Here is a 125,522-nt window from a genome sequence, read left to right as displayed (position 1 = left end):
TCTGCTAACTCTTGTTCATTTATTTCCTGTTCGTGAATATGCATCACATTTGGGATTTTTTTTTTACATGACTTTGCAACCAAATTTTATGATAGTGTAATGGATCTTACTAATATATAAAGGAAAAACAATTAAAAGTAAGGCTTGAGCTTGTTTCATCTTTCATGAGTCAACTCTTCTACTATGTGATTTGCAAATGTGAAAAAGCAATTGCACCCTGGTTTAAAAAAAACTTAACTAAAATGATTACTAAGGATAGTAGATTAAACCAATAAAAATATGCATTTGAGCCAGCTGTGCTTTGGCTACTCACAAAGTTTGGCTCCTTTCATATTGAAGCTTCATTGCAGAGATACTAGAGTAATGTTATGTCCCACTGAAGTTTCTGAAGACCTCTGAAAAAAGTCATTGACTAAAAAGTCATCAGTCTAGACTGTAAAGACATTTTAATGCTTTGGGGATCCACTGTGTTAGAGGTGCAGTCTTGAAATGGAGGTTTGGGGCTTCTGGGGAAGATATTACAAACTGAAGATGGGCCTGTGAAAGAACTGATGACAGCAGTGAAGACCAAGGAACCAGTGAATAGACTGGTTCCTTGGAATTTTGTCACAAAGGGCAATTACTCACATGTGTCCTGGATGACAACTCAAGAGGAGACTGCATTGACTTTGCTTGTCCAAAGTGCAAGCTTCTGCATTTCTGAAGGGTACAAGAGGTGGCCACAACTATCATAAATAAATATGAGCCAGTTGTCAATTGTCCAAATTTTAATCATATGCCCATGGGGATGCTGCAATGGTCATAAGTATGAAAAACTCTCATAAGTCACTTTTCTCAAGTGTTGTAATTTCAAACAGTCATTAAACCATTGTAAGTCAAGGACTACCTGTATTTTAAAAATAAAGAAGTGGAGACGATTTGGGGAAATGGTGTATCTTCCCAAGAGTTGTTATTCTTCCAAAATCACTCTAAGAATGCAACCAGGATGTTTCAAGAACCTTAGAACATCCATAGTGCCTCAGGCTAAAATCAATGTTTATGACTCTATTATCAAAAACTACTGGGTAAAAATGAGATTTGAGGACTGTAACAAATTAGCAACTTCCTCATTAAGGATATTGATGCTCAAATTTGCAAAAAAGACCCACTTTAACAGGAGCGAATACTTTCTCCCAGAACTGTATACAAACATATGATGTATAAAACATTTCAAAACAAAGTAGAGAGGGTTGTATATTATATAAATGTAAACAGCACAAAATGTAATAAAAGCAGGGATCACTCTAAAATCTTTGTGGGTAACGTAATTCAGAACTGAGAGGAAGTATAACATTTGAACCCTTTTATGGACAATTCTGATCTTCAATCTTTTGCTCAAGATCTCAGTGGATTTCAATTTTAAGCCTCATCCACTCCAAATATTCTAGCATCTTTGAAAAAAGTCATTTATGTCTAATTCAACTCCATGCAATTAAAGTGGCAATATGTGTACCATTACTTAGAGAATTCTTGAATTGAGATGACAAGTGGAAGGTATAGATTTCAAATAAAGTACTTTTGCTGGAGACTTTCCAAATAGCTTTGAATATTATTATTTGAGCAGAACAAAATGGAATAACAAAGATAAGGCAATACTATTGCGAGAATTAGGGTGTTGTCCTCTACATGCAGTTTCTATAAAGATGGGTCGTGTTTCTTGGCAACTGTTACTTAGATCTGCAACATTCCCTCCCCTAATTCTAAATAATCCCCAAATTCCAGGAACAAATGAGGGGCACAGAGAATTTGTTGAAAATGAAGGGGAAGATGGGAAAGCCTTATTCTCTTATTCATAAATGAAGAAACATTAGATTCTAAGTTTTACCTTTCAGTCTGTTATTCCGTACCTTCTATTTATTCTATATGGAATTTTTCACATGAAGCTCTAGTTTATACACACACACACACACACTCTATTGAATTGTTTTGCATCACAAAGACGCTATATAAACTTTATAGTTACATTTATCTTAAAACATTTGCAAAGACTTTGTTTTTTAAAAAAGAGTCTTCCAAGACATTTTATTAAAGTTTCATGCTACACAAAACATACATGTGATAAGAAAAGAAAAAAAAGCATGCATGCTTCGTATTTGAAACAGAATCAATCCCATTTGACAAAGTAATGACAATACAAGCTTAGTCACCAAACTCACACTTTTTAAGATTTTTTTTTTAAAAGATAGGACACGTTGCTCTAGAATGTATGTGTACAGAAGGAAAACCACGGTCCTGGATACAAAGTATGAAAAGGGTTTGGAAAGACAACTAAAATCTGGTCATCTTTGTCCTTCATCATTCCTATTAATCTTGAGAGAAGTGGTGCAAGCAAATTCCATAAAGGATTATGCCTCAAACACTTCAAATATATAAGAAACATCAATTTTAAAAAAGCAAAATCACCTTTAGGGATTTCATAATAGATAGACATTGATTACCAAAAAATGCTATTTTTTAAATTAGCATTTTTTCTTCAATCGATTCCAAACACTTACTTTAAAAAATTGATTTAGGTTATCAGTAAATTAGAATTTACCAGGAACCCAATCTCAAAGCTGAAATATGAGATCCCTCTCTTCTACTACATGAGGACTATTCTTTTGCTCCATTCACTTTTAGCAGGGTAGTTGTCATGTGCTGGATATGGCTTTGTCTATGAATATGAAGTCCCTCCATTCTCACCTAACTATTTTTATGCTAGTTGCTCTTCACTTTGTCTTCATAGCAACCATCACAGAAGTAATAGAACTCCTTGTCCTTATTATTGCTGTTTATTTGGCACAAGGGATGGCCAATTCTAGAAAACACTACGAGTTGCTAGTTGAGAAATGCACTCACATGCCACTCTGATCTCTTAACTTGTACACTAGAAACTTGTATTATGGTTACGAGTAGATAGGAAGTTACTTTATATATTTTGAGGGAATCTGGTTGCATTAAATTAAAATTGCTTTGGGAAATATGTAACAAAACTAGTGGGTTATGTTGAGCTACTATGCTCTTGCCTACTTACCTCTTTACTTATTTACCCAATTACAATAGGAATAAGAGAAGAGGATAGGATTATCGTATCTGGGTTACAGAAATCTAAATGACCATTAGATGGCATCAAAGAACATCAGTTTGAAGCCATCTGATGGCCATTCAGATTTTGCAATCCAGATATGGTAACTAGTGTTAGATATGCATCAATTCACAGTTCTTCAGCAGCCGCCAACCCCCTTTCCCAATGAACAAGCTAGTGTTATTTATCTTTTATCCAAAATAACATATCCTTGTTGCATTGTGAAAATAGTTCCCTTTGGGCATGGATTTATTTATTCATTTTGATTTGAATTCAATGTCTATAAATGGTTGTTTTCTCCACGCTGACTGACTTCAAGTGGAATGTTTGATTATGATAAAAGATGTCAAGACATCTGCACAACATAAAGAATAGTGCATTCTTAAGATTCTGGTATTGTTTTAAAGGATTAAACACATAAATTGACTTTTACGACATCTGCACAAAACAATGAAAATAATCTTCAGTATGATCCAAAGGTTTCCTTTTTTTCTACTCTGGAGAATGCTCTCAAAGCAGAATGGAAAATGCCTATCATACATGTGAAGCACCAGTGACATACAGAAAACAGGATTAGTACTGGCAGACTCTGGGCTTCTTTTATACACAAAACCACATGGAGTCACACCAGAACCATTTGTGCTTTGACCATGAGATTAAGACTATGTGACAAAAATACTGCAAAAGGTTAGCTATTTGCTTCTTTTGAAATCATTATTAAATCTGGGGTATTTTTTTTAAGGTAGGCCATTAACTTCAACAGTTTGTTCAATCCTTAACAAAAGGCTTCAGTGCTTTTAAAGAAACACCTCATCATAATACTTGAAATTCCTTCACTGTACACATGCACATAAGGCAGAAGGGATGGGCTCGGCTACCAGAAAAACTGGGAACACAGTACAAATCCATTACAAAATCAAAATACTGTTAGTTTTGCATATTTGTAGTAAAGATTCTTGAGGTAATGTTGATATTTTGAAGAAGAGGGGGGAAAAAGAAACCCCAACCACATAAACTCTTGCTATTTTATTGCTGAATGTCACATTAAATGAGGTCCGACAGCAATTTCTGTTATGTCAAGCTCCACTGAAAGAGATCGTAGAGTTGCAAACTTCATTCTTTTCAATGGGACTCAGACAATCAAAGTTGATGCCAGGCCATGCCTTTTTCTGAATGCAATTACCACACACCCCCGCCCAGCATTTTTAAATACCATGGAGAAAAATACTTCCAGCATTGTCTTTTCTAATTCCTACAACACCACACGATGCTCCAAGCCAACAGAAAAGAGCCACCACAGAAACAGTAATTTCCTTTCAAAAGAAAACCAAGCCACACTAGTATCACCCCCCCAACACACATTTTTCAACTTGATAGAGATTAACAGTATTATCAGAGCTGAAGACGGTTTCTAATTTCTCTTTTCCTTGATTCCACTTCCCAAATTGAAAAATAAAAAAAACAAAAACAAAAATACCACCATAGTCACTTCTAGGATTCCTACTTTCCTGGTGAAATCATAAATAAAAACCTTACACGTTCATAATAAATAGTCATAGCTCCCCATCCCCACCCCCCACGTATCACAAGGTAAAGTGCGGCAAGAAACTCTCCAGAAGCCACGTGGCTTGGCCTCTGGTTTTCTCAGATCCGTAGCTGGTAACCAACTTCATTCAACGTAGAAAGGTCACCCCCATTTTTTTCCAAACCAGCTGGCCTAAAATCAAGAGAGAGAAATCAAAGTTAAAGCTTAGAACTAAACAACATGAAATATCAGAACAGGACCACTGCCAACAATTGCATCTGTATTAGTGATTGGCCTGTAATGCAGCCTTCGTGTTAATGTTTTCTAAGCTATATAGACTAAAACAGTGTTTTTCAAAGTTGACAACTTTAAGAAGTGTGGAATTCAATTTCCAGAATTTCCCAGCCAGAAATAGCAACTTAAAGTTGCCAAGTTTGAAAAACATTTGTCTAACCAATGTAAATCACTTTCAGGGGCATCCAGGTAGGAATGAAAAAGTCAAGATAATGGCCTCAATAAATGGCCTTTGTTTATTATGTGCCACATGCACGTAAGAATGGGTAGGAATTTGATTGGACAGTCTCACTACCATCTTGATTCCCACTGTGGATGCTCTGTTTTAAAATTGTGTGTTAAAAACTACTCTAAGAAAATTAAGAAGTTCTCTAAAATTAAGTATCAAACTAGATATCCTTACAGCCTGTGATTATCCATCATGCTTGGGATTTTTAAACACAAGATACAAGGTGAAGTTTTCCCCAAGGTGTTGTAGTTAGCCGGCAGCAGGGGCGGACAGCTGAGGAGAGCGAGGACTCAGAGGGGCCAGAACCATTAGGGAGTGGATTGCTGCCTTCACAGATTGTGGGGGCTGGCAGCAGTGAGGGGGAGGTTCCCAAGGAGTCTGTGCCAAGTGCGTGTGCGCGCAGGATTGTTCGCAGGAAAGAGCAGCTACAACAGCACGGGTGACTCGGGAGTAAGGCTGCAAGGTAATGGCCCCTCCTTCAAGAAGATAAAAGGCTGCTGTGAAGTGAACAGTCTTGGTAGGAAGCAAAGACATTTTGAAACTCAGCCTCATGGACATTACGGTTGGTATTTGAAGACTCTTGTGTTGTAAACTATTTCTTATCTGTTCGTTTTTGGCAGCCTTGCAAAACCTTGGCAAGGCTCTTTCTTGTTGGAGCTAATTAGTTGGAAGCAGCCTTTTATCTGTGAAGAAACAGGATTCATAGATGAAACATTAAAAGGTTGTGCTGCTGCCTTTGTTTTATGTTTGCTCTCTTGGAACCAGGTTAGGGGCAGAACACATGGTTGCTTATAAGCCAAGTTGCTTATTCAGTCCTTGCCAGACCAACTGTGCAGCCCAGGGGCAGGTTAAGTGAGAGCCTGTTTCATACCGTGTCACTTCAGCAGCTACTTTTACCTTGCTCAAATAAAAAATGCACAAACGACAAGTCAAAGCACCCTTGTTGGAAGTTACTTCTGCAAGCAGAGGATGTTGGAGGAATTGAATTACCCAGGAATAAAAGTTGCAACCTTCTACTTACGCTACTAAAAAAATCTTATTGCATGAAAGGAGCATATTATGTATTACAGTTGAAAAATGATAATCACCAGTTTTTCAGTGGCTTTAGGAGACCTTTTGTCTCCTAAAAAACTGTTTGAAAATTGCTAGGCGCAGAAGACTACTTAAGAAACCTTTTAGTCAATGTGCTACTAAGCGAAGCACATACATAACCAATGCTTTAAGAACATTTTTTCTTCAACATCAGCACATTAATAAAAACTAGCACCATATTTTAAGAATCATAGTAAGTTTAACTCATTTATTTAAAGAAACATGATTTGAGGATGGGGAAGCTGCAGCTCCCAATCCTTAATGAACTAAATCGCTCTACCTATTCTGAGATGAAAATCCAGGATCCTATAGATCAGCAATATGTAGAGGGCCATTGTTCTGCATCTCTACTAATAGATTATAGCAAAATACCATATTATGAAAATCACATACTCTGTAATAGTATGTGGCAAATACCTCTGAAGTCAGGGCAAAGAGGTCTACTAAGGGAACAGTTTGATAAGAGACAGCACAGCCCACACACATGGATAGTGTGCAGAGCAAAAGGCTCTGAATAGACCCTCTCTAGTTTCTTGGGAAGAAAAATGGGAAGAATTGTACTTTCAGACATGCATGATTCAGTCAACATAGCTTTACAATAAACTAAAATTAGCTCAACTGGTTGTGATTCCTACCTGGTTAACCCCAATGAGGTCAATATCAAGGAGGCCACACAGAATAATCCATGACTCTAAAAGAGATAATCAAGGAAGACTTCCTAAAGGAGATGAGAAGGGATTGTAACTGTGAACTTGCAAGATGTAGAGTAGACCCAGCCTCATGGGATAAACCAGATAGGAATCAGTACAGTACAGTGCTGTTCTCAGCTATCCCATTTTCTTTATAGTCCAACAAACTAAGGATGGTTCCTTCTGAATCACTTGTCCCATCCACTATTAATCTGTAGACTAAACTGTCTCATCTCTGATTTTTCCCTTGGCAGTGTCTCCTTGCCAAATCCCTCAAAGTCTTTTCCACAGACCATTACACACTTTAAGCTAACACCTTGTGGGCATTTAGTCCTGATAAGAGAAACTCAAATATCTTCCTGTAGCATTCGGAAAAGACTGAGCTGAAGTCTTCACTCCGGTCCGTGTTTCCAGTGGGAACATGGACCGTTCCTATTGGCTGATGCCGTTTGACAGCCGGCTATAAAAGGGAGCTGTCAAATAGCATCAGCTGTTGTCCGCCAGCTGGCTGCATTGTTAGCGCGGCAGCTGCAGCAACCCTTTATTGTTACAATAAAGTAAAAGCTGAAGTTCGCTCCATGTTCGCCTCAGGTTATTCCGCCGCTCCACAACACTGGCGTCGAGAGCAGGATACTTATAAGAGGCAACCAGGCAAAGAATCGCTGAGCGAAGTCACTACAAAAAAGAGCCAAAGTCACTACCAAGCTGTATGTCACTTTAAAAGCTTACTGTCACTATTCGCAAGCGCGAATTTCAACTTTCCTCGGAAGATCCGGCACTGCTGAGTCGAGATGACTTCGAACCCTGCATTCCCGCCTTTCAGACTGACAGCAGAAACAAGGGAATCCTACAGAAACTGATTTGACTGTTTCCTAGATGCCATAGACCTCGCTGACATTTCCGACCATAGGAAAAAGTCCTACTTTTTAAGTTTTTGCGGAGCCACAGTGTTTGACACTGCTACGGCATTATTGGCTCCACGTTCAATTAAGACTGTTCCATCAGAAGAATTGCAGGAAATTCTTTTCAACCACTATTCCCCTAAGCCATCCCGAATTGCCAGGCGTCATGCTTTTAGGAGACGGGTTCAGGCTGAGGGAGAGACTATTAGTGGGTACATGGCTGCCCTACGAACAGCTGCCTTGCATTGTGGGTTTAGAGACTATCTGGAAGACATGTTATTAGACCAACTAGTTTGTGGAGTCAGGGATTTAAGGCTACAAAGGTGTCTATTGGCTAAAGGGGATTTAACCCTTAAATTAGCAATTGAAGAGTCTCAAGCTGCTGAACTATCAGCACTTTCAGCAGCAGAAATTCAGGAAAATCCAATTAGCCAAAGCAGCTCAGCCATCCATTACGATGAAGCCTCCGCAGAAGAAGGCTATGAAGAGGCTAATGATGTAAATCGCCTCAGGCAGCAAAAAACCAGTCAAAGGGAGAACAGACCAAACCCCAATCTACCTCCACGGTCTCAGCCCATTTGTCTAAGCTATGGGGGAAACCACTTCAGGGCATCCTGCAAGTTCAGGAATGCCATTTGTCTAAAATGCCAGAGGAAGGGTCATTTAGCCAGGATCTGTCAAGCAGGAAAGACTTTTGCCCAAAAACCTCAGACAACCCAACATTTCCAAAAACAAGTTGAAGACTGTTTTACCTGCTATCAAGCGAAGCTGACTGACAAAGGCTCTAACAAAATCAGTGTTTTTGTTTCTATAGAAGGGAAACCTTGCAGGATGGAGGTTGACACAGGCTCAGCACTATCCATCATCTCATGGAGCACCTTGAAACTTCCCAAAATGGCTAAGAAGAAGCTTCACGGCTGCCAGTTAACCCTACGTGACTGCCAAGGCAGAACCATCCCAGTCATTGGAAAAGGCAAGTTTTTTTGTTCAATTTCAAAATTTTAAAGGTCACTTGCCTTTAGTGGTAGTGGATGGTGCCCTCCCTAGACAGTTGGGGTTAGACTAGTTCCCTGCCCTTGGCCTCCATATAAGTGGAATCCACTCTATTACAAATGCTGAAGTGAACACCTTGTTTAATGACTATGCTGATGTATTCAGCGAGGGGCTGGGCTGTTATTCAGGAACCCAAATATCTTTCAACTTGGACCCTCAGGCAGTACCAATCCGTTTAAAGCCACGAAAGGTACCTTTTGCAATCTGCCCCAAATTAGACATGGAGCTTGACAAATTAATTAAACAGGGTATATTAGAGCCTGTGGGCTTCGCAAAATGGGAAACTCCAATAGTGACACCCCTGAAGAAAGATGGTAGCGTAAGAATCTGCGCAGATTACAAGACGTCACTGAATAAATATTTACAAATCAGCGCTTATCCAGTCCCTGTTATCCAGCACCTACTACATTCTTTTGAGCCAGGAACCATTTTCACAAAATTAGACATGTCACAGGCCTATCAACAGTTTCCTGTTGATGACAAAGCCGCTGTGTGGCCCCAGGGATTTTCCAATCTTTAATGGAAAGACTTCTTCAAGGATTACCAGGTGTAATTCCGTATTTTGACGACATTTTAATATCTGCCCCTGACAAGTCTCAATTACTGCAAAGAGTCAGAGGAGTCCTCGATCGTTTCAGGAAGCATGGTCTTAAGCTAAAAAAAAGAGAAGTGCACTATTGCCACCCCACAGGTAGAATTGACGCCTCTGGTATTCACCCAATTGAATCCAAAGTAAGGGCTATTCACGAGGCACCCACACCAACTAACAAAACTGAGCTCCAGGCCTTTTTAGGACTTCTTAACTTTTACGCTTCAATTTTTGCCACATAAAGCTTCCGTTGCAGAGCCTCTGCACAGACTCTTGGATAAGCAATCCCCCTGGCACTGGGGACCTAAGAAAGCCCATGCTTTCCGTGCAGTCAAATCATTGCTCACATCCGATGCTGTTCTGATCCAATTTAATGACCTTTAGTTTTAGTAGTAGATGCTTCTCCTTTTGGCATAGGTGCCGTTTTAAGTCATAGACTGCCTAATGGTTCTGAGGCACCCATTGCCTTTTTCTCCAGAACTTTTTCCCCAGCTGAGCACAACTACAGCCAAATTGACAAGGAGGCTTTGGCTGCAGTTGCTTCTGTCAAAAAATTCCATGAGATTCTATATAAACACTATTTTGAGTTGGTTATGGATCACAAGCCTCTGTTAGGCCTTCTGTCAGGCGATAGACAAACTCCTCAGATTTTGTCTCCAAGGATGACCAGGTGGACTTTATTTTTGTCTGCCTATTCCTATACACTGGTTTATCTAGCTGGCAAGAGTCTCTGCCACGCTGATGCTCTTAGTCGCTGCCCCCTGCCTGTTCCTGTGGAGGACCCTGCACCAACTAATGCTGTGTTCCTGATCAACGATCTCAAACTTCCCATCACCGCCCTTGATATCGCTGCCCACTCTGCCAGGGACAAGGTAATCGCCCAAGTCCTTGACTGGGTGGGAAGGGGGTGGCCTGCAATTCCTTATGCCCCCGAATTCATGCCTTTCAAAACTCACCAGCAAGAACTGTCTTCTTTGCAAGGCTGTTTACTTTGGGGAACTAGGGTAGTTACCCCTTCCAAGTTGCAAGACTCAGTTTTAAAGGTCCTGCATGAAGGGCATCCTGGCATTGTCAGAATGAAAGCCCTAGCTCGCAGTTATGTATGGTGGCCGGGCATGGATGCTCAGATTACAAGTTGGGTGAATGCTTGTCAGCCATGCCAAGTTACCAGACCTGCTCCACCCACATCCACTCCAGGCAGGTGGGAAGATTCTGGGACCCCTTGATCCCAGGTGCATATTGATCTGGCTGGCCCCTTTCACGGGCGTACATTCCTGGTGATGGTTGATTCTTTTTCTAAATGCGTAGAGCTGACCTTGATGACCACCACAACTTCAGAAGCCATCACTAAGGCTGTATCAAGGATATTCGTTACCCATGGCCTCCCTGACACTATCGTGTCTGATAACGGCCCCCACTTTACTTCCTGTGAGTTTGAGGTCTTCCTAGCTAACCTGGGAATCAGGCACGCACTTACAGCTCCTTTTCATCCTGCCAGTAATGGCCTGGCTGAAAGAGCAATCAGATCTGCTAAGGAGGTCCTGGAAAGGCTTGGGCCCATAGATCGGCACTCTAGGCTTGCTAAGTATCTTCTAACCCAGCACACGACTCCCTGTGCCACTACTAATAGGTCCCCGGCTGAACTTCTCATGGGTAGACGTCTGAGGACTACTTCAGACAGACTCCATCCATATTATGCCCCAGTCATGCCCCTAGGATCAAATAGCCAGGCAAGGGAGTTCGCTGAAAATGACCAGGTCTATGCCCAGAATTATGTGGGACACCCTTTGTGGATGCCTGGGCAGATTGTGGTGGTAACCAGTCCTAAGTCTTACAGGGTCCAACTGCAAGACGGGTGCATCTGGCGCCGCCTTATCAATCAACTTAGAAGGCGTTGGAGTTCATCTGCAGATGGCCCACTAGACGTTCCTGCAACAGAGAAACTGCCGGCGCCCGAAGAAACTTCCCACGAATCTGACAGGACTGCAAGCCTACCTCAGCAGCCATCTGTCCCTCGCCCAGAGACGCCTGAAGCCAAGACGCCAACTTCATTGGCACCAGAAGTTGCCCAACAAGCAGAAAAGTTCCTTCCAGCAGCAGCTTCGTCAGAACCTAGAAGATCTGGCCGCCTGCGCAAGCGCCCGAGTTATCTGAAGGACTAAGCATGCTCCGTTCTGGGGGAAAGGAGTGAGGCGTTCGGAAAAGACTGAGCTGAAGTCTTCACTCTGGTCTGTGTTTCCAGCGGGAACATGGACCGTTCCTATTGGCTGATGCCGTTTGACAGCCGGCTATAAAAGGGAGCTGTCAAACAGCATCAGCTGTTGTCCGCCAGCTGGCTGCCTTGTTAGCGCGGCAGCTGCGGCAACCCTTTATTGTTACAATAAAGTAAAAGCTGAAGTTCACTCCGTGTTCGCCTCAGGTTATTCCGCCGCTCCACAACACTTCCTTTCAAATCATATGCTAAAAAATTAAAGGATTGAATCTGCAGAACCTCCCTGGATTTGGAAGAGGTTCAAGACGCCAGCCTCTAAACAGCCTTGTCAATTCCAAACAACAGGAAAGCCACAGTTAGCACTCCGAAAGAGGCTGCTTGTTCAGCTGACATCTTAGTCAAAGAGATATCCCCCCCCACCAGGCATATGTGTCATCCTAGCACCTGTGAAACAGCCCAATACATGAGGCTGAAAATATCCCCTAAAAAGGCAGGAAGGAGATTGAACAGAGATTTGTAACCTCTGATAACTATAATTATCCAGACACTAAACATGGAGAATTCCAACCAAAAGCTCCCAAGAATGTTACACTATGAATCCATGTGTAAAATAGCAACCTGCAGTTAACTGAGCAGCTGCTATGAATGCCAAATTATATTTAGAGAGGGAGCTTAGAGAAATGTTTGGCTGTTTAAGGAACAAATAAAAAGCCTTCACAGTAGCTCAGCTAAAGGAAGATGTAACTATTGTTAAATTGCACGGAGTTCTTGTGGATGTTGTCACTAACTTTTCACTGTTTTATTCCAGAGACTGGCTACTCTATTTGATTTTAGGGACAGATTTGGAATTCAGGAAATGTCTTCTGGATATTCACACAAAATGGCTGCCATACAAGGGTTTGTCTATTGACAACATGGCTGCCAATGGTGAATGATGTCCCTGCTCTGCTCTCAGTCACACTAGTTTACTCTTGTCGTTTCTTTTTTCCTGGACAGATGGGTTTATTTCCAAAGGGACCAATTCACCATTAACATTTTTTAAAGAACGTCTTGTGCTCCTCAGCATTCCTATAATGGTAGGGAATGACATTCTGCTTTTCTTTTATTTGAAAAAGGTTTTACTTTAAAAGTTTGGCAGCTGAAATATTGGCAGGCCTAAGCCCCATAAGCATGGGCACTTTACTTTTGCCCACCCCAGCTACAATTTAAGGATCTTCATGCAAACCTTCATCTATACATCTAATGATTTCTGTATAGCTATTTACTTATACTACAGTCATGATGCTTCAAGAAATATTGACAGATGCACTAACCAATCCAGCACTGCAATTTCTAGACATGTCTAGCATTTTTCATTTAGAAATAAAGTTTGGTCAATTAATTTATAATTTATTTTCCAAACTTCAGAATACTATCACTACGAAAGAACATTCAATTGATACCTGAAGACTCCTGATAGCCGAATAGGACTCAGTTTCTGCCTAAAAAGATTGAAAAAGCAAAATCTGCTAAGATATATATTTTAAAATATCGACTACATTTCAACAATTCTCTTCTTCAGTTTTGCATGTTCCATTCTAGTTACTTAGCATTACAGCACTAATGTCAACTTATTTTGGCAATTTAACTACATTTCCCATTTGCAAATATATTAAATGATAAGTATATGGCTGATCTTCATTTTCTACATTTCTATCTCTAAGGACCATTTTCATTATGTATTTGTTGATGAACCCAAAGGTGGACTTTCCCAGTCAGGGAAAAGGCCATGCCATCTGAAGATAATGGGAATTTTAGATGGAGGGTACCTGGTTGCAGGTAGCTTCCATAAATAATTTATCTTGAAATCACTGGCTCTAGACCAGTTTTTTCTCAGCATCATCAACTTGATGTCATTAACAAGATGTGGATTTCAACTCCCAAAATTCTCTAGCTAGCACAGGGAATTCTGGGAATTGAAGCTACACATCTTGCAGTTGAAGAGGCTGGAAAATGCAACTCTGACAAATCTGACCAAAATACGGAGCATGCATATCATTTCCACTGGAGCTTACTTGGCCTCTCAGATTTTTATCTACTGACTAACTGTGCATCTTATAACAAGTATGCCTAGATTTCTGTTTGTAGATTTAACTTTTTTACTGGAAGCCTCAGATCCACCAACAAGTAGTTGGCTCTTGGAAGTTGCAAGAGTATGCTCTTAAAATTAAAGAAGCATATCTCTTGAGCTCATGTGTGGTTTGTTTTCAGAACCAGAACCAAATGCACAATTCTTTCATACAAAAGCCCATCTCAGTCTTGGCCCAGCCTTTCCTAATTCTAACAGCCTGTTTTATACAGCGAGGAAACATTTGTGATCGATGTTCTAGACAGACAGCCTGTATTCTTCTGGATACTACACTACACTCCATTCATTATTCCCAACAGCCTCCAATCAGGCTGATTATTCTGTTCATTCTCCCAACTTTCTTAATATCTTCTGCTTTAAGATTCTTCAATAGGTAGCTCCATTTGATTGTCATCAGAGAATAATATATGTTTCATGTTACAAGATGGAGATCTGGCTGTTCAGGATTCCATTCCATTCCATACCTCCTCAATAGGGTTTTCTGTTTCCTCTCCAATCATTTGTCAGCATCCCATGGCCATTGATGCCCTTAGTCTTCACTTCAACTTAAACAATTCCTTTCCGCAAGGATGCTTTTCTACATAGACTAGCAAACTTTGAAATAACTCCTAGCCTGTTTACACAACCTTCTTTTAAGTACATGGAGCCATTTTACTGACTCATAGTTTCAACACTGGAAGCAGTAGGAAATTATGTCTGGGAGCCAGAAACCCCTCCTGATTTGAAGCAAACTGCCCAAACATCAGCTAGGAAATGCAAAGCTACCTCCCACCCAGTTTTCCATTCTCACAGTTGTAGATTATAGAGAGATTTGATATCCGAAGGCTTGACTTAAAATACACACCATAGTAACTTACTTAAACTGTTCCATATCAAACATCTGGAAACGATCTATTTCTATCATCTCTATGAAATACATATGAAAATAAGCATGCACACACACACACACATACATTAATTGGGAAATCTACATGTGCTAGCACAAATTCCATCATGGCAGATAAACAAAAAATAAAAGCAAGAAATAAAATTAATTACGGTAAACATGTTGTTCTCCAAGGAAGGTAGTTCCAACATTACTGATCTTGATTATTTTTTTTAAAACACAAATTTCCAAAGAACTCAAATATTTCCTAGTGTAGACACAGACTCTGAAGTCCTAGAGCATACTACCCATGTCTCATCATGTCACAGAATCACTCAGAATCGCAACACTCACGATTTGTCTCTTCGACAGGTCCGCCTCTGAGGGCTGGCTTGTCTTCGTCGAGGGGACAAGGACTTTCCTCGGGATCTCTGCTTGACTGGAGAATGGGCACTTGCAGGCTTTAAAATCTTGAGAGAGAAAAATGATTTTATATCCAGATGTATTTATTCATAATAGCTGGCTTTCACAAAGCTTTTATATTTTAATAAGTCATAAAAGGTATATAATGATTTCTCTGCTACAAATATGTAGAATTTGTGTTATGCTTTTCACTTTTTTATTACAAATAAATGGAGAACAATCTTAGACCAGGATTTCTCAACTGTAGTAGCTTTAAGACATGCGGACTCCCAGAATTCCTCGCCAGTGTGCTCGGGAATTCTGGAGATAGAAGTCACACATCTTAAAGTAGCCAAGGTTGAAAAACACTGCCTTTGATCATGTCCAATGGTTCATTCAAGCTGGCTCAGAATGTTGGATGTAAAGCTCCCCTTCAAATATTTTTTATTTCTTTATTTGTTTGCTTTTTGAAACACACTCCCACATTCTCATGCTGATGAACTTTTGAGCTCCAGATTGAAACAATTTGATGGACATAACATTTGAGGACATCAAATTGTCAATCTCTGATCCACATTGACTTGTTACAGTTCTCCAGGGCTTCTGCGCTTAGTGTTTTTCCTGTCTAGCCTGAGAGGATTGTTTTTTTCTTGAGATCTTTCATGTTCAAAGCATTGACTGAAAAGCAAATGGAAAAGGAATAGAAACCCAGTATCTGTGAGCTACCAGGAATTTATTTTTACTATCTCTTGAAAATGTTAGGAAATGATGCCAGTAATATATATTTATCCTTTGGAAACTGTTCCTAAAATAACCTCCTAGTAATCTATCATTATTGAGAAAAAAATCATCATTTTTCTCATATAATTTTTTATTCCAAATTATTACATAAGTAGTCCATGACTTATGACTACAACCAGAATCAGAACTTCTGTTGTTAAGCATGGTGGTTTTTAAGTGAGATGTGTCCAATATTATGGCTTATTTTGTCATGGTGTTATGCAAATCAGCTTCCCAGAAGACAGCTGACTGCTTGCCAGAAGACAGCTGGGAAGCTGCAAATGGCAATCACATGACCCTAGGACATTGCAATTGCCTTAAACACATGCCAGTGGCCAAGGACTCAAATTTTAATAACATACCCATGGGAATTCTGCAATGATTGTAACTGTGAGGACTTATTGCAAGTCACTTTTTAGTGCCATTGTAACTTCGGATAGTCACTAAATGAAGGATTGTAAGTGAAGAAGTACTCGTATATGGGAACTGAAGTGTAGAAATTAGCCTCTTGACTAAGAAAGTTAATCGTCAATAAATTAGAAAGACTGTTATTCAACTCTATAATCTGTATGCCACAGTGTTATTGTCCCAGAGATAAAAGCAAAAATTCTGTAAAGTTTGAAAGCCAAAAATTCAACTTTGCATTGATTCCATTAACTGATTGTCAGAAGAAAATATTTATGGGAGCCACGTGCTAAATCAATGTAGAATTACTTAGAATAATTTGTTTAGGCATTAAACAAATATTCTTGAAGAGAATAAAGACATACAGCAGATACACACCTACACATAGACCTGCCATCCCACAACCCACTGGATTTGCCTATAAAAAGGGTGAATGTACTTGCTGAGTCATTCTCAATTGCTATGGTCTGCATTCTAAGGGGTAGAAGGCAGGGCCATGGTAGGAAATTAGATTCCAAAGAGACAAAGAATGGAGACATGCAAAGTGGTGCATAAATCTCTTAAGTATAAACATGTACCTTAGAAGAAACCCCACCACTGCAAAGGGTAATATATCTAAGAAATAATATCACTGCTTTGCTGTCAAGATATAAAATATTGCGGGAAATCAACCTGCACAGAAAAATCTTCTCAATCCATAGATTTAGATACATGACTATACACAAGCATAACTAATAATGAAATCATTTTCTGAAACACCATCAATACAAAAAAGCAAAGCTTCAGAGTACTCTAAGGTTGCAGAAATCAAAAACTCAAAACAATTCAACAAGAATTGAGCAAACTCGGGGAGTGCTGCTTGCTAAATGTTGCAGGACTCACACATGCAAACTTATTTTGGAAAGCAATAGTTACAACGTCAAAATATCTGGCATCATTTCCTCCAGAAATTGGAGCTTTCAAACTGACATGGCCATGCTTGGCTTAATGCATGCAAGCTAAAGTGTTGCCCACAGATAACCCTGGTTTCAAAATCCAGCAGTGCAGCAGTTATTTATCCACTGGCTGCATCTTAGTTGTATAAATCCAGACAACTTTTAAGGGGACAGCCAACAGATTTTTTTTTAAAAGGCCTTTCCTGTACTTTTGGTCAATTGATAGTTTCAAGTGCTAAAAGGAAAAAAATTCAGGAAAGAATCAATGGAACTGGAGAAAAAAGTGTCAGGCATGGAATAACCAGAGGGTGTATTGGCAGCTGGAGGATTCCCCCCTCCCCCACATACCGGATGACAATGGTTAGGGCTGGAATTTTAGTGAAGAAAACTGCCTAAACCTCTTTGAACGTTGTGCATGAGTGCTGAATGAAACGCAGAACAGCAGAGATCTATTCCGGGCATACAATAAGATACTACCAGCTCTCGGATGGGATGGAAGTATGACAAAGTAGCCAGGTAGATCAGGCCATATTCATTGATCTTTGATGAAATCAGCCAAATGACACAGGAACTTGCCTTATCTACAACCTTCCCAAGCAATACAGTTTCCCATTTTCACCCGAGAACCATTTGTGAGAACTAAGCTTCTGCCACTTTCCAAATGTCACAGAAACAGTACATACCTTCATCCTCATGTCCCTGGCATATTTCTCCAACTCCTTCCTTATCTCTGTCCGCATCATCTTTGACATATTAAGTACCAACTGCTTCCATTCGATGGGCTGAAAACTGTGAGGTTCATGAGGGACATACAATCCAATCTTCACTTTTTTAACTGAGTGTAAATACTTTTTATAGGAGTCTTCAAATTCAAAGATGAGGTCACTCAGAGTTCGGTAGATTAAGGGCTTGTCCATCAACTCTGACCTTCGGCTCATGCCCAGTGATCCATATCGGCCATTGAAATAAATTCCAAGCACCACGTGATGAAAATTGCTCCCTGAGAAGTGGGATTTAAAGCTGATTGGGAATCGTTCGACAGAAGACTGCCCGTTGGTTAAGTATCTGGTAAGGGCCATGTCAAGGCAACAACAAAGCAAAGACTCCAAATAATAGAAAACGTTTTCCAGGTGTAACTACCTCCGATTTGATGCTCTTTTCTACTGATTCACATTGTTCCTCCATTCACCCCTCTGTTCGTTGTCCAGTCAAGATAGATAAAAGGTCTTTCTAGTGTGGCCATGTGCTTAAACCCCTTGGAAGATATATTTGGTGTGAAACAATCCAAGTCCAGTTCAAAAATAAAGAATGAATATCAGGGACTGCTGAAGACCCTGATATTTAAGATCAGCAGTGTCTGTGGACTTTGTGTGTGTCTAAATCAGTAAGAGGACTGTGATGACCCGGGGCATGGCACAAAGTCAACACAGTCAGATAATCAATAAGAGTCCTTTAATAGCTCCAACTTTGCCTCCAATGTCCAGGTTACCTTCTGGCTGGAGAAAAACTCTCCCAGGAACAGCCTTTAACTGCAGAGAATCAAGTCCAAAACATGGTCAACAAAAACTGCAACTTTAAGTCCAATCAAGCCAAACTGAAGCAATGGCAGGGCAGGAGCAAGAATTCCAGACTTGAAGGCACAGCAAAACTCACACAGTTGGGAAGACGTCAGGAACACAGATAAACAAAGTCAACACAAGATAAAGTTACATTTGCTCCCAGCAGCTGCTGCACGCAGGCAGACTGCATGTCTCTTAAACTTTTTTCCCAGGTGTGGCTAATGAAGGGAATCCAGGGCCCTTTCCTCCCCTGTAAGCCACGCAACCCACATTGCTCTCTTCTCCATTCGTCCCTGCGTGCCCTAAGATGAAGAAGGGTAGACCTGGATCTTCCTCTGAATTCCCTCTCTCTTGCTCTACATCTCTCTTGCTCTGCCCAGCCAAACTTTGCCCTTCCCCAGCCTCCTCTACAGACAATGGAGCCACACTCCCACTGGGCCCTGTCAGCTGTTCGTCTTCCTCTTCAGATTCAGACTCTGACAGGGTCATGACAATGATAGAGAGTTTTGTGATGCAAGCCTTATTCCTTTTGTTCATATGGAAATCACATCCATGTTCAAAAAGACAATTTGTATCACAATGCTCCATCTGACTCCATCATTCCTTTCCAAAGGAAAGGTGTATCCAGCCTCTGTTTAACTATTTTCCTCATCCTGTGAGGCAAACAATGGTAAAACACGAAAGCTTCATTATCATTTCATTCTCAAAGCAAGAGGATACAGCCACTGTTCTGATAGATCAGCCCCCTATTTCTGCTTTGAAGGACACTTCTGACTTAATTCTCCTAATCTCCACACTTCAGTCTCAAGATTCCCCTTCTCCTCCCAACGTAATTGGTCTTATGTAATTGAAAGATTAAGAAATCCATCTCAAAATATTTCTATCCACTCCATTTTCAAAAAAAGCCAAGCAATTTTTCTTTCTACACTCTTCATATGCCCCATCGCTGCTTAAATGGAAAAGTATCATTCGATTTTTGCATGAAGGATGAGCATGACACAATCAGGCATAAAAATGCTATTTTAAGATAAGTTGGTGAGAGGTATTTTCTTACAGCCTTCTAAGTTTCTGGCTTCTATAGCATTTGCAGTTATTTCCTTGCTCTTCCTACTTCATTCTCCTTAAAAAACTAAAATCATATCCAACAAAGACACTAACAGGGCAAGCCATTTCAACATCGACACCATTTACCATCATCATTCGTCACTTAGCCTTCCACCAGATATGAACCTGGTCAAAGCTGCTACTTTAATTGGAAGCAAATGAAAGAGTTTTCCAGGATTAAGGATATATCTAATATTTCCCAATTTCTTTCATTCAAAATTTCCAGGACATCACTATTAATTTTCTTGGGAAATTATAATAGCTCCTTGTAAGCTTACACTTACAATAGGATATACAGAACTCTAGATGTACATTGAGATATATTGCCAATGTAGAAGTTGAATTTTAAAGCTTGTATTCGTTTTTCTTTTACGCAATGGACTTCTAGATTGCTCTACCTTATGTTAGTGTCTATCAAATTCTGGGAGTATTGAACTGATCTACTTTATATTCTGCCTTCAACACAGAGGAGTTGAAATGATTCAAAGCACCAGACTTTTTGTATATCTGGAATTATTTTATCTACTGTATCATAAACAAGTTCATCAGAGAATTTTTCCTATTACCTCCTTCATTCGAACGGCAATGCCTCTGGAACAGAATACTGACTGCAGCTAGTCCACCATCTGGAATGTCTTGCCTAAGGCTTCATAAGGTGCAAAGAAAACTCACCTTGTCCAACAGGCTTTTTGGCTGTTTGATTTCAGTGCAGTAATTTAAAGCATAGTAATCTTCCAAAAGAAGGAAGAATGATCTAAAAGTTCTATTCATTTCTGAGTCAATTTTAAAATGTTGCATATTATCAATACAGATAGTCTTCGACTTACAACAGTTCATTTAGTGACAGTTCAAAATTTCAATGGCACCAAAAAAATTGACTTAGGACTGTTTTTCACTTATACCATTGCAGCATCCTTATGGTCATGTGATCAAATTCAGAACTTCTGACAAGCAAAGTCAATGGGGAAACCAGATTCACTAAACAACTGCATTACTAACTTAACAACTGCAGTAATTCACTTAAACATTATAAAATGGAGCAAATTCACTTAACAAATGTTTAACAACAGAAATTTTGGGCTCAATTGAGGTCATAAGTCAAGGACTACCTGTATAGGCAAAAATCATGTTTAAACCTTATAAAAAATCATGTTTAAACCTTCTTTATCAGGTGTCCCTTATTATTTCCAATTATATTATATGCCTCTATACAAAAGGGAGCTTTAGCAGGAGAGCCCAGGCATTGTAATGATAATAAAGAATTGCCACCATAATGCGCCTTATCCTGATTCTCTTTGCAATCTTTTATGTTTTGTAGTTGCTAACAATGTGCTAAGGCTGACACAACCATGGAAGCCTGGGAATAAACTAACGGGGCAAGGTTAACATTGGGATTGCCAGGACATTAAGGTGACAACCTAAACCACTTTTTCAAGACTCTTCATATAATCTTGTACATTTGCCATACAAAAAGCCTACAGAACCCTACATATATCAAAAATAAGTTCATCGATCTTTTTGAATCCAACACCATACAGTACAGTTGTTTTTAATACGAAGCACAAAATCGCTAACAGTAAGGATTTCAGAAATCATATTCAGACGTTGAAAAGTTTGGGGGACACAAAAAACTTTGCATGAAGACTGATTGGAACCTTCTGCAAGTCTTTGTCACAGGAGGCAGTTTATATATTTTTCCTCAGCTTGACTCATAAAGAATTTCATATGCATCTAAATAACCAAAACTTCTTGTAAGCAGTCAACAGAGGATCCTTCGGCCAAGAAACTGATCTTGTTTATGAACTGCTCACCACATAAGATAATTTCAAAAGATAAATGGAGGAAAGATGTGTTGGAAGGACTACAGATAGTTGTTGTTTCATATAAATCATAGCAGATTTAGTAGTATGTTGAGTCCACTAACCGATTCTGACAAAATTGTGAGAATGGATCTGGAGCTGAATTCAAACTGCCACAAATATCCCATATGGAAGTGACCAAATTTGGAATCATATTTGTAATAGCAGTGTGCAAAGCCTTCCCTTGTATTCTCTATTAAGGAAGACCAATTTTTTGTAGTTGTTTAAAAGCACAGTTGTGGGGCAAAAACTCCTACCCAAAATAATTTTAAGTGTTTGTTCAAGTTGACTTCTTCAGTGTTGTTCAGAATTTTTACAAATGAAAATATATATTTTTGCTATGTAATTATATTCCCCGAAGTATAGATATATCCAAGAGTACCTTTTACCCTTTCCTTTCATTGTATTTTATTTATCCAATATAAGTCCAATATTATTTGTTTGTTCAGGTATCCTGCAAGGAATCTCAAATGTCCTACAACTCATGTCTGTATTTTCTTCCCGCACTACTCCTTGACTTTAATAAAGAAGGAAACAGAAGTGGTATTCAGCTAGTTCAAACCAGTTCTGGCACACCAGTAGCGAAAATTTTCTCTGAAATTTTTTTCCCAAGAACCGGCAAATAGCACCTCTGGCTGGCTCTGCCCCTCACACCCCACCCTTTCCTGTCCTATATTCCCTTGTATTTTAGCTCAGCTGATTCGCATGGCAGAGTGGATTGCCGCGCCTCAGCTGAGCTAAAATACAGCTCACCTCACTAGCGCTAACACAGAGGGCAGTTTTTGAGTGCTGGGCTGCGTGAAGCATGCTCTCATAGAACTGATAGGAAAATCGCACCACCAGCTGGCCCCACCCTGTCCCACCCCATGCTATATATCTTGTTTTTGCCATGCAGCCGAGCTAATCTTCGTGCCTCACCCGCTCGGCTCACCAAAGGTAAGCATGCCACCCACTCACCCTTCACCTCGGCTGGGTCAGGGAATGCGCCATTCCCCAGCTCCAGCCTTGCCCCAGGCCTCTGCCTGCATGCTGCCACCCTCATGTGGCTTCAAACTATGCTCCCCCAAGCCAAAACAATTAATTTGGCTGCGGCCTGCCACACTAGGCCAAAGGGCCACGAGGGAGGGGGTGCATAAGGAGGGCCAAAGCAGTTTGAGAATGGACCAGGCAGTTCTTCTTACCTGTAAGAAGTCCCATCTGGAAAGGACTGCAGCAGAGATCTTGCAGCCGCTTCTTCCATCCCTTGCCGAGCCTTGGTCGCTTGCAGAGACACTCCATGTGCTCTCCGGGTCGGTAGTTGCTTCTCTCCACTGCTACTTTTGCTGGGACAGCGTCTTGTGCAATTTAGCAGCTGTGAGCCACCGCTTTCCTCTAAGTCCCATCTGGAAAACACTGCAGCTGAGGGAAACAGCTTTCAACATGGCTGCTGTTTCCTGTGCTGCAGCGCTTTTCGGATGGGACTTAAGAGGAAAGCAGCAGTTCACAGCTGCTAAATTGCACAAGATGCTCTCTCAGAAGTGCAGAGAGAAGCAGCCACTGCCCTGGAGAGCAGAGATGAAGGGGAGCAGGCCCCAAAAGGCTGCTCGGTTGAGCCTCACTGCGCAAAAACCATGCGCACATGCTTGCCCACACTCACATTTTTGGCGAACCAGTGGTGGAATTATTTTTAAAACCACCAATAGAAGGAAAGAATGACTCACCTAATGTTGATGTTGACACGGCAGCCAAGCAAGCGAGTAATTCTATTACTTCTATTTTAAAAGAAGGTCAAACAAAAATTAAAAACAAAAGGATACATCCCTAGGATAACTGCTTCAAGGCATTTGATTGGCAAAGACTCCCTGGTCATTTCTTTTGCTGATTCCATTAGCCTAAAAAGTGATAAATAGAAAATAAGCGAAATTTTTGGAAACAAAATATGGCTTAAACAAACAATTGTTGTGTCTGAAAAAAGTTTTTATATTCTGTAGCCTTGTTTACATATAAAAATTGAATTTTGCCCCCTCTCATTTATTTAGAAATAAAGTTCCCTTTCCTATGTTCTGCCCTTGTTCCAGGAATAGATGGTCTTGGGGCAACATTCCAGGGTCCGTTCATTGGAATGAGTAGAACAAAGGCAGCAGGGTCAATTTATCTCCTTTTACAGGAAATAAAGTAATGAAAATTTATGCAACCTTAAATCCAGAGCCTAACTCACTTAAGTTACAGTTATGAAAGCCCGGCACAAAAGGAGCCTTTCAGTGGACAAGTCTGTTCAGACCATTTCCTCTCTCCATTCTTTATTGTAACTTCCCAAACCCTAGAACATTTCCAGATGAAGCTTTCATTATGCAGTTGCCAAACTGGTTGAAGGCATGGCTGGGTACAGTGCATCATACCAGATTCCAGTTTCCTCGTGCTGAAATAGTATGGTGTTATGCAAATACACTGGCCTCTTGGCTTTTTTTCTTGATTGACAGATTTTGTGCAAATAGGAAATTTCTGCTTACAAAATATGTGTAAATAAATAAACCTCGTGACAGCAGCAGTAAAAGAAGCTGGTGCATTGGAATATGCCCATTCGTTCTGTTAACCACTCGGCTAAGAGTTTAGATCATTATCTAAATTCTGGAAATAGCCACTGCCTTCTATAGTATTTGCAACTCCCCTATTTTTTTCTTTTGGATGATTTTCTTTTTCTTTTCATTGGAAAAAAAATTAACTCTACCTGCCTAGCAACAGGAGCCTTTTGTCTGAGAATATCTTCATTCAACTGAGATCATAAAGAGGACTAAATTAGATGAGTTGCTGCAGTTTCTCAATCTTGTTGATTCCCTTCCATTAAAAACGCTTTCATTAGCAAAATCCAGAGTTCTGGGAGAGTTCCACAGTAAACTGACATTACTGTGCTTAATTACATCTCTTTAATACAAATTTGAAGTCTACTTGTTATCTACTAGCTTCCCTAGTGCTAATAATCACAGCTTATTTGCTGAAAGGGAACCACAACTGACTTTATACACTAACAGATACTAAAGATTTATTGTGTTCATCCCACCAACTCAGCTAAGTGATCACTAAAAAATAATCCAAACAGTTCCTTAAAAGAATATTTAGTACTAAGTTTGTACTTATTTACACTGATTGCCAATGCTGCTTATGAAATAACAAAAACCAAAAGAACTGAGATCCAAAATGTAAACTGAAACCTTGTAAATTGGAATAAAATGCGTTATTATAGCAGCAATGATTTGAAAGGCTTTAGGTTTTTACTCTTTTTTTAATATTGTTATAAAATTTTGAATCAGTAACATTTCAAAAAAACTGGAAAAAGCATTTTTTTTTAATTGGCATATTGGTTTTTCTAAACATTAATGGACTAGAAAGATAGCCATGATTGAGAATATCTTTGCAATTACTATTTTAAAAACTGCTACAAATACATTACTATATTTTTCTGAGAGATCTCTAGGCTCAAAATACATGATATAATTACTACATGTAGCATGTACAGACTTTAATTTTTAACCTTCCTTTAACATTGTTTTAAAATCCTTGTTTTCCTTGAAGTTTTTGATTCAAGCTGTTCGTGTACATAACTCATTGCAACTAAGGTTAAGGTTTTCTATTCCATCCTGCCCCCTCTATCTCTAATGTTATTTATGGGATGCACTTTAAATTGTAAGCTTCACCACCATTCCAATTCTCACTAAAGAAATACAACTGTAAAAATACAGACACACAGGCTGCTGTGCTAAAAATTGCTGCCCCAGTCAAATCTCCCACACACTGTATATATTATCTTTCCATATTCTGCCTGGGATCAGTAAACAAATGGTTCAAGATAAACCATGAGCTGAACCACGGCATGCAAATGATCTGAAATATGTGCAGTAAAAAAAGGTCCACTCTGTGTAAGCGTGCACGCAGAAACCTCCAAATACAATCACTTCATGTCTATAACTCCTTACAATGGATGGTTGTTTATATAGATATGTGCACATATTTGTATCAATAGTTGTGCCTCTATACAAACATCTATTAGTATCTATATTTATGTATGTATGTATACACATGCATAAACACACATACCCCCTCACAGAATTCATAGCGGGCTAGACTTAGGTCTCTTGCACCATCACAATGACTACAAACTGATGACACATTTAACCCCACCTTCCAGCTCAGCTTGCTCTTCTCTTGCAGGTTTCATGGAACATTTTCACTGCCTTCCTGAGCTGTATCAAGTGGGTATCAATTAAATCTCCGGAGAAGGAAAGGGTATTCCAAAGCTGCTACTAAGAAACTTGATTTCTAGGCCCTCTCCCTGGCAATCTCAGAGAAGGGGATATTTAACAATCCTTGTTAGGAGAAATATACCAAGTGAGTCATTCTTCCTTGAAGGAGATTGTCTTGATGATATCTAGAATTAAGCCATATATGGGTTGATAAACTAAACAGAGGACTTTAAATTGTATATGGAAACTTACCAGAAACCTACCATAAATCAATGAATAAACTAAAGTCTTGTACAAGTATATATGCTTCATTTGCTGTACCTCTGTGGTGACCTACTGGGGGCAGAGACAGGTCATCTTATCATATATTATTAAAAATATAGGGTTGCATTAAGAGGACCCTTCCATATTTGCAAACACATCTTACAGGCTGCAAGTACTGGAGCCCAGAATCCTTTGAATTATTTTCATGGGCAAGAAAGCAACATGAATTCTCTTGGGCATGTGTTAGGATACATTCAGAGTGTATGGTCACATTCAAATGTGATCTCAGCAAATTTCTATTCTTTCCTAAATACAGTAATCCGACACCACACTTGCTAAAGTTAAGCATTATTTAGTTTTACGTTTGTCATTTGTGGGATAAATGAAGGATAAATTCTTCCTGCTAAGTATTGAAAGACTAAAAAGAAACTAGCTATCTCTGTTCTTTGTCATTAGATGTTGCTGGTTCCTCCATATGAAAATTGCAAGATAACAAAGAGTTTCATTCTGTATGATTTCATTATGTGTGAAATAATTTCATTATGTGTGATTTATTTTGAAGGAAGGGAGGGCACTTTAACTACTATACAAAGTTTTTTTAATAATATCACAAAACAAGTACCACTTGAACACCATCAGTACTGAAAAAAATCACTATCAGTCAATTGCAAAAGGCAGCTTTACTTGGAACAATTTACAGTGCATCCTGCAGTGGTACATCTAACACCACCGAACAACATCGTCTGCCGATCCCAAGTCCCTGAGAAAGACAAAGTGGATAAAAATGCCAATTCCAGTCTAAACATCTGGCTGACTGTGTCTAACCATAATAGTGACTTGATAGGTAAATAAAAATGCCAAATGCAGTTTAAACAACTGGCTGACTGTGAGACAAACCTTAATAAAAAAGCTTTTTGAGCAAGTTAGATGGCTTGTGCCAGGGCCACTTTCAATGTCAATAGAAAAAGCAGCATGTAAACTTTAATATGCATCTCATCACAGATGGGTAAGCAAAGCATCCAGTAACAATGGGTACCTTTTTCTGTGAAGACAACTGTGAAGTTCTGTGCAAATGTTGGTTGTACAAATCATCTTTGTTTTTTCCCCTTTGTTTTAAGAATGAATACACACACACACACACACATACACACACACACCTACTGTGGACAAAGGTCCTAGTCCAGTGTTTCTCAAACCTGGCAACTTCAAGAGGATTTCAATTCCCAGAATTCCCCAGCCAGCCAGTCTGCTCAGTTTGAAAGACATTTTCCTAGTCCAATTTTCACAGCTGTAAGTGTGACAAAGAGTCTATTCAATATGTTGGGAAACTACCACCACAGCCAATGGGGCAAACCAACAGCAGGACTCCATATCAACTGTTTTTTTATGTTTCTAGTACAGATGCTTGTATCTGGGGTGTTAATAAACATAATTGGCTGAGTATTATAGGAATTAAAGTCTAAACATCTGAAAGGTTGAGAAAGGCTATCTAAGTTCATGACTTTTCCTCTCGACCAGAAGTAAGAAAAGGTTTTTCAGACATGCTGCAGTTCCCCCTTCGGTCCTGCCTTAGAGGCACAGGAGTATGCTCACTGTTACATCACCAGAGGATGAGAGGAAGTAACATTTTCAGAATCATTTTCCCCATTTTGGGGACTTGGAAGGTGTTTTAAGAAGTGCCAAGGTTTAAGGCCTTGATTTCATTCTTAGCCTTTTCACCTCTCCTTCCGTCACCACTCCAAATGGAAAAAGGGATCTAAAAATCAAGATCTGTGCTTTTTTGGACCACATATGGCCCCATAGTCACAGGTTAGTTACATTTATATTAGATGATAGCTCTTGTGCAGCCGAAGGAAAACCGCAGACAATACGTGCAATAAAAGGAGTATAAACTGTTGACTTTGTGGTTTGATGATAATGCATCACTGAAGACTGAGAATAGAGATAGGTTGGATGTGTAATTTAAGAGGTGATGAAATATTCAAGAAGACTCTGTGATACATGCTGTCAACAAGCATTGTGCTATTTCATCTGTTGGGGCCATTTATTGGGTTTGCAAGCCCCTGTGTAAAAATCATTCTTTCTGCACAATATTACATACCCACTTAGAGGTCTTGATTTCCTAATTTCGAAGAATTGAGTTCCCGTATGGTTATATCTGGATTTCATTTGTTAAGACAAAGTAATAGCAAAAATGAAGAAAGCAACAGTACATGTGTAAGATTCAAATAAATGACGTCATAACCTTTTCAAGAAAGAAAAAGAGAGAGGGAGGGAGGGAGGGAGGGAGGGAGAGGGGGAGGGGGAGGGAGAGAGGGAGAGAGAGAGAGAGAGAGAGAGAGAGAGAGAGAGAATGAATTTGGGACTAGGTCTTTGCTTCAGTAGTATTTGTCTTCCTCGACAAGATACATTTCAAATTTTAATTTCACCATGGTTCTTGACTTAGCCTTTTAGCCATAACCTCCTTCGTGATGGGCCTAAGAAATAATTCAGTTGGTTATAAAGTCATTCCCTTTCAAAGAATAATGTTATAAGCAAACAATTACTCCTCCTAATACTGAAAAACCTACATCTTTCAGAAGGCATTGTGAAACTACTTTAAGAATTACTCAGATTGTCTCTGTATGCTTGTTCACATATAGATCTTTTCTAAAAGTGTGTTTGGAAGTGCTATCCAAACTGCTACAATTATTGAAAATCAGGATTTGTCTCCAGTCTAAATCCAAAGTGGATATCATAAGAGAGGCTATTTAGGCCATTAAATTCAACTTTCTGTTCAGAGCAGGAATCCAAATCAAAGCATCTCAGCCAGATGGCTACCTAGCCTCCTCTTGATTATCTCCAATCAAGGAGAACATACAATCTCTCTGAGTCAATTGGATTGTGGCTTGACCTGTTTGGAAAATTTATGTAATATTCAGAATCTATCTTCCTATCACTTAAATCCACTGTTTTGTGTCCTACGCTCTGCAATGAGAACAAACAGGTTCCTTTTTCTACATAAACATACTTTCTGACATGCCTTTGCTGCCCTTTCCTGAACTTGTTCAGAATTCTCAGAATCCTACTTAAATGACAGCATTGAGAATTTGAGTAGGTATTTGAGCAGGGTTCTGATGAAAGTAAATTAGAGTAGAATAATTACATTTTGTGATTTGGAAACTAGTATTTATGCAGCCTAAAACTGCCTTTGCCCTAACCAAATCAGGTTGCTGACTTGTATTTAGTTTGTAATTAATCATTATTCTAAAACCTTTTCTGCAAGTATTATTACTATAACAGTGCAGTAAACATAATATAGGCAGTATCGTGCTGATTGTATGTCTGGCCCATCCAGTCCAGCAGCCTGTTTTCACAATGGCCAATCAATTGCCCAAAGAAATTTCAAGGCATATGACCTTCAGAGACAGAAACACTGGCATCAAGGCTAATAGCCATTAATCCCCATGGCTTTCATGAATTGGTCCAATCCCCTTTTTTAGGCCACCAACCACATATCATGCTATAAGAATGCATATCACCTATTTCTACTGCTACAAGATATTGCCCTAGATGCCACTGCATTGTTATCCCAATGACCCCCCATCAGGGTTGAAGCTAATCAGATTGGAACCAGTTCTGTTTAGACCAGATAGAGAGTGGGAGCATTCTAATCTCAAGTATGGGAAAACCATGGCCACAGTCCATTGACTGGATAGGACAGAAAAGCTTAAAATTTAAAACCTTTATTTTGTATATATAAAGGGCTTCACTTGCGTGTTCTGTAGTAGTCAGATTATCTTCATACACACAAATTCTTTCTTGTCTGCAATAAAGCAACTTATCTTGCAGTATTGAGTTCTTGGCACTGGTGCTATCTAGTTCCTGAAGGAAGGGTTGGGTTCATCAAACATAGATATTTCCTGCCTGAGGTTATACACTCTACGTACCATGATCATACAAAAAAGTCTGATAACTGTTCAATCTCCTGCATCAATTACAATCTCTTATGTGCTTTTAAAGCTACATATGGCATTCCAAAGGCCAAAGGCAATACCTCACACTTAAGTAATCTCATAAAGCTACATAAATGCTGGAAAATAGAGCAACAGCACTTTTCATTCCTTATTGTTCCTCAGGTTGGTTCTCTACTAAAGTATCCATTCCTTTCCATTTTCTTCAACAAATAAGCTTAATAGAAGCAGCTCTTTTTTAAAAAAACAACAAAAATGAAGGATACTGCAGCATCTTCATGTAATTCTGTATTGCCTGAAGCCAGTCTGGGATCGTCATGGAAGCCTTGTAATTTGGCACTGATGGCACAGAAGGCTGCATAAAATGAGACAGAGACAAGTTGGTAGACAGCCAAAACTGTTTTAGTGGAGCAGAGAAGAAGAGCTAGATCGCAATGTGAAAGAGCTGAAATGACCCCCTGCTAATGCAAATCCTGTCCCTGTATGTTATCAGGTTAAGACCCACTGAGCAAGATGGGATTTATTCCCAGGTAGGTGTGCAAATGTGCAGCCTGAGCATTCATTTGTCCGAAAGAAGACCTAACTTGCTAAGGTTTGTCTTCTATTAGTTTTGAGCCAACTTTGCCAAATTAAGGTATAATCCACAGAAGACCATTTGCTATGTCTCAACATCCTCCCTGCTCCAAACTTCGGAATATTTATACAGTTGTTCATGCAATTGGAGAAAGAAGCTCCTTCTGAGATTCGTATGTCACAATTCCGTGCTAGCAATTGACAAGTGAACAGAAACAAAGGAACATTGTCAATTAACAAGTTGTGCGCTAAGCATCTAAAGCAGAAGCAAACTGTCCGATTTCTTTGGCATTAAAATATTGGGTAAGGATGAAGAGTGAATCTTTAAAGAGCAACTTAGAAACAATTATTGTACCTGGAAACTACAATAACTAAGATTGTATATGTGCAGACTCATAATTTGAGTAATAATTTGTACACAAAGCACAATAGTTATATCTGTCTGGAGAAAGCCTATTCCTTTAAATGTGATGCTAACCTCCAAATATTTACAATGTGTTTCAGATTCTTGGATGCATTATCAATCTATGCCTTGTTATCTAATGCTGTTCTCCCACTGCACAAGGCTTTGTTCAGGAGGGCTTTCAGGAAGGCTTTCCTACTCATATTTCTCATCTTCAAACTGAGTATTTTTGGCTCAATGATGGGCTCTCTCAACATTGGTAGGTACATGGCCACCAATGATCATATTGGCTGGGGGTAATGGGAATGATACAAATATACTAGGAGATTATCAGGTTGGGAAGGCTTTATTACATTCATCCCAGCAATACAAGGAGCTTGGCTGGTTGGGCAAGAAAGGCAAATACTGTATCCAGAGTCTGGTTTATACAGATAAAAATTGCTGGTCACTTTCTTCCTTTAGTAGTCACATATAGTAGTTGCTGTAAATGACAGAAATGAACCTGTTGGCTGCAAGTCATTACCCCAGCAGCATGGTTTATAAGTAGACCAGCATTTTCCCTTAATCTTTTAATGAAAGGGTGGATAATTTCTGCCATGACTCTATGATGCCCTTCCTTTTGGGAGATCCCAACTATATCATGGGGTGGGGGAGAGGGAGTGTTTGTAGTTGTTGCCAATTAATAGCACAATAAATCACTCAGGTGCACCTTCATACATTTAAAATGAAGTATCACATAAACAGAACAAAAACAGACCATCTTCACTACCTTAGAATAAGTTACAGACTCAAGATTTACTCAGCTTTCCATCCTTCCAAGGTGGGTAAAATGAGGACCCAGATTGTTGGAGGCAATAGGCTGACTCTGTAAACCGCTTAGAGAGGGCTGGAAAGCACTATAAAGCGGTATATAAGTCTAAGTGCTCTTCCTATTGCTATTCTAGTCCTGCCTTAGCCATGAAAGACAGCTGGGTGACTCTGGGCCAGTGACTCTCTCAGCCCAACTAATCTTACAGGATTTACTCAGCCTTCCATCCTTCCGAGGTTGGTAAAATGAGGACCCAGATTGTTGGGGGCAAAGTGCTGACTCTGTAAACCGCTTAGAAAAGGCTATAAAGCCCTGTGATGCAGTATATATGGTAAGTGCTATTGTTATAAGCATTAAAGAGCTGATACTGAATTATTGATATATTGGATCTCTCCCCAGAATCCCTATTCCACCTGCTTTGAGTTTAGAATTTATTAATTATATAATGTGAACCATCCTGTCTTATTTTCTTCACTTTCAAGAGTGTCTCTGGAGCCCAATGGCTGCTGTTCTATGTTTGCCTTACATTCAATTGCTACTGTGAAACTGGCTGTGCCCATCATGACAACCATTTTATGACCAACTGTCATGCAACCATATTGTGAGGCCTTATTGTCAGATTCACTGACTCACAAAGATGGCTCTGTCTTGCTTAAGATCTCCATGTAGCAGATGTGTTGCAACTAGAAAATGAGTAGTGTTGGGCCGCAACATCATTCTGTTTCAATTCTGTATCTCTTTATCGCAGTTCTTGTGCTTGCTGCTTACAATAGGGACTTTGTTAAAGGTCATCCATAAATCAGTCCCCCATTTTCCCTTTAATTTGCTCCTATTAGTAAAGCGGAGAAAGTATGCTTCTATTGCACAGACAAATGAATTTTCAAAATGCCAAGATCCTGATTTGGCCAACAGTTAGTTTCTCCATTGGTATAATATATGCTTTCTATAACACAGCAAGATTTTCCAATTCTGGTTCCCATCGCCAGAGCAATGCTACAGGAGGAAATCCAGCAGACTGTTCCCAACAGTGCCACCCTTGCCTATAGCTGCTAAGACACAAGAGGAAGGAATGAAGAACCCCACCCAAGATTCTTCTTCAGCATTTGGGCTTACAGACAGGACAGGTGGCTGGAAGGGCTGCTGTCTCTGAAGAGTATCCGTTGCAAGTGTTTCCACCCTTTGATTGCCAGCTGTTTTATCAATCATCAGAGCTCTCCACAGGTCACATGGTACAGAATTAAGTTGGCAAATGGAAAGGAGATGACACATAAAGGCAACACCTGCTGGGATAGCTTTCACTTAAGCCCAGATTCTTATCCCTTCATAGCCAAAGAGAAAACTAGCTGCAGGAACCATGCCCCATAATACTCTAATTAGAAAATGTCACTAAGGACTATTTCTTTCAGATGACACGTACCAGAGACACACTGTATTTTGGTACGTGTTTTACCATTCAGAGCTGGGACAGCATAGTAATCAGATGTTGTAATCCTACTGTCTCTGTGTATGGTTCTCGAGCTGCACAGTGGCAGAGAAAAAGGCAATTCAGAGGGTGATTAAGATGGCCCAAAACATCATTGGCTGCTCACTCCCCTCTTTGGAAGAACGGTATAGGAATAGATGTAAGAGGAAGATATTTAATATATTGAATGACTCCTCTCATCCGGGACATCAGCTCTTTGAACTATTACCATCGAGAAGGAGATTCAGGGTATTAAGAACAAGGACGACTAGATTTAAGAACAGTTTTTATCCAAGTGCAGCTTTGAGTTTGAATGCAGGGTCATAAGATTTTGTGGAATTTAATGGCTGAGAGTAATGGGGTATTTACATTTTTAAATTGTATAGAGATTATTGTATGGTCTGTTGTGTTTAATTTTATTTTTCTTTCAATAGTGTTGTCCAGTTTTACTTGTGGAAGAGCACCTCATTTCGTTGCACCCGCTTGCGAGTGTAATGACAAATAAATTCTTATGTCTTATGTCTTATGTTGATTTGGACAGGAAACAGTAGGTTCAACCACAGCAGCATCCACAGGCTCTCACTGCTTTTGCCAGAACGATGAAAATGGTGCCATGTCAAAATCTCCACCTCTTTGGAGGTGGGTGACATCATGAGATATATAGAAGAGAAGCAGGGCTGGCACCATAACACTGCATTTGTCACTCTGCCACACTTTACTTGCCCTCACCCCCAGTCAATGGGACTCTACTTCATCCTAGAGAATCAAGAAGTAAGTTGAAAGACCTCAGTAGGTTAGGATAGATTGTCACGGAGAAACTATTTGAAAACAACTTGATGATCCACAGAAATAAACAGTCTTTCTAGAGGTGAGCAACTTGTTCCCTGCTAGATACTACTAAGCCAAATCTCCATTAATCTTGCCCACCTATCCAATGGCAAGAGATTGTTTAGCCAATTCTAAAGTGCCAAAATTGTTCATCCCTGGTCTAGACGAAGTTAATCTCCCTTGGTATAAAGCAGTGACATGCAACTAGTGTGACAGGCGAGTGAGAAAGGGGAATATGAAAACCAACTATTTGTAGGCTTCTAATTCTATCCTGCTAAATCCAACATCTTGGCAACTCTCAGCAAAGTGGTGTTTTTCCTGCCAAATTCAGCTGCTGTGCCACTTGCGATTTCTTCCCATCTTTCTTATCACAGAGCAGCAAACTTTCACAAATGTTCTTGGCGATAAGGAACTAGACAGCACATTTTTAAATGTGAGGAAAGCGAATAGCTGCTCAAAATAAGCTCTTGGTATAGAAATGCCCAGGTGACAATTAACTGTTAGCACTTTTGGTTGCAACTACAAATATTTCATCTGGGGAAAAGAATGCACAGCTGTTGAACTACATTCATATATGTCTCAAGAGTTTATGAAAGCAAGTACAGCCAAGGCTGAGAGACAATTAGCCCTCCACAAATAAAAGGATTCTGAATCTTGAATGAGTAGGGTTCAATTATTTTTCAAGCAACTTTCTAGCCTTTGAGGCTGAACAGAAAAATCTGAAACATATCAACAGCTCTCAGAATCCAGAACAATATTTTAGTAGTTACTAGACACCTTTTTATTTCTATTTAGTTCCATTTCTATAGGTAGCTCCCCACCTCCCAGCCAGGCTGAGCTCACAAGTGATAAACTCCACATATTCTCTCAATATAATTTGGCAGTAGCATTATTTCCCCCCCTCAAAAAAAATATTATGGGGTAATTTTTGACTTCACAGTCTTCTTTCCAAGTGGTATTCAATTGAAATGCCAACCAGGTATGACTATTTCTGGCTTTTTCCAAGGTTCACTGAATTTTTCAAAATTCAGTTTTCAGAATTACCAATTGCTAATAAAATTCTAAGTGTACTCCATTATTTCTTTTCTTACAAAAAGAAGCAGGGAAGATAAGTTCTTGCAATAATACCTATCCCACCCCCGTGAAAAGCAGAAGTAGTAGAAAGTAGAAATAGCCACATAAACAACTACACATAAACAAGGAAAAACCCTTCACACAACCTGATCAGACTGTTAAGTAGAAAACAAGGACTCAGGGGGAAAAGCCATAACTTACTTTTGTAAGCAAATCAGCACTCCTTATAGCTTCCACCATCTCTCTGCCCGAAGGGTGGACCTTCGCCACATGCCCCCACATTCTCTCCCAGGTCTGCCCATCAATTGGAAAACCACTTTTGTTGACAAGGAATACTGCTCCTCCATCTTTGTCCTCCTCTTCTGAGCCCCCGTTGTTGGCAGTACTGAGCGTCCGAGTGTGGGAGCTTCTGGAACGGCCCCCTTTGTCTCCCTTGGGGTGGGAATTGTGGGAAGCTTTGGAGCCAGAGCCAGTCATTGTGAGCTCTCAAGGAACCAGCAGTCCGACAGAAGACAGACCCTAGTCAGTGTCCCGTCAAGCAAGCCTGCTCCATTCTGCCCCTTGCTCCTGCCGAATGAATGAGGCTTGACATGAAATCACTTGCTAGCAGCCACCAAGCAGGTGGTGGAGGGCTTGTTCCTTATAGAAGCAGAATCTACAAAGACACAAGGAGTGCAAAACAACATGGTATCAGCAGCATCAAGCAGCCAAGCCAAACCTTCCCACCAAGGGTCACGTTCCTTCCTTAAGCATGGTTTTTACTTTTATGTTAATTAATTAATTAATTAATTTGCCAAGCATGTATGAGATAACATGTATAAGTATAAACATGATTATGAATACATGAAATGGATACGAATAAGCATCAATATTCTAAAACCACCCATCTCCCTCACAAACCTCGCCTGGGTTGCATGCTACAGGGAATCTTCTACTAACCAAAGGAGCAAAACAAAACAGGGCAAGCCCGTCTTCCCCCCACCCCCAAATTCCCAGCAAGGTTAATAGTAACCAAGCCTAGGGTGCTACCTGCTGTGTACATGCAGCTGAGGTCTTTGACCCGATTAAAGGGGTGATGTGAACACAACCACCTGGTATCCTTGTTATCAGCTGGAAATAGTAAACGACAGAAGGGCCTTTCCTCAAAAGCCCGATTTTACTCTATTCACTTGTCAAACAAAAGGACACTAGAAGAGCTCGCTCTGCTACAGCAATCCTCAGGCTGCCTCTCGGCAGGGGGCGACAGCAGCCAGCCAAAAACCCTTTATTTCAGTCTGAGAAAGAAAGGGCTCACAAAAGCAACGGGACGCCTCGCCGTTGCGGGCTATATAGCGCCTAGATTCCGAAGCCCAAATCCTCGGTAAAATGAGAATCTGCAACACAGGACGGTTGGCGCCGCATCCCGCCTCAGCTTTTGGTTGGGACCCACAAGGGGAAAGACACACACACACATACGCGCGCGCACACAAAGAGAGTCCTGAAGGGAAATTCCAGCAGCTCTCCGTGCGCGCATTCCCACGTTCGCCACCCCTGCTCCTTATTGTTCGGAGATTGGAAAGCTCAATGGCGCGGAGCAACCAGGGTCGGACTGCTGCAAAGGAAAACGTACGCACCCTTCCACATCGTTTTGGCAACCTCCAGGGTGGACTGTTTGGGGTTCTGGAATACGTGCGTGTGAAACGAAGCCAAAGAGGGGCTCGGGGGGGAGCTCCCCGGCTGGCTGACCCAGCTACAGCACGGCTTTTCTTTTCCCCAAGAAGAGGGTTCCCCCCACCCTCCATCACTCGCTCGGCTACGAGGACCCCACCCATTCTCCCGTTCCCGCTGCGCCGCCGTTAGTCTTACCCGATCGCGAGAGGATTCATTGCACCGGAGCCTCTCCAGGCGGCTGCGGCTGATGCTGCTCCTGCAGCTGACTCGGACGCCTTCGCTTTAGTCCATGTTCCATGATCAAGTGTTACTCTCTGACATGTAACCATGTTACCCGGCAGCTGCCGACATTCGGTGCGTCCCCATTGGGCGCAGCAACAAAGAGAGGCGGACTTAAGAGACTAGGGAAGCAGCTCATAGAGGCGTTGCACACTTCTGATTGGTCGGAAGCTCGGCAGGCTAACAAGGCCAGCCCGGGAAATCTAATCGGTTAGCATCTCAAACCCCTCAGTCATATCAATACGAGCAGGGACAGGGGGCTTTCTTCAGGAAGTAAGAATGTATAGATGACATTGCACCCCACGAGGTACATCAATAGTTAAGTAAAAATTGATTATTTATATAATATATATAAATATAAATAAAATATAAATTCTCTCTCTCTCTCTCTCTGTCCACACACACACTGGAGGATTCAGACACACACACACACACACACACACACACACACACACACACAAATAATTCATCTGAATCCTCATTTCTGTGTATGTGTATGTATGTATATGTATATGTGTATATACACACACACACACACACACACACACACACACACACACACACGGCATTCAGCTTTGTTCCGGTATTCATCGGGCTTCTGTATAGTGTTCGTCTATATATGTATATATATATATATATGGAGAGAGAGAGAGAGAGAGAGAGAGAAGGCACTCATGGGGTTGGTTAGGGTCTTCAAATTTCTTCCTGCCTTTTTAATTTTAATCTATTCTCGTTTCAAATGCCTCCTATTATAATATGTACGTAGTTTTTTTTTATTTTAATGTCTTGTACACCACCCAGAGTAGCTCTGTGAGTGAGATGAGCAGTTTCTAATGTGAACCTGTGAGCAACTAATCTGGTACCTACCGTGTTTCTCATATAATAAGGCTGGGTCTTCTTTTTTTTTGAGCCCCAAAAACATGGCTAGGCCATCTTTTCGGGGGTGACTTAATCCCCCCCCCTTGCATCTTCAGGCGGGGGATGGTGGCGACGGCTTGGATGTTGACCTCGGCGTTGGTGGGGCACTTCGTATCGGGGTCAATGCAGGCAGCACCATATCCGGGTGTGCAACAAAAGTACTTCCTAACGGCAAGCCCCCCCCACCATTCCCCCCCATTTCACATGTTTTAATATAGGCCTTAATTTGGGGGGAGGGGCTTAATTTCATTTCATGCCTATAAAACATGCTGGGACTTCCTATTGGGGGAGGCCGTGTTATTGGAGAAACGGTATTTTCTGTATTCTTACTCATATTTATACTTATACCTATTATTTTGTAAGCGATTGACAAATCAAATAAATAAATAAAGTGTGTGTGTGTGTGTGTGTGTGCGCGCGCGCAGTGGATATAAAAAAATCTACAATCCTCCCCCTCCCTTAAAATGCCAGGTTCTTGAGATGTAAAAGAATTAGTGCAAGAAAAAATACTTCTGGATTTTTCCACCTTTTTCCATATAAGCTGTGCAGTTCAACTGAAAAACAATCTGAAATATTTAAGGCGGGGTGTAAAAAAACTAGAATAATATGACTGCATGAGTGTGTGGAAAAGCCTTCATCAAATCTGACACAGGCGTGTTAGAAAATGTCTTATGGTCTGATGAGACCAAGGCTGAACTTTTTGACCATGAAAGTATGTTTGGCACAAAAACAGCAGTGCACATCACCAAAGATACACCATATCCACAATGAAGCATGACGGCAGCAGCATTATACTTTGGGGGTGCTTTTCTTTAGCTAGAACTGGAGCTTTAGTCAAGGTGGAGGGAATTAGGAACAGTTCCAAATATCAGTCAATTTTGGGGAAAAACCTTCAAGCCTCTGCTAAAATGCTAAAGATTAAAAGGAATTTCACCTTTCGACAACAATGGCCCAATAACAATGACCCTAAACAAGCATTTTCAGTTTGTTTTTCAATTTAATTGTATAGCTTATAAGTTATATTAAAGGAGGAAAAAAACCTGAAGTGATTTAACTTTGGTCTGATTTTTTTTTACATCTTAAAATCCTGGCATTTTAACAGGTTGTGTAGACTTTTTATCCACTCTGTGAGTGTGTGTGTGTGTGTGCGCGCGCGCACGCGCACACGCACGCTTCTGTTTTCTAGCCATGTTAAATCCATAAGAAGGAAAGATGGTATAACTGGGTGGGGGGTAATATTAGAACTTGTCCTTTTCTTTTTTCTTTTTTTTGAATAAATTTTATTGAATTTACAATTAAAAAAAACATAACATTACATATGCAACAGAGAGAGAAAAAGAAGAAAGAAAGAAGGGAAAGAAGGTCTTGTGACTGAAAAAGGAGAAAAAGAAGTATAAAAGAAAGAAAAAAACAAAGAGACAGAAGAAAAAAGAAAATACGTTAAAACCATACAGATATCCTTTTTGACAGTCTGCAAGATCCAATTCTCCTACCTTACTTTAAATATACACATCTTATCACTATTTATGCTTACATTACCCATTATTCATTGAACAGTTTATCTCTGGTATAACCAATTATACCACGCATTCCAATTATTATAAAATGCTGAAGACTCTTTATTTTTAAGAGCTATGGTTAAATTGTCCATTTCTGCACAGTCACATATTTTCTGGATGACCATTTGATCTGTAGGTAAATAGGATGATTTCCAGCACTGGGCAAATGCTAATCTGGCCGCAGTTAGAATATGAATTATAATATATTTCGTCTTTTTAGAAAAATGTTTATCAGAGATCCCTAGTAGGAAGAACTCTGGTTTGTATTCGATTTGTTCTTTGGTTATTTCCTCCAGCCATTTTCTAATTTTTTGCCAGTATTTCTGGACTTCTTTACAGGTCCACCACATATGAAAATAGGTTCCCTCTATGTTTTTACATTTCCATCATATCTCTAAATTTTATAAATATTTATTGGAGGTAGAATTAGAGCAAGAGATAGTGAAAGGGAACATGATAATGTGGAGTAGGAATATTGGAAGAAGCATTACATTAACAGAATGGGAAAAGATCTGGAATAAAATCATTAAGATTACGAAATCCACGGCGTACAAAGAAAATATGTATAAAATGTTATATAGATGGCACTTATCCCCTTCGAGGTTAGCGAAAATGAACCCAAACTCTAGTCCAGAACTTGTCCTTTTCAAAGCATCCTGAGAATAAATCCTGTCGTGCTGAGCTTTTTTACTGGACATATTTTTGGTAATGTTAAGTGCACTAATCCTTTCACCTGTAACTCACAGAAGTCCTAACATTCCAGGCATAACTTGAACTGGTGTTCTTTTTCACAAAAAAAACTTTTCAGTGTTTTGTCTCAGTCCCAGAATATGTTCAGTTTTAACAAAGGGAAGACATCTGTGTATGAAAATAAAATTGATTACCGGTAGTATCAAGTCTGTAGCCCAATCTGTAACTACACTTAATTTCCCATAATAAAGTTTACGTACAGCTCTAACTAAGAAACCAATTTGTTTGCAGGAATGATCTAAACCAGGAGTGTCATACTCAAGGCCCAAGGCCAGATCCGGCCTATGGAGTGCTTAGATCTGGCCCACCCTGGAAATAGCAAAGGACCAGCCTGCGGCGCCTCTGCCAGCAAAAACAAAGATACAAACTCAGCTTGGAAAGAGTAACGTAAGTATAAATCTGCCACTTATAGAATGTCTTATAGAATCAATGTTTTCTATTTCTCAAGATTCACATGTAATCAGTGTCTTTTGTTGTTTGGTCACTTGTTCTGTAACATATCACGTATACCAAATGTAACTATTATTTGTTTCTGTACCCTAAAATAATTTGACTCCCTCTCTATAATGATTTTTGCTTTGCCCAAATTACTTGGCAATTCATATTTTCAGGTGGACAAAGAAGCTCTTTTGCAAAGATAAAATTCTCTCTCAAGGGATCAAGTTCTTATCAGCTCCTCACCAACTCAGGGTGCCTGAGTTTGGAGACAACAGTGGATAACTTCTCCCTATTAGAATTAAACATCAACATAAAGGAACAAGCAGTCAAATACATTGGAGACGAGCTCTTGGTAGAGCAGCCATGAAGGCCTTAGAAAAAACATTCAAGTGCCATAATGTGTACATCACAGTACCTACAGGTATTTAAAAACTGTGGTATTTCCTATGACATTCTATGGAAATGAGTTAGATTTTGAAGCAGGATAGGAAGAGAGCCAGTTTGGTGTAGTTGTTAAGATGCTGGCCTACAAACCAGGATTCTAAGGTTCATGTCCTGCCTTAGGCATGAAAGCTGGCTAGATGATACTGATCCAGTCACTCGTTTTCAGTACAACCTACCTCAGAAGGTTGCAGTGGAAAAATAGGAGAAAGGTATGTTTGCCACCTTGAATTACTTGTAAAGTAATAAAAATGGGATAAAAAAAACTAATGTGGAGTACTGATGCCAAAAAATAAATTAATTAATGGACCATAAAATAAATCCAGCCCAAGTTCTCAGTCAAGGCAAAAATGACCAGAATTAAATTGCTGTACCTCAAACACATTATATAAAGAAAAAGAACGAAGAGAGATAACCAGGCGTGCATGATAAGACTTTGTGACAATAACAAGGTTGAATATCAGATTAGGGACAGATTGTTATGAAGAAAAATTATCTGTGATTGCTAAGAGTTGAAAATAAAGTAATTTGATGTCTATTCAAGGAATCCACCAATTGGGGTTAGCACTGACATTTTGAGTTTTGCTTTGTAGAACTGGAATCATTAACTCTGTCAAATTATATTCATGTCAGTCTAAATATACAATCCCCAGTGCGAATTGCCAGCATGCAAGTTCTCATCAACAGACATCTTTGCTACAATTCCTCTTAAGCTGAATCGCTAAACCATGTCATTGGCATAAATGTCAGGCAGACCATGACAATCTTATTGGAGGCAGTCAGTTCCATCAGCTCTGTGAACTTTTAAATGCACTGTGAAGCCACCTGGATGAGGCAAAGCAGAGCAGATGTATTGCTCAACTCTTACATAGTCAGCACAGCAGAACAGTTTAACATTAGCCCCCGAGTGTGTTAAAACATGGGGTTTCTCCTATGCCTTGAGTTAGGATGATTTTGAGGGCCATCTCTGCTGATGGGAGAGAGTTGGTTGATATTCTCTCCAAATGCTGCTATCTTCGCAGTTGTTTTATTTTGTTGTTTGTGTATGTTGTCCAGCTGAGTGGGTAGAGTTCATATAATGGAAATGTGATTACAAATAAACAAGCTAGTTATTAGCCACAAGACAACCACTGAACTGTTCTAATAAATTATATAAATGTACTCTTCATACATTTCATTTGTTCAATACCTAAAATAACGTTATCTTTAAATACAACATTCAGAAAGATAAAAAAGCAGATTGCTGAACAAAATAGTTATTTAGGAGTTTGGGATAATTGTTCCATTTGTCTCACTAGAATGCAGAAAAGAACAGTAACTTCTAATGCCACGTTATTTCAGTAAATTCTTCTAAAGCCATCATATGTTGGCCATTTTGATAAATACTAATTGTTGCAAATATTGGTATGATCTAGCAAAATTTAAGTATCTTTACATCCTATAAATTTTAAAGACAGACAGACTTAGGTTTTTTTCTGATAACTGGGATAGAAATGTGATTTGATTTCCTCATAAATGATTAGGCACAGATGTATGTATACTATGTTAGCCTTGAAGCAACATTTATTCCTTGTGTGAAAATGAAGACTTATTACCATACGTACTCATTTGTAAAATAAAAACATCAGGACAAGAGGACTCAGCAAACCAGCAAGCCATTTACTTTCACCCTTCTTCTAAAGGTGAAAGAGATCTGAAGGTTTATCTTTGATTTACTTCCAGGTAAGCCAAAGGACATGAAAACATTTATGAAACATACAGTAATTCTTCTTAAGTGTACACAAAATATTGTCATATTTCTGTCAAACTAATAGGCTGAAAACAGTCAATTTTCCATATCATGTAAATCTTTTTGTTAAGTAGTAGAGTTATTTTAAATCTACACACATTCCTAACTAATGAAATCATATAGAGTCCATTGTGAGCTCTGTCTTACTTTATTATATTTTATTTGCCAGAAGTTTTCTTCTACATTTACTTTTCACAAATTCACAAAGTGATGTAAAGAACACAGTGACATGCATATGCCTTTGTATGATATGGCAATACTTACTTGTGATTCATGTAATACAAAAAGATGTTCATTTTCAGAATGTAAAAAAAATTAAGGAAACATGAATATCTTGTTCTGTGATCAAAAATTCAGAAGGCCTTCATTTCAATAACTTAGAATATAAAATACTTCTTGGAAATTGGGAGCTTACCATTCACTCATTTGTGTTTCATAACAAAAAGATTTCATAAGCCACAGTTCTTTCAAAGCCAAAAAAATGGCAAAATCCAGGATTTACAGTATAACGCATCCAAAAATATGAATTTCTTATACTGTCTATTGTGCTAAAGACAGTGCCCTCCTATAGGAAGGGCAATTTTGAATATTTCAAATAAAAACCAAGTTTTAATTGATATCAAACTACTCACGGCTCACATTCTATATGAGAATTCCAAGTGTGGATTAGCTAGTGGCACAGATTTTGAAAAAAGAGATTCTAATTTATCACTTACAGCATAATATGTTTTATGAAAGTGCACAACTTCCAAATAAAAAATGGAATATTCCTGGGAATTTTATCACTGAAAAAACAATTGTTGAAAATTACAATTTTAAAGTGAAAATATGTTCATTAAGTGTATACAAATCTTTATCTAGTTGTACAATCACTGCTAACTGCTACCATTCAGCACAATTTTTAGGCTCATAGTTCTTGTGATTGTCCATTAAGTTTCTTTTATTATAACACAGCTGCCAATTGTGTTTTTTCATTTTTCATGTTTGATTCTGTCTTGTTTTTTGATGTTTTATTTTCATCTTCAATAGGACTGTCAATGGGTATCTGTCAAGGAAATAAAAGGCAATTCAGAACATAGGAGATTTAGAAAACAGATTTAGTGAGAAGCTAGCATGGAATATTATCAGAGCTTAAAAAAGAGGGTATTCCCTAAATTCCAATGAAACATTCAGAAGAATGAAAATATATACAGTGGTACCTCAGTACTCATTGTTAATTGTTGGGGGAGTGGGGCGAGAAGTACACAAAAAAAATGTCCCTTAAGAAATAATGTGTTAGTCACAAGGCAACCAACGACAAGTTCTAGCTTGCACATCAAGTAATGAACAAATGATGAGTCTGGGATAAAATTTTCATGTCAATATGTGTTGAGTACCAAGTTCAATGAGTTTCAAAGCAAACAAATATCAAAGTACCACTATACTATGTTTTGTCCAAATCCTTTTGAAAATGAGATGAACTAACATTAATTAGTAAAAAGTTCAATTGGTAGGAATGTGTATTAAATGCAAATAAGTCATACTGTCATCTATATTAGAACCCTCCAAGTCAAGTTTTACCATACATTTATATATTAACATATTATACCTAATATTTATACACAAATGAATATACATTCATTTGATACGCAAATGAACATTTGCTTTCCAAAAATGTATCATATTACTTGCAATTGTTTTGTATATTAAGACTAAACAACCCAATTATTGGCTTTGGGGATCACTATGTACCCCAATATAAATATAGAAAATGAGTTATTAGTGGGTTAGGTCCCCTGTCTATGGAACATAACCCACTGATAATTAGTTACATAATTGCAGTTTAAATATGTATATAGTGAAACAATAGGTAATGACTTCAAGAAATAGTGCTGTTTGTCATTTTAAAATATGCAACATGATAGCTACTGAATTTCCAGGAGGAAATTGAATATTTGTTAAGTTTCAACTCAGATGGAAGAGAATGCTTTCTATAGTTATATTATCCTGCACTCTTTCAACTTCTCAGTGGTCTCTCTTCCTCATATGCTGCAGACAGATTTGAGATAAAAATTGGATAAACTGGAAGGTCTTCAGAAACAGCAAATACTACATTGGGTTTTGAAACATCAAACAAAAAAAGTTGCAAACTTCATAAAAAATATTTTTTGAAATTTACTCAAAAGAACTGACAATATGATAGTGAATTAAACTTATAATCACAACAATAAATATAAAGATTAAAATTACTTACAGATTTAATGTCCACAGTTACAATCCCTGAATTTATATTGTGCCTTCGCAAATCAGATTTAATTAAAGCTAAAAAAAAGAGATAGTATTAAATATCAATTCAAATACATTCGCTGTGATTTTTTTAAGTTTGGCTTTGTTAATTGTCCTACAGACACCAATACATTAATGTCAGAAGTCTTCTGCAGAATATCTAATACTTGCTTTATTGAAATCTTTTTCAGATATTTCTGAATTGAGAAATAATTATATGAGTAAATACTAAAACATATTAATCAAAAGTGCAAATCTAGATCAGGGAAAGGATATTTTGATGATGGGTGGAATGATGATATCGAGATAACATGGGGATTGAACAGCAGCCATCGTAGTGCAATGAAAGTAGAACTGATGTAGATAAGAAGTATTCAAACTGATTGAACGACTAAATGAAAACATTTTTCTGGAACATATGTTATGTTGAGAACTCATTCTACTCCACAACTTTCCATTTGTAGAAGACACTCCAGATACCTCCACTGTTTGATCCTCGTGGAGTTTGGTAAAAGCTCAATTATTGCTAACTTTAGAGAAGAAAATAATTTAAGGGTAATGACTAGAGTAAGTTGCTTTATTCTTCAATATAATTTAATTTATTCTTCCCAATGAAAGCCTTGTCTGTCTGTCTGTCTGTCTATCATCTATCTATCTAGGTGATATGTAATATCATGACCAAAGCTTGTTGAAAGTATGCAGCAATATTGCTTTTATATTCTGTTATACTATTAAATAAATCTAATATATTACCTTTGGGATCTACTATATAATTACTATAAGAAGCTAAGATTTACAATTCCCTCAGATTCTACAAATATTTGTGATGGAATATAGTCTGGATTCCCAGAAGGGAGAAGTTGAATTCCAAAGGACCAAGAGACAATGAAGTTTAGATAGTTTGGTTGGGAGAAAGAGGATCAGAATAGCTCCTTCCTAGAAGTTCTCAAGAGTATACTTTAAGGAGATACTAGTTTTATTTGGATGAGATTTCTGTCTGTAGGTGAGGAACAATAAAGGAAACTGCTTAGAAGTAAGTCTGTGTGCCTTTAATGATTTTCAGAGCCTCAGGCATTATCTGAGTTTAGATATTTCTTAAAAATCATGTTTCTTATTGCTCTTCCTTTACTGTTAATATATTTAAAATGTTTACAAATTGTTATTTGCTTTACCGTTATGATGCATTGTGTTTTTATTCTTGTAAGATATGTGTATGTTTTGGGTAATAAAAGTTTCAAATAAAAATGACTTAAGCCTTTGGACAGATTTCATATTCACAATTTTTCTATAAAGAATAAAAACATGATTTGATATAATGTTAAGTGATTACCTGTTAAAATGATACCTATAAACATCCACACAAAGAGAAAACTATTTCCAGCATGAGGATTGTAAACTGTTATAAGCTTTCCTTGGATCAACGTAAAGACGATCCCAAATATCTGTAATTGTTTATAAGAACACATGTCAGAATTTAACTCTGCCAGTTCTCCTTGAGTTCCCTGAACTCTGCCAGTTTTATTTCCTACTGTGTCCCATAAGTGGAATTTTGTTTACACACTACTTTCAGAAAAGAACAGCGTGTTCTCATATTAAAAGTGTACTACTCATGGTCTGCAAATTTATTCAATTGGGGGAGAGGGGGAAACTCATCCCAGAATTACCCTGCCATTCTAATGGAAAATAGCTTATTCAAGAAAAAGTATTATTTTGGATTCCAAACATAAACAGAGATATGAGGAAAAAATAATTACAATGGACTGGGTAACCACGAATCCATTTTTCCACAGTGCCAATATAAGTTCAGCAAATTCAGCAAAGGACAAATATTTTTTTGTGATTTTTTTTTGCATAGTAATGCAATTGTTATAACCTATAGACTATTTTCTAAATATTTTCAATAGAGATGCTGCAAGCTTTAGGAAAACTGTATAATTACTATGTTCTGCAAAGCTTTCTGAAAGTTGTTTCCTTAATCTTTGCTAATTACCTATTTATGAAAACAGCATTACTGAAGTTATAAAGTTATCTGAAGTCAAAACTCCAAAACTCTAGTAAAATATTCCTCATTACCTGTGCTGAAGCATTCAAAAGCCCTGATGAAGTGCCTTCTGATTCTGGGTATGTAATTTCCACAGCAAATTCAAAACCAAGGGGCAGATAACCTGTCATAAAGAAACTGACATAAAAAGCCAAAGTGCAAATTAGCAATAATTCCTACTATTAGTATCAAAATTGTTCTTCAGTATTTATTAGGATAACCTACAATGGATTTTCTAGTTTACTTCAATAATTTGAAAATCCAGTTACAAAAATCCACCTTTGATGGAAACATATTCCACTAGAAAATTAGCACTTTGTTACATGAAACAAAATATAAATTTAATATTCCTGAATTAACATTGCAGTATATTTTATTGCAAAAAGCCTTACCCAAGAACTCCACCTGTCACAAATACAACTAGAAGGTTTCCACAGTTCAAAGTGAATGTAAATATGACCATCCCAACAAAAGAGAGGATGTATACAACTAGTGTGGTCTGTCTGTAGAAAAAAAAATCAAATCATTTTTACTATTAGTTCATTACACAGAGCTCAAATAAAAATGTACATTTTCAGTGGCAATCTGTCATTGCCTTCTTTTGCCACCTAACAGAGCATAGTAATTGGGACTGGAATTTCTATTGTAAACTTCTATGATGTGCTCCTAAAGTGTGACACTGTGTGACTGCAATGCTTAGCAATAGCAATCCTAACAATCCCTGTGCCATCATTAAGTTGTTAAGCAAGGACTTCATGTGACTGCATCTTGCAACTGCCCACTGGCTTCCAACAAGCAAAGTCAATGGGGAGCCAGCAGGAAGTTCACACAAGCCTTTCCTTAGATAGCTTGCAAGCAGGCTGGCAGGCCAGTGAGTTGTATGGAGTGTGGACAGGTAGCGGATAGGTGCTGTGGTGCAAGTGGGAGGTAGATACTGTGGCATGGTGTGAGTGCAAGTAAGGAAGGGGATGCTACAGCTTGGCACATGTTTGATCAGGTACCACTCGCCCTGTCACCTAGCAGGAGCAGGAGCAACTTACTTTGCTTGTGGGAAGTAGGCAGAAAAGCTCACAAATGATGATGGGATGTTGCAACCATCATAAATGCAAGCCAGCTAACAACAAGCACCCAAATCACAATTACATGGTTGTAGAAACACTGCTATGCCACAACTTCAATGACTAGTCATCACACACCCCTCATTTAAAATAACTTTGAAAAGTCATTGGACTAGATATAATCTGAGGACTAGCTTTATTATCTATTTTAAAATGTGTGAAAACAGCTTTCTCAGATTTCAAGACGCAAAAGGTGCTTATTACTATAAAACTGTAACAACCTAGAGAAACACAGGCAGTACAGATATGTAATATGGACTGCAGGATACACAGACCATTGCCACCTAAAACAGTCTTACTCTTAACAGCTTGAAATTTCTGTACATATGACCTGTTTTTAAAGAAAGACAGAATGCTTTAGAAATCTAGTTAAAATGTTATGTTTAGCAAAATGTCTATGATCCTGATATTATCAATGGGAGTGTCAAGCAATCTTCTCTCATTTTTTCTATTTCTCTTGTGGCATGATCTTTGGCACAAAGTTCCTGGCAATGATAAAACCAGAGATTCCACTTAGAACTAACCAAGAAATTCTGGTCCTTTGCCAAAAACCAAAAAAATGAGCTATGAATTATAGCCAGAAGCTTTCCAAAAATGTAGTTAAACATAATTCTAATAAAGGAGAATATTTGTAGCACAGGGTTGATGTAAGGGATCCTTGGTGCTCTCTGAGCTCATTTTCTTGCAGACATTTTATTACCCAAACTAGGCAACATCATCAGTGCTAGTCAATGACAGTGACTAATACTGATGTTACCGAGCTCAGAGTTCACCAAGGACCTCTCATAAATTCTCTCTTGACACATACACACTTTCAACTAATTAACAAAAGACAGAATTATGCTCCCTATATATTTTGTAATCAGTCTTTTGATCTCTGTTAAACTACTCAACCTTCATATTATAACTAAAGCATAACATATGCATTTAAACATTTGCTATTCCCATTTATATACTTACTTGTATGTCTTGGTATGATCCAGCCATAAGCCACAAATAATAGAGCCAACCATTCCAGCTACCACAAGTGTGAGGCCAATCCTACCTGCATTTATCTCTTCTTCCTTTATGTAATATAATTATGAAATTACATAATTATGAAAATAAGCAAGTTCATTCTAATTCACTTGTTCAAAAAACTCAATCTATAAAAAAATTAGTAAAATGTATCAATCATTTTGGTAGGCAAATAGCAAGCATAAGTAAATTCAAAATACGGCAATAGTAAAAGAAATATTGCAGCCTGAGAGCGGACACTATATGCATAGCCATAATTTTAGTTTACAGCCCATTTTCAGGTAGTATAAATAGGTAGGTCTTCCAATTATAAAAAAATATCCATTAAAGATTATTCTATTGCCAATTTTATTAAGGATTTATTAAAAAAAATAAGGAAATAGAGGCAACCTAAGTCTACAAAACTAGTATTTTTAGACAGAACTTTCAAAGATCTGAAGATGAAATGCTCATTTTTTTCATGATTCTCAGAGTGACAAGCCCATCTTTTATTCCTTCTAGAAATTTTATCCTTTTTATCTGAGGTAAAAATAAATCCATAATCAGATAGTGTATCAAGCTATTATTCTTTTACCTAATGTCAGATCTCCCACATACTGTATGCTTAACTCCTGTACAAATCAGAATTTGCAATGACAAAACAAGCAGGGCACTGATTTTGGTTCAATAAATGCTATAAAAACTTACCGCATAGTCAGTTAATATCATTTGGTTTAGTAGAGTTGACACTGAATAAAAGGCTCCAGTCATAATTCCTGCAATGAAATAAAAAGTATTGCCATCGTTACAGAAATTAAACGAAGCCAAACTCATAAAACACAGAACAAGTTACTCTTCAGAAGACTAAATTACCTGAAAAGGAACTGAAACCTGGGACCCCAGAATATCTTTTTGCCCTGTATGGCCTCATCTCCTCCTTGCCATCAAGACAGACATAAACAGAAGCACTGCATAGCACATTGAAAGGGAGATACCCAAACAGTCAGTTAACTATGGGGAGGGCTGAACAAGTAGAAGTGAAATCTAATTCCATTCATCATTTTTACCATAGGCAAAATCGCAGGGGGCAGGGAAGAATCACTGAAAAAAGTAGGCTTCAAATGGTCTTATGGCTACATGATATTAGACTCAAGAGTCTAATGCCCCAAGACTTTTGTCACCTCCAGTTTCACATTATTTACCCGCTCCTCAGTAAATCTTTGGCTGGGACTCTATGAATCATGGGGTCAAAAGAGAGAGGCATGGAATGACTGTTGATCTTGTCAGGTCTGCCACAATATTCCAAATTATACAGAATAGTGACAGCTCCCCATTCTCATATGAGAGAATTGTATAAACACAGCTACAACACTGCACATTCTTACAGCTCACTTGCTCCTTCATCAGCAATAGCCGAAAGGTATCAGGACAAACCTCAGAATTTACATTACATTCTAAGCTGCAAATACTACTGCTGTCACACTATGAATGGTATAAAACCTGTTGAAGTTTCTTGAAAAATGCTACAAATAGAGGAAGCAATTTTGCTACATTTGTCTTTTAGTGCCACAAATATTTAAATAATTATAGACATTGTATTTCAAAATCCATCACCTTATTTTTGAACAATTAAACATTATATACCACAGAAAAAAAAGTTCAACAATATTAATACAGGTTCAGAATTGAATGTATAGAGTGCACTGTACATGGTTAAATTGAATAATATCTGTATAACAGAATTAACATGTGAAATTTTAATCTTCATGTTTCTAACATGAATATTAATAATTTAAAAATTTATATAAGAATTTATAATAGCAATTACATAACTCAATAGGGAGATGGGTGGCATATCAATTTAATAAATATCTCTTAGCAAATGAATCACTAAAGTACAAGAAGAAAGCCAGGTTATAAAAACAACACAATGTTTGGTACAAACATATAAATAAATGCTTACCGTAGCTTATCAGCAAAAGAATAAAAGGAACATTCCTGAACAAATTGAATATTGATTGTTTATAGGAGTGATCTTTTGGAGATGGATCCAGGAGAACAGCCTGAGACTGACTTGGAGGATATTTGGGTTTTTCCTTGAACACTAGGGAGAAAACAAAAACATATTAAGTATGTGACATTTTCTCATGATGGAACCGTTTTACATGCACCTTCATATGTAATAAATTACCAATATAATAAAGGAAGAATGTTCACATAAAACCTGAAAGTCAATGTGTTAAAAGTACAGGTAGGCCTTGACTTACAAGTTTGTTAAATGACCGTTCAATGGCACTGAAGAAAGTGACTTATGACAGTTTTTCACACTTATGACTACTGCAGCACCTGTCGGGCTCCGGATGCTTTCCAACTTGCTCTGGAGCCCGACACATCAGCAGGGCGCACGAGGGGGTGACATCAGCAGCCACAGCATGCTATGCATACCTTCTGTTTTGTTCCAGAGCCATCAGCAAGCTATGGCTGCCCAGGAACTCGGGAAGAGGGAAGTCCTGGCGGTCCTGACTTTTCACTGTGAGAGAACTGCTGCGGAGCGGCTGGGAGGCTGCAATAACCTGTACCGCATGGGGCTGAATTTGTGTGACTGTGGCTGTTTGCAACGTTTGGGAACTGCGCAGGGAGCACAGGGGTGGGAGAGACTGCGGAATAGGTTAGGGGGAATTGGATAGCATAGAAGCACAGTGGTGGATGATTAAGGGGTAGGATAAGGAAAAGCAGGGTGGCAAATATTAGGAGGGCATGGTATTAGGAGGGGGCAGATGTTGGTTAACCCGGGGTTGTTTACAAAGCAAGTATTTAAAGCACTGAGAGGCGTTAGCTCTAATGCTGGCTTTTCACGGGTTTCCCATTCTTGCTCAAATTAAAGCTGAAACATGACTGCTCAAATTAAAGCTGAAACATGACTACATCAAAGAGTACTGTCTGCTTTGTGACTAACTGCTCGGGAGTTCAGAGGCAGCTGAGACACCTCATGGTCATGTGATCAAAATTCAGCCGCCTGACAACTGAGCCATATTTATGACAATTGCAGTGTCCTGGGGTCATGTGATCACTTGAGATCTTCTGACAAGCAAAGTCAAAGATTTGCTTAATAACCATGTTACTAACTTAAGAACTAAAGCAATTCATTTAACAACTATGGAAACCAAGCAGTCATAAAATGGGGCAAAACTTGCTTAACTGTCTCACTTAGCAACTGAAATTTTGGGCTCAATTTGGTCATAAGTCAAGGACTACCTGTAGATATCACAGAACAAATTCCACTTTTTCATATGTAATGAGCAAAGGATCTTTGTCCAGAAAGCTTCCCTTCCCAACTGAGGTTCCTCAAATTCTCTGATGCATAGCCATCATCTTCATCTTGAGAATTATAAGAATGGCAACGAAGAGAGCTGAACTACTCCCGTCCTTGAAAGTAAAACTTGCTCTTTTAAAACAAACAAGATTTTTAAGTGTCAGAAGCTGTAGCATCCAACCTTTTATGAGGAAGCTTGCTTACTAGAATTTAAGTCATTTATTTTCCCAATTTTGATGCACGTAACCATGCATTCTAATGAGCAGTTGAAACCTGAGAATATCATGTATCACTTCATTGTCTTGAATTTGCCAAAGGAATTGCACCATAGTTGTGTTATTCTATACTTCTACTGATAGAACTACTGACCAGCAACAGCATTAATGCCATATTGTTTCCAAAGCTAGTACCAGGTTTTTTTTCTTCATTACTATCAGATACAATCTTTTTTTTTTTGCTTGAGGTTTCCTCATTCATCAAGTATTGCAAGTTCTTATATTCATAGGACCTCAGATTTTGCAATCCCTCCTTGGTTACTAAAGTATTTTCCATTGTTTATCTTAACTTCATAATTCTTCTGGTCATATTTTAGTACAATTCTGGTAATTCTTTTACTTTTCCTTCAATTTGCTTCTTAGTCCTCTTAACCTAAACATCCCGTTATACTTTTCCTTACTATCTTCTCATAGATGTTACAATTTGTAATTACAGCTAATTCTAGGAAAAACAATGCAAAATGTTATTTATAATACATTGACATAATTCTTTTATTATTGTTGTTGTTGTTGTTAATCTTCATTTCAATTCACAGTCTGGGACTAGTAAAAACTTAACAGTTCAAATCCTAACCAAGGACCTAAGAGCTGTTAAGGTAGCATTTGAGTATATAGACCAGGTGTGTCAAACTTGCATTGTCACGTCACATGATGTATGGAGACTTTTTTCCCCTTCATTAAAATGGGGGTGGGCATGGTCAGCATGTGACACATCTGGCCTGTGGGCCACAAGTTTGACACCCCTGATATAAGCAGTTAAGAGTAGAGTGGTTTTTTGCAAAGTCAGGATATTCAGGTCTAATAAGTTCAAAATTTCCATGTATCTAGGCAGCTTTGGGTATTACTATTGGTACAACCATTGATTTCTTCCTCCATAATCACTCAACTTCAGTTTATAAACTATTTATTATTGTTGTTGTTATTGTTAGATTGAAATGTTTTACATACCAACAGCTGTTAATAAAAACAGGAAAGTAGATACTCCTGCTGTGCCATAGAACATTATGCTGATATTATGTCCGATAAGATTCAGGTCATCATATGTGTTTGGAACTAAAACTGGAGGCAATAAAAAGCCAATTGCTGTGCCTAGCTATTAAATAAAAAGAAAATTGTGTTAGAATAAATCTGAAAGCGTAAGAAATCTATTAGATTAGGATAGGGTCAATCTAGTCAACATGGTATCATACAACAGTCCAAAATACATTCAAATGCATAATCATAAACAGTAAGACAATAGCCTTGATTTACTGTTTCTTCCCAAGAGCTTCTATTTAAGCTCTCACATCTAACTCTTTGGGATTAGTATGCAACCAAGAATTACAAATATGAACAGATCAACTCCCCCCACAACCTGTCTAATTCTCCTTTAAAATAACCTAAATTTGCGACCATCACCATATCTAATTATGCATTATCAGGTGACATACTTTCTTTAGCATTTCTGTTTTATAATGAATGACTCAAAGTTCTGATACTGAGAGGAAGAAAACTTTATTGCCCACATTTTCCATCATATGTTTTACACCTCTTTACAAACCCTTTTCTCTGCTTTTAAGAAAAAAACTTTAAATGCTGTAGTATTGTCTAACATAAAAATTGATAAAATCCCCTAATCAATTGAGGTACTCCTTTTTCAGTTTAAAAACTTTTTACAGACACAGCAGTCACATTATAAAATAATTACATACTACAATGGCAATTATATACTTCCGTTTCCTTCCTATTCATTTCTAGAACATAATATTACACCAGCACCCCACTGAACTATCCCAGAAACTGATTTGCACATTTCAACATGAAATTGCGTATTCTCCCTGCTCCCTTATGTTTTAACCAATAACCAATTCTTGAAAAGTTGAATACTTTTAATACTCCTATGGCCATTATAGTTATTCAGCAGTGTTTGGTAAAGGATTGTCCAGACATATATTCTGTGTTGGATTTCTCTCAACATACTTGGTGATATCCTTAAACAGTAACTAATAACGTAAACCTGAAAGTTTGTATCACAAGAAAATGGAAAAACATTGCTTTTTCATCAGGAAGTCAACAGCTAGTAACAGTTCTAATTTATTATATTTAAATGACATGATTTTTCTGGATAAAGGTGCAGAACTATATTTAGAATGCAAGAATGTTACAATAACATTTTATATTCATTTGTTTTCCTAATTTTCTGAATATTAAAATATCAAAACTCTTGCAGAGAATATTTTGTTTGAAATATGCTCATATTTCTAGATTATTAGTTCTGTAATTATTAGAGGGTTATAACTGAAACATGAAAACTTACATGATGCCCTACTGACATCACAGCATCAGACAGAAAATACAAATCCAATTAGCAAGGATTTGGATTAAATATATGAAGGCTATTCAGTTGTAAATGTCCTTGCTTATTTAAGTTAATTGCTTCAATCACCAATGCCAACAAGGTTATGCATGATCAGTGCTCATCTAACTATTAAGAATGGAAACAAGATTTTTTTTTTCTTAAATCGAAATGTACTTATTTTTTCTCACCCAAGCTATCTATCAACATCCCTACCTCATGCATCTCTTGCCACAAACTTTCTCCTCTTTATCCACTCACCTGATTGCCCAAAACAGCTACAGCACAAGCAGTGGACACTTCCTTGGGTCCAAACCAAACAGAAGCAATGCGAGAGGGCAAGCCCAAAATGAAGACCTGGGCTACAGAACACACAATCTGAGCCAGCAGAGTGACCAGATAGAGATTTGGCTGGACGCTGGCACACTTAATCCAGGCCCCCAGGCAATTTAGTCCAGATCCCAGCAAGGCAGTGAGACGGAGGCCACGGGTGTCCAGCAACCAAGTGGCCGGAAATATGAGAGGCACGTATGTCACCATATACGATATGGAGAGCCAGTCAATTTCAGAAGAAGTCACATTATAGTAGCGAGTGAAGACACTGGTCAATATACTGTACTGGATCCACTGGAAGGCATTTACTAGCGAATAGCAGCTGAACACGGCCAGCAGCACCAGCCTCCGTTTGGAAAGGCGAGGGGTCAGCTTCACCCCCACGGTACAGTCAGACAGCATCGCCTCCGCTTCTGGATACTTCTCGAGATCAGCAAAGGAAATGGCGTTTCTTCCAACCGCCACATCCTTCTCGGTCACCAAAGGCATGCAGCTGCCGCCGTTGTCCAGCTTTTTGCCGGCCAGGTATCCATTGGACTGGAGGGCTGGCACCGTGGCTTCCTCCCCAACCTCGCCGCTAGCCTCGCGGCTCTCCCCGGGCTCGGCCATCTCCGTTCCCTCCCCGCCCATTCTGGCTCCCCCGACCTGAGGCCTTCGCCCCGCCCGAACCTACCTGCCGGCGGACGCCTGCTAGGAACCTCCCTTCACTACCGCAAGCAGAACCGCTACACGCGCCGCCCCCTTTCCCTTCCGCCTCCCCACGCAGGTGTGCCCGCGGCTACTTCCAGCCTGGCTTCTCAGGTGCTGGCCAAGCGCTTCACGTCCCGGCCTTCGCTTTGGGGATGCTTCGCTTGCCCTCCCCGGCGCGCCTTGCATTTAGCCCTCCCTTCTCATCTCTGCCTCCCCAACTCTAAGATTGGCTGAGCTGCGGCCTCGCTTCCCCCACCCGCTAACGGTCATCCCAGAGAATCCATGTAGAGATTGAAGGAAGAGAGCATCTCAGCTCAGGCGCCTCGCAGTCACCGAAGGCTCGATACCGGCTTCCGCATGCGCACTTAGTCTCCTCTTCGATCGGGAGACGTTCCAAAGGAGAGCTTCTAAGCCAATGAGGGGACGGAGAGGTATTTGCGCTATCGCGGCTCCGCCAATCCTGGCGAAACGAGGCCGGGCTGGGTCCTGCGCCAAAAGGACTCCCACGTTGCCCGGCTTCGATTGGGGAACCGGGGGTTGTAGTGCGTCTCTTTCGCCGAGACTTCCCCTCCGGCCACGTGGAAAGGATTGGCGTGGCAGCTGGTCCACCTTTCACAGATTGCTGCATCATGCGTCTAATCTCTCAGACACAACTCGTGCGGTATCGGGGGGAGGGGAGCGGCAGGAGTAGCTGTAGGGGCGCTCATTCGTAGCATCTTTCCCAGGTTTCGACGGCGGGTTGATTTTTTTTTTAAAGGTTCCTAAACGTTTGAGAGGCACGTATGTCACCATATACGATATGGAGAGCCAGTCAATTTCAGAAGTCGTCACATGATAGTATATGTTTCTGGAAAATTAAGAAGAGGGTAGTTGGGTTGTAGGAAAAGACTGATGGAAACACACCCGGTTTTCTCTTAGACCTCGGCTTCTCTTGCCTTACGGAAAAGCAGCCGTTTCTTACCGCCACCTTCCCCGATTTGTCCTAGAAAAATTCTTGGATTACAGTTTCTTGCAATTTAAACCAGCTCAAGGTATAACAGACACGGGGGAGGGGGAAGGGGGGGAATCTCCAATTTGTGGAGTTAGCACGCTACAAAAGAGCATCTGAAAGATATTAAGTTGGCTGGATGCTTCAGGTTAAGAATCATTTTTAGGGGCCGATGAACAGTTTTGCAGTCTTCGTTAGAGATAATGTGCTAGGAAGGAATTGGCCGTGAATGGGTTCTTGCTCCTCTGGGCTTGGTTGCTTTCTGCAGATGTTTCATTACCTGGCTAGGTAACATCATTGCTAAGGAGTGGAGTTCACTGACTGAGCTCAGAGAGCACCAAGGACTCCACAGTCTCTTCTGTCAGTGTTTATATGTAGCCCAGGGATGGGATGCTACCGGTTCTGCCTGGCTCTATAGAACCAGTAGCTCTGAAGAGCAGCAGACACTGAACCTAATTCTGTGTTTGCTGCTGTTTGGCTGACCCACCACACTCTTACCTGTCTTTTATTTCTTGCTTTTTCAACCTCAGCTGGTTCGTGTGGCACAGCTGAGGTTGAAAAAGCAGGAAAAAAGTGGCTTTTCAAATGCTGTGCACCCACCCGCAGCTACTTTCAGCTGTCCGAGTGGCACAGCTTAAGTGTTTTTACATGCGCATGTGCACACAAAATACAGTCACCGAACCGGTACTAACACCAGTTAAATCCCACCCCTAATGTAGCCCCTTTCCCTGCCAGTCTTAAATAATATAATTTTATTTCCTTTGATTATTATCTGGTGCTGTTTCCTGCTTTTTTATAGTTGGCTCTTGAAGGACATTGGGTTCAGGCTTGCATATTTTTTAAAATATTAAAAGAACCCAATTAAATTTCAAAATAGCTTTTTATCCTGATGACCTGATATGCAAACTACTATCACTTCTGGGCAAATTCTCCAAAACTACAATTTTTGCAGTCCTCGGGATTTTGTTCCAGAGTACAAAATCAGGGGAAATCAGCAATTTCAGCATTTTTGATGGGGTTTTTTACTTGTTTTTTTCTTCTTTAAAAAACTTTAAACAGTTCTGTATGATTTTTTTAATAGTACAGAACTGGGATTCTGTGGATTTCTACAGTTATGGAAGATATGTATTTTTGCTGTGAGTCGTACATATTGGCTATCAATTAACCCGATGCAAATTTCTTATCTATTGGAAGAGACCACCACTAATGTATGGAAACATTTTTACTGGATGTTAAAGAATTGCAACTATGGTACTTAAGGCATTTTTGCACTGTCACATTAAAGTACTAACCATCTTGAGATGGTAGAAAACTATAAAAGTTCTAGTCTGATTTGCTGATCCCAAAGCTATAGGGAACTCCATTTTGTTTTCTTACCAGATGCTGTGTATGTTCTGCATACAACAAAGTCAAACTTTACTGGTTAAATTCCTTGGCTATATTGGCTTAAATATCACCACAGGAATAATATTCACTACTAAGAACAGAGGTGCAATAATGTGCAAGTTTTGACTGATGCTGACTCATCTCTTCTGTGTTTACCCTGTTGGTCAAAATAAGACTTGTACAAAGATGGAGCAGAAGTGATAAAAATAAAGCAGGAAAGTTGCCTATCCCAAAACTCAACAGTTCCCCTTCCCTGTTGTTGGGAGTATTGTGGGACCTGCAAGATAAGAGGGAAAGCTTTGCTGGTAGCTCCCCCAGCCTAACCAAAAGCTGTTTGGTTGACTGTAGGGACGTAAGGGCTATAGCCACCTCTGGCTGTTGTGTTAGTTCACAGTATCTGGAGCAAAGCAACTATGGTGATAGAGAACTGGGCTTAGGACTTGTGAAACAACCAATAGGAGTGGATTGATCCCCTTTCCTGCAGCTCAGTTGAGAGTGATCTGCTATGAGTTTCTGCCAGTTTTGCTTTTGGGTGGGACACTTATTTAAAACCAGAACAGAACAGAACAACTGGAAAGTTTTTTTCAGCCATGAGCTAAGAATGAGTTAAAGGCAATATCATGGGACCTGGTTCAACAAAGAGATTGCCAAGGCATATTCATTTCTTGGCTAGTTGCAAATGATCTCCCTGATTTTTTTAAATTTCATTTGTCTGCTGAAGTTTCTTGTCTTTGTGCCTTGTGATAACATAGGTCCTTTGCTTTATTGTGCAACATATAATTCAACTTACCAACAATTGATTAAAATAGATGTCTGTGTACTGGTTTTGCCACAATTTGAATTGCTGGTTGCCAAGCATTTCTGGAACCTTCTAAGATTCTTAGTTAAGAGTGACCGTTTCTCAACAGCTATTAAAACTTGGGAACTTAATTTCAGCGAAAAATGCAGTTCTGCAAAGCATAGGTACGTGTCAGTGAGCATGTGGATTAGAAAGATCAAGGAATCAATGTTTATTTGGATTTCAAAAGGCTAATGAAGCCTCTCCTCAAAGATTTCTACGCAAACTTCCTCTTTTGTTAAACAAAAATCTGAAAGTTAAAAAAAAGTTATTTCAATGGATAGAACTATACAAATAGTGGAAGCCAACTCAGCCAATGCATAATAATTAGTGGCTTGAGCTCCAGTAATCCAGACTAATAAAAAGTTCTTCAGCAGTTTTAACACTTTAAATAATGCAAATAAATGGTTAAACAATTAAATGCAGTGCTACCAAGTATATAATGGACATTATAGATTTAAAAAGACAGATTCATATAATGAAGGATGGGGCTATTAATGGCTATTTGTCTTGGTGCTAGTATGAGTTGCTAGGCGAAACACCAGTAATTATAGTGCTTCTGACAATTGAAGTTATCAGTAGTTTTAATCACTGTGATGGTGTTTCCCATAAAACCATAAGCAACAATGGTATATGATAATGAACTTGAGAGACCAGGAGGAAGAGCCCCCAACAATAATTCGTTAACAAAACTTGAGTCCGAAGGAGGAGGGGTGATGAAAACGTTCCTAGTTTTCTGGAGAATGAAAGGGAAGAGGTACTTCAAGATTTGCAAAATTGATGTTAGCCTTGCTAGGTATCCAAACTAAGCACAACCAGGTGTACTAGTTACACCTTTATTGTGAAGTTAAAAGAATCTGGCGAATCTGAAAATACTTCCATCCCTAATGGAGTCTTAGTGACATCTAGCATGTCTGGGCAGAAGCCATGTGTTTCAAAGTTCTCTGTGCTTTTGAAAAATAATAGCCTACAGTATAGTTCTAAAGATGGCAACCTCAGATGCCAAAGAGGAGCTTAAAAATTCTACAAATCTTTTAAAACTATTAAACTAAAATGGTGTGTCACAACTTCTGAGGTTGAAGATGAGGGGTTTGCACCCATTGTATTAGAAATGCCTCTCTGAATTTTATATTATACTCAATTACATTTTAAGTTAATGTTCTATCATTCCCCTATAATCTTTCAGTATGTTGGCATAAGAAAGAATATTAAACAGCTTTTATTATAATTTGGTTATGTGGGAAGTTACAGTGGTGTGAATTACCTTTTTGTAAGAGGGGAAAATCATGTTTATTACTTGACCAGGAAAAAGGTCAAGATCTGCATTTTCAAGCAAGAGTCTTATAATCTTCATAATCTCATGTGTCAATATCTCTAGAAAAAAAAACAGTGGTCTATATAATATATACTCCAGATCAGATTACTCTATTTTTTCAATAATTTTCAAAGAAAAAGTTAAAGAAAGAAAGAAAAAGCATCTGTGTAAATATGACAAGACAGGAAAGAGGTAGTTTACATCTTTCAGAATATTTTCTAGACAGGATACATGCCCCGTAAATTACTAACATTCTCTAAAAAGAAACTTTTAGAACATTACAGGATTTATCACTCTCAGATAATAACCCTAAACTCTGGAGAGATTTTACAAGTAGCTAGAAATACCAACTGGAACATGAACTTTTTGGCTAATATTCTTCAGAGCTACCATTGTACTTACTATTCCTAGCATTGTAAATCTGTCTAATGAACAGGGCATGTAAATAAGAATCTACTATGTAGGAAAAACTGAACACAAAAGGAAGGAAAAAAAATCTTAACATGGGAAATCACTTCAGACTATCCAGAAGGAAGGAGAGATTTGAAGGGCCATCAGGATACTCACATGAAGGAAATAGAATCACAGAATGGGGCAAGGGATGAAAGAGTGATATATGGATTTTAAAACTATGCAAATGAACTATATGATTCATTCTACCTTAAAGAATTCCAAAGAGCCCTTACTGACTACATGTACATGGAATTGGAAAAAGTGCTCAAAAATAAATAGGGCAGAGGAAATACAGACCAATTCTGATCAAATGAATTGGCTGGCCAGAGAATTTCAAAAGCTGAATTAAGAGGACTACTGCAGCATCTTTGATGGAATGGGGTTTTGCATTGTCCTATCCAGCAATATTTTTATGGCAGCCTTCTCCAGAGCCAAACTTCTACTATTCAGTTGGATCTTCTAGATCTTGGGAATTAGAACTACTGATCTTGTTTCTATTTATATCTAATTTGTTTTTATTGGTCTTTGAAGAAAGTTTGGGGTTTCATTTGTTTTTTGTACACCATGTAAAATCACATTCCTGAGATAGGTGGCCATATATATTTGATAAACCAGTACCTGTCCAGCTGGAACACTTGAATATCTTCCCTGCAAGAAAGACTTTGGGACATCTTCACTTAGAAAACAGGCACTGAGGTGGAAAGTTCTTGAGAGGAATAAAGCCACACATAAAATGAACAGAGAATTTTGTTCCTCCCTCACAAAATGATGGTAGATCATCCAATGAAGCTGACTAGGGAGAGATTCAAAACAGTCTTTAAAAGAGTGCTTTTTTCCCAAAATGAATTGAGGAAATAATTAGCAGCCTGGTAGTCTGTTACATTGGATGGCTTTAACAGCAAATTGATTAATTTCTGTACATGGAGAACAGATCTAACAAAGGCTGTTGGGTTTGAAAAATCCAAGACCAGTTGGAGGTGATGGTGGTGGGAGATGATTATATCTCTTACCACTTCAGAGGCATCTGGTTTATTATTATGAAAAATAGTGCAGGACTAATATCAACTTTGGCCTCATCCAGCAGGGCCATTGTTGTACAGGTGAAACTCGAAAAATTAGAATATCGTGCAAAAGTTAATTTATTTCAGTAATGCAACCTAAAAGGTGAACCTAATATATGAGATAGACTCATTACATGCAAAGCAAGATAGTTTAAGCCCTGATGTGTCATAATTAAGATGATTATGGCTTACAGCTCATGAAAACCCCAAATCCACAATCTCAGAAAATTAGAATATTGTGAAAAGGTTCAACATTCTAGGCTCAAAGTGTCCCACTCTAATCAGATAATTAAGCCAAACACCTGCAAAGGGTTCCTGAGTGTTTAAATGGTCCCTCAGTCTGGTTCAGTAGGAATCACAATCATGGGAAAGACTGCTGACCTGACAGTTGTGCAGAAAACCATCATTGACACCCTCCATAAGGAGGGAAAGCCTCAAAATTGGTAATTGCAAATGAAGTTGGATGTTCCCAAAGTGCTGTATCAAAGCACATTAATAGAAAGTTATGTGGAAGGGAAAAGTATGGGGAAAAAAAGGTGTACAAGCAGCAGGGATGACCGCAGCCTGGAGAGGATTGTCAGGAAAAGGCCATTCAAAAGTGTTGGGGACTTTCACAAGGAATGGACTGAGGCTGGAGTCAGTGCATCAAGAGCCACCACACACACAGACGGATCCTGGACATGGGCTTCAAATGTTGTATTCCTCTTGTGAAGCCGCTCCTGAACAATGTCAGAAGCATCTTACCTGGGCTAAAGAAAAACAGAACTGGTCTTTTACTCAGTAGTCCAAAGTCCTCTTTTCTGATGAGAGCAACTTTTGCATCTCATTTGGAAACCAAGGACCCAGAGTGTGGAGGAAGAATGGAGAGACACACACTGCAAGATGTTTGAAGTCCAGTGTGCAGTTTCTACAGTCTGTTGATTTGGGGAGCCATGCCATCTGCTGGTGTTGGTCCACTGTGCTTCATTAAGTCTAGGTTCAACGCAGCCCTCTACCAGGAGATTTTGGAGCACTTCATGCTTCCTTCCGCAGACGAGCTGTATGGGGATGCTGAGTTCATTTTCTAGCAGGACTTGGCACCTGCCCACACTGCCCAAAGCACCAAAACCTGGCTCAATGACCGTGGGATTACTGTGCTTGATTGGCCAGCAAACTCGCCTGACCTGAACCCCATAGAGAATCTATGGGGCATTGCCAAGAGAAAGATGAGAGACATGAGACCGAACAATGCAGAAGAGCTGAAGGCCACTATTGAAGCATCCTGGTCTTTCATAACACCTCAGCAGTGCCACAGGCTGATAGCTTCCATGCCACGCCACATTGAGGCAGTAATTGCTACAAAAGGGGCCCAAACCAAGTACTGAGTACATATGCATGCTTATACTTTTCAGAGGTCCGATATTGTTCTATGTACAATCTTTGTTTTATTGATTGCATGTAATATTTTAATTTTCTGAGTGTGGATTTGGGGTTTTCATGAGTTGTAAGCCATAATCATCACAATTATGACAAATCACAGCTTGAACTATCTTGCTTTGCATGTAATGAGTCTATCTCATATATTAGTTTGACCCTTTAAGTTGTATTTCTGAAATAAATTAACTTTTGCGCAATATTCTAATTTTTTGAGTTTTACCTGTACACTAGCTGTTTTTAGGAATGGATTCCAGGACGATTAGTGCATGAATTATCCACATTTGAAAAGAATATTTTTCTCTTGAGATCAGATGCATCATCTTTTCTAGCAAGTGTATATCAGATTTCATCTCTGTTAAGGCCAGGCAAATCAGTTTTGCCTGTTTTCAGTAATAAAAAGTATTAAGCAAGTGAGGTCTGAGTATTTTGTATTATATGCATTGTTATTTTAAAACACAGGAATTTGTCTTACGGTAACAACTACATTTCACTATCATGGCTGAAGATGTGAAAAAGCGCTTGCTTGAATATAATAAGATGAGGGAATCGAGATGTTTGCTAGAAGGAAAGAGTGAAATGTATTGGCTCAGGCCCCAGAAAAAACATTATCCTCAAAGTAATCGGGCTTCACTAGAGAACTACAAAGAAGAAAAACAGGAGTATGACAGCGGCAGGACATCCTGGATAAAAATAACTCCTCCTAATAAAGAAAAACGGCATTTTCCTGAAAAAAGTAAGTTTGCACATATTGCACTTCAAATAAATATTGAACTTCACACATCTGTGATTTCTTCTTTAAATTAAGAGGAGGAATTCAGTTGTAGTGGGTCCATTACCCTATTGCTGCAAACTAAAATTTTATTGGTCCAGATATTTTGGTGTACTGGGTGTGTGTGTACACTATATATGTATATGATTGCATCACTTCTGCTTTTGTTGTTAAGCAAATCATGGGTCATTAACATTAAGTAAGATATTACATGACCACAACTTGGAATTTTACTGCTGTTTTCTCTATTTACTCTGTCCCGAAGGTGCTTTTTTTTTTTTTTTTCAAGAGGCAACTGACTCTCTGGTTTTTTCTTTGAAGACATTTCACTTCTCATCCAAGAAGCTGCTTCAGAAACTTTTTGAATGAGAAGTGTTGTAGAGCGGCGGAGGAACGAGGCTGAACCAGCGTGAAACGTTAAAGGCTTTATTGCAATGAATAAAGGGTTGCCGCGTCTGCCTTCTAACTAGGCAGGCTAGCTGGCGGCAACGGGGCTGGCACTGCTCGACAGCCGCCTTTTATAGCCGGCTGTCAAACGGTGCCAGCCAATGGGAGCGGCTGGTGCTCCCGCTCAACAGCGGACCTGGTTGGGGACTCCAACCAGTCCCAAAGACATAACAAGAAGTAAAATATCTTCAAAGAAAAAAACAGAAAGTCCAGTTGCCTCTTGGGAAAAAAAGCACCTTTGAGAGAACCATGATTTGGATGACTGGGAATCTCCATAGACATTTACTCTGCTTGTTTGGAAGCTGGTTATGAAGCACACAGATGTCACTTATGTAACCATGGGGACATTGTGATGGCCATAAATGTGAGGATTGGTTGAAGAACCCTTTTTCCAAATGTAACTTTGAACTGTTGCTAAGCAAGGATTACCTATATGTACAGTATATACAATTAAACCCAGGTATATGGTAAGTATCTAGAGAGGCAGCTGTCTGAAAAGCATTTTCTGAACGTCACATACTTTCCCTGAAAGGCTAACCTCTGTAGGTGTAGACATCCTTTTCCTTCCAAAAACAATCAGAAAGCATTTTAAATTATGTAATGGTGAGAATACCGGGAGATTAAAGATGACATTAAACCTAATGCTGTTCTGTAAATAAATTCCAAATTGGCTGCATGATTAAAAGCTTCCTTCCTAAATGCTTGTAGCATACATTGTTTCTATTGTTTCTCTGGTTGAAAGGAGACAATAAGGACAAATTATGTTCTCCAGCTATTTCCTTGGAGTCCTTGCAACAAAAATGGTTTTGTTAAAATGGTCAATAAACAATTCTCCTAGCATTCTTGACTATTTACCTGCATTGGCCCAACAAATGTGTCTGAAAACATGTTCTCTGGGTAGAAAACTATATATTATTTAATAAATAAATTTGAATATAGAAATATATGATACATAGAGGTCTCCCTATATCAGTGTCATCTTAATAGTATCTGACAGGCACCCTTCTTTATCATGCTGCTGGTTACCTCCTAAGGTCCACATGATCCCAATCCCTCATCTTTCAAGAATGCCTTAAAACTCTGGCACCTCCTCTAAGTGGCCATTTCTGGACAGATAATCAAAATGGCTTCCTCACCACATCACAGGCCCGGAAAATTATGTTTAACTAGCTACTGTAAATTATAAGCCATATGTGATTGCTGGTGCTGTAGTTCTTGTTTCTTTGATATTACTATTGCTTCTATAACTTTATTTGTCTTGTAACTATTCAGGCCAGATTAAATAAATTTATTTCCTAATTATATCCCCATAGTAACAAACCTTTGGGTGTGGTTGGGATTGGAGAGAATGATTGATCCAGAATTATTCAGAGGGGACTATGGTTGAATTGGGACTTGAACCTGGTTTCTCTAAACATTATATTACACTGATTTTCACACATTATAACAAAAGAGCCAAATTAGTTTTTTAAGGGTCAATATTATTCTGCCAACGCATTAGTCAAAATCATTTCTGTTGCTTTTAGCATGTGCTCCAAAATACTGGGGGAACCATGGTCTCTTCTTTCATTATTTATTTATTTAATAAATATATAAATGAATATATTATTAATGTAAATCTATTGGCAGCCCAGTTCCAGTGGTTGCTCAATATGAATTAATGTATCTTGTGATGAAGCGAACAGGCATTCCATTTTACTGAGAATTCTTTGGTCTTAATCACCAACTTTTTTGTAAAACAAATATTGATGTTGAATATATAATAGAAGAATAAACTACTATGTTATTCCTATTCAATTTATTTCAAAACACTATGTAGGGACCCAGTACTTCTTTTCCTAGCCATAATTTTATCTCACTTGGCTCATAATTACATTTTATTTTTATGATCAGAGGAAATGCTGCTTGAAATAGCTTTTCACTTTAAACTGTTCACAGGTGATTTTATAGCCTTGCAATGATTTTTACTATTTGGTTATTTTCAGAGAAAGACATTGAAAAAATATGAACAACATCCATTACATTTTATCTCTTTGAGAAAGCATAGGATTTCTTTAAAAAAAAAAGACTTGAGTTTTTACCTGAAATAAATATTAGAGTAAAATATGGGAACTTATTACCCTCTTTTCAGATCAGCATCCTGTGAGCCAAGAAATCCATTTAGTTTGTTGGCTTGATTTAACCTTATCATCTGAGCATTCAGAAGCCTACCTATTTTCAGGAATACCTGTTCAAAACTATTTCAATAAAATATAGAAGCCTGGAAAATGTACAAATAAAATGGCCAAGAATCCTCAGTAAAGGTTGTCCTCTAGTTAGGCTTTGCTCTTTTATCTGAAGGGTTGTTCAACACAATGTAATGAAAGTGCTGGAGTAGGACCTTGGGAATCCAAGATCACATCTCCTGGCAGTCAGAAGTTCATTAGATGACCTTTAGACAGCCACTCCTTCTAAGAGCTTATCGTAGAGGAAATGGAGAAGAATATGCTTACACATTCTGCCTATGCTTTTAAAACTGTAATAGCTAGTTTAGTGGTTAAGGCATCAGTCTAGAAACTGGGAGACTGTGACTTCCAATCCCACCATGGGCATGAAGCCAACTGGGTAACCTATGGCCAGTCAATTTCTCTCAGTGCTAGGAAGGAGGCAATGACAAACCTCTTCTGAAAAATCTTGCCAAGAAGACTTCAAGGATTTGTCCAGGCAGTCTCCGAGAATTGGACATGATAGAACAGAAGGGAAAAAACTAAAGAAAAAATGGGGTAAAAATCAAAAGCATTATTATTAAGGTTGGTTGCACATAGCCAGGTATTTAGATTTGACATTTTTATCCATCTATCAAGTCCTTCCCAAGGAACTATGATAAGCAGATGTGTTGTTTGATGTTGTGACCCACCAAGTGGCCAGTGGAACTGGTGGCAGACTCGGACAGTGAGGAGGTTGGGGAGAAACATGAGCCAGTCCTGGAGTCTGGGGAAAGCTCTGACAAGTGCTCTGCATCAGAGGCAGAGATGGGGCCAGGGCCGTCCAATAGTTATCAGCTGCCTTTGGAATCAGAGATCAGTGGGGCAGAAGAACACCTGGAGTATGTTCCCGATGTGCACATGTGCAGAGCTGCCAGAAGGGAACAAGGAAGAAGGGTCAACTTAGGAGTAAAGGCACAGGTGGATGGTGAATGGCCCCTCCCATAGGAAACAAAAAGGAGCAAAACAGGAGTGGTGTTTGCAGGAGACAATTAGTTCATTTAATTAGGGTGAAAATTTGTTCATGATTTCTTGTCAAGTATTTCCTGGTACAGCATTGTGTTTGGAAGCTATTGGCCTGGCAACTCTCCAAGCCTGATAAGCTCTGTGGTTGTAAATCACTTTTGAAAGACTGTTTGCCTGGACTTTGCTGGATGTGAATGATAGGAATTTACATTAGCCTAATAAAAAGGGGTTTTGTCAGAACAAGGAGTCTGCTTCATGATTTTGGTGAAGACTAGGTTAGAATATTTGATGGTATTAAAGATATTGTTCCAAGATATAAGCTATTTCAAAGAACTTGCCTTTTGCAATTTTGTTAATGCCAATGGTGTTCAAGTGGTACTCTAGATCAGTGGTCCCTAACCTTTTTTGTACCAGGGACCAGTTTCACACAGAAACACTTTTTCAAGGACCAGGTAGGGGCGTGAAGGTTCCAATAACAGTAAATAAATAAGCGATGAACCCGTAACGTACCCTTTCCCAAAAAACTCTCCAGTGAACTCTGTTTCTGGCTCATTTTGCAAGGGCTAGCTTGCCTTGCTGATGCAGGATAAATACGTGCCAAAGAGTCAAGCGCAGAAGTTAGGCGAGGGCGGAAGTGGTTGTCTTTCAAAATAAGACACCTGGAAGCAAAAACATATTTTTATATATATTTTAATCACGATTATTCATTCTTTGTGGCCCGGTACAAAATGATCCACAGACCGGTACCGGTCCGCGGCCCGGTGGTTGGGGACCCCTGCTCTAGATGTTTTGGGATTGTACCCACGATGCCTATTACAATTGGTATTACTTTTGCTTTCTTTTGCCACCATCACTGTATTTTGTGATTTTCTCCAGTTCTTTATTTTGCTGTCTCCAGGCACTGCCACCTCCACTATCCAAACTTTGTCTTTCTTATCAACAATTAAATCTTGAGGAATTATGTGGCAGATGTTTGCCTATTTGAATTCCAAAGTCTCAAATCATGTTAGCATCATCTTCTATTCCTTTGTCTAGTTTTGGTCCCACTTCCTACTGGAAGGCAAATGGTATTTCTTGCAGATATTCCAATCATAATTATTGGAACTGTGCATTGCCACTGTTTGTATTTTTTTCAAAAGACAGCAAGAAAAGAGAGCAATGGAACTTCCATCCACAGTTAAGCAGCACCCAGATAAGCTGTGTTGACTATATGAAATGTCTTTTAGAATATTTATATTTAAAGATATCAAATGATCTGCCTCTATGTATTCTTCTGAGAGTGGTGGCTGTATATATTTGGTAAATGATGTCTCTGTGTATCAAAAAAGGATTGATAATATTTGTAACTTGGTTGGAATGAAGGGTCCTTGATGCTCTCTGAGCTGGGTGATTTCTTGCAGATATTTCAAAGTAATCTAGCACTGATGATGTTACCTAGTTTAAGTAATGAAGTCTGCAATAAAACAACTCAGTTCAGAGAGCACCAAGGATCTTCGATGTCTCTGTGTGTACTCTAACGTGTGTGTGTGTATAAATACTTCATTGCCTAAGAGTAATTAATAAGACATTGTCCCATTAATACCACATCACTCCCTGGCAGAGTGAATTGGATTATTCTGATAAGAAACGGACATCATAGATGGTTTCAGAAGTCTTGTATAACTCGTGTTTATACACATTTCAACTACCATGACAAGCTGTAAGATTTTTGCATTGTTAACTAATGGCAAGAAAACATTTATATAGCCAGATGATTCTGTTTTTCACTTTGTGTTTATCTTTCAGACAATGCAATTTTTGGATGAGAAATCTTATTAGAAGCAGTTTCTCTGCTGGAGTACTGAAGTTGTATGCGTTTTGCCTAACTGAAAAAGCAGCTGTATTGTGTATGTACGCATGTACACATACATACAGAAATATTAGTTCTTGAGAACAAACTTAGCTACACAATTATGATTAATTTTTAAAATGGATTTGCATGGATTATACAAAATAAAACATAGTATGAAGAAATAAATGTTCATTTCAGTATTTTTTCAATATTCCTCATAATATCATATAAGGCTGGTCAGTATCATTATATAATGCTGGTTTTTCCCAAGTTACTGGAACATACAGAAAAAATTGGAGTCACAGATTAGTTCTCAGTTTAATGTATTATTATGTTACACTATCAAAGCTTATTCACATGGTAAAATTTCCAAAGTTTCCTTAAAGGTTGTCCGCACTAATTGCTACCATGCCTGAAGAGAATAATTTTTGACAGCTGAACTTTTTTTAAAAAATAAGTCTGGCTATAGTTACATCATTTTTTCCATTCACATTTAAAATAAAATAAAAGAAGCTGAGTGGTATCATTTTTAAAAAAATCACATTTCTACTAAGTTTTATTCTTTTCTATGCTGCATTAAGTTCTTGGGTATTGTGCTTTTTTAGCGCTGATGAAAGATATAAAAGTCATCAGAATGCAAAATAGCTACCAAGATTTTATTTTAATTTTGAAACTGGTTGTTGTGCTTGTATATAACTTAGTCTATATGAATTTTATTTTACTTCATTAGATCAGCGTGTGCATACGTGTGTGTGTTTCACACAAAAGTATGTATATACACTAAGACCTGCCAGCAAGAAGGTCACAGGTTTTGGGGTAGAAAAAGAGGAAAATTGTCCAATGGGGGGACATCGTAGCCTTCAGTCCTGAGTAGTTTGCAAACTTGCTAAGACTTGTGTCTGTCTTAAGTTAGTTTAAAGTCTAGCTGCCACAAGCAGAGGGCAGGAGCAGTTTAAACAACAAGTTCAGATTTGTCCATCAGGTGGAAGGTAGCGCTGGTGTCTCAAACCTCAGTTATGGGGGATAAACACACAGGAAGCTCCCCCTACCCCATCCCCAGTAGGTACATCTATGACAGCAGAAATTATCAGGGTGCTAACTCAAACCGCAAAGTAGGGTCCATGGTTGGTGTGAAAACTCAGAGGGTTTCTGTGAGGAGCAACTTCAGACCTTGCATTCCACTTATAGGCTTGCCCATTCTTGTGGCTAAAACAAGACAGGCTAGAGAGGCAGAGTAAAGCACCATTTCCTGATTTCCGTTCTCCCAATGTTTGCAACCCAGCTCATGTCATTTTTTTCAAAAACCTACATTATTTGAGCTTACTCTGTTCTTGCTGACCACAGCTAGTATTCGATAATATACATTTCAGTGTAAAGAATACACTTGTCTTTTTTTAGAGGTATATGCACCCATTTAACCATGAGAAAAACTTTTGAACTTCATTGAAACAAGTTCAAAGACTTTTCTGGACAGGAATCTCATTCCTTTCAAGCCAAAAACAGCCCTTTGAAGATAAAAGTTCATTCTGTTTATTTAAAAACTGTTCTGATATTGTGATAGCAATGTTTCCAGCCTCTCAGATAAATTCCACTAAATGCTTACCACTATATCTTGTATATCAGTCTTAATGAAATGATTTGAGACTGGTTACTGAAAGCCTAGCTTTTTTTTAATCCTTAGATACTGGCACAGTCATTATTTCTTACATCTTACCTTCAAGTGCTTTCACTCTTCCGGAAGATGAAAGTGATCTTAAAATACTGATCCATCTCTGGGGATAAATGAAGATTAAAAATATGGAGGGACAAAATTTACATCTGTGGTATCTGAAGCCTAGAGCCACAATTAGGATTGCACATTAAGATACAAATTTGGCGAATGTTCTGCTGAAATTTATCTTCCATGTAGTCTCCATTCAGAACTACAGTTCCCTGGAGAAAGGGAATGGTTATTATGCCAGGGAGGTTTAGGTTCTGTGAAAACATAACCCCCATTGTTGGCCCATAGTTTAAGCAAGGCAAAGAAGAAATCCCTGGCAACAAGATAGCTCTGAGTTCAAGAAAATGTCATGTGAGGCAGTCATTCTCAAAACATTTTATCTCCATGAATATTATTTCTTGGAATGCAGAGAAACAAAAGGCATGTGCCCTGATTAAGAGCACAATACTTAAGCCAAGAACATCTTAATAGGAGAAATACAAACATTCTTCACTTCTAATAGCCACCAGATTATTATTGTGCTTTTAAAATGAGAGTCCATAGATCCAACCAAAATAAGCAAAAACCTTACTGAACCTCAAAACCTTAAAAGCTCTTTGAAACTACAATAAAGGCTTGTTAAAAATGAGACAAGAAAACATGGAACCACATATGTTCAATACATGCCTCTAAATATTTAGATTTCTACATTATTGATGCTTTTGGCTAGAAATTAGTGTATGAACACTAACAATATTCCTTATAGAAAGAAAATGCTGTTCTCTGAATAACTGGTAGGTTTCTATTTATGTAAGATATTGTTTCCATACTTTATCTGCATTGGATCACAAAGCAAAGTACTGTTTATATGTAGCTCTCCACTCAGAGCCTTGGCTGCTGTGGCATCACAGATCAATCTTAATCATTTCTCCTTTTAACATGTCACAAAACCTCATTTCAGCACAAAATCTCTCAAACTATGACTGGCACAAAGATTATCTGTATTCTGAAACATGATTGGGCATGAAAGGAAGGGCACCTGAGCTGGGTCTGTCATACAAAGACAAACTGTGTTTTGTTTGGTTTTCCCTTAAGCACTAGTGCTTCTTAAAATATTTTGTACATTGAATATAGTCAGATGCATAAGTATTGTTGTTTATCAGATTTTTATAGAACATGTAAGAGTACTCTGAAGGAACACTCAAATGACAATTAACAGCTACAGTGACACTGTGTTGATTAAAAGTGCTTCAGAAGTGCTCCATTTTGACAACTTTCAGAAAAGCAGTACTGTAATGTATAATCAGAGCAACCTGAAGCTCCTGTAGAAGGCTATTCCATAAAACATGCAATAAAAAGCAACATCTCCTACTCTTGGGTCTAATAACATGGCAGTGGGAGGCTATCAACAATTTTTCCCACATATATACTGGTGAACTACTAAGTCTCACTGATAATTATGCATCTTCTACAGGTGAAACTTGAAAAATTAGAATATCGTGCAAAAGTTCGTTTATTTCAGTAATGCAACTTAAAAGGTGAAACTAATATATGAGATAGACTCATTACATGCAAAGCAAGATAATTCAAGCCGTGATGTGTCATAATTGAGATGATTATTTCTTACAGCTCATGAAAACCCCAAATCCACAATCTCAGAAAATTAGAATATTGTGAAAAGGTTCAACATTCTAGACTCAAAGTGTCCCACTCTAATCAACTAATTAAGCCATAACACCTGCAAACAGTTCCTGAGCCTTAAATGGTCTCTCAGTCTGGTTCAGTAGGAATCACAAACATGGGAAAGACTGCTGACCTGACAGTTGTTCAGAAAACCATCATTGACACCCTCCATAAGGAGGGAAAGCCTCAAAATTGGTAATTGCAAACGAAGTTGGATGTTCCCAAAGTGCTGTATCAAAGCACATTAATAGAAAGTTATGTGGAAGGGAAAAGTGTGGAAGAAAAAGGTGCACAAGCAGCAGGGATGACTGCAGCCTGGAGAGGATTGTCAGAAAAAGGCCATTCAAAAGTGTTGGGGACTTTCACAAGGAGAGGACTGAGGCTAGAGTCAGTGCATCAAGAGCCACCACACACAGTCGGATCCTGGAAATGTCGTATTCCTCTTGTCAAGCTGCTCCTGAACAACAAACAACGTCAGAAGCATTTTACCTGGGCTAACAAAAAACAGAACTGGTCTGTTGCTCAGTGGTCCAAAGTCCTCTTTTCTGATGAGAGCAATGTTTGTATCTCATTTGGAAACCAAGGACCCAGAATCTGGAGGAAGAATGGAGAGGCACACACTGCAAGATGCTTGAAGTCCAGTGTGAAGTTTCCACAGTCTGTGTTGATTTGGGGAGCCATGTCATCTGCTGGTGTTGGTCCACTGTGCTTCATTAAGTCCAGGGCAACGCAGCCATCTACCAGGAGATTTTGGAGCACTTCATGCTTCCTTCCGCAGATGAGCTGTATGGGGATGCTGAGTTCATTTTCTAGCAGGACTTGGCACCTGCCAACACTGTCAAAAGCACCAAAACCTGGTTCAATGATTGTGGGATTACTGTGCTTGATTGGCCAGCAAACTTCCCTGACCTGAACCCCATAGAGAATCTATGGGGCATTGCCAAGAGAAGGATGAGAGACATGAGACCGAACAATGCAGAAGAGCTGAAGGCCACTATTGAAGCATCCTGGTCTTCCATAACACCTCAGCAGTGCCACAGGCTGATAGCTTCCATGCCACGTCGCATTGAGGCAGTAATTGCTGCAAAAGGGACCTAACCAAGTACTGAGTACATATGCATGCTTATACTTTTCAGAGGTCCGATATTGTTCTATGTACAATCCTTGTTTTATTGATTGCATGTAATATTCTAATTTTCTGAGATTGTGGATTGGGGTTTTTCATGAGCTGTAAGCCATAATCATCACAATTATGACAAATCACGGCTTGAACTATCTTGCTTTGCATGTAATGAGTCTATCTCATATATTAGTTTCACCTTTTAAGTTGCATTACTGAAATAAATGAACTTTTGCACAATAGTCTAATTTTTTGAGTTTCACCTGTACATACCAACATATATTGATGTGTATTGAAATTCACAACACATGTACAGACTCAACCATAGTTTCAAGTGGGAAACTGAGCATCCTAGACCAAACTGGATCCCCCAAATCCCTGGAAGAATCCCAAGACACAGAGATAAATCACATTCACACAAAATAAAAAGCTAAGGAGAAAACAAAAAAGAGCAGAAAACACCCTCTCTTGCAGCCAACAATCAGATAAGCAGGAATTAGCACCAGGCACACAAGCAGAAAACAATATCCTAATCAAGGAACTAACAAGGATAAAACCACATCCCCAACAACATTGGCAGGACAATCTAAAGGTAAAGGTTTTCCCTGTCCAGTCGTTTGCGGCTCTTGGGGGGTGATGCTGATTTCTGGTTCTTAGCCATGGGAGGCAGCGTTATCGAAGACATTTCTGTGGTCATGTGGCCTGCATGAATATACACCAAGGCACATGGAATGCTGTTACCTTTCCACAGAAGTGGTACCTATTTCTCTACTTGCATTTGCATGTTTTCTGGGGAAAACAGAAAAGGGAGCTGGGAAAAGTAAAGGGAGCTCACCCTATCGCACAGCTCTTGGGTCTTGAACCCAGGCGGTCAGCTTTCCAGCTAATAAGCTCAGCTTCTTTAACCGCTAAGCCATCATGCCCTCAGGGCAACTTGCTATGTATAAACAGGGAGCAAGCCACACTCACTTGTACTGATGATGTTACCTGATTGGGTAATAAAACATCTGCAAGCAAACAACGAAGCTAAGATAGCATCAAGGACTCCAGAGTTCAACTCTGAGCCACACATATGCTCTTCTGTTAGATATTTTAATATTATACATTTTATGTAATTACACATATTCAAATAATCTGAATTAATGTCGGATACTATAGAACATCATCTAGATCCTGAGGAAGTTTTTCAGTTTAGGAAAGACCTTCAGTGAATTCTGCGTTGTTACATGTAAAACATCTTCCACTGAGATCCCTTTTATTTTAGCAATGTATTCTGCAGCAATGAAGATATTCTTTGGCTCATTTCTCACCTGAAATGCAATTATAAGATTATAAAATTTATTTAAAAAATTGATAAAATTACAAAATTTATAAACATTTATAAAATTATATAACAGGTTCCTATTGGGCAATTATTTTTCATTTACAACTCATCTGCAAATCTTCTCAGTCCAAACCTAATTCATTGAGTCCTGCGGTAATGCAGGCATGATGAAGGAACAGGTAGATATGATCACTGATAGTTGCTGTCATAAATCTGCACATGAATGGCTCTTGGACCAGTTCTTGGATCATTTGTTTCTGTAACCAAGACAGTAGAGATGTCCAGCAGCATCCAGGGTGACTGGGCAGCCCTTCTAGAATAGCATTACCCACCCTCGCAAGAGGGACGACATTAGAAATCCTAACCCTAACCTTAAACATTGTCTGCCCTACAACATCTGGCTAGTTGGAATAAATGACCAGATTATGAAATTCTGGTATTCTCTCAGCAAGTCCATGTATATCACCCACCATTGTCAGCACCTATGCACCAACTCTCACAAGTCCAGGAGAACAAAGGAAACTTTCTACAAGGACTTAGATCAGATTGTCCAAAGAACCCCCATCAGTGACAAAGTCATCTTTTTGGCAAATGCTAAGGTGGCAACAGACAGTAATCATGGTGTTACATGTGCTTCCAAGTATGACTCATGATCACTCAGTCACCCACTCAAAGCCCTAGAAACAGCTACTGTACCCTCAAGCCACTTTCAACCAAACACTAAGGCACAACTGGTTCTTGAGACAAAAGCCGCCAAGTCTGGATCAAAAAATGACTCAAAGAGTAGGAAGGCTTCAGGACTCCTTTTATCTCCCACGTCCTTGCTTGTTTTGCTTTGCTGATTGAAAGACTACCAACTACTCTTGCCTTGTTAATTTATAAGTCTGGTTATTGCTATTGATATCTGGGAGCTTCCCCACATGCTCAGGCTCAATTTCTTTTGTCTGGTTCAGATGACTTGGTTCCTTCTTACCTACCGCCCTTAAGACATGGGGTGGAAAAACTAAGTTGCAATTATCTGCTACTTCTGAGCAAATGTGCCAAGCACAACAGGCGCACCACCAACACAATGTTCACAGTTGCGAACAAGTACAAATTATCTGGATGTATCCCAGATACAAACACAAGTAACAGTAACATAGGTATAGCCTTAGTATTTGAGATGTGCAGACAATATCACAACCTAGAAACAATTTCCATATTGCCTACTAGGTGGCACTCTCAAGGTCCACCAGTTTTGGGCAAACAACATCTGCAGTTTATTTCAGTGAGATAACCTCCCCCTTTCTTTACATTTAGGGAGTCTTTTTAACAGTCATTTAGTCCAGTGGTCGCCAACTGGTGGGCCCCGGCCCACTGGTGGGCCCTGAGAAAATTTTGGTGGGCCACAGAGAAATGTCACCACCTCCCCAAAGCAATTAATCCAGGCTGCGCAGAAACACAAGGCTGAGCCGCCCACATGGCCCGCAGGAACCCTCCCCATCCACTTACTCCTTACCTGGCAAACTTGCCTGCTAAGTTGCTGTTTTTCCTTTTTCCAACCATCAGCTGTTCTGCTGTGCCGGGAGATTTAGATTAGCTAGGAAGTAGGAAATGGTTGGATTTCTTGCTTTCTAGCTAGTCTTTAGATCTTGGGTTCTGCTTTCAAGCACAGCCGAACCTCCCTTAGGACTGAAGGTTCTATTATTCAGTGCAAACTCATGGCAAACAAATTTTATGTGACAGGCTCAGGTAGCCGATGGCAGATAGATAGATCACTGAATGATTCTGTGAGCAACTCAATCTGCCTGCCTGCTTTGCCTGATTTTAAATAAAAGTTGCTCTTTTTTTATAAAAAATTCAATATTTACATACATGGTGTGTTGTGAGTTAATTTTGTGAGTTTGCTTGCAAGCCGATTTTATGTGATAGACAGAGCTAGCCGAAGGCAGATAGATAGATCTGAATGAATCTGTGATTCTGTGAGTAACTCAATCTGCCTGCCTGCTTTGCCTGATTTTGGGTAAAAGTTGCTCTTTTTTATTAAAAAATTCAATATTTACATAAATATTTATAATATTTACATACAAGCCATGCCCAGCCAGTCACATGACCATCAAGCCACACCCACAAATTAGGCCATGCCCACAGAACCGGTTAGTGGTCCCTGGGATTTAAAATTACAAGTTTAGTGGCCCCTGTGGTCCAAAAGGTTGGCGACCCCTGATTTAGTCTGTCATTTTAACAGACTTTAACTGATAAAATAAATTCTACTGTTACACTGTGTGTGTTATTGCTGAATTTGACAAGATAGAATCACTGATGGGTCCTTCCTCACCTGTTTCTCAGGACCTAGGGCAGGTGAGTCAGTTTCCAAGCAAATGCTTTCTAGAGGTAGCTGTTTCACAAGTTTCTGCTTCTTAAAGGAAATCACAGAAAGGAATTAACATCTATAGCTTTTAAATTGAAAAGGCAAACTTTTGAACAAAAGACTGTTAATCAGTTGATAATTTCCACATAAACAACTGAAATATGCATCTTGACAGAAACTGAATTCTTAGTCTTTATATATGTATACAGTCCAAACAATTTTTATTTCCTATTTCAGTATAGTCAAATTTTTTAAAATTGAAAAACTCCAAGATCCATTGAGAAACCTTGCTTCTTTTTCTAAGCAATGAATAGAATAGAAGGAATGAACGAGCTGGAAGGGGCCTTGTAGATCTTCTAGTCCACCCGTCCACCCCCACTGAAGCAGGAGAACCTGTACTATTTCACTGAACTGAATCCTTCAGTTGATTAATAACTGACAATTAATTTGATGTACTGTAAATGTAAAAGACATCAGGCTAGAGACCAGACCATGAGTTCTAATCCCACCTTTGAGATGGGGCTAACTGGATACTTTGGCCCAGTCACTCTCTCTCACCTCTAGGAAGAAAGAAATGGCAAGTTACTTCCAAAACTGTTGCCAAAAACTAGGGACTTGCTTAGGTAATTGCCAGGAATCAAGATTGATTTAGACCTTTTTTACCTGTCCTGGAGTATGTTTAGAAATATGCTTATATACTTATATATAATTAGATTTGTATTACACAATGCCATGAATGAAGAACTTTTGTTCAAGACTTTGCTCCTTGATCCTTACCTGTTCACTCCTTGCAATTGAAGGAGGGATAGAGAAAAAATATCCAGCCTTCACTCCTTCCATTGCTACCGATGGTTTGCCATCAAATGCATGTAGCAACACTTTCTCAGCACCTGAGAATACCACAGGAAAGAAGTCACATTACCAGTGGATTATAATAAATATATAGTAAATAAATAATAAAGATTATATATGCCAGAACCTAGCATAAGCAGCCAAATATACACAAAGAAAGTTGGTGTATATCAAAACCCATATTATGCAACAGAGACAGCTTAATGCCCTTTTGTAGAGTGAGATTATTTGTATTCCCTGTTCATATATTCATACTATATTTTTCTGCATGATTGCTTAACTTGTCTGACAATAATCCAAAGGCAGGAATTATTGTTAAATTCCTTACAGAAGGATGTGCTACTAAAACTAGAAAATCAGACACATAGCTTCCGATCCTGTTGTTGATGTGATTCAAGAATGCGGTTGTTTCTAACAGTCTAGGAATTGTTTGCAAAAATCACACAAAGGCAAAAATAAGTATGCATTCAATTTGTGGAATCCATTTGCAAAAAACACTTTATATTGTATGATCCTATTGAAGTGCTGTTTAATTTTAGAATAAATATTATATTCATTAGAGTAGTTAGGAAATTTTAGACTTTGGGCTCCGTGATGTTATAGCCCTCCAGCACTTTAGTCTGCATAATGTACACAGGTGTCAAACTCGCCGCATCATGTTGCCGTCACGTGACGTTTCATGATGTTTTTCCCCTTAGCGGAGCTGGGGTGAGCATGGCCTACATGTGACTTATCTGGTCCATGGGCTACCAGTTTGACATCCCTGATATACTACATGATTTATGCAAAATGCAAATGCACTTGCAAAATGTGGCAAACTAGCCCCTAAACAAACACATTTATTTCAAAATGTGGCAAATGTCACAAGATTTGGGGATCTTCCTGCCAATACTCAAATCTTGCTAAAATATAACTGCCCCAGATTTTCAAATGTCTGTGCTTCTTCCAATAATAAAGCATGCTTTTGAAAATTGCAGTGAAAGCAGATGAATAAGCAACTACATATCTTCACATTTCTGATATAACATCTAAAGAAGAAAAGTTGACTTAGACTCCCATGGAGATGAGACCCCATATCAGGGGCACACATATTTTAACAAGAAAGCTAAACAAACTTAAATCGTTAAGTAAAATAAATGATACCTTGTTCCTTTAAGAGGTTAATCGTTGGCCTTCCAGCTGAGCGGGAATGGACATTTCTAGAATAAATAGAAAGAACAAAAACTCAGCATGAGATGTTGGCAAAACTAGCATGATTTTCAGGGTCAGATAAACCAGCTATATATGACAGATTGCAGCATGTCTAGGCTTTTGGGTTTAGGTAGATATTTTAATTTACTGTTAATTTGTATTCAGACTTAAGTATAGGGTAATTATTATAGTAAAGTTACAATAAATATCACAATATTTAAAAAAGCATTTGGAAATGAGTCTGTTCTCTATCACAGCATCTTATTTGTTTGTACAGCCACCCATTTCACATGGGTGCCATATGAAATGGGTGCCATAGTCAGCTCACTCATTGTCAAATGTAGAATTCTCTAACTACTCCTCATAGTAACAAGGAAGGGTGTGCTTAAGAGTCCCTTCCATGAAACAACGCCATGTAACATGCATGCACCTTCTCTTCTGCGGCACTTCCCTTATGGAACATCATTCCCACCCCATTTTTTTTTCTAAAATCTACATATGATGTTTTGCTAGGTTGTCGATTATACAAAATTGGAGGGTATGAAACAGAATAATAAAATGTTTAGAAACATTTGAAATAACTATAATAACTATTATACAGTAATGCAATATGTTGCATTATAATTACAGTATATGAATAACCATAGGATCTGTGCAAAATGCAATCAGATTTTTAGAAAAATAAATTCATTTAAATAAACTAAGTATCACAAAGAGTCTCTAATTCTATAAATTGTAAAAATAGCTGTATTTTTGCAACAAGGACTTACAAAGGTAAATCAAGTTGTTTTGCCAGTTGAATTTGTTTCATCAAGACTTGACGTTGCCCTTCCTTCTGTTCATCACTGCTGGCAAACCTGGGAGTAAAATCCAAACCAATCTTTGGGAAAAAAAGCCAAGATGGGTTGTGATTGTGAGAAAAAAAAGGAAGGAAATGTTGTGCTCCTGGAGAAAGAGAAGGATCTACATCTATTAAATTATTATTATTTATTAAACACTTGCAATCTTTAATCATTTATTCAAGAATGTAAATAGTTTATGAAGCTTGCCACAAAAAATATGACTATTCCATGAGAGCAAAAGCAACAAAAACATGCTTGTGGTTTAAAGATAATTTCCAACATGGAAAAAAAATCTTACATGGAAAATATTTCCTAGATATATTGCAAATACTGTGCAATCCATACGTACTGCCATTTATGACAACTACATAGATATGTAAAGGGGATGTAACATACGTTTTATTTATTTTAAATGATTCTATATTTGTACTGTTCAAAATATATAAATATGTATGTATTTTCACAGATATAAATATTTCTGCAATTGCAAATTCCAAAACACACCCAATTATACACACAGGAAATATATAGGGATGTTTTTTGTCATGACATACTGTACATTGATATATTACCTTCCGTTCTATCTGTACAGTTCTGTGTGAGTCCACTTACATATAGTATAAGCCCATTTTATTCAGTATGATTTAATTCCAGATAAATGTACTGCAAAAATTAAATCTAAAGCAGTGTAATGGGTAAACACCACAGGTTGGATTGCAGTATTGTGTCCTGAAAACTTTTATCAAGATACAAATTTCATTCAACTCTTTAGAGCTTAATTCTAAATGATATACCCTGCTTTTGTCAGAGGAAAAATTATATATGAAAAAGACCTAATAAAAATGTTATGATGATTCTACTTGCCTCCCCAATGGCCAGCAAACGATCCTGATACAGCTCAATGAGTGGGAATGCTTCTTCTACATCCTGCAAAAAGATTTTACAATATGAAATGAATATTAAAATAAATGTACATATTTGCTTCTGCTCATTTAGTTTCATGTTTCTATTGATTTCTCTTCTATTTATTCATTTATCTATCAAATTTCTACACTGGCCATCTCACGTAAGTGACTCTGGGCAGTTTAAAATAAAAACATCAGTAATATAAAAACAAAGTTAAAAAACAGAAGTCTTAAAGGTTGAAAGCACTGCTATATTGAATACCTTAATCTACATTAAAACTTTGTGTTGTGCATGGAACCAAAATCAGCCAAGCTCACAAAGATTTCTTCCTGGCACACTATAGGACACTCCTGTCTAAAATACCAAGCCATGTGTCTTAGTACTCATATACTTTACTTCTGATGAAAAACATTGCTTCTTCCTTTGTTCTCCTTATACAAATATTGATAGAAGATGGTGCCCTATTGTTTCTACAAGAGTCTTAGAACTGTACTTTTAATCTTTAAATTCTAAACTTTCATTAATAAATATTTTCAACAAGACTTGTAATAGGCAAACTCCTCTCATAAAACTGATCAGTAATCAGTAAGTCAGTAAAAGGCATTTTACTGGTATGTTTTTATGTATGTATTTACTGTAAATATTTTCTTATTTATGTGTTTAGTGTCAACTCATAAAATATTTCTATGGTCTTTTTAGAGTTGTCAACAGAAAGGGAGGGGGGAAAGGGGATTGAAAGAGCAGTGTGGCAGCTTGGAAATCAAAAGTGCATTCCATAAATAGTTTTTCAAAGATAGTAACTAGGTGGCTGAAGTTTCTGCTGCGCAACTATCTAACTGGAGAACATGATTAATGACTCTTGGCTATGGATGTGTCTCATTGGAGAATGACAATGATTATGTGTCTCAGAGTCGGCTACACCTAGGCAGTGCCGGACATTTTAACTCCCAATAAATCCTTTTGAAGTTTTGGAAGTTTAACTAGAGACTCATGATTTAATTGGGGTAACTGCCAGAAAACTGTTATTTAGTCTTTTGTGATGGTAGCTATGAATACATGCCTTATTCATATATCCATATAAGGGAATTTCTTTTTGTCTAGTATTTAGATTTTACTTACTTTGTTTATTAGACTTTTATGCCACCCATGTCACTGATATAGTGACTTAATTAAACCAAACTGATTTTAGAAATGTTGATGATTTTTAATAAGTTGCCCTATTCTCAAATGGTTTTATTCTGTGATCTTAGGCAAGTTTTTACTCACTGAACTTTATTCTTTACTTAAAAGATTGAAGAACTGACTACAGTTTTTATAAAGACTTAAAAATATCTAACAAATCAAAACACAGTATAGACTTAATAATGTATAGAACTTAAAGTTGTAATTTTATTTTATGTCACCTTTAAAGTAACACTGCGTTCACATCCACCTGGAATACTTTGAACTGGATGGATGCCCAAGCATGGAAAAATAAATCCTGGATACCTAGACATAAGTATTTGTTAAGGCATGGCATGTCAGGTGCACATTACACTGAATCACTAAAATTAATGTCAAATAAATCAATACTTATTTCAGATAAAATAACTAAAATAAAATAAATTATTCTGTTCCTAATTCTTACAATTTCAATGCATTCCTTGTCTGAGTACCATCCGAAAACAACTGCAACTCTACTTATTTTGTGCAAAAGAATATCAATCTAGGCAGGATTGTACTGATAAATGTTTAGGAATTGACTCTACTAGCTCCATTGTTGTTGCTGTGCCTCACTGCTAGCTGAAAAACAGACGATCGGCACATTAGGCATAGTGGCTCAACTCTACTTTCAAACAACAATACACAAAATTCCAGAAAATTTAACAGGTAGCTCTTGCAAGCCAATTCCAGCACACCACTGAGTTAAAGTATCTCAAGTTTCATACAGTATATATATTGAATAATGGATGAAGGAAAAAGTATGATGCCAGATTAACCAACCAGAAGACCCTGCTAAGCTGTAAAATAAAAAATGGATGCTGACTCAGATACTGAGATAGCTGGAAAGCACAAGCATTTGATAATGTCTAGAAAAAGATAACCTGTTAACATGTACAGGCTTAGATCCTTTCATAAAACTAAAAAAACCCCACCATATTAATTCTCATTGTCCCACTTTCTGATCTCATTAACAGATATTGCCATATCCCAAACAAGTATTAATTAAATGTATATTGCAATTTACATAAATCTATAAAAAGAGGTTGCACTCCCTCCACTTATAGGCTTGTCTTTCACCTTCTGAACCATAATAAAACAATTTATCCCTCAATGGAACTGAGTGCTAGTCTCCAGTGTTAAATGAATTCTTGGGAAGTTCTGCACATTATATCAAATTACACCCAGTTGTTAAAATTTAATTGTAAAATACTGTGGGTAAATGTAATATTCCAGAAGAAATACTCCAAACATTCAATATATTTTTAACTTTTTTTCTGAACACAGATATTTATTGAACAATAGCATAGCTCAATTTAATTTTGAAACTAAAAAAGGCATGACAAAAATGGAAATGAAGATCTTCATTCGAAAAGCCCATTAAATGGATATAACTAACTGGTTAATTCTTTAAATCCTAAACGGTAACTATTTTCATCCCATTCAGTACAGACTAGAAATATTAGTACCTTTCTGAAAGCTGAATAATTTTTGTGAAATCTCCAGAATGTTCAGCAACTACTACCAGGGCCAAAACACTAGACTGAAACAGGAAATAAATTAGAATTAAAAGCAGTAAATCACAAAACTCTTCCAAAGTAAATCTATCCAAAGATATTATTCCCACATTTAAATGTTAAATTATGGTACAATGACTTGACTCTAAAGTAACCTGTGTACAGAAATTTTACAAAAGGAAAGATCTGCATTTCACATTATTTCTATGGCAATTCTGTCTCAAAACCTGCAGGTTCATTCTGCTAAAAAGAAATTAATTAAGGAAAGGAGATGGAGAAACATTCCTTAAACCATAGAAGTTGGGATCCAGATCCAATTTTGATAATTTTCCTCATGCTTCAATAGTTTCAACCTATGCACTCCATCTTTCAAAAAAGGCCTTCTGACACTTGGGAGTTCTCAGGATAGAATCATAGAAGTATAGGGCTGGAAGGAACCCTGGAGGTCTTCTAGTCCAACCCCTCTACCCAAGGCAGGAAACTTTATTGCATCCTGGACAATATCATTTGGGATATATAAAGTATAACTTACAACTTTTAAGAAAGTATCCTGAGGCAATTTGTCTCAGTATCTATGTATCTTACAATTTTAACAAACAAAAGCACTCTTACGTCAGGCTTCATTTTTACATTGATTATATTAGCACTCAGATTTGTGCCCCATCCAGGTTACTTTGCAAATCAGCCCAACTTTTTCAGATATGAATTCTGTATGCACCAGAGGGAGCAAACCACATATGAATAAACATAAATGAATCAATCAAATACATTTCTATGGCACATTGAACATCTTTTAATGACTGCATGAGAGGAGTTCAGTCTTCTTTCACAGGCTCATTGCACAGAACTACACTGAACTACAGAAGTCTTAATTATAATTATAAGTTATTAAAATAATTCACAAATTGGGTTCTTATGTACCATAAACTGAGCCATAAACTAAGGCTTATTCTATTATGCATACCTATGGTTTACCAAAGGGTCCAGTTCTGCTGGGTTCATACGATTTTTTTTAATTATCCCTTTTTTTCATGTATATCTCAAGGCAGCATACATGCAAGGTTCCATGCAGAAAATCCAACCAAGTATGTCATGGCTCTCTAAACCCAATCAGCATTTTGAACTTCAACCTAATTGAGTATATGTAACATTCAACGCTCAAATCTGCTTAGGTTTCAAAACCCAAATGCAGATATAATTCTTTCTAGAGTTTGATAAAGGGAAAATAACAATTGAAAAATATTACAAACCTTTTTGGCATCTTCCAATACACTTTCAATATCCTGAAAAAGGTTAAAATGTTATTATGCTGGCAGATCACTGTGTTTAAGCATAGCGTATTTGCCATGGCCAGGATTCAGCATGCTTTTCTTTCCATCTATAAAGAGTAACACAGCCTAATATTTCTTCTTTTTAAAAAGTAAAGTCAATGGGGAATCCAGATTCACTTAACCATGTTACTATTTAACAAATGCAATGATTCACTTAACTGTGCCAAGAAAAGTAGTAAAATTGGAGCCAGGAAGATATGCCTCCTCCATAGTATAATCAAGAGGATCCACAAATGCTTGCAATCTTTGGGGAAATTATTGGTGTATTCTCCCCCTGACAAGACCGTATATATATTTTCAGATTTACTTAACAATCATTTTCGTTTTGAACTGTAAGCAGCCCAGAGTCAGTGACTAAGATGGGCGGGTATAGAAATAGAATAAATAAATAAATTCGGGCAGACATTGCCATATCAAATAGTAACCTAAATCCTTCCTAACCCTTAAAATAGCAATATTTTCAGATGAAGAAAGCTCGCAATTCCTTTGCAAAGGTTTAGAGTGACTTAATAACAGCTTTCAGTAGGGATTTTGGTTTGGTTTGGTTTTTTCCTTTCGTCCAAAATCACTTACCCTTTGAAATTCGGGTGCCGCGAGATGGCAGTGACAATCCACCGCTCCCATCCTGGCACTCAGAACTACAGCTGTCCCAGTTGCTGTTTCTACCCGGACCTATTTCTGGATTCCACTGTCGGGGATGGCAAGGCGTGAAATGAGGATCGTTTGTTTCTACTTCCGGGTTGGGCGGGAAAGTCCGAACGGCTTTGAAAGAGAGCGGGAAACAACAACCGAGATGGAGGCGCCGCCGCCGCCGCCAACTGGGGCTGCGGCAGTTTGTTCTCCCGCGCCGCGCCAGGAGCCCCGAGTGCAGTGCCTGTCGCGCCGTTGGACGGCCGAGTTGCTGGATCACTTCAGACCTTTCGTGCGCAGACTCGGAGCCGGTCAGGCTGTGGAGACCGAGAATTTGGAGCAGGCTGTGGGGGAAGCGCTTTGGGTGAGGGGAGTCAGGCTGAGAGGGCTCGATCGGGGTGAGAGTTGGGCTGCTAAGGAGGGAATTGCTTTTCATTAAGATTACTTCTATCAGATGAAGATTTTAAATAAATATTGAATTGTGTGCGGGGCGTTGTTTGTTTGAATAGAGATTAATTCATTGTCCTAAATCAAGAGGCAACTGGACTTCTATAATCCAGGGTTCTATAATCTCATAGGATTTGAAATGGACACTTACTATGAGAACCATCATTAAAAAGACACAACGAAGAATGTTCTTGCTGTGTCGACACAGAAACTTCAGACTGCCCAAGAAGTTGCTGATACAAATTCTACAGAGGAATGATTAAAGCTGTCATTTGTACTTCTGGTTTTGGTACAGCAACCAAATGGGAACTGCATAGTTAGGACTGCACACCCAAGAGGCAACAGAGCTGAAGAAGCTTCTTGAATGAGAAGCGAAATGTCTTCAAAGAAAAAACAAAGTCCAGTTGCCTCTTGAAAAAGCACCTTTGGGACCACCATGGCCTGGATGACTGAGAATCTGTATAGACTCTTTGCCCTAAAATTCCTTTAATAGGCAGATGAATAACCTATGGCCCCAAATAAGTCTTCTACCGTTCTTAAAGAATGATTGCTGAAAACAGATATCTCAGATTCTTGTATCTTTTAGGTCAGAAACACACACAAGTTGTCATATAAGTTCTAAAATAAGCGTAACTATCAGAAACCGTCCTGAACATCTTTACATTTTCTCTCCCACTGATATGTACTGTGTGATGTGATCCTAAACACTTTAAACCCGAGAAATTATAAATGCAACATAAATGTTGCTGATTTTTAAATATAGAATGACAGCAGGTCATTTTATTTATTTGTGATTTCTTTTATGTGAAGCTAGGCAGTTAACTATCAATTGTAAAAAAAATTGAAAAGCAATATGGGAGCATAAGAAATACATAACAAAGATTCAAGAGAGAGATTGCTAAGTATCTTTGAAGAGATTTCACAATTAACACAGAAATTGTGGAAGTTGGCACTTCTGATGCTGATCTTAATTTTTAAAACTATCAGAAGAAGCCAATACAAACTAAGCTAGACTGGTAATTAATTACTAATGTCTTTAAAAGTTATTAATAGTATTTAAAATGAAGCCTTGGAACTAAAACAGCCAATAACTGAATAGATAAAACTGTGCAGATCATTCTGTTAGGAAAAGTTGCTCTTGTGTACTGTTTTTTTTTCTAAAATTTCAAAATGTGTTTGTTATGTTATGCTTGGAAATCCTGATAAGAGATCTTTCCTTAGTAAGTTTATTTAGATTTTGTGATTATGATAGTAAATAATGTAAACTAGTATGCTCTGCTTACTGTAAGTCAAGACTGACTTGATTGAGGTCATCTAATAAGTTCATAAAAGATGTGAGAAGGATTGTTTTTCAAATTGATAATGCCTCTGCCATTATTAACTTTGTATGCAACACCCCCCAAAATAAAACCATATTTTGAGTTCCAGAAAGCAATTTCTGACAATTGAATGCTAAAGAAGGTCTACCAGTTAGGATGTACTTTCTCTAGAGTACATGTCAGAGTTTTCCTTTTATTTTTTGTGGGAAATCTTTTAACTGGTAATAATTAATAGTGAAAACAGACAAGAGAAGTCAAAGGTTCTTTGCAATTATTCTCTTGATAGAAATTAATAGTATCTTTCTGTATATGAAGTACAATCTGAACTGGACAATTTGTGTCAGAAAGGGCAGTGATCTTATTACATCCATTAATTTGCCTTGAGTTTTCTGTTTAGCAACAGAGGGTTTTTTTCTGGTATTTGTGAGTGTATTAATAGAGTTGAATTTGGCATTCATTTCTTCTTATGAAAATACTAGTATCTGTAATGAGATTTATTCCCCATAATTTTGTGTATTGTCATGCAAAAGTGTTTGAAGCCTTGTTGCGGAATGTTGGAATGTACTGAAGCTTGGAAACTATCTTGTAATTTATCTGTCAACATGACATCATTGTGCTTGTAAATATTGTGGACTTGTTTTGCTGAATGGATGTGCTTTGTTAGATTGCTGTTTATCAATGTACTGTTTATCAATCTCATTCGTTCTTGCTGGTCCATTTTGTGATCCAGTATTGGCATTTAAAGGTATCTTTTTGAGAATTCTGACATTATATATTCATATCTGTATATATTTTTGTTCATTTGGTACAGAACTTTGAAACAGCTGTACAAGAGAATATCACTGTTAATGGGCAGCCATGGCAGGAGTCATCAGATCTTCAAAATGGTATATTAATTTAAAAGTATCTTTAGAGTTAATATGCAAGGTCTTGACTAATACTATTGGAAAGGCTTATTCATAAGAAATTATAGGTGGTCCTCAACTTACAACAGGACATTTAGTGACCATTCAAAGTTACAACAGCACTGAAAAATGTGACTAATTGACCAGCAAAGTCAATTGGGAAGCCAGATTCACTTAACTACTGTGTTATTAATTTTCAACTGCAGTGATTCACTTAACAAATATTTCACTTAACAACAACAATGTTGGGTTCAGTTGTGGTCGAAAATTGAGGAGTACCTGTATTTTATTGTGAACAGAATTACTCAGTCTCTGTTGTAATAGAATTCCTTGCAATGTTAATCTGGTTTAAAAATATTAGGTATAGATACAGTATGGTGAGGAGACTTAACATAATAGATCATGTACTTTATATGCAAACATTTTCTGTTCTTTTCCTGTCGTCTCAGATTAAAGGGTCTGCTACTGCCATCTGTTGGCTTGTTATAATTTGTGGATGACAGTTTATAATTATATAAGACACTCTACTTTAAAATGATGGGAATTAATAACAACATTTGTAGAAAAGTTGTACTATATTTCTTTTCAATTTCATTGCAATTGAATTATTGACTCTTTTTTTAATTTGCTATTTTATTTTAAGTAGCAGTGGTGAATTCTGCAGAGCCAGTTTTGTATCATGGTTAAAGTACAAGGCTAAAAACTAAGAGATAATGAATTCAAATCCTGTCTTAGACCAAAGACAGCTGGGTGACCTTGGGCCAGTCATATTCTCTTCAGCCCTAGGAAAGAAGCAGTGGCAAATCACTTTGAAATCTTGCCAAGAAAATTGTAAGCACTTGTCCAGACAGTTGCTAGGAGTAAGCACTGGCTCAAAGGCACCAAAATAAAAATTCTTATCAGACTATTAGATGGCAGCAAACCAGTACACCATTCTATATTTATTAGCTGTCTAGATTTTTGCAACCCACAACTGGTATCCATACTCAAGTACAATTATGCTTATAATTTAAAACCACTTTGTGGAGCTGAGGGGTATTTGGAATTCCTGATGTGAACATATATTTTTATGAAACTGAATACTTAGGTATTTGAACTTTTGGAGGAGTCCAGATTTCAAGGTACTAAGCAAGCCTAAATAATTAGTGTCCATATGTGTTTAAATTTTAAATGCTTCATATAGAAAGATGGATGAATGGTGTTGGTTATTTTTTGAGTTTTGGATAAATTTCTTTCTCCAGAATTTTTTTAAAGTAACTCATATTTAACCATTGAGGCTTTTCAAAATACTTGGTAACATAGTACCAGTATAGGTAATCCTTGAGTTATGCAGGTCATTTAATGACTGTTTAAAGTTACAACAACCTTGGAATGAGTGCTTTATTAGCCATAAGACGTTTTCACCTGTTGTAAAATGTCTCACCACCCCCTCCTTTAGTCAAGTGATCCCATTTCGGAGACTTTATAACTGGTTCACATTTATGACCAATTGCCAAGCACCCCAAAATAGGAACTCCATTTGCAATCTTTTCTGCTGGCTTCCCCAGAAAATCAATGCAGATACTGGCAGAGATGGTTCCAAGCAGAGGGGACAGAGGGGAGTTTAAGTCTTCCACAGGCAGCAGGAACAGAGCAAGATACTGAAGATTTCAGCACCATAGCCCCCTCCCCCATGCAGTGAGGGAAGCTGAAATCTTTCAGCTGGCTGCAGGAACATTTGACAGCCAAAGGGTTGCCTACTGATGGATTTTATCTGCCAGAAGGCAGACCTTAACGACCTAGATTAATAACTGCAAGTGGAAGTGCAGTCATTGAATGAAGCAATCACATGGCATTTCACTTAATGACTGCTTTGCTCAATGACTGAGATTCCATTACAAATTGTGGTCATTGAGTGAGGACTACCTATACCTGTATTTTTATTTTTACTTGGAGAAGAGTTCCAGTCAGTTTGTTGCATGTGATTCTTTGTTTCTTTTTCAGTTAAAATGATTTATGTCAAGAAACTAGTCTGTTTCCAGGCAATAATTTCTAAGCAAAATTTTATTAGACGGTTAATTCTTACAGTTTTGATGCAGTAAATCATCAGTTGGTTTGCTTTTGTGTTGGTTTCCTTTTTATGGGTTTATCATACAGTTTGTCGTTTAACATAAATTCAAATTTGTTTCACAATTTTAATTTTAATAATAAATAAAAAATTCACTGTAATAAATCTTTTCTGTTCCCTTTATACTTTCATGTATACCTGGTCAAGATGATGATATATGTATCTTTTTCTATGCCAATTAAGTTAAAAATAAATCTACATACTATACTCTTCAAATATTAAACATTTCTATTTTTGTTGTAAAACAGACACAGACATTAAACTCCTTGAAGACCAGCTTGATGAATTAATTGTGGAAGTATCTTCCAAGCGTAATCAGTATCCTAGAAAAATGCAAATAAATGTTGTTAAAGGCATTAAAATGCAACAAAAATTGTTGGTGAGTAATTTAAATTGTAAATCATTGGGTGAAAATATTTACTTTGAGGGAATCATAATGATTTACTTACTGCAGTAGCAAATGTCTGTGAATATCAGATTATAGTGTAGGAGCCTAGTTTAATAAGTTACTATGCTAAGGTAATGTTTTGATCCAAGGCTCTTCAAACTTGGCAAGTTTAAGGCTTGTCAACTTCAACTCCCAGAATTCCTGAGCTAACTTGACTAGAGGAGGAATTCTGGGAGTTGAAGTCCACAAGTCTTAAAGCTGTCAAATTTGAAGACCCCTGTTTTGATCTCTAAAATCTATTATAAATTATTGTGGTACAGGGAAATACATATGCCTACTTAAAGCTTTAAAAAATGTTTATTGCAGGGAGGTTCAGAATAGACACATACAGCCAGTACTTATTTTATTGCGGACATTGTTAGTTTTTTATAGTCATCCCTTTTAGTACAAGACTCTGGGTTCTAGATGGTGTGTATGTGTGCATGCATGTGTGCACATATATGCATATACATGCATACATACATACAAACATACATACATACATACTATATCAAAAAATTAATAGCCAGGGTAACCACAACTGTACATAACATTAAGTGCAGCCACTGCACAGACTAGTTCACTCTCCATGTCTTTTGGCAAAACCATGTTTTCAGACCCTTGCAAAAAGTCAATAGATTGGGAGAGATGAGGTTCCACATGCAGGAGCCATGACAGAAAAGTTTTTCCTTCTTAGCTCTCCCAGACAATGCCAGGACCAAAGTGTGTTCTTCCTGCCATACCTGGTGGAGTAAGTAGTCATAGTTGAGAGAGAGACAATCTGAGATAACCCTTGAATTATACCCAGAAGCAAACTGGCAACTAACACAACCCACAGGGAGAAGTGTAACATAGCCCGATCAAGGGGTGCAAATAAGTCTTACAAAGACACATGTTGCATCTCAATGTAGAAAGTATCACAGTAATCCATACGAAAGATAACCAAGGCATGAGTGATTGTAAGCAGGACATGATTTCTATGCTAATCAAGTAGTGTGTTTTAGTGTTATGTAAGTGAAAATATTTACAAAATCAGTATGTACATAAGATGATACAATAATAAATCTTAACCAGTTAACCTCTCAAGTTTTTTTCTTTCACTATTCATTTGTACTCTATTATGGCTTTTTCTTCCCCTCCTTATCTCAATTACTGGAATGTCAGTTCTCCCAGTTTTTTGCTAACAAACAAAGGCATTAATTCACATAGTTCCACTGTTTTGCTACTGAATCTCCAAACACAAATCACAATATCTTTTCCTGGTCTTTCCATACTCTTTCAAGTCAGTTCCTGATCTTACTTCTTGTCCCAGAACCAGAATCTCTGTACTTGGCAGGAGGACATATGTGCCATTGTATAGGTGCCTTCTAGCATTTTCCCCATTCTGCCTATGTGCTGTTTGTTTTGGGGCAGGTAAACATTCTAGTTTTGTCTGACTGGCTTTCTGAGGACACTTAAGTTGCATATTTGAGAACACTTGCTTTGCTGTTTTTTCTTAAATATATTTTTATTGTTTTCAAACAAGATTAAAATACAAAATACAGAACTCCAATAAAAAAGGTTGTGAGTAAAAGGAAAATATCTGTAAAACATTTTCAGGAAACCAGTAAGACGGGAGAAGTGGCCATTCACTTACTTACAATCACTGATACATTTTTTAAATAAAAGTCTGAATTTTTTAAAATAAGAAATCTACCTTATGCTAAGTCTTGCAGCAGGGGGCACTGTTTTATTAGTCATCCAAATTGCTTTAAAGTTAGATAATACCGAAATTTGATTATTCAGATTAGAATATAAAATATATTGTAATAACAGCATTTAATTCACCTAGGTAATTCTCCCTTACCAGCAGTAATTGGGAATGGGAACTCTGTCACTAAACAGTGCAGTTGTAACTTATGACAGCAGTCTCAGTTGCCACTGTTAAGAGAATCCTAAATGGTCACACAGCATCCTGTAGTCATATGATATGAACCTCCTGCCAGCTTCCCTGTTGATTCCATTTGTCAAAAGCCAGCAGTGGAAGTCATAAATGACAATCATGTGACTGTGGAACTTTGCAATATCATAATTGTGAGCCAGTTGCCAAGCTTGCTACCCATTATCGTGAGTACACTGCAGTGGTCACAACTATAAAGACCTGCCATAAGTGCTCCTTGTTCAGCACCATAACTTCAGAAGGTCATTAAAAGATTAGAATACAGAATAACAGGGTTGGAAGGGACTTTGAGGTCTTCTTCCAACCCCCGCTTAAGCAGGAAACCCTATACAGTATATGTGATGAGACAGCAAAACCTGCTTTTGCTAAATATACAAATCAAAAAATAGCCAGTTTTACAGAGATGTATTACATATATGTACTTGGATAAGAACGTTCATTTGCTTAAGATTCAAATGTTTTAACCAAGAATTAAGTCACATTTTAGAAGTTATAATGCAAACAAAGGAGATGTTTTAAATGCATCTGTTTGTCTGTTTAGGGCTATCAACCTTTTGTGAACTGTCAAGACATAAAAGTGGAACCTTCTCAAGGTAATTTTCTGAAATGATGTGCTTCATTTCTTTCCATAGAATATGGAAATTGTATGTTTTAAGCACTTCATAAGTCTCTGATCTTTTCTTGAATGGACCTCTTTCATCACCAGAACCAAACCAGATATCTTATAACTTAGCTTATTCATATGACATAAGCTTTTGTGGACTAGACAGCATGCCAGTAGTTAAAGGAAAGAGTATTATTTGGCAGGTACATAAAAGTGCTGAGTAATAAGGAGAAAGAGGAAGGAAGGAAGGAAAAAAGAAAGGAAAAGGAGACAAGACATAATCTGGCAATATGTGGGAACATTTTATGCTTCTGATGTGAATTCAAGGGGGGAAAAAAGCAATAACGTGCAGTCTCTAAGACAGCCTTTTCCAACCTTTTTGCCCTGGAAAAACCCTTGAAAGTTCAGGTCTCAGGGAACCCCTGCATAAGAATGGTGAAAGTACAAAACTTCATAATAACATTCACTTTTACCCTACACAGTCCACAATTTGCAATGTTAAAAGAACAGCAAAGTGGTGGACTGGCAACTAAATTGGAGTGTGTAAAAAACCCCAATCACTGAGCACTAGCATGGTGTGTGCAAAGTTTAAACAGTGATGCTTATTTTTTTCAGTTATGCTTTCAAAACTCTTGACTGATAAAAAATACTTAAGATTAAAAAAGTTTATGATTTTGGGTCCAATGCTTTGCAGGAAAAAAACAGAATGCCATATAAAGTTTATAGTTTAAATTCTATCACTTTCCAAGCCATAGTGTTTAGACCAGTGTTGGGCAATTAATTTTCCCACATGAGAAACTGAGACAATAGGTTGAACTTAAATCTGCTCAGAATTAATTTTATTGCTTTATGCAAAGAAGTAAATTATATCATTTTATTAGATGCTATTGGTAAGAACACATGTTATGATAAGGCTATGAAAATGTGGAGTAGGTACAAATATAGCAGTAAAAAATAGTAAAAACACCAATCATATCACTATTTCATTTTATTTTTAGCATAACATATGAATTCACTTACTAAGGCAAATATGACATTTTACTATCAAATTTAAACTTGGCTTCAGGTAACATTTCTTCTCACTTGAAATCATTGCTAATTTATTTGCAATGAAGAATTATTGCATACAAATTTGTGCCACAAGTTTCACGTGCTGGTTGGATTATAAAGTAAAACTATTTGATCAATCACAATTAAAAGAAAATCTAAAGTGGAAATAATGTTTAGGAAAACGTGCAACTATATGGTGAAAGAACTTACTTGCACAATCTGGAATTTGCATCTATCCCTGTGGTGACTACAGTCACCAGAAACGAAAGATAGAATTATAGGCTTTCATTTCCTTATTTCATTTCCCATGTTTTGGAAGCAGTGTAAAGATCTAGTTTTAAAAATACTTAATCTGATGTACAATCCTGTAATATTATACCAGGGCAAACATATTTATAAGCATTGCTGGGATAGATTTATTGGAGTAATCTAGTTTCTTTTCAAATGAGGTTAATTGACCTTGGAAAAACCCGCAAGCAGTTGTTTTGTAATCATTTTACAATACATAGTATGCTGTAACTCTTCCCATTATTCCTATTTTACAGATGGAATGCAGAAGTGAAGGGCAATAACTTGTCCAAGCTCAGTCAAGTTAACTATAAGTCGCCCAGAAAGAATTTATTATTGTTATAATACTTTCAGTTTTCATTGAGTTTTAGAAAGAGGACAGTTCTCAGCTCAATGAGTTTCTAATATAAAAGGTAGCAAATGTAAAGAGAGTCAATATTTTTATATTTGAACTCCTTTTTTAAGGGTGCCTCTGATTCAGTGTTGGCTCCTGACAAATACCTGGACAAGTCTCTGCTGTTTTCTGTGCAATCTTTTGGAACTGGTTTACCATTTTCTTCCTCCTAGGGCTGAGAAAGAGTGGCTGGCTCATAGTCACCCATCTGGATTACAACTACTTATGGTTGGTTATAGTAGGAAAATAGAAATTAGACTTAGGGAAGAGATTCAAAGAGCAAAGCTGGAACATTGCACAGATGCTTGGGAAAGCAAATCAGGAAACAAGAACAGTGAAGATATATGGGAAAACACCACCCTAGGATTATTAAGACTAGCAGACAAAGAACTGCATGTTCTAGAGGCTTTTTATTATATTTGTTTCTAGCTTTAACTTTTTTAATTGTACCTGCAAAAAGCAGTACTAACATGCCACAATTTGCAAACTTTTGCTTTTGCTGATATTGGGTGGGGGTGGGGGGTTTGCTGTATAGTCACCAACAAAGTTTAAAGGGTTCAAACTGAACATTTGGTGTGGCCATAGAGTTTTTTATCTGTATATTTATTTTGAATAATCGATATGGCTACTTGTCTCATAGCAGTGAGTTTTTTCAGCTTATGAAAATTTTGAATTCAAAATTTGAAACCAACACCCCCCCCCCCCGCTTCCCCAATACGCAGCCAAATTGCGATTATTTAGTGAGGGTCTTCCTGAAAAATAAACAAGATACTGTTCCATAGAAGGAAGAAACAAATATAGCCGATGAAGAAAATTGCATGGGCGGTTTGGAGGGGGTGGATTGTGCCTTTGACTCCTGGTGGCTGTCTAAAGTAGCCCTACAGTTTTCTTGGCAAGATTTCAGAAATGATTTGCCATTGCCTTCCTAGAGCCAAGCATTGCTCAAGATACACTGCTTGGATGTGTACTCATTTGTTTTTATCTGAAAAGTGATTTCCCAAATTTTTTGAGTTGAGAAAGGTTACTTGTGAGTCAAAGCGGATTTTGTGAATTTGTATTTTCCTGAACATGTAGATTTGTCCTTGGAAAGTCTTAGATAACTTTCTTGATTATTCCTCCCTTTTCCCTGGAAACTTATATTGTGAAGTTTTTAGAAGATGTGTTGACCTATACCCGTGATGGCAAACCTATGGCATGTGTGCCAGAGATGGCATGCAGGACCCTCTCTCTGGGCACACGAGTTGTCATCCCAGCTCAGCTCTGCTGCGCATGCGCCTCCCATCAGCCAGCTAGTCTTTGGGTCTCTGCTATGCATGCGTGGGGGAGTGGCCTGCGCGGGAGTCACGTGCGCATGTGGGGGAGAACATGCGGGTATTGCATGTGCAGGGGGTGGGGTGCATACACAGGAGTCACGCACACATGTGAGGCAAATGCACAGGGGGTCGGGTGCACGCACGGGGGTCGGGTGCACATGCACAGGGGAGTTGATGCATGTGCGGGATTGTGCATGCGCAGGGTGTGTGGGTGTTGCATTTTGGGGATGCGAACACACACTTTGGGCACTTGGTGCCAAAAAGGATAGCTATCATTGACTATACACTCCTCTAGCTCATATGTTTACTGCATATTGTAGCAGTATAGAAGTAGACAATTTTGTATGGGTGATTTTTAAGAAATATTCAGAGAAAGCTTGAAGGTTCACTGTGGCCTCAAACCCTGTATGTAATTGTATTAAAAAACTAATTTTATATAATGCTTTGCAGTTATAATTTTGGCATACAGGTAATCCTTGACTTACTACAGTTCATTTACTGACCGTTCAAAGAACACTGGAAAAAGTGACTTATGACCATTTTTCACACTTATGACTGTTGCAGCATCTCCATGGTCACAAGGTTTACATTTGGATGCTTGACAATTGGTTCATATTTATGATGGTTGCAGTGTCCCAGTATCATGTGATCATCTCTTGCAACCTTCTAACAAGCAAAATCAATGGTGAAGCGAGATTCATTTAATAACTGTGCTACAACTGCAGTGATTCACTTAACAAATGTGGCAAAAAAAAGTCATAAAATGGGACAAAACTCATGTAACAAATTTCTCATTTAGCAACATAAATTCTGGGCTCAATTGTTGTAAGTCAAGGACTTACCTGTACTTTATATCATCTCTTCTAATAGAGATTATAATTACAACTACTATTTACTGTTCTTCATTACTGATGTGGATTTGATATACTGTACAGTTTAGAACGCAACACAGTATTTTCCAGATAGATTAATCTAGGATTTATGCAGTTTTGAATTAAATACAGCAGTTCTAGGAATTTCCCTCTCAGAATTCTGATGATTAGGGTTCAAGAGCTGCAAGAAGAAAAGGCATCTGTTGAACTTCTGGAAATCAGCATTTATGACGTTAGATACAATAGTGATGAAAAATTTGTGGAAGAATAGGAGACAAATAGTTTATGGCAGTATAAATACATATGTGTAACAGTTTAATTTCAGAAGTTTCTGTCAGAAAACCTGTTTTAAAATAAATATTAGGCTAAAATGGGAAATTAATAACAACTTTTTGCTTTTTGCTCCTTTGTATAGCTTTGTTTTAAAATACTATGAAATTGCAATACACAAGAGCTTTTATTTATCCAACAGTACATATTAGAAGTTTTAGAAATTTGTGGGAGAAGCTGGCAGGTTAGGGATTGTGAAATCCTGGAAGACAATGTTTATTGACAAGTCTGCTGTTATTTTTCTGTTTGTTTTACAGTGTAATTATTCATTTCTTCCAAGGAGTTCTGATTAGTTTAACTATTTTTTGTCATCCTTTTGCAACTATGTATGGTTTAGGAGGAGGTATGACCAATCTAAAGCATTGGTAAATTGAGTTGAATGCTGAATATGGATTTTGAATGAAGTATCTCTAATTGAGTTTCCTTAGAATCTCACTATATCAGGGGCGTGAAATTCAAGGACTGGGGGCCAGATCCGTCCCGTGGGGTGCTTAGATCTGGCCCGCAGAGCTGCTCTGGGAACAGTGAAGGACTAACCCACGATGCCTCTGCCAGCAAAAACAGAGCTCAGAAGGGCCCTCCCAAGCTCCATTTTTCCTGGCAGAGGGTTGTGGGAGGCTGTCGAAACCGAAAATGGAGCTCAGGAGCCCATTTTTTCTGCAGAGCGCTTGGGCCGCCACAGGCACCCCCAACACAAGTGACATTGAACTGGCCATGCCCACCCTAGCGATGCCCACCCCGATCCCTGAGGTCAAACACAACCCTGATGCAGCCCTCAATGAAATCAAGTTTGACTTCTCTGCACTATATCGTCTGAGTATGTATGTATGTGATAGGAAAAGGGTTTATTTTTAGTTTTGCATATTTCAGAAGTGATTGTATATTTAACTCATTGAATGTCACAGTATATAATTGCTTATCAAAAATAAATTGATAGTAAATTGCAGAATGAAGTAACATGGTCCACAAAACATTTGTACTTTTTAAAATTTTGGAACTTTTATTTTTAAAAGTTGAATAAAATAGTGTCTTTGGAATAGTAGATTGCCCATGATACTGTCTCAATATCAATTCCTCCCCTCCTCTCTCTCTTTTACATTACAGTGCAGCAGATCGATATTTTTCTTGGTTTATCTTCTCAGATAATATATGAATCTTTTCTTTTTTTTACCAGATCAGTCTATGGTAGAACTGAGACTTTCAACAAAAACTTTGTCTAGACATAGTGGAGAATCATTTAAGGTGAGATTTCTAAAGATACAATGGGATGTATCTAGATTCAGTTGATTAATTGACATAATGGGTTATGCATTAATGACTCAACTCCAACTGACATAAGATAGCTGTAAGTAGAAAAAGTCTGGTCCAAATTAGTAGCATTCATAAGCTAGAAATATAACTACTTGAAAAATTACATGTTCCAGTCCTCAAATGCTTCACTATTCTCTGGGATGCAATGCAATGCTAGTTCTAGAAAGGTTTGTGTCTTTCCAGAAGTGTATTTTCCAGGTGGTGTTCTACTTAGAATCCAGTCTCCAAATATCCATTTCCAGGGAATGCATAGTTTTACAAATTCCTAACTTTTACTTGTTGCCAAGCAATAAGACACTTGTGAAAACATGATTCATTAACTATTTTAAGAAAAAAACTATAGGGGTCTCTTATTTTTCAAGTGAATAGATCTATTCAGAACTTGTCTGGTGTACTTAGTGTCATCTAGGTATGCTTTGAATCTACAACTCCCAAAATTTCAGTCCTTTTAAATGTGTACTGAAATTACAAAGTGGTTTTAGGAAAAGTTGTAAAACATATATGAATTAAATTTTAATGTACTATTGTTAAAATTCATTAAAGCGGTTTAGGAATTCTAGTACTCCAAGAGTACTAGTAATAGCTCAATTTGAATAATCTGGAATTGTTTTTGTTTTTCTCCTGCCATCTCCAGTCCCTGTCATCCCTTGTGGAAAGAGCAGAAGGCTTCTCAAAAGCATTGTCTTTACAACAAACTTTGGAACAGTGCAGACTCCATCAAGAAATCATGTTTGTCTCTGAAGTTGAAAAAGAGAATAAAAACGATGTCAAAAATCTTACATCACAAGTGGAAGTTATACCTTCACAAACTGCTATCAGTAATTCTGTTGTACTCAAAATAAAGAGATCATCGTGTTCTCCACAGAGACGCTACCCACTCCAACAAAGAAAACTTAGTCATGATACTTGAACACTTTTTTGGAGAGATCATTGCATAGCCTTTGATTTTTTGTTTGTTTGTTTGTTTATATAGCATCCTTAGCGATCCCCTCGAATCCATATAACCAAACAAATTTTGTTTGATAGTGATGAAATTCGATACTGGATCCCTTTATATAGCTACTCTGTAAAATACCTAAGCATATTATTAAATTTGAACATTATTCTTTGAAACTAAATTTGCCTACAGTATATTACAGCAGGATGATCTTCTACAAGGACTTTCACTTGTTTATGAATGCTTTAATGCTTAATTGCTTGAATAGTAATTTCTCCAAACATTAGGTAAGAGCATTATCTATGCTCTTGATCCATGAAATTGTACATTTCCATAGCAGTGATTCTTACTGAGTCAAACTTTAAAAGAACTATGAGCAGAGCATCTGCAACTGGAATTTCAGAGAACTGAAATCCTTTAAATGCACATAGTATCTAGTTCCCTGAAACTGTGGATTTCTAGATCAGTATAATTTTTTAATGAGCTCAACTTCTATATATGTTCATTGTAGCTATAAGCTGGGGTTAAAAATTAAAGTATTTAGCTGCAGATTGTGTCTTCACTAAAGTCTAAAAACCAATGAGGAAAAAGTATTCGGTGCTAATATACAGGTAGTGTCATGCCCCTGTTGGAGACTGACTCCGAGGGAGAGGAGGAACAGCTGACAGGGAGTGGAAGTGTGGCTCCAGAGGTTGTGAGGGAGGCTAGGGAAGGGCAAAGGCCAGCTGTCAGTCAGGAAGATCCAGGCCCATCCCCTCTTCATCCTAAGACATGCGCGGAGGAACGGAGAAGGGAACAATGTGGCTTACGGGAGATGAAGTGGCCATGATCCCCCACATTGGTGCAGCTGGGGGGAAATAGTATAAAGGAGGGGCGTTTAAAACAGCGTTGCTAGAAGCAAAGTGAGTTATTTCTGGCTGAGGTTTATCTTGGTTGGCGTTCTTCCAACCGACTGTACCTTGTTATCTTCTTTAAGGTTGTAATTAATTATTCTGGTCTGTCGTGGAAATTCCTTTACTGCAGTTTGTTTTGGTTTTTTGATTTCTCCCATTATCTGTTATTTGAGTTTGGACTGTATTTCTTTAATTTGGAGACTATTTTGGAAAGAGTTTAATCTCCAACTGCGAACAATTGAACAGTGAGGCCAAGTTGGAGGCATTAAAGGAAATTTATTTACGTTTGGGAATTTATTACGTGTGTGCTGCTTCCTGGGTCATCACAGGTAGTCATTGACTTATAACAGTTCATTTAGTGACCGTTCAAAGTTGCAACGACTTGTGACCGCTTTTCACATGACTGTTGCTCACATGATCAAAATTCGGATGCTTGGTACCTGGTTCACATTAATGACAGTTACAGGGTCCCAGGATCATGTGATCACCTTTGATTACCTTTGGACAAGCAATGTCAATGGGAAAGCCAGATTCATTTAACAACAATGCTACTAACTTAAATCTGCCATGATTCACTTAACAACTGTGGCAAGAAAGGTTGTCATATAGGGCAAAACTCACTTAACAAATACCTCACTTAGCAACATAAACTTTGGGTTCAATTGTGGTTGTAAGTCAAGGACTATCTGTACTTCCTCTTTCCTGCATTCCCTTTTCCCTGAGTCATAACAGGGCTTCTGGTAACTTGTTGGGGGGGCTGGAAGTATGACCATTTATCCATCACCATTTAGTAAATATTCAAGTTGCAAAGAAACACCAAATTTTGTGCTCCCAAGAAACTATTAATAATGGATGTTTTGTTTTATTTTGCTGATTTCAGTGGTATGCAAATTAAAAGAGGACTAATTGAGTTGGCATTAATCTGTACCTCAGGAAGATATAGTAATAGTAAGGTTACTAATCTATATATTATTTAAAAACCACTTTGCCCAGAATATAACTGCACAGTTCTACCAGTAGTGAATTAGTTTTATAATAAGGGGTTTTCAATTGAAATTGGTTTTACATTTATATTCTTGTGAAAAGTAACATATTTTTGTAATGGTTTGATCTTTGAATATTTAGATGTCCTTTTTCTAAATCAAATTAGACTCTATTTTGAATTGCATACAGTAAGCAAGCAATATGATAGATTCTAATAAGCTTGCTTAAGCAATATATATGCAAGGAGAGCTAGACAGAAGCAATTTTGGACTGGGAATTATTGGAATTGTGTTATAAATTACCAGTATTTTCCCTTAAGTTTTTAAAAACTCAGTTCCTTCTGGGTTTCTGAATGCCAAATGCCTTTTCATTTTGTAATTGTGATCTATAAATTTTTCAAAATCAACATTATATCATTTTCTCTTTTTTATTAAATTTACTGCAAATATATTGTTTCTGAAAGATGAAAGTGAGATAGTGTTTAAGGTACCAGGCTAGAAACCCAGGAGACTGTGAGTTCTAATCTTACTTTATCTATTAAAGCCAGCTTGGTGACTTTGGGCCTCTCAGCTTTTGATATCATCCTCAGGTGAGAAGCCATTCAGTCAATTCCTGTTACAGCCAAAGGATCAATATTTAGTTGACTGGCTCTTTGGCAGCATGCTTCCTGGATTTGAATGGGAGCTACTAGGAATGGCCCAAGATGACCCTCAGATGACTGGACCTACCTGAGAAGAGGACCTAGAAAGTGGCAATTTTCAGTGGGAGTGATTGGAGGGCTGGGCCGCCATCTTTTCCTTCCAGCTGCCTGTTGTGTTAAGAAGGCATGGGTTTTAATAGCATGTTTTGATATTTTCTTTTGATTTTTACTTTTAAATGTTAAATCGACTGTTGAATGCTGATCTAATTTAATCTGCTAGACTTTTTTAAATGTTCTTTTTATTGTTTTATTGTTATAAATCATGTCCGCTTCTTCCACAGCAGACTCTGAAAAAGATCTGGTTTGAATTACATTTCTATCAAACTTTCACTATAGGGATTTTGTACTTTTGTAAAAAAAAAATTTAAAGGTCCGGTCTTTTTTTAATTTTTTGATGAAAATCACTTTTTTTTTTTTGCTGGGGAAGTTATTTTCTATGTCTTTCAGAACTAATTTGCTATGGTGCCTTTCCTGTCTTTTGAGAGGAGCTTTTTGTAATTGGCTGTAAAAGTTCAGCTGCAAAAGTTTAGCTACTGAAGTATCCTGGACTATATCAAAATATACTGAAAATGCAAACAATATATCAAGACAAAAAATAATATTTTTTAATTTACAAGCCCAATTTGAATATTTGGATAAAAAGCTTGATAAAATAACAGTGATTTTCAACCATCTCAAAGAAGATAACCAAATGTTAGTAACCAGATGGATTGGAATGTAATTTGCTGCCAGCAGACCTGAAGGAATGAAGCTGCTTCGAAAAATGCAAGTTGGTTAGAGGTATGGATTTTAAAGACAGACTGGATAGAATTGTCCAGGGATGAACTCAATTTTCTCCAACAGATTGGAGATTGAAGAATGAATTTATCATCTTCAGTCAGAAAACAAATGTTAAGAGATGTTGAATTACAACTTACAGGAGACGCTTTGAACAGCAAATGCTGTGGAGATATATACAACAAAGACATGACTTTGGGGGGAAAAAATCCAACTGTTAGGAAAGATTCTAATTAATAACTTAAAGGAAAAACATTAAGAATCAAGGATATTTAATCCTGTCAGACCTGAGATGATTATTATGGTGATTTATGGTAGATCAGAAGCCAGTTGTGAACTTCCTGCTAGACTATTAAGTGAGGGATTTGAAATGTAACTCTTAACTATGTTTCCACCTAGTAAATAGATGTAAGGCCAAGTGGGTTGGGTAAACAGAGTTGTAGAAATTTATAAATTGTGTGCCTGCTTCGCAAGGGGAGAGGAGGTATAATATTTGAAATAAACAGTATTTATCACTATTCATGGGACAATTTACATCTGTCTGTTTTGGGGTTGTTTTTAATGCACATTTTTGTGTAAACTTACCTAGTTGTGTTTTGTATTTGTATTACCATTTTCCTGTTTTGGAGTTTGTATTTTAATATTTCGGATAAAATAAAATTAATATTAAAAAAGGGTAAAAAGAGCAACCAGTTGATTTTTTAAAAATGATTTAAAAAATGAAAAGAACAACCCCAGGAGTTCATTATTTCTTGAAGAAAAAAGACTAGCTTTGGCACGCAGTGCTCTATAGCGGCGTCCCAAGGGAAGGATTTGAAGTGGATGTGAGTAGTCTGTAGATATTTTCTCAGCCCTCTTTCTGACCTGTGCAGTATACAGGTCGTAATGGAAGGCAGGCTGGCTGCAATAGTATTATCTGCAGTCTTAAATATCTATGGAGATTCTCAGTCATCCAGGTCATGGTTGCCCCAAAGTTGCTTTTTTCAAGAAGCAGCTGGAATTCCTGTTTTTTCTTTGAAGACTTTTCGTTTCAATGTTTCAATCACTTCATAAATGCATGGCATAACATAGAACAAACCCATCAGGACTAGATTCAGCAGTCTATCTGCATTTAAGAGACACACGCCACTCCTTTGAAAACAGCAAACCCCACATTTTGGACAGAGAAGACCGCTGGTTTGAAAGAGGGGTCAAAGAGGCCATCTATGTTAAAATTGAACAGCCCACTCAACAGAGGGGTAGGAATATGACATCATCTATCTCCAATCTACAACATAGTCCTTTCAACAGTTCCAGAAAGCTCCACACCCATTTCCACCACTCAGGTGACCCTGATAACACAGATAAACCTCCAGGTGGCCTTAACAATCGCTGTCTGAAAGGAGTATAATTCCGTCCATTCTCCACCATCCAGTCAGAACTGAAGAGGCTTCTTGGATGAGAAGTGAAACGTCTTCAAAGAAAAACCAGAAAGTCTACTTGCCTTTTGAAAAAAGCACCTGTGAGTATGCAGTCCTAACTATGCAATCCTGTTTAGTTGCTGTACCAAAACCAGACAGTTATAAAAGTACAAATGATAGACTCAATAATTCCTCTGTAGAACTGTATCAGCAGCTCCTTGGGCAGTCTGAAGTTTCTATGTTGACACAGCAAATACATTCTTGTTAGTGATGGTTCTAATATAAGGTGTCCATTTCAAATCCTATGAGATTATAGAAACTTGAAGGACTGTTGATACCACGTTGTCTGATATAACAAGAGGTGGTAGAATAAGAGGGCTCCTCCTAAAATCCACACTCATCTCTACAGTTTTAAGCATATTCATCTCCAAATTGTTCCGGCTGAGACCAATGACTATTGTATCATCAGCAAACATCTCCACAGAGGGATCCATCTCCATTCCTCTGGGCCCCCACCTCTATTTCTAAATTGGTTTAGTTCTATTACTATATATACGAAAATGAAGATGATCTTAGTATTTTGTGACTGTATCTTTCAGAACCTCTTGTTGCTTTAAATGCTGTTCCATTTTTTGCTAATTTTCCTGAAATTAGGAGGCAATAATAAAACTATCATTAACAGAATTGGCTAATTCTCCTAAATATTCAGATTATTTGAAAATGAAACTGTGACTCACTATTATTTCTTAACTAATGGACTTCCCCACTATGTGCGCATTAAATTTAATGTTAAGATCTGAATCTTCTATTAGCTTACAATTTTGAAAGGCATTTTTCTATTTGTAAAGCAATAAACATGTGTTTCCTTTAAATAAAAAATAAATTTAGCTGTTTAAATCTAAACAGCTAAATGATCTTTTATGACTGTTACAATAATTAGCCTACCTTAAAAGTAAAAGTTTTGAGTTCTAAAATCAAGTTCTCTTCATATCAATCATTCTGCTGTCCTAAACGTACTTGCAAGTAATTGTCACTGAATTGTGCAAGAACGAGGTTATATACTGTATTGTATTTCAGAGGACCTTCTTTTTATAGCCATGTTGTTGGATTTTTTAAAATGTAAATGCTTTCAGATGACTGTACTCTGAAGCATTGCAGTTTGACTATAAAATTCAGAAGAATGTAGAAGAGTAATTGTACATCGATAGATGACTTTCTTTTAATTTTTATAACAGCAGAAGTATGGGAGTATATATTAAGTTTTGTAAAGTATAACAAGGAATTTCAAAGCTGGGAGAAGAAAGTAAGAGGAAGCAAGGCAGTGCTATTTGAACAAGGAAGTGTGTGTGTGTGTTTGTGTTTGTGTGTGTGTGTGTATCATTTTCAGATGAATAATGTTGCCTGTGGTTGGGAGAGCACTATAAATTCCAACTGCAGGTAGGTAATGAGGATTTTTTGGAAATTCAGGAAAGATAAATCAGTACACTTTTAAATGACTTATACAAGAGAAGTCTGTTTTTTAATTGTGCCATTATTTGACTGACTTAGAAGTCAGTCCTTTTTTTAAGGCTTAAAAATATCTCTTCACTTGAAATGTCACAACATTCAACTTTATATTTTTAACTTGACTGTAAACCGACATTGCATCAGAAGGCGTCTGGTTGTTTTCTTAATATAGCTCAGATGGATACATAATTAAACTGGTTGCTTAATCCCTATATGCATGTCGTCTTCATAGTTATGGTACACAGAGTTCCAGCAACAACAAAAATACTGCAATTTAATGGTGAGTAGAACAGAGTATAGAATTTGGTTTCCATTACTAACTAACTACGCTTCAATATCCTATTAAATGAATTTTGTTTTTAATGGCTTCTTGACAATAGTCAGGAATAAAATTTTATTTGGCCATGATGTTGAACCTTGAGACACGCAGGTTCTCTCCAAGGTACTTGATACTAAGAACATGGAGTGACAATTATCAAGTGTCTTATAAAAGTCTATCTTAGTGCTAGCCTATGATGAATGGAACCTAGATCTCTATTATATAAAAGACAAAGGAGAATAGTTCTTTCTGCTCTCAAAATCCATTGCAGCTTCGTTTAAAAAAACAGTTGTCTTTTATATTCATGCTTTTCTAGTTTAAGGTTATAGATTAGTGTAAAAATCCTTTTGTGTTTTACAAAACACAGTCGTAACATTTTAAAATTCTGTTATTCTAACTAAATGTGGAAGTGATCCTTTTTTGGTCAGTCTGGGAAGGACAGAGTCTAGATAAAATCAGGCACATGAGTTGAGTCGGTAGGTGGGATTAGAAAGCCAAAACTTCTTTGAAGGAGGCAGTGACAAACCACTTCCATATTTCTGCCAAGAAAACTACATGGCCCATGAAATCAGGAATTGAGCTCAATTCGAACTGCATTTTTCACAGTATATCCACATAGCATACAAAAGCTGCTCAGTTCAGTCTCTGATACCTTTAAAGTAGGGTTGTGAGAAACTCCTGTTTGAAATTCAGCAGAGTTGTTGCGGGCCAGTATAACTTACAGAAGTAAATGTGTTAAGGCTTTACTGCACAAGGCAATTTTCTATGTAGAATTTGAATGTACTTCTAGGATATCCAACAACTCTTAAGCTTGGTTCAGAAGCAGCCTAACAACTCTGCAACCGTTGAAGGTTCCAAGGGTAGTTGAGCAGCAAATAAAAAGTGTGTGATTTTTTTCCTCTTTATGACACCTTTTTCATGTTTTATGCCTTTCAAAGCATGTTTTGTCCATCAGACATTTCACCTGCAAGCTTGTGCATCTAATAAAATGCAAATCAGTGTATTGGTTAATGATGGACTAAATCACAGAGATCAAAGCTCGAGGTTTCCACAGCTGAATAGTCACCCTCTCTCAACTCAGCTTTATCCTGTAGAAGACGGAGAAGAAAAGGCAAGACTTCATCTTGAGCTTCTGAAGGAAAGGAGATACATCCAATTACATAAGCTATAATCAAAACTATCCACTTCCCAGTTCATGTTATACTTTAGAAGATTAATTTACAGTTTAACTTTCTACAGAAGTAAAGGTAGTTCACAATAAAAGTGGGACAATTAGGGTTTTAAGCGAAATTTTTAGCTAACTTAGAGCTAATAATACAGCTTAATCCAGTTTATTTTGCTCGGGTCATTCTTTTAAATGCAGACTGCGCCTCCTTGAGTGGTACTTTTTTTCACTTTTCGTGAAAAGGTGGGCTTCAGACAGCACGGCACAGCCATCCTGTCACTTCCACGCTCCAGTGTAACAACGGCGACCCCCTTTCTTTTACAGTGGTAACGCTAGAGGCAATTGCCTACCAACTAGTTTAGGATTTGGTCCCGGTTTCCGCCTCCTAGTCTCCGCAAGCACGGCTCTCTTTAGTCCAGGGGTCGCCAACCTTGTCCACTTTTAAGCCTGGAGGACTTCAACTCCCAGAATTTCCCAGCCAGCAAAGCTTAAAGGTGGACAAGGTTGGCGACCCCTGTCAAATACCCGCCTACAAGCGCGGCCTTTTTAAACGAGGAAAGGCGAGCGAGAGAACGAACAGCTCCCACGGCCAAGCTGGAAGCTCTTTGGACTTGCCCAATCATCAGCCGAGCCGGATTCCGGCTCGAAAGCCACCCCAAAACCCCACAGCCCGCGAGCGGGGCGGAAGAAGGGAAAAGCCCCTCTTCTTTTCAGTTCCCCATCGGGCTGGGCTCCGCCAAAGGCCGCCTCCCGGTCTCTCTGCCAGTTCCCTCCTGAAGTTTCAAGGGCCGCCACGTGATTTTCATGAACTTGGGTTAAGCAGATCTGAGGCGCCGGTCAGGGCGAAAGCGGCGGCTCCTGGGTTTCCCGGCCGCCGAGCGCTCGCTTTGAGAAGAGCAGCTGGGGAAGCAGGCGAACGGCGGCGGCGGCGGCAGCGGCAGGTGTCGGGGAAGCGCCGAGGGCAGCACGCGCGTCCGGGATGCCTCTCTTTGGGCTTTCCGCTTAGACGGTGGCGGCCGCAGCGAGCCCCCACGCGCGTCCCCGGCGCTTGCTGTGGCTGCGCTGTGTTCTCCGGTACCTCAGACGCCCTTCGGCCTCCTGACAGGGCCGTCCAAGCTCCTCTTTCTGTTCGGCCAGGATGTCTCAGGGGATCCCCGCCGCGGGAAGCATTTTGGAACGAAGTTCCTCGTCCGACGGGACGTTGCAGGTAAACAGAAGCCCGGGGGTGGGGGTGGGGCTGTGTGTGTGTGTGTGTGTGGAGGAGAATAGAAAAGTTAGACAGACGGACGCGCCTCCAAGAAACTTTCCTCTGCGATTCGGAAGCTCCCTGGGATCGCGCTCTTTAAACCCCGACTCCCAGCCGGGTCTTTTCGGCGTTTGCGGGGCAGGGTTTCTTTCAGCGCTGCCGTTTGGACGCGCCGGACCTCGCTCGCGGGCAACGGCGAGGATCGAAGTGCAGCGGTGGCCCCTCGAAAGAACTGGGGTGCTAGATTTCTTCGGAGAAAAAACACGCTTTAAAAAAAAAGAAAGAAAAATTCGGGTAGTACAGAGACCAAAACCACAGAAGGAGATAAAAGTGGAGCGTAAAATCATGGATCGCGCCTCATGCCCCACATTTCCTCTTCCTTTCCCTTCCCTTCTTTATTACCAGAATTTGCCTTATTTCGAGAAACGGAGGAGGTAGGAACTTCTAATCAGAAGAAGGGAGAAAAGGATGGAACTTCCCACTGCTTGAAATGACTTTAAAATTCTGTGATTAGGTGGGGAGGTGTTTTTGAACAATTAATATTTCATCAGTAGCTACTGCTCTTATTGAATATACATTTGTCTGCAGGGTTTTAGGAAAGGCGAGTGTCCAGGCTAGTTTTCACCTACCGGTACTTGTCACAGTAAGGGTGGAGTGGGGAACCAAACCTACATGCCCAGATCTTACTTCTCCTACCTCTGTGGCCTTCCAGACTAGATATGGCTTTGTCTGAGTTTTGATATCCTGAATCTTCAGTTCCCCAGCTCTGTCATCCAGCAAGTGACATTCCCAAAAGGCAAACCCCGTTTGAACAGTGAAGAACAGAATCGCTGCATGTGTCCAATTAGTTTAATGCTAACTGTACCAGTCTATGCAACCCAGAACACTGTACATGTGTTGGATTCAAGTTCCCATCATTCCCAATTGAAAGTTGAGAAAAAATGAATTCTTGTTGTAATATTTGGCTTCTCAGTGTCTCTGGTACATACAACTTTGCTCCCATCCAGGCCAACCCATCTCTAACTGTACAGTTATTCGAATGAGCCAGGAACCATTCATCAAGTTTTAGGGCCTCTTTTAATTGCGCTGTCAAATCATTCGATAAATCCACTTCTTGTTTCTTCTTTTGAGCTCTAGTGACCACCGGGGCGGCTAGCTGTTTGGTTGAGACAATTGGCCTTATCACTTCCTGACGAACACTGTTATATTGAGGCAGTCTAGATAGAGCATCCGCCATAAAATTCCTCCCCCCCAGGATGTACTTCAGTGAGAAGTTAAACCGCTTAAAATATTGGGCCCACCGAACTTGTTTAGGACACAGTTTTCGAGGCGTTTTTAAGGCCTCCAAATTCTTTTGGTCAGTCCATACCTCAAACGGGTGTTTCGCTCCTTCTAAGAAATGTCTCAATGTCAATAGAGCCCAGCGTACTGCAAAAGCTTCCTTTACAGATGTGGCCACATGACATGAACTACATTTCCCAGGATACCTTTAACTACATTTATCATGATGCATTCCCTTAAGGGGACAGCTCATAATTCCTAAGTAACCATCCAATTCTGATAGACTGGCTGGGACAGCACACTTCCCGCATGTGATATCTCCAGCATTAGTTGTAATATCTTCTTGCTTTAGGGTTTTGGGCTTTTATCAACACCCTGATGAGGAAGCAGTTATCAGTCTCTCTGGTGGTTGTCATGGCACTGGAGAGACCACACACATATAGAATATGATAGAATGAGCTGGAAGGAACCTTGGAGGTCTTCTAGTCCAGCCCCCTGCTCAAGCAGGAGAACCTATACCAGTGGTGGCTAACCTTTTTGGGCTCCCGTGCTGATAATTGCGTGCGCGGTTGTCTGCTTGTGCTCGCGTGCCATCACCCAGAAGGCAATGTGCGTGCCCCCATGCCTCCTGCGCATGCACATGTGACTCGCGACTCGCACTTCTGCGCATGCACACTTGCCCTGCATGACCCATGCCGCACGCTTCTGCCCACGCACGTGCACCCCCCTATGCTGCGCACTTCTGCACATGCACGAGTGTCTCCTATGTGCTGCCACACACACAGATATCATGCGCACCAGATATCCGATAATCAGCTGGCAGGCAGGTGGCATGCACGCATGCACAGTAGACCTTTTCTGGGCGAGGGCTCGCATGCCGTCAGTAATGGTTTGTCCCCACGGACCTATACCCTTTTAGATAAGTGACTGTCTAGACCAGGGGTGTCAAATTCCATTTCATCAAGGGCGGCATCACAGTTATGTTTGACCTTGGGGCCTGGAACGGGCATGGCCAGGGTAGATGTAGCCAGCTTGACATCTCTTGTGTTAGAGTTAGGGTTAAGGGGGTGCCTGTGGTGGCCCAAGCACTCTGCCTGCAAAAACGGGCTCCTGAGCTTCATTTTCAGTTGTGATGGCCTCCTGCAGCCTTCTGTCAGCTCCCCCCCACCCGCATTCTGTTTTCGCTGGCAGAGGGTTGTAGGAGGGCATTGCAGCTGAAAATGAAGATCGGGAGCCCGTTTTCACTGGCAGAGGCACTGCAGCAGGCCACTCCACTCTTCCCAGGGCAGCCTTGCTGGCCAGATCTAAACACCCCATGGGCTGCATCTGGGCCGCAGGCCTTGAGTTTGACACCCCTGGTCTAGACTCTTTTTAAAAATATCCCGTGATGAAGTATCGACAGTTTCTGGAGGCAAGTTGTTCCATTGGTTTTGTCCTCACTGTTAGGAAGTTTCTCCTTAATTCCAGCTTGCTTCTCTCCTTGATTAGTTTCCAACCATTATTTCTTGTCCTGCCCTCTTTGTGCTTTGAAGAATAATTTGACCCCCTCTTCTTTGTGGCAGCCCTTCAAATACTGCAATACTTCTATCATGTTAGCTCTAATTCTTCTTTTCTTCAGACTAGTCAAACCCAAATCCTGCAGCCATTCTTTGTATATTTTAGGCTCCAGTCCTTTGATCATCTTAGTTGCTTTTCTCTGACCTTTTCTAAAGACTCAACATCTTTTTTTGTAGTATGGTGACCAAAATTGGTTGCAGTATTCCAGGTGTGGTCTTACTAGGGTTTTATAAAGCAATACTACTAGTACTTCACGTGATCTTGATTCTATGCCTCTGTTTATACAACCCAGGATTGTATTAGCTTTTTTGGCGGCTGCTGCACACGGCTGGCTTATATTCAAGTGATCATCCACTAGGACTCCAAGGTCCCTCTCACAATTACTGTTTTTGAGGCAAGTTTCACCTAACCTGTACTTATACCTTTGATTTTTCCTGCCTAAATATAAAACAAGGAGGCTTGTTGATACTTGAGATGTCTTAGTGCATTTGAGGTGGATATTATCTCATGCACTACTTCTAAATTTAAATCAAAATGTACCTGCCTATGCTTGTCAAGTCTGTTCCTCAAACCCAAGATATTTTGAATTGGATTCAAAGATAGATAAAAATGGCGGCATTGCTGTTACAGGACACAGATATGATGTAGGCAAGATGATATTTTGTTGGACTAAAATCAGACATGTAAACTGGCAATATGTGAATTATGAGAATTTCTCAGACTTCAAAACAAAAATATAAAATAGAACAAGAATATTGGTGTATCGGATTAGCAATAGCTAATTCAAACGTCAGTTTTATCAAACTACATTCTAACACACATTCCTGCTTCTGAAACCAGAATTCACTATATTTTAAATACCACTATACCATGTAGAATTTTCTTATCTTTCCACCCATCCATCTCACAAATATAAAACTTTTATTACCATCAAGGATTAGGGATAGGGTTAAAATGATTCTTCTAACTGGTGTTGTAGTCTCTTGAATGGATCTTGTGTTACTGAAATGTCCTAGACATCACTTTATGGCTCTACTCTTTTTCATACTAAAAAAGCTTTTTTTAAAGAAACAGAGTAAGAGGGAGAGATAAAAGAATATATCAAGGGGGCCAAATCATGAGTTAAATTGGGAATGTTCAGCATACCTTATGGGGATTTCCCTTTGGATATGCAAAACATTTACCATCTTAGTAGAGCAGGAACCCCATTACATAGGGCAGATTGTCTGACTTGCTACCCCAAACATGATCTAGACATTTTGTGTTTGTTTCATGATTTTAGATTTAATTGTGCCAAACTCTTTCTGAGCCCAGTTTCCCCTAATATTTGTTACTTCCAAAACTCCTGCAATCATGCATTGGAAACCCGATAATAAAATGCCTTTCCCTCCTTCCTAACCAGCGTACTTCTATCTCTCCTATTTAAGAGGCCTGAAGGTTTCAATTTTACCATTTCTGGCATCACTACTCTGCCTACTGATCTTCCCTTTACTTTTTTTTTCTCTACCTTAATTTAAAAGAAATTAGATCTGCTTTGCTTGAAGCCTATCAACAGTGGATGCCATGGGACGGAGGTAGGCAAAGAAGAGATTGGGAAGAGCAGGGATAGGTCCTTGATTTTTTTTCCCCTGTTCTCTCTTCAAATGCTTTTCTGTTGCACTTGCATATTTCAGTCCTATATTAGGACCAAATAAAATGTGTTTCATCTAGACATGTTCCACTTGCACCTGGCTCTTTCATGCCCCAAATAATTTGCACAATACTAACTCAAACTTGATCCTGATATGCTCTAACCATACAACAAAACTGCCAAACATAATTTTCCTACCGTTCAAAATTGTGTCTTTATCTGAGGTAATTATGCCTGCTATGTTATTGCAGCACTACTAACTCAGCCTAGCCTTACCTGACCTCACAAGAGGATAAAATGAAAGACTTTCTGCATATTTTCTATCTTTCTTGGATGAAAGATAGGATCCAGATGTAATTAACACATTCCAAAACCTTGATGATCTGGTTTCCTTCTTTCTTCCTTTTATTTTTTAAAAAACAACAATTCAAATTTCTCAGGAAAAAGAAAGCAAACCCTGGCTCACCCACATCCTCTTCCTAGAAACTCTTGTAAACTTATTGTGCAGGAGAAGAGAGTTTGCCACCTTTCACTCAAAATACTATTTGAACCAGATTCAGCCACAAGAGTTCTTGTAACCAGTCTTTACATTAATATACCAACAAGACTGTCTGCAAATTACTTTTCTACTCAATATAAGGGAAATATCAATATCAGTCACTCTTGAAATATGTGATCAGGGCTCATAAGGTTAAAAGTTGTGTGTTTGTTAAAGTATAGCTTTCTGGATTTTCTGGATGCTGAGGGATTTTTTTTGGGGGGGGGGAAGGGAAGTCATTAACTAAACAAGCATATTCTGATTTTATTCACCAGAGCCATGATGACGATGAAAGACGAGTAAGACGAAGAGAGAAGAACAGAGTCGCTGCTCAGAGAAGCCGAAAGAAACAAACTCAGAAAGCAGATAAACTCCATGAGGTGACTGATGCATTGGCCTTCTTCAGGATCAACAATTAGTATCATTATCAAAGGCAAAATAAGTCCTGGGTCACCTTAAGTATTAACAGAGTGTTAGTTCCTTAATTAGGGACATCCAAAGTAGGAGGTGGAGTGTGTATGTGTTCAAAGTTCCACCTCTTTTATGTGTGTCACATATGCAACACACAAAGATGACGTGACTTCAATTGGCATCTAGATTTTTTTAACATTTATGCAGATCCTTTTGGTTTAATAAGCTTTTATGGAGCAAACCCTATTTTCTCAGATGCAGGGGATGCCACCCCCAGTTAAAAACTGAGCAGTGATCTAAGTTTGTGTGACAACATTTTAGCTTTAAAGGCAGCCTTTCCAAGTGAGCATTCTCTAGATGGAACAAGTCTCGGGGCCCACAGCAACATCTGATTACCCAAGTCTGGGAAAGGTTGAGCTAGCCAGATGCTTAGCCAAAGCTCACAATGGAAGTCACCGTCTCCTGCAGGTTGCATAGAACATGCTGTGATTGGAAGCTTCTAACCACAGAGCATCCATACTTAGATGTTGTTCCTCCATTAACACTTTGATGCTTAAGCTATTGACTGTCACAAATGCCTGAGGCACTGAATTTCACAGGATATAGCTCATGAGAAAGAATTTGTCTGGATTTACCTGCACTGTAAATTTTAGGAAGTGACAGGGAGATTTATCATGCTCTGAATCAGGTTCAAGATATTTTTTCTCTTTACTTTCCCTCTTTCTCTACTAAAAAATGGAGATGATCACCACCCAATAGAATCAGACCAGACTGAACAAAGGAAACGTTTACCTTCTTTTTTTTTTAACTCTCCCTCTTCCTGGTTTACTGTTTTATAAATTCCCACCATGTCTCCTGTTGCTCATCTTTTTCTTCAAAACTATGTGATCTAATACACACTTTTCTCAGTAAACAATTAGCAGACCAATTTGGCACTCAGGGCAAGGAGGATATGTGGGTGAGCCCAGGGGAGGGATTCAAATTTTTTAACAACTGGTTCTGTGGGTGTGGCTTAGTTAGTGGGTATGGCTTGGTGGCCATGTTATTGGCTGGGCGTGGCCAACTCAATATCACTCACATCGAGGCATGCATCTCCTCGCCTGGCCTCTCACAACTGTGGGGATGCTGCAACAGTCATAAGTGTGAAAAATGGTCATAAGTCACTTTTTTCAGTGCCATTGTAACTTTGAATGGTCACTCCACACAAGCAAAGTACCAGCAAAGGAGGGGGGTAAAAAACTCCAGAGAAGTTCCCAAGATAGTAAGTCTAGTCTTGCCAAGAATGTAATAAGAGTTAATGGAGAGGCCGTTTCTGTAAGCAACATCAGAATGTTTCCTTCCTGCCTTCCTTACAGGATTAGGCCAGTAATTTCTTCTAACAACCCATTCTCCGAACTGCTTAGAATGTTAACAACCAGTTCTAGCAAATAGATGTGAACTGGTAGAATCCCACCCCCAGGTGAGCCCCTATCTTGCCATCAGTGCATTGAGGTTATTTGTCAGCTCAGAGCTTATGGATATGGAATGTCCATATGTGGGTGCTTTTTTTAATCTTCTTCTTCATAGAATTTAGTATTTTGTTTCAGACCAGCCTGGCATTTTTAGGATAGCAGCCTAAACTATGCAAACAGAACCAGGATATTAGAATCTTAGTCTAATATCTTATTATGCCCGGAAACTTCTTCCAAACAGTCTTGTTCTAACGGATAGTCAGACAACTGGGCAGGGAAAGCAATTTGTAATATTATTGTGATTTTTTATAAAAAACCACGGTCTTTTTTCCCTTTCTTGCATATTTAATCATTTCAATATTTTTTTCATGTTCTCCTTTCCAATTGAACAATAGATGCTTATAAGCTGGTTCTAAAGAATGGAGCTTAAGTGTAGAATAGCAAGGGTGTTGGCCAAGATTGAGATTGTTATCAGTGCTTCAAAGCTTTCATATGAGCAATTATGAATATTCCTGAGTAAAATGATGAATAAAGGTGGTGGCCCAGAGTCCAACATGTTCTTTCAAAGGAAGAAAGCACATTATTCATCCATTCTTGTGACTTCATGTGTGCAGTAAGGCAGTTAATGAATATATTGGTCACGGTGGCTGAGCAGCTATGGCCTTTTTTTTTTGGTTAAGGACATTGGTTCATTTTAGTTTCAGCCACATTCAAATCAAGGGGGAAACTAGCCACTTGATGTACATTTGCCTTGTAAAGCAATTCTTTTCTGAGTCTCACTTACTTTCCTTTCTTTTACTGGAACTCAAAAGATTACCTCATTCATGCTTTGGTTGAAATTGACCTCAGAGAGGCATGGGGAAATTTGGTGTTTGTAAAGTAACTTCTCTTTTTGCTAGAAGTCTGGTGCCAAAGACCTGCCCCTCTCACACAAGAGAACTGAGCTCATTCAAGGAGGATGCTTTGGTCATTGGTTCATCTGGTCCTTTTTAAGGGTTTCCAAATGAGAGTCACTTTGGTTTATCCTGACAGGCAGATCCTTTCATTGTGTTTCATAATCCACTCGTTATGGATTGAGGAGATTGAGCAAATTCAGCCATCTATGCATTAAAACTGTAGGTTACAACTGCAGACCAGAATGACCAGGTTTCCAGGCATGGCCTATAAAGTCTCACTGGCTTTCTTACAGACCCCTGCCACTGTTCCAAAAGGTCAAAGCTACATTACTGTCCCCTTACTTTCTGCCTCTGCTATCCTACTCCCATAGTACCCCTAGACCTGAAGAATATGCATTTGTATGTGCATGTTCATATGTGCATGTCTGGAATTTTTAAAGTTCAGCAGCTCTGACCATTTTTTAAATCCAGCCTCACCTACTTCTGAAGGTTAGTCCCCCAAGTATCCTTGACTTGGCAAATTTCACTTTCTTGCTATAAATCCTGCCTAAGTAAATAATGGTTTAGCAAAGTGCATGAATCCATATCTATGATTTGGAATTCTGCCTTTTACTTCCAGTTCATCAATCTTTTTACTTATCAGGAAAATAAGTTAGGACAAAGTAGAATAACAGCAAGAGAGGTCAGTCCACACTAGGAGCTGTCATCTTGGAAAAATACCAGTATAAATCTATTCTGAGTTTGTTTCATCTTCATGTTTGTTTCATTCTATCAGAATAATTTATGAGAGATACATTTAGTTCTGCTATTCTTAAAGAACTGGAATCTGGAATCCTTGCTTATCCGAAACTTCCAGTGTTCAGTGTTCAACCAGTGGATTTACTTTCTACTTTTTTTTTTGTCTATACCCATGCCCCCATCAGCCAAACACTGAAGTGAACCCACATTTGATGGCCAAGAGATGATTTTCACAGAAATAGTCCTTTCTTTGGGGATGATGAGTCATAATCTTTCACCGTCTCCTTAAATTACTGTCATTTAACAATATATATCTACAGGTAAATTAATGCTTGCTTGCTTTGAAAAGGAAAAATAAATATATGTCTCTCTTTTGTTTTGTGCTGCATTTCTTTTGGAATGATGTATTAACAGCCTTCTTAGAACCTCCTTCATGACTGAATTCACAAATGTTTTGGACTGAGAATGTCAAATAACCATTCAGTATTTGCATCCCTGAGTTTTGGAGTTTGAGCTGTGACCACCTGTGTGCTGCTGAGAGCTGATTCAAGTGCTATGTTCTCACAGAAATAAATCAGAAAAGCCTGCTAGATCATTTCAACTTAAAACCTACAGCCAGTTTTTCTTCCCAATTTGCCCCATAGCTATGGCATTTAAACCTACAGTATAATGCCTCTAAATGTGGAGGTTTTATTCATCATCATATTTAATGCCTGTTTTCAATTCTAAATATTGCCCTTGGTAGTTTACATCAGGACCCAAGCAATTTTTTCTCAGCTCACATTATCTGAGGAACTGCCTCATCCCCATCACATCAGTTTGTCTCACTCAGGTAAGGAAGGCATGTTCCAGACCCTGGGGTCAGTTAAAGACTTTCAACGGTGGGGTTCAGGAAGAGGGCCCAACTCTCCTAGCCTTTTGAAGAGTCTGAAGACCTGGCTCAGTCAACTAGCATGAGGCTCGCAGAACAGCACAAAAGCCAAGGAAGCCCAGGTAATGGCTAAGATCCCCCTCCAAATATAGAGAACAAAACAAAAGCAGAACTTGAGCTGATTTAATATAATTTATGTTCAAATGTAATTAAAACCAAGTTAGTTCAATTATCTATAAAATTGTTCTTTATATATTTTGTGATTTCCACCATTGTTGAATTAAAAAGTACAATTGGGTGGCAACCTTTACAGCAAGCAATCTGAAATCAGAAACCTCATATTTTACACCCCTTGTTTACATTGATAAAATAATATGATATAAGTGCAGATGAAAAAAATAGCCAAAGCTACTCCCTTTATTGGATGCTGAAGATAATGAAGGGAGATTTCCTTTATGGTAGCTCCTTCTCTAAATACTGACCAATAAAGGACTTTCCAAGCTAGGCTCCTCCCCTTTGGATTGTCCAACCACATAGTTCCACTTCTGAGAACAGATAAAAGCATTTGTCTTGGCTAAGGTCTTCTGATAGAGGACTTCTGTTGATTTTATTAATATTTATTATACAAATTATGTTAAAAGTAATGGTTGTCTTGGGAAAAAATATCCACTGCAGGATTTACTCTATTTGATTTTGCTCTACACCACCACTTAGGTATTAGTTTAATGGTAATTTCCTATAGAACTATTTTAAATAGAACAATATAAATAAACTATGCCTTAGGTAGGTAAAATTAAGATACACTAAAAACCCACTGGGAAAAAAATGTGTTATGTAAACCAGAAGAAAATAATGTGTTATGTAAACCAGAAGAAAATAATGTGTTATGTAAACCAGAAGAAAATAAATTAGGAGCGATCTACTTTTCAAAGTAAGTATATTTTTCAGAATAATTGTATCATTTTTAATTGTCTTTTTGGTTATTTTTAATCTTCCTTTTGAGAATTTAAGCACTTCATGAAGAATAGTTTAGCAAAATAATAAATAATCACGGATTCTTGCTTGCATGCTTGATCTGCTTATTTTTATCAATTATTTCAGGAATATGAGTGCCTTGAACAAGAGAATAGTTCTCTAAAAAGGGAGATTGGAAAGCTGACAGATGAAGTGAAACATCTGAGTGAAGTGTTGAGGAACCATGAGAAAATCTGTCCCTTGTTACACTGTGCCTTAAACTTTGGATTGATTCCCAGACATGAAGCCCTCCTTGGTCCCTTGCCAAGATAAGACTCCCTCCTGAGAAACCTGAAAGAATGAGAAGATTTCAAGACTCTCCAGTATTGTCATTTTGACCATCATGTTGCATGAGTCCACACATTCTTACAGCAGCATTTGCTACATCTAGTGTTACCTTGGATTCGTCCAATCATCAAGAATCAATGTTGATGTTAAAAAGCCACGAAGCCTTATGGGAGCAATTTTCAGCTGAGCAGGATATCTTAATTGTGTTTCTACTATGCATTCCATATGCAGCACGGAATAGGAAATATTATGTGCTAGAATTACTAGAATATGAAATATGTTAACTTCAGTTCATGCTTAACCATGTAGATGTATGCTCCTTACAATAATAGACAATTTGGCGGCCATCATAGGGAATGGGGAAAATGGCTTGAACCCAAAAGGATCATAGATATGACAATCGGTGTTCAAAGACAGGGACTGCTTTTGCTTCCCAGCACTCTGATTCCCTGTCTTTTTTCCTCTCTTCCATTTTCTTCAGTGACAAACGCCTCACGTTTTCTGAAAACCTAATTATCGTATTTTTGGATATAGCTTTAGGATTGTTTTTAGGTGTGAACATATCATGTGGCATATGAGGTTTGGAAGGCATATCTTCCTGCTTCAATACATGATTCTCTGCAGTGATTATCATCTTACATATATTTCCAGCTGCACCACAATGGAGTTCAAATTGCAACAAAGATAGCATTTTCTTTGAAGATCCTTTTAAATGTTATAACTCTATGAAGGCTACGGCAGCACAATTGTTCTGGGAAGAAACTCCTTCTCACATTCCTTTGTCTTCTTCTCTGATGGTGGCTGGCCAATTTTGCAGCAGTTCTGACGAGATTTTTACACATGACCAAACAAACGTACACGACATAAAGTAAGGACATGAATGGTGGTTACTAGCAGTTGTTTTCATTTCTCTTTTCTGTGGAGTGGATTTGACCGATTGTTTTTAGCAGCAGGACCTACAGCACCAGAGGGCACAGCTTGTGTGGGAGTGATCTTCTTCGCTGTTTTTTGACTTCTCAAGGTCAGCACTGTGAGAACAACTGCAAGTTGGTTTGAAACTGTTTCTGACAATTGGGAAGTGAAAATGATGTGGCATGGGAAGTTTTAATTTAGCATCCTGAGTTTGCTTTAAAAATTCCTCATGAAGGAGAATTGGTCACTTTCCATGGCAGTTTATTCCATTGTTAAAAGGTTGCTTGTTGTACGTTGTAATATTTTCTGTTACTCTGGTATCTAAACACATTGGACCAAAGGAAATGGCTTCTCTCCTTCCCCTTATTTTTTCCCAATCCTGTTGTCAAGGAATAGCTAGTATGCAAGATGTGCCACAGAATATATGAAAAGAACAGCAGCTTCATGAAAACAATAACACAGCTATGTTGAAGCAACACTTCCTGAAGAAGTACACAAGCCTGCATCCCTCCAAGTAGTTACATCTGAAGAGCTTAGTGAGAGAGCAAAGGGATCTATTGTGTTTTTATTGATTTTTTTTTATTTCATGTATTCATTGTATTATTTGGTTGAATTTAATCCTAGGACCAGCTTAGACTTACACATGTGACATTAGCAATTATATAGATTGATTGTTCAAATGAGTGAGTGAATGAGTGAATGAATGAATGAAATAAAAGAGCCAAATACAAAAATAATTGACAAGGAGAGAATTTCTATTCTATTCTCCCTACCTGCTTCTCTCATCGATACCCATGACTTGAGTATCCAGAGGAAGTCTGAGTGTATGGTGGAAGTACGGCTCCCATTTACACAAACAGCCACAGTCCACATTCTAATTTCTTTCCAGATTTCCAAGAGACATAACAGGCTTTTTAGAAAATAAAGAATATTTATCTATTTCCATTGGTAGCAAGTGACAGAGAAAGAAAACATACCTATTGATACCAAATCAGTTAAAAATAGCTAAAAAGTGTGCAATTTCCTATCAAACTTCTGCTTTGGCTTACTTATAATACTATGTGAGGGAAGTTTCAGAATTTCAGTGCAGCAAAATCAGACTTTAGTAAATCTGACTCTGATACCTATTTACAGAATTGTGGTATTAAGTGTTCTAATATCCAAACGAAAATATGTACTTGGGAACTAAAATGCAAGTGTTTTACGTAAATAAGAACCCAGTAAATTCTTTGAATAAAAGTCATGATGTTCCCCTTTTTGGCAAAACCTAGATCCTCATTAGCATAGGAATAACAAGCGACAGTGACATATAAATTTCAGGAACCTGATAATGGAAGCAGAATTGCTTCATAAAGGACAATTTCATATGATTCTTGCTCTTGGATGATTGAATGTTCCTGGAGAAATTAGAAGTATTCAGTAGAACCCCGTTTCTATGCATTGTGTAATACTTTTCCTGCTTTAATAGTATTCTAATTATTGTGGCTTCCATAAAAGAATCCTGAGAATTTATGAGATGGAAAGAGTTCTGTAGACATTCCGTATTTCTCTTTTCCAAACTATGGTTTCCAGGATTCATGAAAAGAAGAAACAGTAATTCAACTAGTTCCTTTTAAGTGGTATTTTGCTTTACAAATGCATCATGGTTATATAAATTCACTAAACAGATGTTTATTTCCTATGACTAAGATCCGGTCCTTTTCTCTCATCACAGTTATAGGAGCTAATCAAAGGGTGGTTGTTTCTGTTTGAAGAAAATCTATTGGAGAAAACTTGTGATCTCATATCTCAGGAATGACGCAATTTCTTCTTTATGTTGCTCACGCCACTCTCTGAAAAAGTTCATAGTTATCTTTCAAAGAAGCTGAACACTTCATCCCACCAAAGCCTGAATTAAACATATTGTCCGGCTCTGGAGACTCACTCATCTGGAGAACATCTGGTTGAGGAAAAGTATGTAATTCTCCTTAGAAGAGAATGCTTCTACCCTAGCAACACACTGCTGAAATTTCTGAAAGGGGAGTACAGGATGCCCATTCCATTTTTAGATGAAGAGCATGCATTTCCTGTTTTTAAAGTCATAAATCTGTGGTGTGTAGGAGAGAGGGCCAATCAGAAAAAGGAAGATCCTAAGTCTTTTTTTTTTTAAATGTCCTGCTGTAATCAATACTGACTGACTAGTATCAGTTATGGCAGAAGTGTGATATTAGCAAGGTTATTTATAGATATAGTGTTTCCTGAGTGCTTCACCACCATTAAGAGATCTGAAGAAGTCTCTGTCTTATGCAACTCTCCCCACTCCCAAGTATGCGTTAGCATTTCAGCAAATGTAATCCACTCATGATTGACTTTGACATTCAACTTTCAGTAAGTATTACTCTTTCAGAGTAATAGAAATGCTTCTCAACCAGCATTCATGCTGCAAGGGGGAAAGAAGGGGGAAATTTGTGTGAGAAAAAGAGGAAGGAGAGAAGAAAACACATCATCCCATGGGACATTTGCAGTATCTTATAGTTCAGTTTTCCCCAACCTGGTGCAATAAAGAACTGTTGGAATAAAACTCTGAAATTCTCAGCTATCATGGACAATAGTTTGGCTGGGTAGGAAATATCGTATCAGGAAAGCTACTAAAGTTTGGTTCAAAAGTGCTTTTTCAAAAACTTTGTTTTTTCTTGAAGGTGTTTTCCTTCTCATCCAAGAAGCTTCTTTGGTTCTGACTGAATGCTGGAGGATGGCCATTAGCGTTCTTTCTGTGAGTCACTGAGGCCACTTGGAGGTTTATCTGTGCCTCCAGGGTCACCTGAATAGTGCAAATGGGTGTAGAACCTTGGAACTGCCAAAAGGACTGTGTTGTAAACAAATAAACCTCCAAGTGGCCTCAATGACTCTCAGAAAGAATGCTAACAACCAAATGACTGCAAGAAATATAAATCCTTCCATCCTCCAGCATTCAGTCAGAACTGAAGAAGCTTCTTGGATGAGAAACAAAATGTCTTTTTTTAAAAAAAAAAAAAAAAGTCTGATTGCCTCTTGAGAAAGTACCTTTGGGATAACCATGACCTGGATGACTGAGAATCTTCATAGACATGTTAAAATTTGGGAAATTAGTCAGAGACCTAGGGACTTAATCTTATGTGTAAAAGACAAAACAATGATATCTAACTTCTTGGAGATGGGATCTTTCCTGAGGTGAAAAACTGTTTTTCAGAAATTGTTGATTTCCCAGGTGGAAATCTTTACCTTTTCTTTATTAATCCCTGCAAAAATTAGGATTCATTAAACTCAGTAATATCTGAATATGTTCCTAGTTCCAGGCTATATTATCCTAAGTTTGACTGCTTTTATTCCATGTTGCACTCAGAAGAGGATAGATTTGAATGTGGGACAATGTTGTCTCATGCTTCTGGTAATTTTGATGAGAATGTTACTTCTCATGCTTCTGGTAATTTTGATGAGAATGTTACTTCTTTGAAATTGACCTGCCTTTTTTCTTATAGCTCTTCTACAAAGAATAACAGAATTAAACTAGTTAGATTGATATTATTGGAGCCTAGGTTTATATTCCCACCTGTCCATAATGTTTTTGTGTGACCTTAAAGCCGTCTGTTTCTCAGAATAATCTACCTCACCTGCTTATTATGAGGACAATGGAAAATAAACTATTATATGTATCACCTGACAATATTGGGAATCAATCATAAATGAAATAAGTAAAGCACAGTGATGAAGAAAATCATGTTTAGAGTGTAATTTATTTTTTCTCACATATCTTGAAACAAAAATATTGATCAGGTCATTCTATAAATCCTGAATAATGTGGTTGGGCACTTTGGGGAACTATGAGAGC

General features: G+C 38.3%; 6 protein-coding genes across 11 annotated transcripts; 3 read left to right on the top strand and 3 right to left on the bottom strand.

Annotated features, from left to right (window-relative positions):
- Positions 1-3,853: 3,853 nt before the first annotated feature.
- VASH2 (vasohibin 2) lies at positions 3,854-37,346 on the bottom strand. 2 transcript variants are annotated; one of them, XM_026695771.2, is made up of 9 exons: positions 37,153-37,346; positions 35,509-35,962; positions 30,426-30,514; positions 28,308-28,364; positions 23,522-23,596; positions 17,887-18,268; positions 15,036-15,151; positions 13,131-13,169; positions 3,854-4,820 (listed from the first exon to the last, which is right to left on the bottom strand). In XM_026695771.2, the coding sequence occupies exons 2-9, from the start codon at positions 35,782-35,784 to the stop codon at positions 4,748-4,750; spliced, it is 1,107 nt and encodes a 368-aa protein (XP_026551556.1). In that variant the 5' UTR covers positions 35,785-35,962; positions 37,153-37,346; the 3' UTR covers positions 3,854-4,747. The 2 variants fall into 2 exon arrangements, with proteins under 2 accessions (XP_026551556.1, XP_026551557.1); XM_026695772.2 differs by lacking the exon at positions 13,131-13,169 and having other exon boundaries at positions 37,153-37,343.
- Positions 37,347-43,260: 5,914 nt separating this feature from the next.
- Positions 43,261-56,815, bottom strand: FLVCR1 (FLVCR choline and heme transporter 1). The gene is made up of 10 exons (XM_026695775.2): positions 55,736-56,815; positions 54,088-54,232; positions 51,515-51,655; positions 50,260-50,327; positions 49,516-49,619; positions 47,830-47,940; positions 47,470-47,575; positions 46,727-46,838; positions 45,365-45,432; positions 43,261-44,176 (listed from the first exon to the last, which is right to left on the bottom strand). Exons 1-10 carry the CDS (start codon positions 56,435-56,437, stop codon positions 44,075-44,077), a joined length of 1,659 nt encoding a protein of 552 aa, XP_026551560.2. The 5' UTR covers positions 56,438-56,815; the 3' UTR covers positions 43,261-44,074.
- A 97-nt stretch (positions 56,816-56,912) lies between these two features.
- Positions 56,913-102,274, top strand: NSL1 (NSL1 component of MIS12 kinetochore complex). 2 transcript variants are annotated; one of them, XM_087933204.1, is made up of 6 exons: positions 56,913-57,158; positions 89,433-89,508; positions 91,882-92,012; positions 94,541-94,592; positions 100,025-100,092; positions 100,796-102,274. In XM_087933204.1, exons 1-6 carry the CDS (start codon positions 56,913-56,915, stop codon positions 101,069-101,071), a joined length of 849 nt encoding a protein of 282 aa, XP_087789330.1. In that variant the 3' UTR covers positions 101,072-102,274. The 2 variants fall into 2 exon arrangements, with proteins under 2 accessions (XP_087789330.1, XP_026551561.2); XM_026695776.2 differs by lacking the exon at positions 56,913-57,158 and adding an exon at positions 86,923-87,219.
- Positions 57,029-70,316, top strand: SPATA45 (spermatogenesis associated 45). Of its 2 annotated transcripts, none has more exons than XM_087933230.1 (3): positions 57,029-57,158; positions 64,414-64,687; positions 70,165-70,306. In XM_087933230.1, the coding sequence occupies exons 2-3, from the start codon at positions 64,450-64,452 to the stop codon at positions 70,182-70,184; spliced, it is 258 nt and encodes an 85-aa protein (XP_087789356.1). In that variant the 5' UTR covers positions 57,029-57,158; positions 64,414-64,449; the 3' UTR covers positions 70,185-70,306. The 2 variants fall into 2 exon arrangements, with proteins under 2 accessions (XP_087789356.1, XP_087789365.1); XM_087933239.1 differs by having other exon boundaries at positions 57,103-57,222; positions 70,165-70,316.
- Positions 72,294-86,905, bottom strand: TATDN3 (TatD DNase domain containing 3). 3 transcript variants are annotated; one of them, XM_026695777.2, is made up of 10 exons: positions 86,799-86,905; positions 86,145-86,177; positions 84,847-84,920; positions 83,581-83,665; positions 82,136-82,198; positions 81,200-81,309; positions 80,382-80,437; positions 79,164-79,276; positions 78,354-78,434; positions 72,294-76,022 (listed from the first exon to the last, which is right to left on the bottom strand). In XM_026695777.2, exons 1-10 carry the CDS (start codon positions 86,847-86,849, stop codon positions 75,879-75,881), a joined length of 810 nt encoding a protein of 269 aa, XP_026551562.1. In that variant the 5' UTR covers positions 86,850-86,905; the 3' UTR covers positions 72,294-75,878. The 3 variants fall into 3 exon arrangements, with proteins under 3 accessions (XP_026551562.1, XP_026551563.1, XP_026551564.1); XM_026695778.2 differs by having other exon boundaries at positions 78,354-78,431; XM_026695779.2 differs by lacking the exon at positions 86,145-86,177 and having other exon boundaries at positions 75,784-76,022; positions 86,799-86,893.
- Positions 102,275-108,726: 6,452 nt separating the features above from the next.
- Positions 108,727-125,408, top strand: BATF3 (basic leucine zipper ATF-like transcription factor 3). Its single transcript, XM_087933181.1, has 3 exons — positions 108,727-110,049; positions 115,370-115,474; positions 120,563-125,408. Exons 1-3 carry the CDS (start codon positions 109,981-109,983, stop codon positions 120,746-120,748), a joined length of 360 nt encoding a protein of 119 aa, XP_087789307.1. The 5' UTR covers positions 108,727-109,980; the 3' UTR covers positions 120,749-125,408.
- The last annotated feature ends 114 nt before the right edge of the window (positions 125,409-125,522 follow it).

The sequence above is a fragment of the Pseudonaja textilis genome, chromosome 1 (assembly GCF_049901715.1).
Source record: "Pseudonaja textilis isolate UNSWEBS1 chromosome 1, rPseTex1.2, whole genome shotgun sequence".
NCBI lineage: Eukaryota > Metazoa > Chordata > Lepidosauria > Squamata > Elapidae > Pseudonaja > Pseudonaja textilis.
The sequence above is the reverse complement of the archived record's forward strand: the minus strand, read 5'-3'. Positions and strand labels throughout refer to the sequence as shown.

What these genes read in the sequence shown, in the direction of transcription:
- VASH2 (XM_026695771.2), bottom strand. Translation starts at nt 35,784, where the DNA reads ATGACTGGCTCTGGCTCCAAAGCTTCCCACAATTCCCACCCCAAGGGA. An exon ending in AATTACATGAAGATGCTGCA is followed by an intron (nt 28,365 to 30,425) that starts GTATCCTTCATT and finishes AATGAAATCCAG; the next exon opens with ATATAACCATACGGGAACTC. An exon ending in AAATCAAGACCTCTAAGTGG is followed by an intron (nt 23,597 to 28,307) that starts GTATGTAATATT and finishes ATCACTTTTTAG; the next exon opens with GCTAATGGAATCAGCAAAAG.
- FLVCR1 (XM_026695775.2), bottom strand. Translation starts at nt 56,437, where the DNA reads ATGGGCGGGGAGGGAACGGAGATGGCCGAGCCCGGGGAGAGCCGCGAG. An exon ending in GTTTTTATTAACAGCTGTTG is followed by an intron (nt 51,656 to 54,087) that starts GTATGTAAAACA and finishes TTTTCTCCCTAG; the next exon opens with TGTTCAAGGAAAAACCCAAA. An exon ending in GTGACAGGTGGAGTTCTTGG is followed by an intron (nt 47,576 to 47,829) that starts GTAAGGCTTTTT and finishes TTTTTATGTCAG; the next exon opens with TTTCTTTATGACAGGTTATC.
- SPATA45 (XM_087933239.1), top strand. Translation starts at nt 64,450, where the DNA reads ATGGCTGAAGATGTGAAAAAGCGCTTGCTTGAATATAATAAGATGAGG. An exon ending in ACGGCATTTTCCTGAAAAAA is followed by an intron (nt 64,688 to 70,164) that starts GTAAGTTTGCAC and finishes TTTATCTTTCAG; the next exon opens with ACAATGCAATTTTTGGATGA.
- TATDN3 (XM_026695777.2), bottom strand. Translation starts at nt 86,849, where the DNA reads ATGGGAGCGGTGGATTGTCACTGCCATCTCGCGGCACCCGAATTTCAA. An exon ending in CGGCACCCGAATTTCAAAGG is followed by an intron (nt 86,178 to 86,798) that starts GTAAGTGATTTT and finishes AACCTTTTTCAG; the next exon opens with GATATTGAAAGTGTATTGGA. An exon ending in AACGCAGTGTTACTTTAAAG is followed by an intron (nt 82,199 to 83,580) that starts GTGACATAAAAT and finishes ATCTTTTTGCAG; the next exon opens with GATGTAGAAGAAGCATTCCC.
- NSL1 (XM_026695776.2), top strand. Translation starts at nt 86,923, where the DNA reads ATGGCAAGGCGTGAAATGAGGATCGTTTGTTTCTACTTCCGGGTTGGG. An exon ending in CTGTGGGGGAAGCGCTTTGG is followed by an intron (nt 87,220 to 89,432) that starts GTGAGGGGAGTC and finishes CATTTGGTACAG; the next exon opens with AACTTTGAAACAGCTGTACA. An exon ending in AAATGCAACAAAAATTGTTG is followed by an intron (nt 92,013 to 94,540) that starts GTGAGTAATTTA and finishes TTGTCTGTTTAG; the next exon opens with GGCTATCAACCTTTTGTGAA.
- BATF3 (XM_087933181.1), top strand. Translation starts at nt 109,981, where the DNA reads ATGTCTCAGGGGATCCCCGCCGCGGGAAGCATTTTGGAACGAAGTTCC. An exon ending in CGTCCGACGGGACGTTGCAG is followed by an intron (nt 110,050 to 115,369) that starts GTAAACAGAAGC and finishes TTTATTCACCAG; the next exon opens with AGCCATGATGACGATGAAAG. An exon ending in AAGCAGATAAACTCCATGAG is followed by an intron (nt 115,475 to 120,562) that starts GTGACTGATGCA and finishes CAATTATTTCAG; the next exon opens with GAATATGAGTGCCTTGAACA.